At 34.0% G+C, this 144179-nt stretch overlaps 1 long non-coding RNA gene across 1 annotated transcript; it reads right to left on the bottom strand.

Moving 5' to 3' along the window:
* Positions 1-26048: 26048 nt before the first annotated feature.
* Positions 26049-89155, bottom strand: LOC141555540 (uncharacterized). The gene is made up of 3 exons (XR_012486249.1): positions 89073-89155; positions 28275-28371; positions 26049-26573 (listed from the first exon to the last, which is right to left on the bottom strand). It is a non-coding gene; the product is annotated as an uncharacterized LOC141555540 (long non-coding RNA).
* Positions 89156-144179: the final 55024 nt, after the last annotated feature.

Genomic DNA, 144179 nt, shown 5'->3' with positions numbered 1-144179 from the left:
TTGCCCTAAGCATATAGTTTGCCTTAGGATATTATATAACATTAATATGAAGCCTTTCCAGTTAGCAAGCTATTTAAAAACTATGATTTTGTTGCCAAAAGTGATGCAAGTGTGTCATCTATAAAAACTTACATATCTGTACACTTCAAAAACTTGGAAACAGAATGTTCTAACCTATTAAAAATATCTTCCAAATGAAAAGCTTCTATAGGTTTTGAATTAATTTGGTAAAAACATAAAAATTTTAATACCTTCTGATTAGTTTTTAAGAGCAACTAATTGACATTAAAGAAGATGGAAATTTACTAGCTGAATTTCATCCAAAGAACTTGCATAGTTGGTAGATGGCAGAGGCAGTGTAGTTTAGTAGATGGACACCTGGCCTCAAAGTCAAGAAGACCAAGATTAAAATTTGCTTAAACTGATAGAGTGACCTTTGATAATAGAGTGGCCCTTGATAAATAATTTAATATCTCATCATTCTAAGCAGTTCTTTAAGACTCTAAAATAGGGGCAGTTAGGTGGCACAGTGGATTGAGCACCAGCCTTGAATTCAGGAGGACCCAAGTTCAAAGTTGATCTCATACACTTAACACTTCCTAGCTGTGTGACCCAGGGCAAGTCACTTAACCCCAGCCTCCAAAAAAAAAAAAAAAGACTCTAAAATAGCCCCCAGATTTCTTGTATTATGATTGCAGGAATTAGTGAGAATAGACCTAGCCCTGGCAAGATTCTTCCCTCTCTTGATCAAGCTAAAGTCTTTCATTTCTTTCCCAGCAAAGAGTTCCGTTATTATTATTTTCTTTATCTATACTAATCTTCCTCTACCCCCATCTTTTGTTTGCTAAGTGTTTTGTTTTTTTGGTTGTTGTTGTTATTTGTTTTTGATAACTGGATTTGGTTTATATTTAGTGTGTATGATGATCTTTTGTGTAACTAGCATTTGTGTGGTAAAGGTCTAAGCTGGTGAATATAAACAAAGCATCACTCTCTTCCCAAAGAGCAATCAGGGAAGTATTTTTCCTTCTGCATCTCTGAGAATCATTCTTCTACAGAAGAGATATTTTTAAAGGTAGCAGATAGATAATAACTTTTTTGGATATTCCTTTTTGGAAAGATCATCTAGTTCTGACAGTCTTAGATACTGCCTGCTTCTCCTTCTAGCCTGACTGGCAGTGATAGCCCAGTGATCCTTCACAACAAAGAGAAAAGGCAGATTCTTTGGAGCTAGGCCGGATCAGATCTCAGATAATATTTATCTTTGCCACTACTAAGCCACATCTATGCATTTAAATAGCAGCTCACCTCCCCTTTCCCTTATATATCTGTTTTACATTAGTATTACAATTTAGTAAGAGAAGACAAGGTACATTCCCCTTCAGATGCACAGATCTCAGATTTGTGATCTTTATCAGATCTCTCTTTCAGCTATCAACCATTTAAAAATCCATTAAAATTTTAAAAAATAATTTTAATGTTACATATTTCAAATCCTCCCTGTTGTTCTGCTGGGCACAGACAATTTCCCCTTTTTCTGTCTTTCTTTTTCTATTTTATTTTTTCTTATTTTTTAAAATAAGTACATTTTAAAAAATTATCAAAATACTCTAAACTTAAAACCAGACTTGAATAATTATATTACAAATTGTTAAACCATGATTTAAAAAATGAAGCATATTAAATCATATGCTTCCCACTAACATATTATTATTAATCTTTTTAGTAAGAACAAATAGATTTTTGAATTGTTAAATAAAATTTAAATATTAAAATATTGTTTATTTTATCCTTAAAATCCTCTTAAAATTTTCCTTTTATGTATATCTTCTACATATTAGCCAACTTGTGCATATAGCTATGTAATATGGTTAAGGGGATAGTAGTTTTTCTGATGCTCCCACAATGTAACAGCATTTATGGGAAACTAGATAGTATAGTTGGTAGAATACTTGACCATGAATCAGGAAGAATTTAATTCAAATTTGATCTGAGACCTTTACTAGCTATGTGAACATGGGAAAACCACTTAATCTCTATTTGCTTCAGTTTCCTCATCGATAAAATGGAGATAATAATAGTACCTATCTCCTGGGTTTATAGTGAGGATCAAATGAAATAATAATTATAAAATTCTTGTTACACTGCCTGGCACATAGTAAGTACTATATAAATATTAGATTATTATTATTACAATAATTATAAAATGCTTAAGACAGTGCTTGATACATAATAAGTACTATATAAATGTTAGATTATTATTATTACTATCTGTTATAATATATAAATGTTCCAAGGCACAAAGAATTGAAACCTCACAATTCTAGTAGCTAGTAGCTCTAAATTCCATATGGTTACATCCAAAATTCTTTCAGATTGCTAGGGTTAATCCTTTCTAGAGGAATTCTACTTCTTTACTTATCACTTAACTCTTAAGCCCTTGCCCAATATGTTTTCTCTCTGTACAACCGTCACTCATCATACTGACCATTTTAGATATGAAGATAATCTTAATTAGATATTAAGATATTTAGAGATTAAGCATAATCATTTTCTTAACATTAATGCTAAGGATACTATTACAAATGCTAACACATTAAGGTAAATAGATAAATAATAAAATATATCACAATATACATATTTAAAATTACATTCTTCTACTAATGCATTTAGTGATCTATAGGGAAGAAGGGCACTCACTTAGGGAACATGGCATGGAAAGAGATGAAGGAGGAAAACCTGCTTGGGACATCTTAAAGATCTCTACTTTAAGTTTCAACGTCACTGGTACTTTCAGAAACATCTATCACATGAACTGCTTATCTGCTACTTGATTGTTAATTGTTTCCAGTCTCCTAATGGTAGAAATGCTCTTGTTTTTCTCCACTCCAAATAGCCTTTTTTTTATTTTTATTTTTTTTATTTATTACTCTTAAAAGGACTTTTGGGAAGTGTTAGTTCTTAAAATGAATGCAGTAATTATCTTTAATGACTTCCAAGTTTGTCAAACTGCCTATTTTTGGACTTTACAAACCAACCCTGAGAGTCATCCACCACTTGAATGTTACATTCAATCAGATGACACAGCTACCTTGATGCTCTCAACTTGGATATTAGCCACCAAGAATCAGCCCTTTAAGGCAGTCTTCAAAGGCTTCACTTTTTCCCGACTCTAGGTGGAGCTAAAGTGCAGGAGCATTACTGTTTATTGGCCCAGGATGGATGTTCATTGATCAGTTGACTCCTTTGCTGCCAAGGGAAGGACAGGAACTATATAAGCAAAACTACAAAAACTTTCCACACAAATAAAGTCAGAGAGAGAACCATCTCCACCCAGAGAGAGAACCATGGAAACAGAGTATGGACCACAACATAGCATTCTCACTCTCTATTGTTATTTGCTTGCATTTTGTTTTCTTTCTCAGTTTTTCTTTTTCTTCCTTCTTGATCTGATTTTTCTTGTGCAACAAGATAACTGTATAAATATGTATACATATATTGGATTTAATATATATTTCTACATATTTAACATGTATTGGACTACCTGCCAGATAGGGGAGGGGGAAGAGGAGGGGAAAATTTGGAGCAAAAGGTAATGGAAGGGTCAATGTTGGAAAAATTACCCATGCATATGATTTGTAAATAAAAAAAACTTTAATAATAAAAAAGAAAAAATAAAGAAATCATAATTTTCCAAATTTCTCCCATCATACAGTCCTATTTTAGTATACCTGTCTCCAAGTGTTTATGATTTTTCATGTCTGACATTTGCCTTCTTTAATCATAAAACATGTCTGATTAATAGAGATACCCATTAGAGATCTGCAACTCTCCAACAAAATGGTGGTCTCTCTCTTTGGTGCCTTTGAAATGAGGATTCTTCACATTCACATTTCCTTAATTTTTCATAAATAAAAGGTCTTTTTTTGCTTATGTATATAATACCAAACTGTTTCCACACAAGGGAGATATCACTTCACCTTGTTAACAAAGAAATCCAAGTTCTCAAATCCACACTATGAATCATTTTCTCTCCAACTGTCCAATATCCCATCTGAAAGACAAGCCTCTTTATATTGTAGAGGAGTAGGATGAATGTGAATACAGTGAGTTTTGGGAAAACACTTTCTCCCCAGATAAAGTTTTTTTTTTGCATGAGGTCTGTCAATAGAAACCCTCAATTTGTATTTTATTATCCTCTCTACTGGAAATATCAGGCTGAATCAGACTGGTTCTACCTTGAAGGAAGCCTCCACTTTCATAAAAACTACCAATCACACAGAAATGCATTTTCCTTTAGGAAGATCCCACCTGATCTTTATCAATTTCAGGTGCTTAGAGGCTTTCATACTCTGCGTCCTCTTCCCATACCTCCCTTAAGTTATTTTCTTTATTCCTCTGAATAATACTAAACTGACTACTTAGCTTAAGTGGATCTAAAAAGCTATAAAGACCCAATATGTCGACTAAGGTTGTAAAGCTACTAGCAGCAGAACAATATTCCTTGATGGACTAATAAATAAATAAATAAATAAATATATATATATATATATATATATATATATATATTCTTTTTAGTTTGGTTACTTAAGTTATTTTACCCCAATTAATAAAACTAGCTGGTAGATGAAATTCCCCTTCAGTTCTCCAGGAATAAAGCCTGAGAAAACTCCTTCAAGAATACACACATTTTATTAAATTAAGTTCTTTTTCTCTTTATATTAGATATCAAAATACTTCCCCTCCCATAACAAGAGTAATATTTTCTAATTTTTTTACAATAAATAGATGTCTCTTTCTTTATTCAAAAATACTTTTTTTTCCCATGGCCCTTTCATTATTAACCATTCCACATGAAAAGGCCTTAAAGATATAGTATATTTTACATGTCTTGTATTGATGTTTCAGGCACCATATGTTGAGGTTCAATCATGTGAGGAGTTCACAATGACCATTCTTTTTTGCAGAAGATAGGTTTCCTTGGAAGAAGAGGTTACAGACAAAATGAAGAGACACAATAGACATTGGAGGGGTAAATATGAAATAGAGTTGGGAGAGCATATAACAATTAACAATGGAAAAGACAAGTTCCCTAGTGGAACTCACAATTAATCAGCAGAAAGGGAATATCCCATGATGTTAAACTATGCCTTTAGTTGGCAGCCTAAATCCATAGAGGAATTTAGCACCCTAAAAAAGTTAGTTAACTATAAGAAGGAGAAAAACACCATGAGGCATGGTGTGGGAATTAGAGGAAACATCATGAGGTAGAATGCCTGTGGCAAGTTTAACCCAGGAGGGATTCAGCAAAGATGGCATGGGCCATGGACAGATTTATAGGGGAAATTTAACCTTTAGGGTTTGACATAGTTTGGATTTCTGGCTAGATTTAGCAAGATGGGGCTATCTCCATAAAGGGTGAGACTATGAGGCTAAACTGATCCCCATCAGTGCTCTTCCTTGCTTACTTCAAGGAATAATTTTATCAGTATTTCAGACTCTCTCTGATAATTACACTCAGGATTATAGGAACTCAGGATCTCATCATATATACAATTTGTAAATTAAAAATACATGGTCATTGGCACATGTAATGTTCTGTTGTCTCCAGAAACTGCCGATCGCTCTTTGGGAGGAGATCTGCTGTCTCAACTCAATCTCCCAGATAGACTCTTCTTCCTCCAGAGTGGTCTCAACTCAATCCCAGAGTAGACTAGACTCCTTGCTCAAAGTTGTCTTCTTTTATCCTCCCAGAGAATGGGCGTGTAAGAACTAAAGGGCTTGTGGGAAAATTACTTCAACCAATGAACTTGTTCCTTTTAAAGGTTGTATAAACTCCTTTTCATATGTAAACTCCTCCTCAGAAGTTCAAAGGGGTAAACTCCCCTTAAAGGCCAGGACCAAAGTTGTGAACTAGAGAATTGTTAAGTACCAATTTAGCACTTAGTAAGAACCTAACAGGTGCAGTCATTTTTTTTTTTTTTTGGTAGGGGTATTTGTCAAAAAAGTTTGTAGTCCACTCATCTAATTCAAATTGCATTTTTTTTATAAGTAAAGAAAGTAAGACCTTGAAAGTTAAAGTGGTTTCCCTAATAAGACTAGCCATTCTTCCCAATGAGATAAAACTGAAGTGTTTGGATGTTATTTGTGTGTACTGGCTTGCATTGGTTCCTTGGGGAGATTAAAATGCTAACCAAGAAGCCAGAGAATGTGGAGGAAGGTCCTGGGCTGAAGGTATGGTATTTGATGGCTGAATTTCCTCTTGGATGGTGCTAATAAAGTGAGAAATCTAAATTCTATCAGTGAAGCATATTGTGCACCCCTGGCTCCCTTTACTGTCTTCTTAGCACTATTGCTCTGTTCTCCAAACCATATTACCAGAGATTTCCCAGGAATAGTTTAGCCACCTACTTTAGCACTTTCTGGGATCCTGCAGCTTTATCTTGCAGCCTTGACATTTTTTACTCTGTTGTTACACACTCACCTTGCTCTCCATTTCTCCCCTATTTTTTTTGTTTTAAGAATTATAGTCAAATCAAGACCACCACTGCCCCTGGAAAGGGCATATGAATGGACTGCCTTGTTGTTCCACCAACCACCTCCTAGACCAAAACACCCTTCCCAAACCAAACAGTCCAATATGTGTGGCCTCCCATTAGAATGTAAACTAAATTTCTTGAGGGCAGAGATCCTTTCTTTCTCTTTTATATTTGTATTCCCAGCATTTATATCAGTTCTTGGCACATAGTGGATGATTAATATATGCTTTTGTAACAACTCATTCACTGTCTCATTTCCTCTCACATCCCTTGCAATAGTCTATCAGATTCCTTTAGGAGAGAAATAAACAATTGAGAGCAGATTTGGGATTAGGGTTTCATGCTTTATGGGATTAGGATTTCAGGTCAGTTCTTTCCTTATTCCTAATTGTATTAATGTAAGTACTCCTTCTCTGAAGCAGCATACAGCTTTTAAACTTGTAGAAGATAACCTCAATGAACCTTCAAATAGCTAAATTGCTGTTGATGGAAGAAGTCACTTCTGAGTTGATTCAGTTACAATTCCTTCTGACTATTAACCTTAATGAGCAAGGGCAGGGTATACAAATAGAAACACAGGGCCATCTGTTATTATTAGAAGCAACCCTTCTAATCCCAGAGTGATAACACAGATATGAGTTTCCAGCTAAAGTAAAATAGAAATGTCTCATAGTCCTGAGGGTCAGCAACAAAGCATATGGTAATCTACAATTTTTAGTGTTATTTCTAATGATGAAAATATATAGGTTTCTTATCATTTGGACTTTGGTGGTGAGACCCTCATTTCCTGGTTCTTTATTAGCTGTGGTTGCTGATGATGTGGGTGATGGTGTAGCTGTAAAAACAGCTACTGAGGTATGTCTTGACTACAGACTGGGTTGGATCCAATAAAGGATTTTGGCGTTTCTTAAATTTATCTGTGCAGTAGTGACAATTGCTTAATAGTGGCAAGGAAAACAAGTCCCATCTCCATAGTCTCTGCTTGTCTCAATGATATCACTGAAACCTACAGTCAGGTTACAGTCAGGACCCATGGGTTGCTGGGCAATTACTCTCACCAATATTCTTGGATGTGGTAATTATGATGGTGGTGGTGATGGTTGGCTTGTCTGTCAACAGTTGACTTCCTTCCTTAAATTAACAGGACAGTCTATCCAACATGCAAGATATTTTCCTTACTTTCTAGCATCACCCACAGCACATAGTTTATCTATTATCTCTTGTTTTTGTACCTTTCCTTTTTTAGTGCTATATTTCTTTAATGATGTCCTTTGCACAGTTTCTTATTTATTATGTTTTACACTCTACTCCTGTAGTTCCTAGTGATTTTCTTAAAAAAAATCTGCAGCATATTTTGTAAACTTTAGTTACATTAAGGTTTACAAAGTACTATTCAAATGTCTTCTTACTGATACAATAGTAAGGAAGCCCAAGGAGTCTGGAGAGATCCAGGATCTGGATCCTGGCAAGAAGATGTCATGGGACAGAGGAGTGGTTCTGAAGGAGGGAGGAAGATGAGGATGAAAAAAATAAACATTTTCCACACCAACTTTTTCAGTAAGATCATACCTGTTTACTACTGAATTACTTCACTTGTTCCCCAAATTCACTAGCTATCAAATGAGTCAGTATATTCTTGGTTTCATTATTTTCTATTCTAACACCAGAGAAAGTAAAATCACTCATGTGATCTTGCATGTAAAGTCCTTGAAAATAGTTAAATTTCCTCTACCTTCTTCCAAACTCCAAGTTCTGTGAAGGGTTCAGCCTGTTATTTAAATCATGTGCCTTTTATTCAGCATAGAAATTTAGGGAGTATATTAATTAACATTCTTGTACTTCCTAGGATTTTGAAAAGAATTAATTTGGAATGTTACAGTGACCTAGATGGTTAGATATTGCATTGATTTGTAATAACTAAATATTTTTCTCTTGTTTCTCTTCTGCTAATTTTTTTCATCCCTGAGTGCAAAAGAACAAGAACTTGGGATTATCAAAATCCACTATTTAGATCCTAAAGTTGTCATTGGAGGGAGATTATGGGCAAGGAATTATTGAGGGAAAAATCTAACTGTTCCCTAATAAAACATTTTAGAAAATAATTTTGTTTCTCTTTACTCCAGCTTTAGAAATGCTTCATAGTTTGTTGATTCAACAATGAAGGGTCATACAACATACAACATACAATGAAAAGAAGATAAGTAACACTTCAGCTTTGGTAAATATACCTTTATAGTAGCATGTGACACCTAAAAACCTTATTATTTCAATAATTTTCTACTGAGGATTAATGTATGAACTGATCACCAAATGGTCATTTCAGACAGATTATCAGAGTTTATTAGGAAAGATCATTTTACAATTCAAATTTATTTGGAATAGCTCTACCAACAGCTGATTGTTTTGGCTAAATGGGTTTGGCCAAAATACCTCATGCAAAGTCACTTTAGTATTTTCAATAATCACTTTAACCAATTTTATCAAATGCCTACAAAAATAATGTTCTATTCCAGACTTCTAGCCTGGTTATTGAAGATCAGTTCATTTTAAAACTACTTCAGCAATATGGTCCTCTTTCTCCCTTAGTTCAGATGTCTACTTTGATCTTCATAATGTTCATAGGAGTGGCCAATCTTCAGCAATAAAATGCTTCCTCCATTTTCTTGGCTGAAGTTTGAAAACACTTTTTACTGGGAAAACAGCTATTTGCACTTAAATGGGTCCTAAATTCAACAAACAAGACCAATAGGTAAGCTATTAACTTTCTGATATACAATGTTGATCTGGCTCTTGGTTCCATAACATGGTAAGCTAATCAAACGTGTTCTCCTTAATAAGAAATCCATGGAGTTTAACATGAACATTTACTCTGATATAGTCTCTTTTTGTTAAATGCCATTTGTCATTAGAGCCCATTTAATGGATTCCTGCTAAAAATGACTCTGTTCCCCTTAATTAGGCAATTGTATAAGCAACTGGGGAAAAGTGTATAAATCTCCAGGTTTTTAGGCTATCTAAACTAATGAAGGTCTGGGTCAGTCTAGGTCCTCATGAGGGAAATGGATGGTGTACAAAATAAAAATTCCAGGAAATGATGATGAAGGGAAATAAAGTCAATACAGTGTCAATTGATGTATACCTAGCAAAAAATGCAGAGAAGAGAATGTTGATGTTGATGGAGAATATAAACCGGATGATGAATTAATGTGAATATATTTTCCTCTTTTTTTTATTAAGGTTTAATGTGTGGAGCCTGGTAAAAGGACAGGAGGCTCTTTATGATGTTCCTGATTCCAGAAGGGAAGGCTTTTTCTCTGCAGTTGCCTAAATGGCTTCTGTGAAGTACCAAGGGCTCATCTCTCTGGGATACTAACTCAACTGGCTTTTTGATTCTGTCTAGCCTCTGTTTTCTGTATCTCTCTCTCACATTGCTCAGATAGGTGGCACAGGGAGAAAGCTCAGAACTTAGAATCTTAAAGACCTAATTTTAAATTCTGCTTCAGACATTTACTAGCTGTGTAACAGCAGCAAAGTCACTTCTATTTTTCTCCATTTCCTCATCTATTAAAAGGAAATAATAATAGCACCTACCTCCCAGGGTTCATCTGAGAAACAAAAGATAATATTTATAAAGTGCTATGTAATACTCAAAATCTTACATAAATGAGAAACAAAAGATAATATTTATAAAGTGCTACGTAACACTCAAAATGTTACATAAATGAGAAACAAAAGATAATATTTATAAAGTGCTACGTAACACTCAAAATGTTACATAAATGAGAAACAAAAGATAATATTTATAAAGTGCTATGTAATACTCAAAATGCTACATAAATGCTATTTAGTAGTCCCCGGGCTAGTTTTTGGATAAGCTTTGCAACAGGTCCAAGTGTCTTTAAGCTGTTTATTTCTTTTTTTTTTTTTTTTTTTTGAGTCTCTAAGCTAAATTCATCTTTTTATTCCCAAATCAACCCCCAGCATATCTCCGGTGCTTGTTGGCAAACCAACAACTGACTGTCAGACAGCAGATAATTAAATTTATTAGACTAAATGATCAGAAGAAGAATAATTTTTCAGTTAATATAGTGACCCTTCCAAAAGTATTTCTATTTTAAAAGAGACTTCCAAATAGTGAAATTTTAGACCATAGCACCAAGCAGTAGAAGGATATTTTAAAACTGAAGGTTCTTTTTTGCGTCTTTCAAATCAAATCAAGGCATCTAGCTATTTTCTGTAGATAACCACCTGCTACTCCTGATGTAGCTAGTCCTGCTTAAACAGTTATAATACCAATGAGACCTGATCATCTAGTGTCCCTCCTATCCTTGTTTGCTCTTCATTTTTTCTGTAAGTCAACATTGGCAATGTACTTGACTGTATGTAGGTTACATATCACACCTGCAATGTGCCACAAAGAAATCAATTATAGCAATTATCCAGATGAATTAGGCTGTCCTACATTGAAGGAAAAATTATTTAACAAGAAATTCTCAGTTTAGCTACTAACATTTAGCAAATTTTCTCTCTCACTCAATTCTTTCAAATTTCCCCTAGAGTCACTCAGCATGACATCTAAGCTAGCCTATTGTAAGATTCTTCTATTCTGTTGTATTCTACAAGCTCATGGGAAGAATCTGGTGTGGATCCAGCACTATGCTACATGGCCTATACATAATTGTATTGGGTATTTCTTTTCCATCAAGTAACAAAGACTAAAAATAGAGCTGTTCTACAGTTGAATTCATAAATGACCTGCAGTCTGGGGAATAAAGTTGTTAGCTGAAAATGTTATTTTTCTGAAGCTCTCCCTCTTGGTTTGCACCTGCCAGACAAATTCCATCTCTGGTTGTCAATAAGTTGGTATACTTTGAAGTCATAAACATGTCACTCATCAAGTATAGAAAATACCATCTCTCATGAAAATAAGACTGATTTAAAATATTGGCACATGTTTGTGCCATATTTGACACCAATCAAACACATTTATTGAATACTTATTCTGTGTAAGAGTTTGTGATTAGTATCTATTTTACAAAGAAATCTAAGGAATGATTTCGCTTAGGGAGGAGGGAGACTGATGTTCATAGACAAGTTAGGAAGCCAAAAAATAATTAGAAACAATATTTCAGTTTCAAAGAAGCAGATTCAGGATTCATATCAGGAAAATCTTATTAATATTTGGCTTCATCAGAAAGTAGAATGGGAGTCCTCTAAAAGGAGCAAGTTTCCCATAACTAGGGCATTTCTCAGGTATTTGGGATCAGATACAAGTTGGGACTGTTAGCTTCTGCTACAGCTCTAAAATTCCACATTACTACATTTTGTCACTGCTCAAATTGGAGAATTATATCAATTTCCAAGATATTTTCTTTTTCTGGATCTTATTTGTAGATCTGAATGTGGCTTCTGCTTAGATGGATAAGTGAAAGTTCGTACATAGTCAGGCTGAGAAAAAGCTATACTTATCAGAGCAGTACACTAATTGGAAGGTGAAAGGAAATAGGGAAAATGAGAAATAATTTTAAGCTCTTAAACTCATTATTAATTGAATTAGATAAATTTTATTTCTTTTCCAAAAGCATTTATTAAGCATCTACTTGGTGAAAGGCAAGATGCTGGCAAACCAAAAACAAAGTGAAAAAAACTCTGTCCTTAAGGAATCTGTATTCTATTGAAGTGGGGGGCATCTCATACACAAAGAGAAGTAAATATAAGATTTATTTGTAGGAGAGAGTAATAACAAGTAGGAGTATTTGAAAGGGTTTATAGAGTCATGGCTTTAAAACTAAATCCACATCATATAGCCTCGGCCTTTCATCTTACAGAGAAAAAGCAACAATAACAACAACAAAACCAAACTAGGATCCAGACAGGATGAATTACTTATCTATGGTTGCATCACTAGTAAACTGCAGAATTGGATTGTGAACCCAGATCATCTGTTTTAAATCTCTTTTCTTTCTTTTGTATTATATTTCCTATAAGAGTTGAATCTTGAAGGGAGTGAAGAATTGTAGGAGATAAAGGTAGGAAGGAAGTCAAATGCATATTGGCTAGAGATGGAATGTCAAATTCAGGAAATAGCAGTAGGATAATTTAAATAATAGGAAGAATATGTGAAGGAAAGTAACAGGAAATAATAGGAAAAAATAGAAAATAGTCTGGAGCCAGACTGAGGAGGATTTTAAGTGCCAAATTGATGAGTGTATATTTCATTCTTGAGACAAGTGGGAGCCACTGAAGTTTCAATAGTCAGGATAGCTCTATGTTTCAGGAAAACTAATTTTATAGCAGTGTTATTAGAGAGAGAAGAAACAAGGAGGAGGAGAACCAATTAGGTGGATATTGCAGTAGTCCAGGGGAGGGTGATAAAAGCTTAATTCATAAAGTGGTTTTGTTAATAGAAAGAAAGGAATGGTCTGGAGAAGTGTTTTTTACACATAGAATTGATAGGATTTGGTGACTGACTAGATATTCAATAAATATTTATTATTTAATACCCACTAAGTTCAAAATACAGTGAAAGGAAGCTGATCCAAACTGGATTGATCAAAAACTCCAATTTGGTTCCAATTTCATTTAACGATTTTGTCCCTCTTTTCCTTATAGCCAGACATATAGCCAGCTTTGTATTTGTGAAGACAATCTTATTTGCAGTTTCTCTTTATGTGGGTGTGCTGGTCTCCATAGCTTTCATTTGCTAGTCTAATTGCTTTTCTCTATTGTTTGAAACAACTCAACCATGTTTGAATTAATTTCATTTTAAAGCATACTCCTGTCATGTACATATGACTTGGCCTTTGTTAACATAGTTCTGCATTTGGCAAGTTGTAACCTTTCATCCTAAATAATATGAAACCAGTTTATTTGCCCTAAATTCAATTGTTAAACTATTCTTATTTGTATTTGTCTGTGCTGTTTAGAATTGTAGACATAGAAGGCAACCAATTTCTTGCTTTTATTGTATTGAAAAAAAAGCAGTATATTCTCTCCTGATACTACTGATTAATATACTTTGATTTGAAGTTTAATTTGTAAAAACATTCCTAACCTTTTCAGGTCTTTTTTATTAATTTGTTTAGCAAATACAGAAATCAAATAAATAACATTAGTTAAGTCATAAAGCCATAAAGAAAAGTTTAAATAGGTATATCTAGTTCCTTTTTTAGACAGAATCAAAGTACTTCTTGTAGTTACTGGTCTGGATCCTGCAAAGAACAATCCAATTGTTTACATTTACATGTGAAATACTATTTATAGCAGCATGCCCATCTGAATACTATAAAGACCATCAAATGCTATAAAGATCATCACATATAGTCATTTCATTTTCTATATGAGGAAACTGAGGCTCAGAGAAGCCATGTGTCATGGCCAAGAGTAAAAAATTAATTACTAGCAGAACTAAGACTAGAGACCAGTTCCAAAATAGCAAGTCAGTTAGAAAATGAAAGTAATTTTTCTTGGGAAAGTTGATCTTGGATAAGATAGATCAGATACCAAAAGCAGGGCTATGGTATAGGACATAATTTCAGTACAGGCATGTAGCCTGAACAAGGTGGATAGCTGGAAGAATGGAATGGAAGGGATTAAAGGATATTATGGAGGAAGAAAGATTAAGATTTATCAATCAATCATATGGAACCAAAGAGTACAAAGCATCAACCACAGAAATACAGAGTTGGGAGAGTCCTCAAAGTCTTAAGTCTTAAGAATTTGTGCAGTAGCATTACAGATACACTCATCTTGCCTCCATATGAAGACTTCTGGTAATGGGGAACACCACCTCATCCCATTGCCCTTTTGAAAGTCTCTATTGCTTGAAAATTTTTCTTTATAATAAGCCAAAATATATTTTTCCTCTTTTTATTTATTGTTCCTTGTTCTGCCCTCTGGAAGGAAGCAGATCAAGATTAGTATTTCTTCTATTTGATTTTCCTTCAAATACTTAGAGAAATCTATTATAGTCTTTGTTCTCTTTGGTAGAGTAAATATACTATTTCATTTGTGTTTTCCAGCCATCCCACTATCAATAGGATGCTTTGCCAGGGACAATCTGTCTACCAGTGACGTAGACTTTGAAATGAGCTTACTCTTTCCCCTTATCAGGAAGAAGCCCACCTGGCTATTATCAGCAGTTATAGACTGTATAGTTTAGAGAAAGTGATGTAAAGATGGAGCTCTTTATCAGACTTTATAGTCAATTTCTTCAACCTCCGAACGCCTTTAAACAGTCTTAGAGATTTTGATTAGCATATCTTTAGACAGGTCCGGGATCTGGTCAACCAGATGGATTCAATTTGGCTCCTCCTTGATCCCTTCTTATGAGCTACAAACTCTCCTCTTCCTCTCCTAACTGCCTAGATCTTGCTTCTACTTCCCTTAAAAGATCTTAAAAGCTGTATACTCTAAAATGCACACTGTTCATTCATTTATGACTTTGAGTTGTAATTTGCTTAAGCCCATGAAGTTATTTTCATGTAAATAAAATAGCACATTTTGTAATCTGTAATAAATGTCTGACTTGACTTCTTCAAGTTGATTGAACTGTAATCAAATTACTAATATGCTATTTTTAAAATAATCTTTATTGTTATTATGCTCTCTTGAAATCTTTTGCTTTGTTAAGTCTATTATATATTACAACTCCTGGTGCCTATTTTAGCTCTTCACCAAGACAAGATGTTTACCAACAACTTTACCAAGTTGTCAAAGTTCATTATCATTTCTCTCAAACTTTCCCCTCCTTAAAAACTTCCCTGTTAATGTTGAGAATATCACCATTTGATGACATTTCAGTGACATCTTCAACTTTCAGCGACAACTTTAATTCCACATATCCTGTTAGTTGCTAAGTCCTGGATTTCTATTGTCCCAGTATCTTTCATATATATCCCCTTCTCACCACTCACTCAGCCACCAGCCCTCATCATTTCAAGCCTGATCTATTGCAATGGACCATTGAGTAGCTTCCCTAATTCAAGTGTCTCCCCACTCCAGTCAGTTCTCTCAGTTGCCAGAAGATCTTTCTAAAATGCAGGTTTACCATCTCACTCATTTACTCATAAAATTCCACTAGCTTTCTATTACCTCTAGGATCAAATACAAAATTCCCTGCCTGTGGAAGCCCATATATTTTTCCAGTATTCTTATATTTTATCCCCATCTACCTACTTAATCTGGAAACACTGGGTTTCTTACACATCATTTTCCATCTTCAAATTCTATATTTTTACTGGCCATCCCTCATACCTGTAATGTTTTTCCTCTTCACCTCTAACTCCAAAGTCCCTCCTGCTTTATTCACAACTTTTCAAACCCTATCTTCTGCTGGAAACCTTCCCTGTTTCCATATAGATAGTGCTTTATCTCCAAAATTATCTTCCTTTCTTTAGCTCCCAGTCAAGTCTGCACAAAAGTAAGCAAAATGGACAACATTTTCACCTTTTTAATCCTGGAGCTATTTTCAAGGCCCTTTTTGTTATAACACCTCAGTCAGGTAATAATACTTATATGTGGAAATTTGTGACACTGGTAGAAGCAGGAGATTTAGTATTTTATTTGAATATTTTAAAATGGAGCTTCTTATTAATTTTTGTCAGAGTAACTAATACATTAAATAATTCTCTGTAAAACATTTAATCAATAACTAGGTCTTAGTTGATGCTTGGTGTTTATAAATAGTTTTTGGCTTAAATGAAAGCTTATTTCAAATAAAATGAAACTAATTTTTATGCTCTAGCCATATGATAGTTTCTATTTCAGTCTAGTGCCTAGTATAGAAACAGACGCTTAATAAATGTTTGCTGATTAATTTATTGGCAAATAAGAAATTAAATTTATTCAGTCAATATTTATTCAAAAATATGAAATAAATTACTAAATGCTTGTTTTTGTGATATGTGGGAGATACAGAGAAGAAGAGATGGTCCCTCCCCTCAGGTCCCTTACAGTCTTCGTCATCTTAAAATTACAAAGGAACTTCCTCAAAGAGGAATATAAATTCATCTTAATCTCAAAAAATCTCCCTGGAAGAACTCAAAAAAAGATTTTGAAAATCAAATAAAAAGTAGAAGAAAAAATTGTTAAAAGAAAAGAATTATTCAAGACAATCATGAAAAAAGAGTCAACAGCCTGGAAAAAGGAGCACAAAAATTGACTGAAGAGAATAACTCCTTAAAAAATAAAATTGGCTAAATGGAAAAAGAAGCATAAAAGCTAGCCTAAGAAAATTATTCTTTGAAAAATTAGAATTGAGAAAGTAGGAGGCAATGATACTATGAGACATCAAAAACCAAACAAAATCAAAACAATGAAAAAATAGAAAAAAAATGTAAAAATATCTCATTTAAAAAAGTGGCTTGGAAAACATATCCAGAAGAGATAATTTATAAATTATTGGACTACCCGAAAACCATGATAAAAAAGAGCCTGTACAGCATATTTCAAGAAATTATCAAGAAAAACTTCCCCAATATCCTAGAGCCAGAGGGTGAAATAGTAATTGAAAGAATGCACTGATCACCATCTAAAAGAGATCTCAAAATGAAAAACTTTCAGGAATGTTATAGCCAGATTCCAGAACTATCAGATCAAGAAGAAAATATTGTTAAGCATCCAGAAAAAAAGTCAATATCAAAGCCTGCAGTCAGGACTACAGAGAATTCAGTGGCTTCTTCCTTAAAGTACTGGTAGGCTTGGAATATGATATTCTGAAAGGCAAAAGAGCTTGGATTACAACCAAGAATCAACTACCTAGAAAAACTGAGTATAATTTTTCAGGGGAAAAAGTGAAAATTTAATGAAATAGGGTTTTTTCAAACTTTCCTGTTAAGACCACCCTTCAAATAGAAACAGGAAATAAAGAAAAAAGACATGTTATTCAATGAGATTAAACTGTTTACATCCCTACATAGGAAGATTATACATGTAATTCTCAAGAATTGTATCTCTAATAGGACAGTTAGAAGACATACATATAAAGAGAGAGAGGGTGTGGATATAAGTTGACTGATGTGATAATACAAAAAAATTAAAGGGTTAAAAAAAAGGATTGTTCTGAGAAGAGGAAAAGGGAAAGCTGAATGGGGTAAATTATATCACATGAAAAGACATGCAAGACCTATTACAGGAGAGGGGGGAAAAGAGTGAACATTGAACCTTATTCTCATTAGATTTTCTTTCAAGATAAAGTAAGGTAGACAATCATTCTGGTATAGATCTGTCTTACCCTATAGGAAAGTTAGAAAAGAAAAAGAAAAAAAGAAAAGGCAGGGCTGGGCTGATAAAAGGAAAGGCCAGTTGAGGAAGGCAGTGATCAGAAGCAAAACACTAGTAAGGAAGGACAGGGTGAAAGGGGAAAAAGAGAAAAGTATAAATGGAGAAAATAGGATAGAGGGAAACAAACAGTAATCATAACTGAATGTGGATGGGGTGAAGTCTCATATAAAGTGGAAATGGATGGCAGAGTGTATTAAAAAACAGAACCCTATAATATGCTGTTTACAAGAAACATGTTTGAAGCAGAGAGAGACATATAGAGTAAAGGTAAAAGACTGGAACAGAATATATCATGCTTCAGCTGACATTAAAAAAAATTAAAACAGGGGTGGCAATCATGATCTCAGACAAAGAAAATGAAAAGAATACCTCTAATTAAATGAGATAAGGATGGAAATTTTATCTTGCTAAAGGTGCCATAGACAATGAAGTAATATCAGTACCAAATATATATGCATCAAATAATAGAGCATCCAAATTTCTAAAAGATAAATACATTATAAGAGGAAATAGAATAAAACTATACTAGGAGTGTGTGTGGAAGAGAAACCTCAATTTTCCCCACTCAGAACTAGATAAATGTGACTACATAATAAACAAGTAAGAAATTAAGAAGGTGAATAGAATCTTAGAAAACTTAAATATGATAGACTCCTGGAAAAAAACTGAATGGGCATAGAAAGGAATACATGTTTTCCTCAGCTTTACATGAAACCTAAACAAAAATTGACCATGTATGAAGGAATTAAAAACCTCACAGTCAAATGCAGAAAGGCAGAAATAGTAATGATTTTTAAAGATCATGTTGCGATAAAACTATATGTAATAAAGGGCGATGGAAAGATAGATTAAATTATTTGGAAATTATCTAATCTGATATTAAAGAATAAATGAATCAAGCAATAAATCATAGAAATAATTTCATCAAAGGAAGTGACAATAATCAGTTATTTCAAAATTTATGGGATAAAGTCAAAGCAGTACTTAGAGGAAATTTTATATAACTAAATGCTTATATGAACAAAATAGAGATAGAACAGATTAATGAATTTTGTATGCAACTAAAAAAGCTAGAAAAAGAACAAATTTAAAATTCCCAATTTAATACCAAAGTACAAAAATCCTGAAAATCAAAGGAAAGATTAATAAAATTGAAAGTTAAAAAAGCTATTAAACTAATAATTAAACTAAGAGCTGGTTTTATGAAACAAAAACTAATGAAATAGATAAACCTTTAGTTAAATTTTGATTTAAAAAAAGAAAACCAAATTACTAGTATCAAAAAATTAAAAGGATAAATTCACCATCAATTGAGAGGAGATTAAAGCATGTATGTCAATAAATCTGGCAATCTAAGTTAAATGGATGATTATTTACAAAAAATATAAATTGAGAAACAACTTTGAATGAAAAAAAGTAATTTTGATTATTATAAACATCCAAATTAACTACAAAGGGCAGATGAAGGAAAACTGTATCCAGAGAAAGAACTAATAACTAGAAGCAGGTGCATAATGATTTTGCATATATATGTTTACATATTATCATATACACATTTGTGAATATACATATTTGTGTCTAATGATAACCATTTAGGGGAGAATGGAAGAAAAACTGCCTATCTCTTGGAGACTACCTACTGCCTACATGAAGATAATTTGGCAAATATCCTTATGCCCTTGCCTGAACTCTATATAATTTAACCTCACCACCACTTTTTCTGGTGCTCTCTCTCTCTGTCTCTCTGTCTCTCTGTCTCTCTGTCTCTCTGTCTCTCTCTCTCTCTCTCTTTCTTCTCTTTCTCTCTCTCATTCTATCAAATGACCTAATAAAATTCTTTCTAAAATGATTTCAGATTTTGGGCTCTGTGAACAACACATTTCACTATCCCTTGAATTTGACTTTGAAGTGTGATTTTTTTTAATAAAGAAAAACAAGTTGATATATTATGGGAAGAACAAGGAATTAAACACACCAATATATACCTTTTTTTGCTATAAATTAGACTAATTTGCAACTAAGCAGATTAGTGGAAGGGTAGCTCACAATTTCCTCTCAGAGAAAATAATAAAAGATTTAATGGGTTTATTTCATTGTGTATTGAAGGATAAGGATCATCATTTCATAGGATGCTGGGTTGCCTTGCAGTGATTGTGACGATCACAAAAAACAAAACAAAACAAAACAAAACAAAAAACAAAACATATTTCCATGAAGATAAATGAAGCTTCAGGGCTTCACCTATTGGAGAAAATATAGAAATGATGAAATCTAATTAGAACTTGACAAAACTGTCCAAATAAAATCCACATATATCTTGATCATTTGGATAATTTAATATAATTGTGAGTCTTGGGGAAGATAGTGAAAATATGTTGGAAAATATTATTCAGGGACTATGGTACCCATGGAAAGTTCATGGGGTGTGAAATCAAGAGGTATATTATCCTAAGAAAGGAAAAAGTACTCAAGCTATAGATTGCTAAATGATTAAGCTTGAGGAGTAGAACAGACCCAAGCATGGGGACCATTGGCTTACCGAATCATGAATATAATCCCTGTGACATATGGTAAGGAGAATTAGTCAAAGAAATAGGAAGATGGAAAGTCAAAATAGGTTTAGAAGAAAAGATAGGAGGAATAGAGGCCCTTTAGATATTCATAAGCAAATAGTAGAAAGCTGATTATGTTTATAGTACAATCAAGATAGCAGGTCCTGTTGGCTACTGTCTTTAAATGGAATATTTTGGAATGTTCTAAAGGACAGAATGCTATTTGCCAGCTAGAATAAGGACATCACTGTGAATATATCTGATAGATATTTTTATTATCCAGCTCTTCATCTAGCTTCATCAGCAAAAATCTAGCACAATCCTCATGGAAAATGATATATCTACAGAACTCCATTTGGCTTTCATGTATGATATTGCATTTGAACAGATGCTCACTTTTCTAGTAGAAGTACCTCCAACAAGTTACATTCCTAAAGGGATTTCAACTTGAGGATTCTACTCTAATTTTGTTGTTGTTGAGTCATCTTAGTCATGTTCAACTCTTTGTGGCACCACTTGGGGTTCTCTTGACAAAAAAAAAAAACTTGATTAGTTTACTAATTACTTCTCCAACTCATTTTATAGATGAGGAAACAAAGACAAATGGTTAAGTGATTTGCCCAGTATCACACAGCTAGCAAGTATCTGATACTGGATTTGAACTCATGAATTCAAATGGAATCTCCTGACTCCCTATTAAGAATTGGGGTGTGAGAGGAGGAAAATAATATTTAAGGCACTCTCTGAATTTTATGCTTCAATAGATTATGAAATAGATATAAACTAATTCAAGAAGAAATACATTAGTGAAATTCATTTTCTCTTGTCATAGAAATGCAACCATATTTTCAAAGAAATTCGTGTCAGAAATCTACAATGTGTGAACAAGAGAAGTAATATAAAAATATATCTTTTTGACTTACTTTGGAGAAAAAGATGATTCCAATGAAGAAGTTTGATTCAGAATACAGTTGGTCAAGCTTTTGAGATAAATATGGATAGCAAACCTTATCTGCATAGTACAGTCATTGAATAAGTTAGTTTCTCTCACTGGAAAAAAGCTCAGAAGTAGAAAGAAAGGTAAAAAATGTAGCAGCCACTCACAAGTCTGACCTCAGGATCAATCAGCATGGAAATTTTTATCTGCTCTGTTTTTGACCTAGGCTGTCTATTTTCTCTTCCTCTCACTCTTTCCCACTGGAAAAAAGAAAAACAAATTCCTATTAATATGCATAGTCAACCAAACAAACAAACAAAATGCCCTCCCTATTGGTTGTATTCAAAAAATGTTTTCTTCTGATTCCTACTAGCATGTTTCATCATCAGTATTCTGGAATCATGGATGGTTGGTGTGTTGATCAGGCTTCTTGAGGCTTTTAAAGTTATTTGCCTTAGTGAAATGAGCATACAAAGAAAAGATTGTATAGCATTAAGAATATTATGTGATGACCAACTATGACTGACTCAGCTCTTGACAACATAATGATCCATGAGAAGTAAAAAGGACTCATGAAAGAAAATGCTATATATAGCCTGATAAAGAACTAATAGACTCTGAATGCCAATCAAAACATATTTTTTCACTTTATTCTTTTTCATGGTCTTTCCTCTTTTGATCTGTTTCTTCTTTCATTATTGTGACTAATAAATAAGGAAATATGTATTATGTGATAACACATGTGTAAACAATATCAAATTACCTAACGTCTTTGGAGTTAAAAAGAAGGGAAGAAAATATGGAATTCAAAATCTTGTGAAAATAAATGATAAAAATTGTCTTGACATGTAATTGGAAAAAAATAAAATACTTTTTTAAAAAGGCAGTTGCCTTTATAGTGGTGTAACCACATGAATAGCTCTCTTGGTTCTGCTTATTTCATTCTTTGTCAATTTATATAAATCTTAAATATTCAACATAAATTAGCTTGAATGGGTGAACACAACAGGGTATATTAAGAGTGATGTTCATAAAGAGAAAGAGAAGTTGGACATTTCAGATTTTTAAAAAGGAAAATGTGGCTTTCTGGTTGGTGGATCAGTTAAGTTCAGGAGTTTTTTAGTTGCAGTAGGGTTAACATTGACTGATGTCCCTCTAAGAACAGCACTAATATAATAACAATAAGCTATTAAATTTGGCATTTCAAACTCAAGGTGATGAGAGCAGATTTCATTGTTATCTCCAAACCTATCATGCTTTGAAATTATACTATTACTATTGAGGACATTTCCATCTTCCCATTTAGATAGATACCCAACAGGCTGAGCAAATATAATAAAAATGACAATTTAACTAAATTAACCAATTTATCCAGTGCCATACCAAGCAAACTGCCAAGAAATTACTTTACAAAGCTAGAAAAAATAATAACAAAGTTCATCTGTAAGAACAAAAGGTCAAGAGTTTCAAGGGAATTAATGAAAAATAATGCAAATGAAGATGACTTAGCTATACCAGACCCAAAAAATTATTATAAAGCAATGATCATCAAATCCATTTGTAACTGATTAAGAAATAGAGTAGTTGATAGTCTAGATTTACAAGACACAATAGTCAATGATTATAGTAATCTAGAGTTTGATAAATCCAAAGACCTTAGCTTCTGGGATAAGAACTTACTATTTCACAATAATTGCTGAAAAAATTGAAAAAAGTAGGGAAGAAACTAGGCATTAACCAACATCTAACACCCTAAACCAAGATAAGATTGAAATGGGATCATGATTTAGACATAATGAGTGATATTATAAATTACAACAACAAAGGATAGTCTACTTCTCAGATCTGTGGAAAAGGAAGGAATTTGTGACCAAAGAAGAACCAGAGTACATTATGGAATGCAAAATAGATGATTTCAATTATATTAAGGTAAAAAGTGTTGGACCAACAAAACTAATGCAGACAAAATTAGAAGGGAAGGAGTAAACTGGGAAAAAATTACATCCAAAGTTTCTGATAAAGGCCTCATTTCTAAAATATATAGAGAACTGACTCAAATTTATAGGACTATAAGTTATTCTCCAACTGATAAATGGTCAAAGAATGTGAAGAGACAATTTTCAGATGAAGAAATTGAAACCATTTCTAGCCCTATGAAAAATACTCTATTGATCAGAGAAATGCAAATTAAGACAAGTCTGAGATATCACTATACACTTCTCAGATTGACTAAGATGTCAGATAAAGCTAATGATGAATATTGAAGGGCATGTGAGAAAATTAGGACACTACTAAGACACTGGTGGTAGAATTGTGAACTGATCCAACCATTATGGAAAGCAATATGGAATTATGCCTAAAGGGCTATCAAACTGTGTATAACCTTTGATCCAGCAGTGTCTTTACTGAGTCTGTAGCCCAAAGAGACCATAAAAAGGGAAAATGGACTTACATGTGCAAAAATGTTTGTAGCAGCTCTTTTTGAAGTGGGAAGTAACTGGAAGCCGAATGGATGCCCATCAGTTGGGGAATGGCTGAATAAGTTAGGGTATGTGAGGATAATGGAATATTATTATCCCATAGAAATGATCAACAGGATGATTTCAGAGAGGCCTGAACTGATGCAAGGTGGATTAGAATCAGGAGATCATTGTACACAGCACCAAGAGTATGTGATGATCAACTATGATAAATTTGGCTCTTTTCAACAATGAGGTTGAAAATTCTAATGACTTGTGATAGGAAATGCCATCTGCATCCAGAGAGAGGACTGTTGAAATTTTAAATGTAGATCAAAAGATAGCATTTTCATCTTTTTTGTTATTTGCTTGCCTTTTTGTTTTCTTTCTCATTCTTTTCCTATTTTGATCTGATTTTTCTTATGCAGTACAATAATTGTGGAACTATGTATAGAAGAAATGCACATATTTAACATATATTGGATTACTTTCTATCTGAGGGTTAGAGAAAGGGAGGGAAAATTTGGAACACAAAGTATTACAAAGGTGAATATTGAAAATAAAAAGCTATTATTTAAAAAAAAATAGATAGATACCCAATTCTGGCCTCATATTTGCCTTTTCACTTCCAAATATATACATACATATATGTATATGCAGACATATATACATATAGTCAATTGCTAAATCTGATTATTTCTATTTTTGAACCATTTCCCCCTTTCTCTTTATTTATATAGCCATTATCCTAGTTAAGGAAAGTTAACTTTCCAATTAGTCTCTCTGATATAGTTATTTTGCCAAACTCATCTGTCCTTCACATAATTATCATTGATCCTCCTAAAGTTAGGTCTAACCCTCACCCTCTTATTAATAAATTCCATTCCTTTCCTCTTATATTTAAGATGAAATACAAACCTGTTTGTTGGCCTTTAAAGCTTTTAACCACCTGGATGTACCCTACTTTCCCATTTTTTTTTACTATCTATAAAGAAACTCTACAATCCAGCAATACTGGCTGACAAATATGACTCTCCATTTTCTATCTCTATTCTTTAGTTCTGATTATCTTCCATGCCTAAAATGCTCTACCCATTTACCTCTCTGCTTCTTGGAATCCCTGGAATAGATCTCTTTCAAGCATCCCCTTCTCCATGAGGTCTATCCTGGTAATCTCAGTTACTGGGCTCTTTCTAAGATCCACTTTATATGTGTTTAGTATGTATTTATCTTCATACATCTGTCAATAAATGAATAAATACATCTGTCAATAAATGAATAAGCATTTATTAAACACCTACTATGTGCCACAAACTATGCCGTAGTATGCATATGCTGGGGATATAAGGGAGAAAAAACAATTTCTTCTGTAAAGAAGTTAACAGTAAAATGGGGAACATAACAAATGGACATAAACATACAGACTAGCTGCATCCAGGAGAAACAGAAGGAAAGCACAAAAATACATATTGTGTCTTCTCTTAGATTGTAAGATATATGGAGAAACTTCAATCTTGCAATTCTATCCCCAGTATCTAGCACAGTTCTTGGCACATAGGAGGCACTTAATTAATGCTTACTTGTTTCATTAGGAGTAGGGTAGGGAGAATGGCCAAATTCATTGTATATGAACAATTTTTGGAAGTGGGAATTGATGATTATGGAGGAGGCAGAAAGAAGGGCATTTTGCAGGAAACTTCATGGTCACTGCTAAGCCTAATGCACAGACTTATAAGTGTCTTAGCTACTGATAAATTGTTCTTCAGTTTATCAAACAAAGCAATGTGAATTTATTGCTTTTATAACTTTTAATTTGTGTCAATTTTTTTGTTCTTGTTATAAATACAAAATGTTGATCTCAATTAGTAGTAAAAAAAAAGAATTCTATAATTAGTAAATTATGTAATTAGTAAAAAAAAAAAAAGAATTATGAATAATAATGTCAATCAGTTAATCAACAAGCATATCTCAGCTAGTCATTATGCCAAGCACTGGAGACACAAAGGCAAAATCCAAACAGTGACTAACTTCAAAGAGCTTGAATTCAATAGTAGCAAAAATATCAGTGATGCTCTATTTTGAGCAATTTTATGTCAAAAGGCTACCTTTCATATTAATAAAAATACTAATAATTTATTTATTAATATATGTTCAAGTTATATTTTAAGATTTGTGGTTATAAAAATTATAACTCTTCATTTTATTTGAATAAAATATGACCTAAAATAACTTAGGTTGATAATTTTATGAAAAGTGGAAGAAGATGACAAGTTTTTTGCTGACCATTTTGGCTCCCATCCCCTGAAGATGATGTTAGATTTCACCATTTCTCCCTTCATCCAGTGTTTTCCAGTACTCTTAAGGAGCACCAAAGGTATCTAGACTCTCTGCCAATGTCTCTAGTCCTTACTAATGGTGTTCTCTTAAAAATAGAGTATAGTCCTCTGCACCCCAGCTTCATTCACTACTAATAGATTAGCTTTTTATGCAGAGAAATATTTACTCTAAAAGGTATAATCACATATATTTAATTCTCCATGTGGGAAGCATGATCCTCCCTCCCTCTTCCCACTTATATCAACTCAGTCTCTTGAGTAGAGGAAGAAGATTATCATAACTTAATCAGTTCCCATAAAGCACAGTCCCAGTTTCTAGTACAAAACCCCTTTTAGTCTTGAGTCTCATTCACTCTAGTCTCTGAGGGCTTCCATATAAGGCTAGCTGGCTGTACCATCCTGTCCACAATCTTGATTCTGAGATTGCCATTGCTCAAGCTGCCAGATCCCATGAGGATCAATTCTGACACCTGAAACGGAGGGGAAAACAATAGTTCAGAATAGAAACAAACACTACTTCCTGCTTCCCAACTCCCAGACCCACTTCTCAAAGTTCTGGTTAAAAAGAGGGAAGAGGGGAAGGAAAGTCTTTCCTCTCACTCACACCAGTTCAGTTCATAGAAAAAAGAATCTTAGATTCAACCTCACCAGGCACTGAATTAAGTGAGGCTATCCCCACCTATGCAATAGAAGAAGAAGAGGTTCTGTTTTAGGCATTCTGGATGCTGTGTAAAGGCACCTCAGGGAGACTTTCGTATTCATCAAAATCAGCTGTGAGGCTTGGATTATATAAGAAAGGAGACAGAGACAGAAAAGATCTGGAACTGCTGTATTATTTTGTAATTGTTTCTTCTTTGTGGCTAAGTAGTCTCTTCCACATAATTGGCTATCTAAAATGATAGTTTGTATCTTATTCCCATTTTCATTGAGAACTTCCATTTATGCGTTTCAAATATACAACTCTTCTCTGAAGCAGTGGCTAGGATAGTAGTTCAGATGGTTAAAATATGGCCATCAAAATTTAAGTTGGTTAAGTCATCGAATAAATGCATGACTAGGAAAAAATAATTGGCCAGTTATATGACAAGAACAAAGGATAATCAGTGAATAGTCCCATGATTCCACGGGTATCCATTGGATGTCTCAGTGCATTGAATTGATGTATACTGGGATACTATGGCCAAAAATGTTACAGGACGGGCAAGCACAGATGGATGTAATCTGCATTATTAGAGATACTCAAAGCAGTGAGATGATGGTAATAATGATAGTCAACATTTATGTGGTGCTTTAAGAATGGCAAAGAGATATATGTGTACATAAATATACATACATACACACATACACATATATATGGGGAAGTGTCAAGATATTAGGAGAAAGCCTATTTTCCAGAGCTTCTCCCTGAATTTGGCATAACTGCAATTCTTTATACTCATCATCTAGATAAACTCAATCACAGAATTTTTTCATATAATTATTGTATTGTTTTGACCAGCACCAGGTGGTCCTTGAGCTGTTCTGGTCACTGAGACATCCAATGGATACCCTAAATGCCCACATTAAAGCATGTGTCCTCAGTGTCAGAGGCAACCCTGGCAAATGGGTCTAGTTTCCATCCTTCAACAGAATAAAAAAAATGTTTTGCTTATGACCACTATTAGCTCCTTGTTTTTATTTTTATTTTTCAAAGTTGACTGTGGTTGTGACTAGCTATGTGAGCTCTTTGATATTTTCAGTTTATAGAGGTTGGATAACCTCTGTGACTCTGGTCATTTGTTTTCAGATTTGAAACCAGCATCTTTTGATCAGCATATTTCTGAAGTAAGATTTGAATTCGGGATTTCCTATCATAAAGTTCAAAATCTGGGTACACATCTGCCTCATAACTAATTATAATAATTAACATTCACATATTGCTTTAAGTTTTGCAAAGCATGTTGCAATTTTCTCATTTTATCCTTCCAATAATCCTTGGAAATAGGTACTATTATGACCCCCATTTTACATATAAGGAAAATGAGGCAGAGGATAAGTGACTTCCAGAATCATATAGCTAGTGAGGCAGGGTTTGAACTCAGGGGTTCCGTTCTTCCTGAGCCAACTCTCTATCCATTGTGCCACCTAGCTGCCTCTAATCCAATGGAATATTGGAACAAGTACTGCATTACCTCATTTATCCAGCTATCAGCCTTCTGGAAACACCAACCATCTGGAATACATTCATGGATCCATGAAAAGGGAGAAAAAAATGTTTGGAGCCTGAATCTGGAAGAAAATAAATGTCATAAAGCCCAGGAATAGGTGGGGCACCAGCTTTCAGGCCATGACCCAATGACTTAATAGTGTTTGTAAAATTAAGACGATTCCTTTAATAAGCTTATTTTTCTGGATTCCTATGACAATCTTCTATTTTTCCTAATTTACAATGGAAAGTAGATGGGGAGGCAGGGGTGAACACTGCTGGATGAAAGTCTCTGAGCACTAAGGAGATAGTAAATATCAGGAGATCAGACCAGATAAAAAACACAGACTAATTAGTCTAGAAGTGGACCAGACCTTAGAGACCAAAGAATCCATTTCCCTCCTTTTATAGATGAAGAACTGAGGTGTAGGATGTGAGTTGCTCAAGATCACAAGTTTTTACATGGTAGAGGTGAGATTCAAACCCTGTTCCAAATCTAAATCCCACATACTTTCCACTGTACCACAGTTGTCTCTGCAAGTTTTACCTATTAGGTTATTAAGCACCAGGCAAAGAATTTCATCAACCTCAGTGATTCCTGAGAACACACTGGGTTTTAGCATTTTTTCAATACATGCTGTTCATAACAGGAAAAGATAAAATCTGTCCAGTAGATTCTGTATAAAAATGAAAGGAAGTGTGTAATTTACTTTAGGAAGATTTCCATTGAAACATCATAGACTTAAGGGGTGGAGCCAAGATGGCAGAGTACAGGCGGCAACTCAGCTGAACTCTTTCAACATTCCTTTCCAAAATGACTTTAAAATAACACTTCATAGTAAGTGTTAGAGCAGCAGAGCCAACAAAAGGTCAGAGTGAGAAAATTTTTCCCCTAAGACAGCTTAGGAGGTCAGCAAGAGAAGTCTATGACACTGGGGAAGATCACAGAATGCAGAAAGCAGTACCAGTAGTGGGCTTTGGAGGTGCCCTCAACAAAGGCAGCAACAGTAGCAGCCACAGCTTCTAGAGCTCTCAGCCCAGAGACAATAAGACACTGAACAACCTGTTAGAAATTACAGGGGACCTTTAACTGCACTGAGAGCAACTGGTGCTGATTGATACCTTTTTTGATACCTTTTTTTGTCTATGTGTAATTGAGTCACAGTTCTAAGGGAGTGCTTTGTGGTTAATCATAAGGGAGCAGGTTCCCTGGTTGCAGTTCTGAGGCACAGAGGAAATTGTGAATGTAGGAGATCCAGGGACCTGTCAAAGTTCCAGAGCTAGAGGAGTGCTGGTGCTTTCAGCTGCAGGAACCTTTCTTGGATAAATACCAAAATTAAGAAAATAAGAGTAGTGGCCACATCTTTCCCTACTCTTTAATCTTGGAAGCACTAGAAATTTGTAGACTCTCAGAATTATACTAGAAAAAACCCCACCATGAAAAACTTGAAACTTATGATAGTACTTCTCTACCCCCAATTAAGAAAAGTCTGACTTTACCATAAAATTCAACAACAACAAATTTGACCATAGAGAGCTACTGTGGGGCCAGGGAAGACCAAGTCAGAAACTCAGGGGAAAACAAACAAACAAACAAACAAAACAAAACAAAAGTGTTAAAATGGCTCAAAGCAAATCCTCATAGAAAAATGCTAATTGAACATAACCCCAACAAGAATAGAAGAATTTAAAAAATCAATGAGTGCTAAAGGAAAAGAGCATAAAAAATTCACTGGAGAAAGGAATTCCTTAAAAAGCAGAATGTGCCAAATGGAAAAGAAAGTAAAAAGCTTATTGAAGAAAATAATTTTTTAAAATTAGAATTGAGTAAGTGGAAGCTAAAAATCCCATGAGACATCAAAAAACAAAGTCAAAAGAAAAAAATAGAAGAAAATGTGAAATATCTCATCAGAAAAACAACTGACCTGGCTGATAGATTAAGATATATGGAAGGAGGATGATAAAAGGGAGGTTGGCTTAAAATAAACAGTGGTCAGAAGCAAAGTGGACTTTTAGAAAGGGCAGAAGACAGAGACACACACACATATAGAGAAATACAAAGAGACACAGAATGATACACAGAGAGAGACAGACAGACAGACAGCAAGAGATAGAAATAGAAGAAGAGGCTCTAGGGAAATGCAATTAATAATCATAATTGGGAATGTGAATGGGATAAGTTCACCCATAAAATGGAAGTGGATTTAAAACCAGAAACAATATTGTTTCAAAAAAGACACAAAGAGGTCAAATAAAGGAACAGAGAAGGAACTAATATGCTTTAGCTAAAGTAAAAAAAAAAAAAAAAAAAAAGGAAGAGGTAGCAATCATGATCTTAGATGAAGCAAAAACAAAAATGGATCTAATTAAGAGAAATAATCTGAGAAACTACATTTTGACAAAGGGTACCAGAGACAATATTATAACAAAATAATATTAAAAAAATTTTAAAGCAAGTTCTCTGATAAAGACCTCATTTTTCAAATATATGGGGTACTAAGTCAAATTTATAAAAATAAGAGCAAAACCCCAGAAAAAAATCAAAGCTCTCTATAATCATGTGAAAATACTCTAAATCACTATTGATTAGAAAAATACAAATTAAACAACTCTGAGGTTATCACCTCCCATCTAACAGGAAATGACAAATATTGGAGGGAATGAGGGAAAATAGATATATGAGTAAATAGTGGAGTAGTGAACTGGTCCAACCATTCTGTAGAACAATTTGAAGCTATTCCAAAAGGGTTATCAAACTTTCCATACTCTTTAACCCAGCAATAATACTACTGGGTCTATATACCAAAAAGATCAAAGATAAAGGAAAAAGAATATATATGTACAAAAATATTTGAAATTGAGAGGATACTTAAAGTGAATATATGAATAGTGAACATGAGAATAGTGAAACAAACTATGATATATGATTATAATGCAACAGTACTGTGCTATTAGAAAGGGTAAGGGAAGTGGTTTCAGAAAAAGCCAGTAAGACTTATAAGAAATGATGCAAAATGATGTGAGATGAACTGAGAGGTCATTGTTCAGAATAAAAACGATGTAAGATGACATGGAAGACTTGGCTACTCTGATCAAGACAATGATCCATGACAGTTCCAAAGGACTCATAATGGAAAAATGCTATCCACCTCCAGAGAGATTAGAAACTGAAGTATAATTTCTCACTAATTTTTTTTTGCTTTTATTTCTGGGACCATAGGGCTAAGATGGAAATATTTTACATTATTTCACCCACACAATTAATATATATAGATGTCTTCTCAATTTCTGGAGGAAGGGTAGGGTGGATAGAGAGAATTTGACACTCAAACTTTAAAAAGAAAAAAATGCTAAACAATAAACAATTTAAAAAAAAAATAAGGAAACATCACAGTCCCCAAAGTTTTTATTTATGTGGGCTATATCTACCAATATTTACAATATAAATTTAATCCTTAGTATTATTACAAAAATAATTTTTACCCCTCTAGAACACTTTGAGAACTGCTATTATTTAAACAAAGAAGTTGGAAGTGGAGCAATTTGTTAGAGGTCCAGAATTACAGCTGATAGTAGCTCATTATTGTGCAAAAACTTAAAACAAAAATATGTCCCAACTCTGAATTAATCCATTTGTTATGGTTCTCAGGCCATCTGATCTCATTCATATCCAATACAAATGATCAAGTACCAAAATAAAGAAATCAATGGAGGATTCTGGGAAAGTTTACTTATTATATAGCACTTCTCTTATTCCAGATATTATTTATTTATTTTTTAAAAAGAAGAACAGTATTATCACATCTGTTTTGCATATTTCCCCCCAAATTATTCCTATGAAGCATTTACAGTTCAGCCTAGGACAGATAGTCTCAGACCCTCTAGGCTATTTATTAACATAGATGAATGGTGTCATCAGAGAGATTTAAATGATTCAGCAGGAACATTCCTGTCTAACAATTCATTTTACCCCTTCAGATCTTGGGCAGCAGCCACATCATAATGACTTCTGTGCCTAACCAAAGAAGGGCAAAGTCAGGCAAATTGTAGGCATTATACAAGTTGCTTTCCATCACTGAACAAAAACATTAAGAACTTCAATTCAGTGCTTCATAATAGCTTAACACAAAGCAGCTTAATGGAAAGGGTCCACTTATAAGGGTTCTTTTTAATTGATATGAGTCACCAGGCTTTTTCACAATGGTTAAAAATGAAACATTCAACTGATATGATTATAAGATCCTGTAAGGTTCAAAAAGGTTCTCAAAAGTAAAGAAACCAGGATGAATCAGTGCTATTGCAGAGAGTTGAATAAAGAAGTATTCTTATCTGTGAAGGATCATAAAAGTCAACTTTTAAAATATTTTTATGGTAAATGTAGAGGTGTACTGCAGTCAGCTTCAATATTTGAGAGAGCCGATTGTTAAATTTTAATTGTGAGCACTTAGACTTTAGAAATGGACAAATACTTCAAATCAAGGTCTGATTTATTGTTTTGTTGATTATCTAGATTTGATAAAATGATGGAGAAAATTAAAAAGAGAGATTAAACCTAAATGTGTCCTATGTCTGTTTCTTTTTCTTGGAGAGATAGTTATTAAATATTTACTAGCATATTGCTGGACATAGATGAGATCGTACCTGATCAGAAGGAGACAGAATGGTTTAGTGTCTAAGTACCAGATCTATAATCAGAGGAGGTAGATGCAAATCTCATCTCTGTTGCTCTTTGTATGATATTGGGTAAATCATTTAAGCACTGTGAGCCTCAGTGCCTTCCCTTTAAAATGAAGGATTTTGATTAGATGATCTTCCAGCTGGAAATTTGTAATCTTCTAATTTTCTTTTTGTTCTTCTTATTGTTGTTTATATAAAGAATGATGGACATATAAGTACCCCATTTGGAGTTTTCTTGGCAAAAATACTACTGTGATTTGCCATTTCCTTCTCCAGATCATTTTACAGGTGAGGAAACTGAGGCAAACAGCATTAAGTGATTTGCCCAGAGTAACACAGTTAATAAGTGTTTGAAGGCGAATTTGAATCAGGAAGACTCATCTTTCTGACTCCAGACCTAGCACTTTATCCACTATACTACTTAGTGTATAAGTAAGTTAGTGTTTATGTTTTATAAAATCATTGGAATTAAAGAATTTCAAAGTTGGAAGTAATTTTGGAGGTCATTAGTCAAACCTATATCTGAATGGGAATATATATACACAGGTAAGAACTACTCAAGGTCCACAAAACACTTCCCTCAAAACAACCTTAATAGGTACAAACATTATTATCTTCATTTTAGAAATGATAAGAACAAGGCTCAGAAAGGATTAAATTACTTCCTTGTGGTCACATAGCTAAGAACTGATAAGGCCACTATATAAATCTGACTCCAGCTATAATGGACAAATTAAACAACTAGGCAAATGAGTAAGTGCGATTTAATTCTAGTTCCCTTTTCCTGGTTTTCTTTTTCACAGTTGTTCTTATCTTTATCTGTCTATTTTCCATGTGAATTTTCTTTAAAAAATAATTCCACAAAATAATCTAGTGATTTTGACTTAGTAGTGCTCTAAATTTGTAAGTTATCTGGGAAGCCTTGATAATCTCTACTATATTTATTGAACCCAATCAAGAGCAATGGGACATACCTATTTTCAGGTCTTCCAATACTTTTTGTAAAGTGCTTAATAAACTTTTATTGCCTTCTCCCCTTTCTTACTCCTATAATGGGAGTACAAACAGATAAAGGTAGGTAAATGAATGTACACACATATAACACATTTTGTTATTAGAGAGGTTTCTGTCATCCTCCTGATTCTTAGTTGTGGTATATAAAAACATGGGTATATTTGGTGGATTTGTCTTCTATCTTCCTCCTTCATTGAGATTATTTAGTACTTTCAGTCATGTACATATTGACTATTTGATGTTTTCTGCAATAATAATAAGAGGGGCAATTAAAAAATTGTCTGATAAATTCAATAAATGTATGGATGTTATTTGGTTGCTAGAAATAACTCAATTAGAACAGGACAGTTCTTAGAAGTCCTGAAATATTGTTGTAGCTGACATTTCAAGTGATTCAAAGGAAGAAAAATCTTAGCAAATATATTATTTGGAGATTCAACTTGAAAACTCCATATGAGAAGAAGTATAAGAAATAAAAAAAGAATATATTTGCACATTTCTTTATATTGTTAGTTCTTTTGAAATAATTTTCAAAAAGTTCACGTGGAAAATAAATAGATAAAGATATTAACAAATGTGAAAAAGAAAACCAGGAAAAGGGAACTTGAATTAAATTGTACTTGCTCATTTGCCTAATTATTGAATTTGTCCATTATAGCTGGAGTCAGATTTATGTATTGGGTCTACCATTTCTTAGCTATATGACCATAAAAAACCATTTAATCTTTTCTGAGCCCTATTTTTGTTACCATCACTGAAATGAAGATAATAATGCTTATATCTACTAAGATTGTTTTGAGGAAGTTTTTATTTTAAGAGGATTAGTGCTGTGTTCAGAGCTCTCCAACTTTGGGGGTCATAAGTCAATTTGAGGACACTTTGTATCATCTATGCCCCTTAGTCTAGAAAATCACTTACCGTGTGTAATATGTTGCACTGGATATGGGAGTATAAATTAAAATAGTCCTTTCTCTTATGTGTATGTATACACACACACACACACACACACACACACACACACACACACACACACACACACATATATATATATATATGTGTGTGTGTGTGTGTGTGTGTGTGTATACACACATATATATATGTATATATGTAAAAGGTATGGTATTTCTCTTCTATAATGATATTAATAATTTAGATAGTATTTAATCTTCTTTCAAAGTATTTTAGATTTGCATTTTCATTGACATAGCTTTATTCCAGCTAAGAAAACCTTGTTGACAAAGGATATAACATCTTTCTTATAGTACTTCAAAGCACAGAGGATGAATGTGGAATCTGTAGCGAGCTGTCGTCTCCAGAAGCTGCCGGATCACTCTCTGGGAAGAGATCTGCTGTGTCTACTCAAATCTTTCAGACAGATTCTTCTTCCTGTAGTGAACCGTTGTCTCCAGGCAGTTGCTGTTAACTCTTGTCCAGAGAAGTGACTTCCCTTCCTGCAGAGAGCCGACTTCCCTTCCTGCAGAGAGCTGCATCAAGCCAGATGTAGTGCAGAGTCTTCTCCTTGAATCTCCTCCAGCTCTTATCCTTCTCCAGGCAGACTGACTTTCCAGGCCCACTGTTGTCTCTTTTATCCTCCCAGAGAATGGGCGTGGGATAATGCAAGGGCTTCTGGGAAGAACCACTTCAGCCAATGAGCTTGCTCCTTCTATCAAGTCAACCTGAGTTCTCACCTTGTAATTGTCCAGACAACCTGAATTCTCACCTTGTCACTGTCCAGACAACCTGAGTTCTCACCTAGTAATCCTAACAGGAATCCATCCAGATTCTGGGTTGGAGAGTTTCTATTTTCCCTGTCACAGTTGGATCACATCTAGAATTCCATCTCATTCTGGACACATTGGTTTAAGAAGGATATTAATAAATTAGAGATTATCCAGAGGAGGTTAATCAGGATGAGTAAGGGTCTGGGAGTCCATATCAAATAAAAAGTGGTTGAAGGAACTGGAAATGGTTAGCCTGGGAAAAAATGCTTCAGGAGTGAGACAACAGTTGTTTTCAAGTATTTGAGTGACTCTCCTATAAAAGAGAAATTCAAATTGCTCTACTGACTGGGCTTCAGAGAGCAGAATAAGGACCAATGGATGAAAATTATGTAAGGGTAAATTTAGACTTGATGTCAGCAGATAAACAAGAACAACAAACTAGAGCAGGCTATTTGGGGAGATAATGGGTTTTTCTATATTGGAGGATTTTGAGCAGAGCCTGAATATGTTATTATAGGGCTACTTCTTCAGATATGAGATAAAAATTGATGATCACGCAGTTCTATAATAGTATTAAAGAAGGGATTAAATATTCATCCTCTCTGCTTTGTAACGCAATAAAAGAGATGGCGTGTCTTTTGTCAACAGGGGCTTCTTAGCTATATCAATGAACAAGCAAATCCAAAATGCTTTGAAAGATGAGTGATATTATAGCTATAATATGTATAATATATGATATATATGTAAGTATAAATGTGAATTATCATCATTATTAATATTATCATTATAGAAAATCAATAACATAAAGAATTATTAAAGAAAGCACAGAGGTGGAGCCAAGATGGCTGAGTAGAGGCAGTAATTCTTAGCTGAATTCTCTCTACACTCCCTTCCAAACAACTTTACAATAGCACTTCAAAGTGAACTCTAGAATGACAGAGTCAACAAAAAATTGGAGTGAGAAATTTTACAGCCTCAGACAATTTAGGAGTTTGGTTCTTAGGATGGGATTTGCTCCAAAGCATCTGTTGTGGTACTAGCAGTAGCCCTTGAAGGATAGATATTACTGATTGACAACTTTATTGCCCTTAATAAGTTCTGCATCACAGTTCTAGGACTAAGAAGATCACTAGTATTTTCAGATTCTGGGAAGCAGGGGCCTTTCTTGAGTAAAAACCAGAGAAAACAGCAAGATACCTGTTATCATAACTTTCCCTGGATGGTACCAACTTGGAAGGAGAGAGGAATTGCAGACCTTCAGAATTAGCTCTGAAAATAGTAGCATGAAAAAGGCAGAACCTTTCCACAGTTAGATGAAAATAATTTATTTTTGTTTAATTTTTATTTTATGAAGGCCTAGGTCATACAGCTACTAAATGTTTGAAGTCACATTTGAACTTAGATCCCTTTGACTCCAGGGCCAGGGCTCTAACTACTGTACCACCTAGCTGCACCAGCAGAAACAGATTTTAAAGTTCAAAGTCTAGAAAAATGAACGAACCATTAAAAAGAACTTGATGATAACATTGCTACTATATGCTAGGGAAAACCAAGCTACAAACTCCGAAGAAGATAACAATGTAAACCTAAACCAGTTAAAACCAAAACCTCAAAGAAAAATGCTAATTGAATATAAACTCTGCAAAATTCCTTTTTTATTGAAATTTTTTATTTTCAAAACATGCAAGGATGATTTTTCAACATTGACTCTTGAAAAATCTTGTGTTCCAATTTTCTCCTTCCCTCTACACCCTCTCCTAAATGGCAAGTAATCCAATTTATGTTAAACATGGTAAAACTATATGTTAAATCCAATAAGCACATATATTTATACAAATATCTTGCTGCTCAAGAAAAATCAGATCAAAAAGGGGGAAAATGTGAAAAAAAAAATAAAATGCAAGCAAACCACAAAAAAAAGAGTGAAAAGGCTATGTTGTGATCCACTCTCAGTTCCCACAGTCCTCTCTCTGCCTATAGATGGCTCTCATCATCACTGATTCATCTAATTGTTGAAAAGAGTCACATCTATCAGAACTGATCATAGTATAATCTTATTGTTGCCATGTACAATGATTTCTTGGTTCTTCTCATTTCACTTAGCCTCAGTTCATGTAAGTCTCTCTAGACCTTTCTGAAATCATCCTGCTGATCAATTCTTATAGAACAATAATATTCTGTAACATTCATATTTCATAATTTGTTCAGCTATTCTCTAACTGATGGGCATCCACTCAGTTTCCAGTTTCTTGCCACTACAAAAAGGGCTGCTATAAACATTTTTGCACATGTGGGTCCCTTTCCTTCCTTTAAGATCTCTTTGGGATATAAGCCCAGTAGAAACACTGCTGGATCAAAGTATGATAACTTGATAACCCTTTGGTCATAGTTTCAAATTTTAGCAAGAATTCCTGGAAGAGTTAAGGAAAGAGGTAAGAATAACTTAGAAGAAAACAGAAAATGAAAGAAAAAATTGTGAAAAGAATTAACTGCTTAGTAAAAGAGGCACAAAAAATACTGAAGAAAATAAGAAGTTAAAAAATATATAATTGACCTAATGGTAAAAGAGAAACAAAAATTCATGAAAGACAAGAACTCCTTAAAAAGCAGAATTCAACACATGGAAAAAGAGGTACAAAAACTTATTTCAGAGAATAACTGTAAAAATTAGAATTGGAAAATGGAAGCTGACACTGAGACATTAAAAAAAAAAAACCCAAAGTCACAAGAATGGAACATAGGAGAAAATGTGAAATATCTTATTAGAAAAATAGCTGGTCTGGGTAATAGATCAAGAAGAAATAATTTAAGAATTACTGGACTACCTGAAAGTCATAATCAATAAAAGAGACTAAAAATAATATTTCAAAAAATTATCAAGGAAAACTGCTCCGGTATGATAGAATAAGAGGGTAAAATAGAAATGAAAAGAATCTATCAATCATCTCCTCAATGAGATCCTAAAATGAATAGCTAAATTCCAGAGCTCCTACATCAAGGAAAAAATATTTCAAGACAGCAGAAATAAATAAATCATAATCAGGATCATATAAGATCTACGAGCTTCTATATCAAAGGACTAGAGGGTTTGGAATATACTTTGTAAGACAAAGGAATTAGGATTATAACCAAGAATCCACTATTCAGAAAAATTAGGCATAATCTTTCAAGGGAAAAGATGAATACTCAGTGAAATTAGGGACCTTCAAAATTTCCTGATGAAAAGACTAGAGCTGAACAGAAAATTTGCCACTCAAGTATAAGATTTCAGAGAAGCATAAAAAGTTAAATATGAAAGGAAAATCATAAAAAATACAATAAGGTTAAGCGTTTTATATTCCTATATGAGAAAACGATTCATGTAATTCCTAAGAATTTTATCATTAATGGGGAAGTCATAGGGAATCAATAGAAACTTAGAACATAAATATCAGTCAATTATGATTGGTGATCTAAAAAAATTTAGGAATGAGAAAAAGGGATAAACTGGGAGAAGGGAGGAAAGAAAAGAAGAGTGATAACAATTATCTCATAAAAAAGAGATGTGAAAGGAAGAGAACATGACATATGGAAACACGTGTTACATGATTTCACTTGAATGATAAATATTATCTTGCATACCTTTTAAGTGGGTAGGTGAGGGGATAAAAGGAAGGAGAGAAATGGGAACTAATTTTTTTTTAAAATTGTTAAAAATAAATAATAGTTTTTTAAAAGCTAGAAAAGGAAGAGCTTAAAGGCATTCCCCCAAACTTAAGCTTGAAGGAACCCTGATAAGGTTCACATAGCAAGTGAGTGATAACTAGCAAGTTTTCCATTAGAATCTATATCAAATGATGCTAAATTGCATGTTCCTGATATTATATCAGAGGTAAGGGAGATTTTCCCCATTTTAAATGTAGAAAGAAGGGAGGATGCTAAACATTATTTGTCCATAACTCTCCAACTAATTATATGAGTTGAAGAATTCCTTAATATTAGGAACTAGGGAATCAGCATGGTATTGTGGAAAAAGCATTGAGGATATAGGTTCGAATCTCACTTTTAATGGTTGCTACCTATGTGACCTCGGACAAATGTCTAAATCTTCTTGGCCTTGGGTTTTCCTATATGAAAAGTGAGGAGATTGGATTAGATAGCCTGTGAGGTCCTATATCTCTATGGTCCTATGATTAGATAAATATAGTCACAGAATTCAGGAGTAAGGAAGCATTGAGACCTTCTTACCTAAAATGTCCTCAAATTCTGGGAGAAGACATAGGTGCAGGGTGACTAAGTAAGTTTTCTCAGAGCCAGGAAAAACCCTGTTATGGAGAGGGTTCAGAAAAGTTCATTCAAATTTAAATATCTTGATGGAGATTTGGCCAAAACTAAGGTGAGAAGCCCTGAAAATCTCTCTCTCTCTCTGTCTTTATCTCTGTCTCTCTGTTGCTCTCTCTCTCTCTCTTCTATCTCTAGGTAGTCTCCAAAGACCTTCAGAAAGTGGTGTACCCACAAATTTTGAGGTTGTTTCTGAAAAATTTTCCTAATCATACAGGAGAACCCACCAAGACTCAGACTGAGTTATGAAGATGGCTGTCCTTCCAATCAAATCAAGAGTACAGGAAACTTTTTAACAAAAATAGACTTTGCAAAAGACCCATTGTCCTAGTCCTCACTGGAAATAATTTTCTTGCTTTCCCTAGCAGGAGGGTGGGATGGGATGTGGGTGGGAGAGGGTAATTCAGGAAGATACTTGGGGGAAATAAGTTTAAATTGAATAGTGTCATACAATATTATTAACAACAGCTAAGAAGCAAACAGAATGCTAAATGACACCTATTATTATAATTAACCAGGTGGATGTTAAGGTGGTTGTTTTTTGTTTTTTTGGGTTTTTTTTTTTTTTTTGTTTGTTTGTTTGTTTTTTACTATTATTATTATTGAGAATTCTCAGACAAGGAGGCTCTGAGTGCTTACCCAGAAAGAGAAATATAGAAGTAAAGGAAAGGTACTTGTGGTTAGAACCTCGGGAACAAATTGGGGTCTCAATTCTAGCTTCTTGTTCAGCCTGTATTACAATAATCAGGGTAGAAATCACAGACCAAAGAGGATCTATCAATCCAGCCACTCAGAGCTTTCCAACTGAATGATATGGACTGAGCAGCAACAGTTACTCAAACCCAAACTCTCCTCAGGAACTTTCAAAGGTCAGACAAAATAAGGGACCAGCAATCAGCCTTTGTAGTATATAACACTACTTTCAAAGCACTGAAAGATTGCAGCTTTTAGCTTGTTCCTAAGATCCTAGAATAACATAACACTCAATATCTACCCCCCACCAAATAGCAAAAGCATCTGCCAAGGTATTCTTCCTAGAAATGTAGCAGAGCACATACCTAATATCAAATTCTTAGGAAAAAGTCAGGAAGAATGAAGAAACAAAAAAAGAATTCTAACATAATGAGCTATTATATTAGGGAAGCTTGCACAAACCCAGAAGAGAAGTACTCTAAAACACGTATAAGCAAATCCTTAGAGAAAAACACAACTTGGGCAAAATTTCCAGAAAAAATGTAAATCAAGAATTATGAAAAAAATTAAATTTTTTATAACTAAAATGAGAGTGCTTAAAGAAATAAATGGAAAAGAAAAAAGAGATATGAAAAAAGGAGTTGGAAAGGAAACTAACAGCTTAATATAAGAATTATGAAACCTTACCTAAGCAACAAACTCTCTGAAAATTGAAATGTAGCAAATAGAAATCAATGATTCAATGAGACAAGAAGAAATGTTTTTTAAAAAATCAAAAGACTAAAATATAGAAAAAATATAAAATATTTCATAGCCAAAACAACTGATGTAGAAAACAGATCAAGGAGGAAAAAAATCATTGTGTTATCTGAAAGCTATAACTAAAAAAGCAAAATGAAACAAAAAGAGCTTGGTCATCATATTTCAGGGAATCTTAAAAGAAAACTACCTATATCTTTTAGAAGCAGAGGGCACAGTAGGAATAGAAAGAATTTAATAGTTACCTCCTAAAAGAAACCCCAAATGAAAACTCTCATAGTCAAAATATAAGTCAAAGAAAAAATACTACCAGTAGTCAGAAAACAAAAAACAAAAAAGAAAAAAAAAGAAAAGAAAAAAAAAAAAAAAAAAAAAGAATTCAAGTACCAAGGAGCCACAGTCAAAAGATAACATGTGATTTAGTAGCTAACACTATGAAGAAGTGGAGAGGTTAGGAAACAATCTTCCAGAAGACAAATAACATAGGTTTATAGTCAAGAATAATTTACCCAGAAAAACTAAATATAATTCTACAGTGATAAAAATGGATCATGAATGAAATAGATACTTGCAAGAAGTTGCAGGACTTCATAGAAACTTTGATATTCAAACAAAAGGATGAAAAGAAGCATAAAATAGGTGAATATGAAAAAAATGATAAAGGACTAAGCAAATATATTTTGGGATGTGGCTAGTGTGAAAAAAATATTTTAATTCACTATACATATCTGTAATGAGTTTTCTTTTTTTGTATTCTCAATTAGAGCAGGGTGAGGTGGGGATAGAATGGGATGGAAGGGTGAGTGAGAAGATAAATTTTGTCTGATTAAAACAAATAAAACATTTTTGAAAAAACAGTTAAATGTTGTTAACTTTGTGTATGTATGTCAAGGGCAACTGGTGAATTTGGGGGTAAACTTTCATTTCAATTGGATTGAGTGATAGAATAGCTTTATTGCTAGATCTGGGTTCCACTCATCTCAGAATCTTAGTAGCTATGTTAATTTTAATCTCTATCTCATTTTTATTATCTACAAAATGAATGGATGTGGATTTAGATACATTTAAGTTTATTTCTTAACTCTAAATCAATAATCTTACCTCTTGTCAGCAGATGGAAAATGTTTTTGATAGAATGTTATTTTTATTTCCTTTTTCACTTAATATCTAGCTAATTAGTTATGTAATCCTAAGAGATGTGTTAGTTAATTAGGTGGTTTCTAAGCCTAGACTTGGAAGAATTAATAATTGAATTGCAAGAGATGGAGATTAGGGGATATTCTGAGCAATTTGATAAATTCCCCAATCAAACATGCATTATAGAGCAGGACTTTTGTCTGAAGGATGTTTACTAAACCAATAAACATATGATCTAGTATTTTGCTGGGAGAACACAGAAAATTCTTCTGTTTGGTCCTCAGTGGCCAGGCTGAACTCAGAAATGCCTATTTTGAGGCTATGGAGAGTGAATTCAAAGCCAAGCCATGATTTGTCATATCAAAAGTAGTGGATTCTCCTCAGGGTTTGAACTGTTCCTATTATTAAAGTAAGCAGTCTAGATATACATTGATATTAGGTCTAGTTCCATCTAAAGAGCTCAAGAAAGTGAATTCCTAAACTGTAAGGAATTTGGGCAAAAATTCTAAGAGCAAAATTGTTATCCTTGTATAGGACCAGAAATTAAATCAGATCTTAGACATGGTTTGCTTGGCTTACAAGAAATTATGTAAGAAGAATTGTAAAATCATAGATTTAGAGTCTATGGATTTAGATGCTATCTCATCTAAACTTCTCATTTGATAAATGACTGCATTCCAAGATTTACAAATGATTTACCCTAGATCACATTATGGATAGAAGGATTTGATCCTGACTTCCCCTGCATAAGGATTACTTTTCAGGCTTAGGGCCTTCTCAGTCTAGGACTAATTCTCCTTATATTATAAGTACTTCTAATTGCTTTTCCTTCTTATACTCTTGAATTTATATGGTTTATAAAAGGAATTTGGGAGGACTCCTTCTTTACCTATTTTTCTAAATAGTTTACATAGTAATGGAATTAATTGTTCTTTAAATGTTTGGTAGAATTCGATTGTAAATCCATCTGGTCCTGGAGATTTTTTCTTAGGGAGTTCATTAATGGATTGTTAAATTTCTTTTTCTAAAATGGAACTATTTAAGTAATTTATTTCTTCTTTTGTCAAACTGGGAAATTTATATTTTTGCAAATATTCATCCATTTTAGTTAGATTGTCAGATTTGCTGCCATACAGTTGGGCACAAATAGCTCTTAATTATTGCTTTAATTTCTTTTTCATTGGTAGAAAATTCACTCTTTTCATTTTTGATGTTGGTGATTTGGTTTTTTCCTTTCTTTTTTCTATTCAAACTAACCAAAGCTTTATTTATTTTGTTGGTTTCTTAATTTTGTTAATTTGTTCAATAGTTTTCTTAGTTTCAACTTTATTAATCTTTCCTTTGAGTTTCAGAATTTGTAATTTGGTATTTAATTATGGGTTTTTAATTTGTTCTTTTTCTAGCTTTTTAAATTGAATTCCCAATTCATTGATCTCCTTTTTCTTTATTTTATTCATGAAGCTATTTAGAGATATAAAATATCCCCTAAGAACTGCTTTAGCTGTTTCCCATAGGTTCTGGTATGATGTCTCATTATTGTCATTCTCTTGGATGAAACTTTGTTTCTGTGATTTGTTTTTTGACCCACTTATTCTTTAGAAATAGATCACTTAATTTCTAATCAGATTTAGTAAATTTCCCTGGTCCTTTATTGAATATAATTTTTATTTCATCTTGGTCTGAAAAGGAAACATTTACTATTTCTGCATTTCTGCTTTTGATTGTGAGGTTTTTATGCCCTAATAAATGGTCAATTTTTGTGTAGGTTCCATGTACTGCAGAGAAAAATATGTATCCCTTTCTATCTCTAATCAATTTTCTCCAGAGGTCTGTCATATCTAGGATTTCTAGGATTCTATTAACCTATTAACCTTTATTTTGTGGTTAGATTTGTCTGATTCTGAGAGGGGAAGGTTTTAGGTAGCCCATTAATATAATTTTGCTGTCTATTTCTTCTTATAACTGGCTTAAAATCTCTAGGAATTTGTGACTCTACCACTTTGTGCTTTATCAAGATGTACTTTCCTTCTTTATCTCTTTTAATTATATCTATTTTTATTTTTACTTTATCTGAGATCAGAATTGTTACCTTTGCTTTTTAAAATTCAGCTGAAATGTAATAAATTTTGTTTCAGCCATTTACCTTTACTCTGTATGTGTCTATGTCAGATGTGTTTTTTGTAAACAACATATTGAAGGATTCTGTTTTTTAAACCACTTCTCTACTCTCTTGTTTTATGGAGAATCCATCCCATTTATATTCATTGTTATGATGACCAAGTCTGATTTTCCTTCCATCCTATTTTCTCCCCTGCATATACTTTTCTTCTCTCTTTCCACTCTGTCCTTAGTAGTGTTTTTTTCTATCTGTTCCACCGCACTACCTTTATCTTTTATCACCCCTTCCCTCTTCTCTTATCCTTTTTTCCTTTTTTTCTGCTTATTTGTTAGCAAAGCCTAGATAATGTATATTTCTTATATGTGGTTTATGAATTCAAAAGAAAGAAGGGAAAGAAGAAAATGAACACTATATTTGAGTACCTTGAGATGGTAGCAGTGGCCAAGAAGGAAAGACAGGTAATTAGGATTCAGGTACAACAGGCTCATAGACAGGGAAAGTCAACCTTAGCACCTCAAATAGAGATTCAATGATCAATGAATAAGTAAATAATAATATTTATTATCATAGTTAACATTGATATAATGCTCATTGCACCAGTCACTATGTTAAGTGCTTTACAACTATTATCTCATTTGATCTTTAAGACAATCATTATAAATAGGTGCAATTATTATCTCCTTTTTTACAGATCAGGAAACAGAGATGGCAAACAGAAGTTCAATGACTTGCTACAGCAAGGAAGTATATGAGACTAAAACTGAAATTGGGTCTTCCTGATTACAGGTGAAAGTTCTTGGTCTGAAAGTCAGAAGTTCTTGGGAGTTATTGATGGCCAGGGAAAGTGACTGCATACAAATCATGAAGCCCTAAGGTGGAGGGCAGCATCCTTTACAACTCTGATGTCTTACTTTAGAGCAAGTCTTAAAAGGAACCATTAGCATATACCAGCTTTTGAGAGCCCTTCATATTTTGTCTATATTTGCCGGTGATGTCCTGATGCTCTGTACATTGACTTAACTTCCTTTCTGATCATTTCTATATTTCTTTAATTAGAAATTTTGCTTTAGTTCTCCTGATATGTCTGTAACTACATAGCTGTGAACCTGACCCAACCTAAAGCTATTCAGGAGACCCCACCCACTGTCTTGATCTGTAAGAAAAATTTCCTTAAGAGGTCAAACATTCTGGTTCTGGTCCAAGCTAGTTGTGTGATCTTAGACAAATTATTTTACCTCTCTGTTCCTCCAAATTTTACTCTCTGTAAACTAGAGATAATAAATGCCCTACTTATCCTCTATGAGGACAAAATAAGAGAATAATATAAATATTTATTTTTTTTAATGGCATGATACTAGTGAGGTACTAAGATAAAGCATGTAAGTGAGTCATGTGTACTTCCTAGTGGAGCATACTGCATTATTAAAGTTTTCTCAAGGCCCATGTAAAATGCCACACCCTTCCCATTAGAGTTGCTCTCCATGAAGAAATATAAATCCCATAGTAGAGCAAAGGAATGTTCAGCCAGATTGGCTAATTGGCTAATACTGAGTTTACAAAGTACCACAACTTGTCCAAAATCTTGCTTCATTTTGTGTTCCTTCTTTTAAGTCAAGAATAACTCCCTGAGCTATTTCTTTGGATCACACTTTACTGGGGATTGTAGCAGCTGCATAAGAGGCACTGGAATCTCTCTTGACATAAAGCTTCAGTTTTAGACTACTCTTGTCACTTTGAGTTGTGTTTCAACAACTTGTGTTTCTTTGTTCCCCCTTTAGAGCCCTTGCCAGTGGTTTTCCTTTCTATCTTTGTCTTTCTTCTCATCTACAAAATGGGGATCAAAATATTTGTGTTATCTACCTCACAAATGAAAGTATTATTAATAACCAAGGTTTAGGGAGATAGTTTCCCCTTTTTCTATAGTCCTCATTTCAAAGGATATTGAAAGATGTTTCTAATAATGAGATTGAATTAATTCTCCTTAATCTTGCTCAAACCCCATCTAACTCTTCACAAAGAATTTAATCCCATTACGTTCTACTCAAGTTTGGTTGGGTATAAATTCTTTGATTAGATTGCCCAAAGCTGGGGGTTCTTTAGAAGTAAATGAAATAATCAAAGTTCATTAGAATAGGTCCAGCTCCTCATTGTAATATTCATTCTATCTCATTACTTGTTAACCAATCAGACTGACAAGACAAATCCAGGAACCACATGAATACAATTATAAAACACTTTTCATCCAAATAAAGTCATATCTAAGCAATTGGAAAAATGTTAATTGTTCATGGTTAGGCCAAGGCAATATAATAAAAATGACAATTCTCCCTAAAATAATCTATTTATTTAGTGCTATAACAATCAAACTTCCAAATAATTATTCTATAGATTTAGAAAAAAATAATAACAAAATTCATCTGGAAGATCAAGGATATCAAGGGAAACAATGAAAAACCAGATCTCAAAACTCTGTTATAAAGCAGAGCAATCTGGTACTGACTAAGAAATAGAGGGGTGGATCCCTGGAATAGAGTAGGTAGAGTAAATGACCATAATAATCTAATATTTGGCAAACCTCAAAATCCTCATTATTTGATAAAAACTGTTGGGAAAACTGGAAAACAGCATGACAGAAACTAGGTATAGACCAGAATCTCACACTATAACAAAATAAGGCAAATGGGTACATGATTTACACATAAAGGGTGATATCATAGGCCAATTAGCAGAGCATTGAAGAATTTATTCATGAGCTCTATGAATAAGGGAATAATTTTGAACCAAAGAAAATAATAGAGAGCATTGTAAAATATGACCAGTTTTTGTACAAATAAAACCAATTCAACCAAAAATTATAAGGAAAAGAAAACTGGGGAATTTTTTTTGCAACAAATGTCTCTGATAAAGGCCCATTTCTCGAATATATAGAGAACACAGTCAGATTTATAAAAAACAAGTCATTCTCCAATGGATAAATAAATGGTCAAAGATAATGAACAGGCAGTTTTCAGACAAAGAAATGAAAAACATGTGTGATTATATGGAAAAAATGCTCTGAGTCACAATTGATTAGAGAAAGAGGTATCTTCTTACACCTATTAAATTAGTTAATATGAAAAAAGAAATGAAAGTGATAAATATTGGAGGGAATGTGGGAAAACTGGAACATTAATGCATTGTTAATTGATCCAGTTGTTCAGGAGAGCAATTTGAAGCTATGCTCAAAGGGCTATAAAATTATGAATATCTTTGATCCACAATATCACTGTTATAAAAACTTTTTTTAAAAAGTGAAAATGACCCATTTGTACAAAAATATTTATAGTAACATTGTAGTGCCTAAGAATCGAAAATAAGAGATTATTCATCAATTGCAGAATGGCTAAGCAACCTGTGGTTTATGATTATGATAGAATATTATTATGTTATAAGAAATGACAAGCAGGATAATTTCAGAAAAATCCTGGAAAGACTTATTGATACAAAATGAAGAAAACCAAGAGATGGTTATATACAATAATAGCAATGTTCTACAATGAAAAACTTTGAATGATTTACCTAATCTCAGCAATACAATAATCCAAGATAATCCCTAGTCCTTTTACTCTTGAAGTTTACTACATCCACTTTTAGTGAAAGAACTGATATTGTCTAAATATAGAATGAAGTATATTTTTTCAATCTATCTCTTTCTTTCTTTTCTACCCATTTGAATCTTTTTATACAAATTGACTAAAGAAAATGTTTTATATAGGTGCAGATGTATAAATCATATCAAATTGCTTACAGTCTAAGGGAGGGCAGAGAAAAGGGAAGGAAGCATAGAATTTGGAACTCAAAACCATTCCAAAAAAGTTTTAAAATTTTTTTAATGTAATTTGGAAAATTATAATATCATTTAAAATATCTACAGCTACAGATTCTATAATTAGGACAGATATAATTATTTCTAAGTCTTTTATTCAAACTCTAGAGTTGAGTCTTCTATACTGCAATGCTATTGACAAATGAAGCAGAAGGAACTATTGCTCAAGAACATTCTCTTCTGGTAACCCTCACTGAATGAATAAACAAAGAGGCATTTATTAGGTATTTATTATGTGCCAATCTCTATGGTAAACCATGATACAAAGCAAACAGAGCCCTTGTCTTCAAAGAATTTGTATTCTGATGTGAGAAGATCACACCAAAAGGGGAGTTGGGACTAGTAAGGGAGCACTTAGTTCTATAAAGCTACTGAGATGATAAATAGATTTAAAAAATTACTGGAATAGGTTGACATTTTTCCCCATGTAGAAACAAAGTCAGAGCTCATTAGATGTAGGTTAATATTCCCAATAAAATATTGGCAATGATGGTGCTGAGCAGAAGTTGAAGAAATTATTTGCAAAACATAGCATTTAGTGAAAAGATGATTAAGAGTAGGGAGGGAAGGATGATCTGAGCTTTCCTAAAATAGTAGTTTGGAAAAGGTAGTTTCCAATAAAGAAAGAAGGACTCTGGAAGGAATTTTCCCCAGAGCAAAAGGTAGTTGGCTAGAAGATAGCTGGGAGTTTGATTTAACTTTGGAAGTCAGGTCATACTATAAAGCCCTATTGTCTGTAAGGCAGAGACCCAGAATATGACCATTTTAGAAGAAATGGAAGGAATTACAAGGCATTCCATACTTTAATTGAAAAAGGCAGAAAAATGTTCCTTGGGCTTTTCAATCAGATGCTCTTAAATGTAGACTGAGTTCTCTGCTTGCTGAAATAAACCTTCTTTGAACTAGGCCAGCCTGTATACTGGCCAGCACATTTTTAGCCATTTGGTGGTTTTTGTTTGTCTATGTTGTTTATGGGCTGTGCATGAGTTCCTAAAGGCTGTGCTCCATCCTGTTTTGCAGTGGGATACATCTATGAATATAATCTTTCCATTAGGTTATTTAAGTGACTCTGTCACTGACTGCAGTTTTGTTTTTTAGGTTACATATTGGAGTTTTCAAATTCATGTCCAAATAGAACTAGTTGTCTTATATAAGATATGTGCTGCATTCCCAATCCCATTTCAATGAATAACATATATATATATATATATATATATATATATATATATATATATATATATACAGAGAAAGAGATTTTTATTTAGAATAAGCATATATTCTAAATAAAAGGCCCTATTCTCTGACTTTTTTCTGATCTAGCCTTAATTTCTGAATGGGCATTGCTAACTCAAACCTCCAGAACCAACTTCAGTTGTCCTGATATATATCTTGCCACTGAATCCAGATAATTCTACAAGAGAAAAATGAGGCAGGTGACCTTGCCCAGACCTTCCTCACTTAAATTCAATTCATTTGCATATCATGGCATCACCTCCCTGATGTCATGGTCCTCTTGGAGAGTGAAGGACAAACAATATAACTTTATTTAGAAACCAGATGACTTGACATGCCATCTTTGTAGGAATCCATCTCTGCAACAAAAAGTTTTTTTTGTTATTTATCACTTGTGATCTAACTGCAATTGATGGCAGTGACCTACATATTTTTAAAATTTTTATTAATTTTATAATTATAACTTTTTTTTGACAATACATAGGCATAGATACTTTTTTACAACATTATCCCTTGTACTCCCTTCTGTTCCAAATTTTTCCCCTCCTTCCCTCTACCCCCTCCCCTAGATGGCAGGCATTCCCATACATATTAAATATGTTTTAGTATATCCTAGGTATAACATATATATATATATATATATATATATATATATATATTCAGAACCAAATTTTGTTGTTGTTGTTGCAAAGGAAGAATTGGATTCGGAAGGTAAAAATAATCTGGGGAGAAAAACAAAAAAAATGCTCACAGTTTACACTCATTTCCCAGTATTCCTTTTTCTGGGTGTAGCTGATTCTGTCCATCCTTGATCAATTGGAATTGGATTAGCTCTTCTCTATGTTGAAGATATCCACTTCCATCAGAATACATCCTCGTACAGTATCATTGTTGAAGTGTATAATGATCTCCTAGTTCTGCTCATTTCACTCAGCATCAGCTGATGTAAGTCTCTCCAAGTCTCTCTGTATTCATCCTGTTGGAGTGACCTACATTTTTATGTGTGGAAGAGACCTTAGAACTCATATAATCTATTCCTTCATAAATCATAGGGTCAGATATATAGAGCTAGAAGCAACCTTAGATATCCAAACTTCTTTTATAGATAAAGAAACTGATAAATAGAGGTTATTAGTGACTTGCCTCTAAGGTTTTACAGCTAATAAATTTATGAGGCAAATGAGGAAATTAGATAGTTATCGATCCCAAGTTAAAAATTCAAATTATTTGAGACAGGTAGAGGGGCTTTAATGATGGCTTCAATAGGTATTTATGAAGTGATTTCTGGCATCTAGCATAGAGCTGGAAAACAGCAGGCACTTAAAAGGTGCATGTTCATTATTGATAGATTAAAAATAGGTCAATGTAAATAGCACTTATTTTATCAAATATGTTATATAAAGCTTCATTTCCTCTGTCCTCTAAATCTCTGAGAACTAGCTAGCATGAATATTATCTCCATTTTACAGATAGGGAGACTAAGGCCCGAAGGGATAAACCTACCTTGGTTTACTTACCATATCCTACTAGACTAGAATCAATCAATCAATCAACACTTATTAATTATCTACCATGTACCAGGCACTATGCTAATTGCTGGGGATACAAAAAAAGGCAAAGGACAGGACTTGCAAGTAAGAACAATAATATCTTTTGAATTATTATTGTAGGGAAGATAGTGCTTTTTGGTTGCTGAAGAGGGGACAAGGGTCTCTTTTCATCCTTTCAGCTCTTTTCAGGCTTTCTCTTGAGTTCTGGATGGTAAAAGATTTCCCTCCTTCTAGATCTACCCAGCTCCTTTGCCATTTTGAAAACTGGATTCCCTAGGATGTTTTGAAGAGAACACAAAATATAAACACAATATAAAATAGGAGTTAAGAGGGATTTTAGAGCACGACTCAGATAAGAAAGTAGATAGGCAACAGGTGAAAAGGAATTCAAAAGATGGGTTTATATATGTCTAATAGGTCTGTATCATAAAAGAGCTAAGATAGATACTGAGGTGAATAAATGCAAGAGCATGAACAGCCTTTTATTATCAATGGGGAAGAAAGTTTTTCACCATTTAAGATTTACATGCTGGAAGTATGAAAGGCTTTACTTATGTGTCCAAGAAGGATACATATTCTGTATGTATGTGCCTATCCATGTATGTCCATTTTCCCATTAGTGAAATGGTAACTTGTGGTACAATATATACCCTTGTATATGAAGAAATATTTTATTGCCATTTGGGGATTGCATTATTTGATTAAGTGTCTTTAGTTTTGAACTAATGTATATTCTAGTTGGCTCAATAAAAAAAGAAATAAATTGGTGGGAGTTTACGAACTATGGCTTTGAGTGATGTTGACATAAAATGCATTCAGCCTGTTAAACCTTTTAAAGGGTTCCTAGAGGGAAGAGTCTTGGTGGGAAAAGTTGAAATTATTCAGTCATATCTGACAATGGTCCATGATTCATGGTCTACGGGGTCCATGAGATTTTCTTGGAAAAGACACTAGAGTGATTTACCATGTCCTTCTCCACAGGATTAGGGCAAGCAGAGGTTATGTGCCTTGCTTATTGCATAACTAATAAGTGTTGGTCTGTATTTCAACTCAGGTTTTTTTGATCTCAGACTCAGCTCTCTATCTACTGAGATACCTAGCTGCCTCCAATGGAGAAGGTACAATATTATTTTTAGTAAAATAATGATACTTAAAGCAGCTAAAATCTAGATAGCCCTTATTATATGTGCCAGGTACTATGCTAAGTGTTTTGCAATGATTATCTCATTTGAACCTCACCACAATTCTAGGAAGTGGGCATTATTATTTCCATTTTACAGATGAGGAAACTGAGTCAAAGAGAGGTTAGGTAACTTGCCCAGGATCATAGAGATGATATCTGAGACTGGATTTGGACTCAGGTCTTCCTGATTCCAGGTTTGGCACTTAATCCACTGTACTATCTAGCTACCTAGCAACAGTTCATATTAAGGTTTATAGAAATGTCCTACAACAATCCTGTGATAGACGTCATAAATGTATGATTTTTTGGGATAATAACTAAAATTTCATTGGTGTAAGGAACTTCCAGTAAGAAATAAATAAGCAACTTTTGATTTTAAAAAGTTTTAATCCTCCTTCTTACAGGTGGGAGCACTGAAAAGGTAAGCAATTCGCAGTTTCATAATCAGCAATAGTCAAATACAACTATTTTGACACCCTAACTTTGAGCTCCGCAATCCAGTCCCTTTTACTGAAAGATGGCTGCTCAGAGGCAAGATAAGTACAATTCCCATATTTCTTTTAACAAAAATCTAAAAATAGAGTCAAATTAAATAACAATCAAGAAATCCAATAAACAACTGTATTAAGTGATCTCTTTCACTGCAGAACAGCACCAAAATCTAACCAGAATCCCATAGGTAATAGGAGAGGGCATCTTCTATAAGATCCAGTGTACCTATTCAGGAAGGCAAACCACTAGTGTTGCACTATATCAGAGACCAGTCAAAGACAAGTATAGGTCACAAGGCTTTGTGTCTGAGGCAGCAAAAGCCCTAGAGTGGTCAGATGCCCACAGTATGGACCTCAAAGAGGAGTAGAGTGGGAGTACCCAGTGCAGTATCCCTCTTGTCAAAGGTGTTTTTAATCTGTGCCATTGGAAACTCTTGGATTATTCTTAGCCCACCTCCAATGTTCTGAACCACAAGAATTGGGTGAGTTGAGTAAGGCTACCTTGGTAGGGTAGAAACCAGTCAAAAACCCAGGATCCTCAGGACAGCATGAAAAAGAGACTATTGCCTAATCCAAAGTACAGCAAGAGGTGCAGCCCTGAAAAAAGAATGCAAGTACAATAATAAAGATGAAAAGTAAAGAGCACACTTGTCAAATAAAAAGAATTATTACAGATGCCAAAATATTCCCAAAAATCAACCTAGAAGGAGAATGTGATTCCTTTATAACTGCTAACAGAGACATAAAGGAGAAACATATTTTTTATAAAGACTATATGAATAACTAGAAGAAACTAAAAGAATTCAGAGGAAAATAAATGGCTTAAAATTGAAAATGGCAAGTCTTACCTGAAAATTCCTGAAAATTAGAATAAACCAATTAGAAACCACTGACTTGATGAAACAATACGAAAATAAAAGATTGAAAAAATAAAAAAGTGATATATCTGCTATCAAAAACAATAGACCTGATAAAATATGTCAAAATAGATAATTTAGAAGTCATTGAACATCTTGAAAGTCATGAATTTTTAAAAAAGCCTAGACAATATATTTCATGAAATTATACCTAAAATCTTCACAAATCTTAGAACTGGAGAAGAAAGTAAAAATAGAAAGAATATACTAATAACCTCCTGAGAGACATCACAAAAGGAAAAACTACATGATTATCCCAGACAAACTCCAGGGCATTTGTATAAAAGGAAAAGCAATCAGAAAAAAGGTTAAAAAACCAAGGAACTAAAGTAAAAACTACCTTAGACCTAGATTCTATCATAAATGAGAGGATATCTTAGAATATACTCTCCAAAGGGCAAAAAAAGATAGGCTTATAACAAAAAACAAGTTACTCTGCAAAGCTGAGAGTAAATATACAAGAAAAGAAAAAATAAATAAAAAAGAAAAAAGGGGGGGGGGGAAAGAAGTCTTAATAGAATAATAGAAGACTCAAAAATTTTTGCTGAAAGACTAGAGCTCAGTAGAAACTTAGAAATGGAAGCAAGAAAGCTAAAAAGGTAAATTAATTTGAATAATTGGAAGAATGTGATTATATAGTGCTAGAATATTAACAGATAAAGAAGAAACAAGTGTTCTATCAGAACTTTAATATCTTCAAATGATATTGAATAAGATACTTAGGAAAAAATAGGTCCCAGAATGAATTGGTTTTGTTTAAAGAATTTAAAGAAGAGAAAGAAAATGGAGGATTAAAGAAATATACTAGGATAGAAGGAAGAGGAGAAGGGGAGAACTTAATTTTGTTTTAATAATTGGTGGATATCTGAATAAGAGGAGCAAACAGGGAAGAGATATTAAGAGAATTTTTTTAATCAAAGAGAAGGCCTGAAAACACATGCATACACACATACATATACACAGTTAGATGTAGAAATATAGAAATACACCAAACTTGACAAAAAAAACAGATGGGACTAACAAGGAGAGAATAAGAAAAAGGATAAAACCAGGGAGAGAATAATCATTAAAAAAATCAAATGTTGCTGTACCAGATCTAAAATTATGTTATAAAGCAGCAGTTACCAAAACTATTTGGTATTGGCTAAGAAATAGACTAGTTGATCAGTGGAATAGGTTAGGCTCAAAGGACAAAACATTCAATAACTTTAATAATCTAGTGTTTGACAAACCCAAAGATCCCAACTTTTGGGATAAGAGCTCACTGTTTGACAAAAATTGCTGGGAAAATTGGAAATTAATATGGCAGAAACTAGGCACTGATCCACACTTAACACCGTACACCAAGATAAGGTCAAAATGGGTTCATGACACTGGCATAAAGAATGAGATTATAAATAAATTAGAAGAACAGAGGACAGTGTACCTCTCAGATCTGTGGAAGAGGAAGGAATTTATGACCAAAGAGGAACCAGAGATCATTATTGATCACAAAATAGAAAATTTTGATTATATCAAATTGAAAAGTTTTTGTACAAACAAAGCTAATGCAGACAAAATTAGAAGGGAGGCAGTAAACTGGGAAAACATTTTTACAGTCAAAGGTTCTGATAAAGGCCTCATTTCCAAAATATATAGAGAACTGACTCTAATTTATAAGAAATCAAGCCATTCTCCAATTGATAAATGGTCAAAGCATATGAACAGAAATTCTCAGAGGAAGAAATTGAAACTATTTCTAGCCATAACAAAAGATGCTCCAAGTCATTATTAATCAGAGAAATGCAAATCAAGATAACCCTGAGATATCACTATGCACTTGTCAGATTGGCTAGAATGACAGGGAAAGATAATGCGTAACTTGGAAGGGATGTGGGAAAACAGGGACACTGATACATTGTTGGAATTGTGAATACATCCAGCCACTCTGGAGAATGATTTGAAACTATGCTCAAAGAGTTATCAAACTGTGCATATCCTTTCATCCAGCAGTGTTACTACTGGGCTATATCCCAAAGAGATTTTAAAGAAAGAAAAAGGACCTGTATGTGCAAGAATGTTTGTGGCAGCCCTCTTTGTAGTGGCCAGAAACTGGAAATTGAATGGATGCCCATCAGTTGGAGAATGGCTGGCTAAATTGTGGTATATGAATGTTATGGAATATTACTGTTCTGTAAGAAATGACCAGCAGGACGAATACAGAGAGGCCTGGAGAGACTTACATGAACTGATGCTGAGTGAAATGAGCAGGACCAGGAGATCATTATATACTTCAACAACAATATTGTAGGATGATCAATTCTGATGGACGTGGCCCTCTTCAACAATGAGATGAACCATTCAGTGGAACAGTAATGAATTAAACCAGCTATAACCAGTGAAAGAACTCTGGGAAATGAGCATGAACCACTACATAGAATTCCCAATACCCCTATTTTTGTCCACTTGTATTTTTTAATTTCCTTCACAGGCTAATTGTACACATTTCAAAGTTTGATTCTTTTTGTACAGCAAAATAACTGTATGGTCATGTGTACATATATTGTATTTAAATTATACTTTAGCATATTTAACATGTATTGGTCAACCTGCTGTCTGGGGAAAGGAGGGGGGAAAGGAGGGGAAAAGTTGGAACAAAAGGTTTTGCAATTATCAATGCTGAAAAATTACCCATGCATATATCTTGTAAATAAAAAGCTATAAAAAAAATCAAATGCCTCATTCCTGAATGATTAAGTAAAAAAAAGCTAGAAAAGAAAAGATCTGGAAAATAAAGGAAGGAAGTATCCATAAATTGAAGAATGAGTAAACAAATGGTGGCATATGAATGTAAAGAAATATACCTATGAGAAATTATGTTAGAGATGATTATAGAGAATTCTAGCCAATACAAACTTAACGTAAAGAGAGAAATGACCAGGATCAGGAAAGTAATTTAAACGACAGCACTATTTTAAAAAATCAACTTTGAAAGACTTAACTCTGGATCACAACAATGACAAGTTCAATTTCCAGAAGAGGTCTGAGACATTATCGATTTGCTTACAGAGAGCTGATGGGCTAATGGTGTGGAGGAACACAGACATTATTGGATATGGCCACAGCAGAAACTTTGTTCAATTTTGCTTATTATTATTACAAATTTATTATGTCTGTTTTTAACTGAGAGGGATTTGAGATGATAGGGTTCAATGATTAAATTAAATTAAATATATTAATGATTAATGATAGGCTAAACTGTCTATCATTATTATCATCTCCATTTTTATAGAAGGGACATTGAACCTTAGAGAGACTGGATTCTTGATGTTTACAAAGGTCAAATGAATGTTGAATGATTTTTCAAGGTCACACATTTGGCAAGTAGCAGAATCTAGCTTTAAGCACAGCACTTTCTCAATTAAAGCATTGTTCCTGAAAGTAATTTGACCCCAAAACATTTTTAGATTTGACAGAATCCATAAGTGCTACTTTGAAGGCTCTGATAGTGTGAACTATACTTAGAAGAAAGGAAGATAACAAAATAGAGAGAATTAAGTCTACTTTCAAAGTAAAAAAAATAATCCCAACATGATAAGTAATGTAACTTCATTGTCCCCTGATATTTTTCTTCAATGTCTTGTTATAGCATGGAAGTTAACTTGGACTCATAAAATCTCTGTCAAACAGAACAGTTGTGTCAAGTGCCATCAAACTGGAAGAGATTTAATGGTGGCTTCAGTAACCGACTGTACATCTGTTCTGGGAGTTTCAACACAGCCAAATTCCAATAGGCTCATCATTGGCTTGGCTTATATGAGTCAGCTTTTTCAATCACAGCATCTCTCAAGCTTTAGCCATTAAAAAAAAAAAAACTCTGTGGGGAAGAAAGTGTTCATACCAATTCAATCCATTTTGGTGAAAAATTGGAGAATATTTTGGGGAAGGGAGAAATATCACTAGCATTGGAATTTTCTTAAAGAATCCCCAAGCTCCTGGGCTCTGAGGTCACAATATGCAATCTTATCCATTACATTGAGATCATGTTTCTTTTTTAGAAAAGTTGAAGGCAAAAGCCTCTCCAGAACCCTCAGATGACAGCACTATGGAGGACCAGAGTGGGTCAACAAGGGCTGTGTCCTGGGTGTCAACACTGATAGATGCAATATCTAGATTAGTTTCCTTTTTGACCCCTATCATTTTTGAGCATCCTCATCTCCCAGTTAATCCCCCTCTTCAGTTTCCACAATCCGTCATTTTCAATCAACTTCAACCATACAAAAGCAGGCACATTATTTAGACATCCAATCTAACGTTATCTACCTTCATCAGCTTAACCAGATTCTGGATGTCAGAGAATAAAGATTGTTTTATCTTTAGTTTCTGTATCTCTAGTGTCTAGTAACCATGTCTACAATATAGCAGGAAATTAATAAATACATATTATTGATGTAAAATCCTAGAAATACAATCAGCATAAGTAGTAGGAAATACCTGGGAACCTGTTCTCTTTAGAATTAGTCAATAAACATTAAGTCAGTCAAAAAGTATTTATTAAGCACTTACTTCTAGATATTATGCAAAGTCAGGGGGTGAGAAAGAATGTTAATAAAAGACAGAAATAGAAAAAACATACAGGATATATCAGTCATAAACTGGTATATTAGTCATAAACTGTCTGCCATAACCCTTTATTTTCTTTAAGAAAACCAGTTCCACATGATAATGAACTTTCTATGCTCTGGTGCCTTTCCATTTTTATATACAAATAAAGAATATGTTAAAAACAATTAAATTCTCTGTTGCACAGATTCAAAGTGATGGAAGGTTTGTTTACTTGCGGTAATGTCACTTGTGGGAGGCAAAAACAGACAAAGAGACATAGCAAGCATTTTCTCTAATCATTTGTTGACTAATGAAACATGGTGGGGTTTTTTTTTTTTTTTTTTTTTTTTTTTTTATGGCTTGAGAGCTATTCCAGCCTTCTTTGGTAGCATCTTAGTGAAAAAACTTTGACCATCTGAAAAACATCTGGGCCAATTGCTCCGGGCTCTGTCAAACCCATAGGCAGGCTAAGTGTAATGAACTTAAGGAAAACAAGGATGTTTTGTTTCAGTGATTACATGGCTAGGAAAGACTTTCCCAGATACCTGGAAAACACTTTGATGAGGATAGAGCTGATCCTTTACCTTTAAAAAAGAGAAATAATAATACCAGGAAAACCTGCCCAGAGTCTTGGGAATGGACTACTTGAACAATGGTGGTCCTTGTTCAATTTTCCATTGTGTGTCACTCTTTGTGGCCCCCTTTGGGGTTTTCTTGGCAAAGACACTACAGTGATTTGCCATTTCCTTCTCCAGCTTATTTGACAGGTGAGGAAACTGAGGCAAGCAGATCGAAGTGATTGCCTGGGGTCACACAGCTAATAAGTGGCTGAAGCCACATTTGAACTCAGATCTTCAGAATTCTAAGTTGGGCACTTTATCCACTGTACCACTTAACTACTTCTGAACCATGGTGGTTTTTTTCCCTAATCAGCATCAACTTCAAGAATTGTTATAGGGGATGTTATATCATTCTGAAATGGCAGTGAATGTGCAGTAGGTGCCCTTTTCAAAGATCACAGAACCACTGTAGAGTCAGTCACTCTGAAATTCAGAAAGAGATCTGAAAACACCAATAATAACAATAGTAACTGACAATTCTACAATCCTCTAAATTTTGCAGAGTTTTTTGCATATATTATTTCATTTGAGACTTCTGAGTCTCAAACTTGGGAACCCTGTAAGGAAAATGCTATTAGTATTTTCATGTCTATTTTACAGATAAGGAAACAAGGAGAGTTTGAGATTTGCCGATGATCACATACCTACTGAGGGTGTGAGTCAGGACTTAAACCCAGATATTTCTGACTCCAAGTACAGTATCCTAATTGCTATACTACATTAAAAAAAAATTCCTCACTGGGCCTAGTAAAAACATTCCCATCTTATTCCCAAAGGTGAATCAGCTCCATTTCCTTTCTTTGTCTTTAAAAAATGGCAAAGTTCTCAAAGCCTAAAAGCCTCATAAAGACCTGAGAGTTATCATAATGTCCTATTTCTGTCTCTGCTGGTAATTAATCAGAGATTATGCTTTCCTTTATTGGATTCTGTGATTTTGTAATGCTGATTGATTCATTTTTTGATGATGAGTATTCACTTTCTGATTCCTTTCCTATTTCCTCTTCCTCTTTTCACTTCTATATCTTTGGATATGTCTTAAGGTAGAGTCTTCAGCTGTAGTCACATAACATTGGCCCATGGTTCTTTAGCCATGAGGTCAAGGTTGAAGATCCGTAGTTCTGAAATTTCATCCATCAATAAGCCACCCCAATGCAGTATCACTTTCCCATGCAAGGCAGCACTTACATAATTTGAGGGGCATCAGAAAGTTCTCCCCTACCATTAGTCTTGCTATAATGTCCAAAATGGAAGTAAATTTAATTTAAAATATTTCCTAAATATTTACTCTGTGTATAGCACTTTATATGGTAGTAGACTAGTGAGGGCAAAATGTGATCATTTCACTTGATAAGTGACTAAAGTAGAGTAAAAAGTCATGGAACAAACTTCTTTCATTTCTTAGAAAAATGTCCTTCCTCTCCATAAAGTACTTTCTTTGTTCTTATATCTATCCTTTCATCTATCTTAGAAGCAATGAAACCAACTCCTTTGATTATATTTTTACTTATTCCATTTTCCTTTCATTTTCTCCTAGAATTTGCCTCCTCTCTTTTTCCAGATCCAACAATGTTAGCCTTTAAATATATGTGGACCTCTCTTTTCTTGGAAATTTGTGCAAACAAGTTAGATAAAGAGAGAGACAGACAGATATGTATGTACATACACATACATATATCCAACAAATATATACAAAGAAGATACATATACATACATAAACATATATGTAACAGATGTTTACAGATAAGAAAAACATGCACACACATATAAGCATATAACTAAACAAATATGTATAAGACATATAAGCATACATGTATATATATATACATATTTGTCATATATAAAATATATGCATTCTGTAAGATCTGTCTGTTGTTTGTTTATATTTGTTCATATTTATATTTGTTTATATCCCCCATTACACTGTGGGTTCCTCAAGCATGAGAAGTGTCTTTGTATGTCTATCACTTAGCACAGCACTTATTTACATATATGTGTATATGTAAATATACACACAGGATTACATAGGGAACACTAAATCATGGTTTTTGATTCTATGACATAGAAGATGGACAGCACCTCCCTGCTGGAAATTGGGACCTATTCTTACCTTTTTGCCAGAGTAGGTGGTCTAATCTTAAAACTTTTGGATCTTGTCTGGGTGTCTAGTACCCAACCAATACTTCTACATATAAAAGGTTCTTGGAAAACGTGATGAAGTAACTGATTACAGCAAGAAGTGGATTCATTCTTTTTTTGATGATGAGTATTCGCTGTGGAAGGAGTTTTGTCTACGGGTCAGGAAATCTAAGTTCCAGTTTTGACTCTGCCATTAACCAATTGTAGGATCTTAGAGACAAGAGTTAAATCATTTAACTGTTTTGCATCTAAATTTCTACATTTTCCAGCACAGAATGAATAATATTCACCGTCTCAGTCACCCAAGATTGTTTTGAGGATCAAAGTTAGTAATAGATGTAAAAATGTTTTCAAAGTTGAAAATAGTATTACTTCATCCCACGAAATGCAAGTATAAGCAAAAGAAGGATCATCTCTGTTATCAAATTTACATACTTTTTAAAAATTCAATTTTATTTTATTTCCAGTTCCATATTGTCTCCCTCCTTCACCCCTTCCCAATCTATTGGGGAAAACAAGAAATTTGAAACCCGTTATAAATACGAAGTAACACAAAACAAATTTTTGCATTAGTCATGTTGCAAAAAAGGAAAGAAAGAAAAAAATTTTAATCTGTACTCTTGAGTTCATCAGCTCTCTTTCTGAAGGTAGATAACATTTGTCAAGTCCTTTAGAAATATAATGGATAATTTGTTTATCAAAGTAGCTAAGTCCTTCATAGTTGATTATTGTGTCAGTACTGTGTAAATTAAAAAATTACAATCTGAGAGAATACAACACCTAGAAGGAATCTGAAAAAGTTAAGGGAAGAAAGGAAATTCTCCTTAAGGAGAACATTGGAAAAAGAAGTCCAAAGACTCAGGTCTTAGAGAAAGGTGAATGATATAGTTTTGTTGTGAGATAAAGAAGTATTTAAATAATAACAGGCAGCAATATAGAAATATCTTTAAGGCACTTTACACACATTATTCCATTTTAGGCTCACAGCAACATGCCAGAGCAGTCACTATAACTATTATCTTCATTTTGTGGAAGAGGAAACTCAGTCCTTAAAAAATAAAATGACTTTTTCCATGGGCACATAGCTGTCTAAGATATAAACTCAGATATTCTTGATTCTTAGTACAGTATTCTATCTATTATGCCAGATTGTAAAAAGCATAATAACTGTTTTCCCAAATACATTGGTCATTAGCGAACTAATCAACCAATCAACAAGCATTAATTAAGCACCAATTGGTGTCATGCATTATACTAGGCAATGGGGATATAAAAACCAAAAAAAAAAAAAAAACACTCTCTTGAATTTATATTTCAAGGTATTTCTCTTTCCAGGTATCATCAGATATGAGATTTTTACAATTATCATGCTTTTTTTTTTCATTTCTTTTGCCACCTAAAACTTTGGTAGGTGATGAATTTCCTTCTTCAGTGCTTCTCTGTCCAAGGAACCCTGATTTCTCCTTCATTTGCTCTCTCATACCATCTAACACTGCTAGGCACAATGAGTAGCTCTTTGTCAATTTGTCTGGGTTCATTATTCAACTTTTCCCATATGCAATCTGAAACTTCTTTTCTGATACAGAAAACATGAGTCAGGGGAAAATTGTCTTGCCTCTCTTCAAATAGATTTGTTTGTATCCTCACTCCATTATTTTTCATTAAAAGATACTCTCTCCTATCATACCCTATGCCAATTAACCTTATTCCTCTAATTGGGAGGATTCTAAGTGACCACTCTTCAAAACAGCTAGAGGTTTCTCAGAATCTGGTTTGTTTTTTGGAGAACTGGAATGACTACATCAACAATAAATAAATTTGTTGTCCTGATGTTTGGACAGAGGACAAATTAACCTTTTGTCATCTAGTTTAAGATAGCTATTTATTGAAAATTTAATGTTCCCTCAACAATACACACATGATTTGGCCTGCCTACAAAACCAAGAGTCAAAGATACTTTATAATGGATATCAGCAATTCCAAAATATGCACGGATTAAAGTTAGAGGTAAAGATACAAATAGGTCTATCTTCCATAGTTTTCATGAAGAAATAAGATTTTTGAACTTTTCACCAGTCATATGCTTGTTTGGTCTTAAGGCAATTACTGTCTAGGTAAAGTTAAACAGATCATAATTCTAACTATCCATGAATCTGAAATTAAAAAGTGGAATATGACTGGGAAATAAAAATGCTTTATAGGTAATAGGACATATGTTGGATAAATACATAAATTAAAAGGCAATATGGAAAAAGATGCTACACTTGGAGTTAGAATGTTTGAGTTCAAATTCTGCTTCTCTCCTTTACTCGCTGTTCAAGCCTCAGTTTCTTCCCCAAAATAACTGGCACAACATACTTGCACTATATGTACCACTAACTTATTTTAAGGAAAGCATTTTGTAAAGCACATAGTGTTTTACATACTATAGTGTTTAAATTCTTGTATTTTAAGAGTTAACATCTAATCCAACTCAACTCAAAATATTAAATTGTCCCTGGAATATCCCCATTAAGTGGTCAACCACCCCCTGCTTAAAGAACTTAAGTAAGAGTGAACTTAATATATACTGAAAAGACCCTTTCAGTTTTAGGCAGTTCTAATTACTGGAAGTTTCCCATTATGATAAATCAAAACCAGTCTCTTTATAATTTTTACTGCTTTTTAAAAATTCTATCTTTTTTCTGGCAAGCAGATTAGGTCTAGTAGCTTTACAATTTGGCAACCCTTCAACTATTTTTGATCCTGATATCATGTCCCACTTTAAGTCTTCTTTTCTTTGGGCTAAAAAGGTTTAGTTCCTTTAATTTGTTTATTAATGACATATTTTCTATTACCCCTCACTCTCTTGCTCACTCTCTCCATGATGCATTCCAACTTAGCAGTATCACTACCAAAATATGGCCACCATAATTATATAATACTCTGCATGAGATCTGAATAGAATAGGATACAGCAGGATAAACTCTCCCTCACTCAGGATCCTCATTATTTTGGTTGCTACCTTACAGCTGACAATTCAGATCATAATCTGTTATCAGTCCACCAATCCACAAGCATTTATTTAGGGTCTGTTTTGTGCCAAATACTGTGCTAGGTGATAAGAATACAAATTAAAAACTTAATAAATTCTTTTTTTTTTCCTGAGGCTGGAGTTAAGTGACTTGCCCAGGGTCACATAGCTAGGAAGTGTTAAGTAATAAATTCTTTTTTTAGGAGCTTATTTTCTATTGAGGGAGATAACATATATATATATATATATATATATATATATATATATATATATATATATATATATATATATGCAGGATAAATACAAAATAAACTCATGATAATTTGTTGGAAAGGGCAATATCAGTTTGTGGAATTGGGGAAAGTATAATGTAGAAAATGGTATTTATAATACCTCTTGAAGGAAGAGACCTATTAAGTCAGATGAGAAGGAAGTATTCTTTAATCTTTCAAATGAGCAACTTTCTAGTTATGCTTTCCTCACTCTGTATTTGTATATTTTGCTTTTAATCCCAAGTGTAGGACTTAACATTTCATTTAGGCAGTTTCAACCTACCATTTCAATCTTTCTATATCTTTTAGATATTTCCAGTTTGGGAAGACTTTAGACTATGTTAAGGGCTCCATTTGTTATCCAAAATAGGAACTGCCAGAAAATTTGATAAGCAAACAGTTTTTATCCTATTCCTTATCATTGTCATAGGTGTTGAATAGAACAAGGTCAAGTACATATCCTCTGGAAACAATAAAAAAAGCTATTCTTCAGGTTAACATTAATTAACACAATTTGGGCCAGATTATTCTAGTAATTCTTAACCTATTCAGATGTACTATGCAACACATATTCACATCTTTGTTCACAAGGATATCATAAAAGACTTGGTCAAAATAATTTACTAAACTACAGTTTATTAAACTGCAATTTATCTGATTAATGTAATGATAGTTTTTCAATATGAACTTAGTTTGATGAAATTTGTTCTTGTTAAACATGTTGGACTATATGTATCACAGCTTAGGGCTGCCAAATCATTCCTCAACAATGAATCTTAATGTTTTGTATCCGCTTATAGTATGAAGACCCTATGTTATTTTCATTTTTGAATACTAAAGTATTTGTCTATCTTCATCCATGATTTTTTAAAGATCACTAAGAGCAAGCAGTTATATTTTATCACTTAGTCTTTTTTTTCCAATTTCAAATATAGTTTTCAGCATTCATTTTTATAAGATTTTGATTTCCAAATTCCCCTCCTCTTTTATTTTACTCCTATCCAAAATAGCAAGCAATCTAATATAGATTATCATGTACAATTATGTTAAACATATTTTTACATTAGTCGTGTTATGAAAGAAGTATCCGAACAAAAGGGAAAAGCAACTAGAAAAACAAAAAATAACCCCCCCAAATGAAAATAGCACATTCAGTCTCTGCATTTAGACTTCAGTCTCTGAATGTGGCTAGCATTTTCTATTATGTAACTTTTAGAATTGTCTTAGATCATTGTATTGCTAAGAAGAGTTAAGTCTATCAGTGTGGATCATCTTACAAGGTTGCTTTTATTATGTACAATGTTCTCTTAGTTCTGTTCACTTCACTCAGCATCAGTTCATAGAAATCTTCCCAGGTTTTCTGAAATCCATCTGCTCATTATTTTTTATAGCACAATATTATTTCATGACATTCATATACAACAACTTGCTTAGCCATTGCCCAACTGATGGATATTTCCTTAATTTCCAGTTTTTTGCTGCCATAGAAGAGTTGCTATAAATATTTTTGTATATGCATGTCTTTTCCCCATTTTTATAATCACTTTAGGGAACAGACCTAGTAGTGATATTGCTGGATCAAAGGGTAGCCTTTTGCACATAATTCCAGATGGCTCTCCAAAATGTTTGCATGAGTTCACAATTCCACCAAAAATATATTAGTTCCAATTTGATAGATATGGAGTAATATCTCAGAATTCTTTTAGTTACATTTCTCTAATGAATAGAAATTTAGAGTGTTTTTCATGTGATCATAGATACCTTTAAATTCTTCATCTGGAAACTGCTTGTTCATAGCTTTGATCATTCATTTATTGGGGAATGGCTAGTGTACTTATAAATTTGACTTAGTTCTCTATTTGAGAAATGAGCCTTTATCAGAAATACTGTAAAAATTATTTCCCAGCTTTCTAAGTTTTCTTCTAATCTTGGTTGCATTGGCTTTGTGCAAAAAAATGTTAAATTTGCTCTGTATTCATTACAAATTTTAATATAATATAATAACTTTCTTCTAAGGTTCTGCCATTTCTATTCTGGCAAGTGGTCAGAAAATAGCAGTTCTTATTATTCCTTCTTTTATCTTCTGAATAATGAAATTATCACTCAAGGCAAGTCAAGTATTTATCTACAACTTTGTTTGTAGGCAAAGTGGGAGCTCCAGTTGAGATTATCTGATCCAGTCTGGTGCCCAGTGAAGTGGTTGCTTTTATGATGCTTTTGATAAAGTGTAAATCCAGACTCAGAGGCCTGGAATTATCCATCCAAAAATATCCCTACCAAGCTGCAACTGTATTTAGATCTCACCATTCATTGAGTTAAGACATTTCATTTTCAAGAATTGCTCTATTTAAATGAAAATACCTGTGGGAGAGGAAATAGATTAACTGATTATTTCCTAAGTAAAGAGAAGAGACAGGTAGAGAATTAGAAACATATTGTAAAAGTCCAAATGACAAGTGACATCTTAAACTATAATTTTGATTATATGAATAGAGAAAAAAAGATTATGGATGAGAGATTTTGTGAATGTAAAAATAAAATTTAGTAATGGATTGGATATGAGGACTGTGTTAGAGTAAGAACTGAGGATTGCACTAAAGTTTTGGGCTTGTGTGAAAGTTCAAAAGAGGGAAAAATTAGGATTAAGACAATGAATTCTATTTTTGCATGCTGATTTTGAGACATCAATTTTAAGACATCCAGTATGAGATGTCTGAGACACAATTAGCGAGATGTGTGACTGTAGCTCAGAAGAGACTAGATACAGAATTTTTTTTTAACATCTGCTCATTATACACACACACATATACACATACATATATAATGATGAGGTTCAGGCAGTTAGGTGGCATAGTGGATCACCAAGCCCTGGAGTTAGGGGGGCCTGAATTCAGATTTGGCCTCCTATACTTATTAACTGTGTAAATCTGGGCAAGTCATTTAACTGTTTTCCTCATTTTTCTCATCTGTCCAATGAGCTGGAGAAGGCAATGAGAAACGACTTCAGTATCTTTGCCAAGAAAATCCCAAATGGAGTAGGAAGAAAAGTTAGACATAGCTGAAACACTGAACAATAGCAAGAAGTTATAAGTTGCTTTCTAAGAGGCTGTGGTAAAACATCCTGGGTTATTTTTGCTTAATCAGAATTAGATTTCCTATAGACACGAGCAAAATCAAATTCATGAAAATTTCCCCCAAATTTCATCACCCTTTGGATCTTCCCTATCACTCATAAGGGCTCAGTCATTTTCCCAGTCTCCCAGTTTTGCATCCTAGGTGTAAACCTCTACTCCTCTCTCACTCCTTTCTCCACCCCCATTTCCAATCTGTTGCCAAGTATTAAACCGTTTTACATTTGCCACATCCATTCCATAATCTCTTTGTCTTCCATAACTCTGACGCTATCTTGGTACCTGACTTCATCACTTCACACCTAGACTATTATAAAAATCTATTCAGTGGTCTATTTGCCACAATTCTCTCCAATCATGTCCATTCTCCACTCAGCTGCCAAAGTGATCTTCCTAAAATAGAGACTTGACCATGTCATCTCATACTCATTAAATACCTGTTTATTGTTTGTCTGTTATATCTGGAATCCAATATAACATCCTCCAGCTTTTAAAATCTTTTACAAGACTTTTTATCTTTCTTTGTACCCCCTGCTTAGCATAATGTAGGTACATAGTAAACACACATTAAGTGGTTCATGAACGCTTGTGAACTTTTCTTAACTTTATTTGGTGATTCATTACTGTTCTTGGTGATTCTAGGTCCTTCACTTCTGAATTAATATCTAAGGACAGTTATATTTTTCTTTTCTCTGCTTAGAAATGTTCATAGTGACTCAGCAGTGAATCACTGGTCACATCACCCTACTTCAAACATTTAAAACCTAAGAAACAATTTCACTACAGCATGAAGAGTCTCAGGGTAAAAAATGATAACATTTAAGTCAATCAAGAAAAATACAAGGATATCATTTCATAATGTCTTGTCCTGTGTAAAACACAGTTTCCCTAAATTCAATGCTTTTTTTTCTATCCAGACCACAGTTCTTGCATGGATCTCTGAAAATTTTGACTTCTTCCCCAAACCCAAAGTAAGTGACTTCTTTCTACTTCTCTGAATATTGAACAAAAAAGAATCTCTTTTTTTCCTCTTCCTTTTACCCACATTTAGAATGGCCTATAATCTTTATTTTCTTGAGTCTCAAAAAATGAAAGTTTCCTTGTCCCTAATTTAAAAGATATTTTCCCTTTCTAACTTCCTACTATTGAATTCTTTCTCAGAGAGTCACATATTTAGATACAGAAAGGATTCTCTCTTCCCCTGAAATCATTTGATCTTAAAGTCTCACAATTTTTTGATTCATTTGTTTCTCTTTCACAACTTGGTTAAAACTTACATCCAATAGTTTTACTACATTGTTTGCTTCCTCCTGGACAATCATCACCCTTTGTACTTTGGGTCCAGAATTGCAATTTCATTCAAGTAGGGAATTTCTGTCATAATTTACAATCTTAGAGAATTAACTAATTAACTAACTGAAAGGGTAAAGGCTTTACTCATGATTAGACTATGTAACAGGCAGAACTTGAATCCAGAATAATCCTGATTCCAAGGCTTTCCATCTATCTATTATTCCATGCTGTCTCTTAAACTATCACTCACCTATTACAAGTAACAGAGATAAATATAGATATTTACATGAAAAATATTTATTGGAAAGATCCAGTACACAGTTACTGTGAGGTGAAGGACCTCAAGAAATAGAACTTGGTTTTATGTGGAGAAAGAGTCTGCAAAGGTTAGGGTAAGAAGGTTAAATCCAAGGGGAAATGGGCACAGACATTGGAGGGGAGATGTGCCAATTTTGCTAACACAATTTTGCCCTGGGGCACTTCTAGTGCAGTTATTAATGTAAATGAGTCATAGTGAATAGTTCTGATTTCAAATGTATTCTCATACAATAGAGTGCTTGAAGTTTTGTTGCATTTGGCTAAATCATGTGCCCTGTAATGTGGCTTTTAGACTAATATCATTCCTCTCCATTTCTGTTGAAAATACACTTTGAGAACCATCAGGATTCACTGTGTGCAATTATCTTTTTGTTATAAGTTTCTTGGAAAGGCAACAGAATGTGGGTTACTTTCTCATGTTTCTTAATAGTTAGAAGTGTGCCATAGTAATTACTTTGGGAGAAGTACAGATAATTTTCAAGTTTTCTCTTTGTGAACTCTAGCACTGAAATGCAAAATCATCATTTAATGACCAGCTTTAGATTCCTAGGTTCCTACAATTCCTTTCCTCCCTCCCTCTTTCCTTCTATTCTGAATAGTAAAAATTAACATTTATATAATGCTTTAAAATTTTAAAATCACTTTTCATAAATATTTTTGATCCTCAGAACAATATTATGAAAGGGCTATTACTACTCCTATTTTACAGATGAGGAAACTGTGGCTGAATTGGCTTCAATCACTGACTTGTCAGGTTCCTAACTCTACTATTTTCTACAAGACCCACAGGGCAAGACAACCTCTCCTCAACCAATCCCAACACTTCTCTGATGGTGTTATTTCATCTCATCCCATGGATTTGACTTCTACACTGATTAAGAACTTTTTATATTGATTGTAATTCCTTTGATTGGTTGATGCAATAGAGGTGTTCCCACCTAATAATGATATAAGCATCTTTTTTGTTACTATAAATGGGATGATTGATTGGTTCAAACAATAAGTTTTATAAAAGTTCAACTAGTGAGAGATTTTGTCTTTCCTCCTCTCCCACATTCTTATAATGATACTGAGTCATGTATCCCCTGGAGAATGGCTCTTCTCTCCCAGGCACTAATGCAGGTCTGAGGTCCAACCTGTATCTGCAACTCCAGTGTTATCATGTTTCCCCCCTTTATGCTTTCTGCAAAGAGTTTTCCTTGTTTTTCAAGCAGTTTAGAAGAAATCTTCTGTCAGCAGCTGTCTAGTATCTGACACAGGTTACCAATCCCCTCCTTTGTCTAGACATATGCCTGACTCAAGGAGAGAAACTTGGAAGGAGGCAGAATGAAAATTCTTAACCTTTTGTGGCTGAGGGATGAGACTGATTGTATCTCTCTCAGACATCCAAAGAGGACTGGCACAATAAAATCTTAGTCCACAGGTTTAACCCCTATCTTTCACAAAAGAAGTTTTATCAAAAGATATTTATTATTATTATTTTAAATCAAATCTATATTCTTTTCAGGGACACAACTCCAGCTTGTCCAACTCATCTTCTCCATTCCATAATACAGAGAATGCTTTTTGGTTTTGTGCAGCTGAAAAGAAATGGGAGAAAAGATGGGATCTCTTTCATTGCAAAAACTAACATGAAAGAGTATTTATTTCTTCAGCTTTTATGAAGGCAAAGAAAAAAAAAACCAAACAAATTCCAAATTTGATTATCCTGTTTATCGTTGACTCACTGAGATGGTTCCCTTGGCAACTGATATAGGAGGTGATGGAGTTAAAAAATAGCCCTAAGCAGGCATTTAACTTCTACAACAGCTGAGTAAAAAAATTTTAATGGCTTCAAGGAAAGATAAAATTGGGATTGAAAAGTTTGACAGGGAGGAAAAGGGGCAAGATTTAAGGAAATCCATTTGCCAAAGAGGAATTTGGAAAGCACCAACATGAAAAATCTAGATTCAGATGTATTGTTATATTAGAATTCCAACCAATAAGAAAAATGGCATTCTATATGTTGCTATGGTGTTTTGCAGGAAGCAATAGTTGTTCAAGATAGAAAGACTTTGAATCTCATCAGTTAGACAACAGTGAATACATATTTATTAAATATCCTAGAGGCATGTAAACCAAGGCTCTAGCCTAGACATTTGCAGAAGACTTCTCATTGGTGGAAAGAATGATTGATTATTCCAGTCTAAGTGAGATAGGGAGATGGGAAAAGCTTAGGAGAGAAGAGTTGCTTTTCTGGCTTCCTACTTTTCTGGCTGTCTTCTCAGAACATTCCTGAGAGGAAGAGAAAAAGTCTGGGAAATCTTAAGAAAAATTTCTTCTTTGAAACTTCTAAACTTTTCTTGTCAACTCCCTTCTTTGTGTAGGGATGGAAACTTCAGAAATCATTTTCTCTACAATGAGAAGAGTCTTAAGTTAATGCCCAAACTTTAGCCCTAGGTTACATGGAGCTTACATGTTTCATAATACAGACATCCTCAGATTGCAAAGAATGTTGAAGCTGTAAAAGTCAATGACTGTATATTACAGGTCTGTAAAAACTGACCTCCTTGGACATAAGTATATTTGAAAGAAGAGGGAAGAGCTCAGAAGATTTGCAATCCAGCTATTATTGACCTTTTGGAATAAAATCACTCTCTAGTCCCTTAAGAATTCTCTGATCAATAGAGATGTGTATCTGTGGAATAGGTTAGGTACACAAGACACAATAGTCAATGACTATGGTAATCTAGAGTTTGAAAAGCCTAAAGACTCCAGCTTCTGGGATAAGAACTATTTGACAAAAAATTTTGGGAAAATTGGAAAATAAGATGGCAGAAACTAGGCATTGACCAACATCTCATACCCTATGCCAAGATAAAGTTCAAATGGGTTCATATTTAAACATAAAGTATGTCATAATAGCAAATTAAAAGAGTGAGGAATAATCTACCTTTAGTCAGTATTTGTGGTAGAAGATAGAAATTCATGGCCAAAGAAGTAGAAAACATTATGAAATGCAAAATGGATAATTGTTATTACATTAAATTAAAAAAATTTTGCACAAACTAAACTAATGCAGCCAAGATTAGAAGGGAATCAGAAAACTAAGGAAAAAATTTACATCCAGTGTTTCTGATAAGGACCTCATTTCTCAACTATATAAAGTACTGACTTAAATTTGTAAGACTAGAAGTCATTCTAAATCAATAAATGGTCAAAGGATATGAACAGACAATTTCAGATGAAGAAATTAAAGCCATTTCTATAAAAAAATGCTCTAAATCATTATTGATTAGAGAAATGCAAATTAAGACAACTCTGAGGTACCACTTCACATCTTTCAGATTGGCTAAAATGACAGCTAAAGGTAATGATAAATATTGGAGAAGATGTGGGAAAACTGGGACACAAATACATTATTGATGGAGTTTTGAAATGATCCAACCATTTTAGAGAGCAATTTGTAACTATGTCCAAAGGGCTATAATGTATGTGTCAGCTCTGTTTATAACGGCTAGAAACTGGAAACTGAGTGCATGCCAATCAGTTGGAGAATGGCTAAATAAGTTATGGTATATGAATGTTATGGAATATTATTGTTCTATAAGAAATAATGAGCAAGTTGATTTCAGAAAAACATGAATAGCCTTACATGAACTGATGCTGAGGAAAGTGAGTAGAACCAGGAAAACATTGTACACTGTAACAAGATTATGTGAGATGATCAGCTGTGATGGACATAATAAGGCAGTGATTCAATGTAGTAACAAATAGATTTGAGATTGAAAATGTCATTTGCAACCAGAAAGAGAGTTATGGAGACTGAATGTAGACTGAAGCATAGTATTTTCACTGTTTTTGGTTATGCTTTTTTTTTTCTTTCTTGTTGCTTCTTTCCCAATTTGGTCTGATTTTTCTTGCATAACATGACAAATATGGAAATATGTTTAAAAGGATTGCACATATTTAACTGATATCAGATTGCTTGCTGTCTTGGGGAAACAGGGAAAGTAAAAGAGGAAGGGATTCTAAAAGGTTTTTAATCCTCATTCTTCAGAAAACATTGTGGTCCAGAGAGAATTGCTCACTGGGGAATTACAAGGACTTTACTTCTCAAGAGGCTATATGTATATCTGGACACTGAGTCACTATAGCATGAAACTAGGTCTTTAATTAATGTAGACGCATCTGGGATTTGGGAGGTTTAATAAGCAGAGAAGTTGGCATGAAGAGAAACATGAATTCATGGCTGGGATCCCTTTGGAAAGCCAAAGAAGATTAATTTTATGTCATGAGATGGCCAAGATATCCCCGAACTCAGTAACTGTGAGGAATCCTGACACTAAGAGAAGTGAATGTATTCACTTGTTTAAGAAAAATCTCCATTCCTGTCACCTAAACAAGTTGTGGGAAGAACAAAAAGACTGAATCCATTCTCTTCCTCTATGTAACTTCATGTAACAAATAACTGGTCCACACTCTCTTGACTTATCAGGGGAGAAGTGTTCCTTTATTTAGTGTTATTAGCTTATAAGAAGTTGTCCCTTTATAGGAGATTCAATCTTTTGGGGACATTTTTCTTGCTATTTGCTTTGTTATTCTGTCTGAATTAAATGCTTTGCTATTTGATTTCAGGTGACTGCCTTGTCTTGTGAATAAAGTGTTCATTAGAATAGGGGCTCAAACCATATTTACTGTTCTTTACACATATGGAATCAATGTATAGAAAATATTACCTATAAAGAGAGATTTGAGTATGGACAGATAGCACAGTAAAATTATAGAGAAGATAGGGAGGTTGAAACAGGATTGATTGGAATTATTTCATGAAAAAAACAAAACAAACAAACAAATAAACAAATAAAAAAAACAATGTTGATTTAGGTTCCAGAGGAATATTCCTTTTTTTTTTGTAGGATAGTTCAACATTAACAAACAAACAAATAAAAGTGAAAAAAGCATAAAAGTCAATTCACTGCTACATAAGATGAACATAGTAAAAATGGGCATTGTAATTAGTTCATTTAATTAGTTTTTTGCTCCAAAATGGTAGACTAGAACACAAGTTAAACTTGTCATGCATCTGAATACTCTTTAGCAGTGTTAAAATCAGTTGAATCGTGTTAAGGATACTGTAGGTCAGAAAAATAGATAGTTCTTTAAAAAGAGAAATTTGAAATACTGAATGATCAAGCTGAAGCAGAAACTTGTTAGCAACACCACTGATGGAACTCTTATTAAGGAAGGGAAGTGATATTGCAATAGATTTTTTTTTGAGAAATCTATATTTAGATAGTCTCCATTTTCAGAATTGTTTGTTATTCTCTTATTTATCTATTTTTATTGAACTAAATACATTAGAAAAAGAAAGAAATGGAAAACAAAATAAAGCAAAACAAAATATTGTCATGTTCCCCGGGAGGATTCAAAATATATAACACTAAATTTCCATTTCAAGAAAGCATATGTGATAATAGAAGAAATTATATTCATGAGTTTCCATTTTTCTTTGCCTCCTTATTAGTTATTCTTTTGTTCTATGCTATATGTATATTTTTTTCTATGTTCTTTTTTCCTTTTTCATTCCTCTCACCTCCCTCAAGCAGGTTATAGGTAAGTACAGATACCTATGTACACACATATATACGTATATCTATGCACACATATATACACATACCTATTTACCCATATGTATACATGCATTTAAAATAATATTAATATGGCTGTCATATAATGTAGCTTTTGCTCTTAAGTGAATCTTTAAATTTGAGTTTGTCTAACATCAATGATTACTCATCTTACTTTTTTTCCCTAATAAATTCTAACTTGCCTTGTTATTACTTAACCTCACTTCACTCTTATCTTCTCCCCCATCCTTTTCTTTTTTCTTTATCCCATTCTCATTAATCTACAGATTTTATTCCTCTTTTGTTAATCTAAATACCCTTCTGTATGCTATCTTATTCTATCACTCCTCTTTATCTCATTCCCATTAAGCTACATGCCTTGTCCCACTGCCATAAACCTACACTGTAAAGGGCTAGAACTGAGCAATGCACTTGGATAATGAAGCACGTGAAACTAATTGCCAATTGGACGGTTCCCTATTAACTTGTTTGAAGGTTGACTCTCCCCAGCTGTTCTGTGCTGACTTGATTGGTGGGACTAAGAGGAAGAAGTGACTTGTGTGGGAGGAGTAGGAGAAACTTGGGTGGTGGAACTCACGCTCTCTCGCACTTGTGACCTGGCCTTGGAGGGGACGGTAAAGATTCAAGAATAAAGACGTTTAGTGATCCTGACTCCGGCTGATTTCTGGGAAGCTAGAGTTCCAGCATTACACATCCTTCTATATCCCACCTTATTTTAGTTCCACCCCCCTTATTTCTTTATTACATTTTGGAGGGTGCTATACCCTTCATGGTATAGATATGTAGTGTTCTCTAACCCATTTCCAAAGTGCATATGTTTTCAGAACTTTAACTCTCCTTCCCCCTTTAAAGGCTCTGTGTCTAGTCTTCTTCTGTACCTCATTTGTATAACATAACTACAACTATTTTTACCTTTCCTAGACAGTTTTGCTTTTCAGAATCAGATTGTACTCAATTCTGCCACAATCTTTCTTTTGAGCTACCCAATTACTGATGTGAGTTTTAAAACATAGCTTACATTTCCTTGTAAAAACATAAAGGATTCTTTTAGATTGAATCCCTTGAAATTAATTATTGATATTGGCTCTTTTATGTTAATTTTTTTATTAAGTTCAGATTTGGTTGAGACAAAGTCCTGAAAATTTTCAAGTTCATTGAATGTCCTTATTTTTTGTTCAATATTATGTATAATTTTGCTAAATAAGATATTTTTGGCTGCAGACCCAGTTCTTTTGATTACTAGTATATATTATTGTAGGACTGTGTTCTTTTATTGTGGCTGCTGTTGAGTCCTATACAATTCTAATTGTAACTCCAGGATATTTGAATTGTTTTTTGTTTGTTTGTTTGTTTTGTTTTGTTTTGTTTTGTTTTTATTTTTGTTTGTTTTTGTCTCCAGCAAAATATTTTCTTGGATCTGGGATGTGTTTTCCACAAAAGATTTCTTTGAGATGATGCATCTCTTTGAGATGGTGATTGATGAATTTTTTTTAAAATTTCTACTTTCCTCTCATATATTATCATTCCAAGACAATTTTCTTCGATTATTTCTTGCATTATTATATAAAGTTTCTCTTTTTAGTCATAGCTTTGAGGTAGTCAATTTATTCTTATATTTTCTTTTCTTGATCTATTCTCGATCTGTTGTTTTTCTTATAAGATATTAACATTATGTTCTATTTTTTCATTCTTTATATTTGGTTTTGTTATTTCATGATCTCTTGTGGTTTCATTGGCTTCTCTTTGACCAATTCTTATTTTCAATTTTTTTAAAATACTGTATCTTCTTTTCCAGTTGTTTAACTTTAAAAAAAATAATCTTGTTTGTCTTGGATGGTTTTTATTTTTTATTTTTCGGTTTTTAGTTTTTTCTTAACCTCTCTCACTTGATTTTTAAAGTCTTTTTTGAGTTCTATAAATTCTTTCTGTGAAGGTAGCCATTTAGCATTACTCTTTGGGGTAAAAGAGGCTTTTTTTTTAACTTCAGTGTCCTCTGAAGATGAACCCCTGTTTTCCCTGTTCCCATAACAAGTTTCTAGGTTCTTTCTTCTTTGCCAGTTCTTTTTTTTTTTTTTTTTTTTTTTTTAAATAAGAGGTATTAGTGTAAGTATCTCTAATCCTGGAGTGGAGGGATGGTGCCTTATAGCTTCACTTCAGTTCTCTCTTCTGCCCTGGAAATCCAAACTAAGTAAGAGCTTCTTGCTCCTGCAAATGCCTGCAGCCAGCAGTATCCCTGCCACACTGCCTCTGAACTCACCATATGAGCTGGTTCCTTCTCACCTAGGGATGTATTTCTGCAGCCCAGCTGGGCCTGGTATTCCCAATCAGCTGAGGTTCCCTCAGACTTCTGGGACCCAGAACCTGACTCCTCATGAAATTGGGAAGGTTCCTGCAGAAGTTCCAGCCAAACACAGCTCTCCCCAGGGGTCCCCACTCACTTTTTCTGCAGAGCCAGCCCAGAGGCGTTTGTACTCTACATGGTTTAATCCATTGTCTGGGAGCTTTTTCTACATCTTCTTGGGGTGTACTAGGAGAATCCTGTTCTTCCCCAAGTTTTTTTTTCCATCAGACTATTTATTCTGTTTGTGGAGGAAATCTGGAGAGCTTGAAATTCTGCCCTACTCCTTCATCTTTCCAGAATCTTTCCTCACAATAGAATTTTTAATGCTACAACTTTTTTTCATATTGAGAAGCAGTGTTTGAAACCTGATTTCAGTTTCTGGCTCTGATACTTATAAGCTGTGTGACCTTAAGCAAGCCATTTAAGCTCTCAGACTCAGTTTCCTTATACATTAAAAAAAGTTTAAAAATCCATATACAAATTATCTCATAGTCTACTGTGACTCAAAAAAAACTTTTACAAAGAACTATGTACATATGAATTTTATTATTATACTTCTTGTAAACAATTGACACTTTTTGTTATTCAAAAGAAAAAGTTTGTATTTACCTGTGCTTACTACAAATTACTTATTACAATTTGCAAAAGTTTTCCTTTACCTAAAATAAGTATAGTAAGAATACACATACTCAAATTGAAATTTATTATTGTTATAGTAAGCCTAATGATATGAAATGAAAATGTTGCTTATGAATCATTTAATTTACTGAACTCTAGAAAAAAGGTATTTGAATTGTACAGTCTAATTTGCTATCCATTAAAGCTTCCAGCAGTTAGAGTTCTCATATGGAAAGTGTCATTCAATAAAATAGGAATTGTTTAGAGTGAAAACACAGATTTCATTTGCTTATCACTGACTGACTTTGAAAGCCATTTATTTTCAAGAGAGCAGAAGCATTTATCTCCCTTAAACACAAAGGAACTCTTTGGGTGTCTATGTGTAGAAGCAGCATGAAATATATTTACATGCATGAGTATATAGTATATGCCAAAAAGTAATATTTTGCATTTCAATTGTAAAAGTTTCAACTAAGTTGGCAAACACTGTTATGAACCAAATAGTTTACATCTGAGCAGGATATATTCTTGAGCACAAAATCCCTCACTAAATTCTGTGAACTAAATAAAGTGATGTTGCCATCCCAGTGAAAACTTAATTTGGAGATTATTGGCAGAAAATTTGAGGAAATCAAGGAATGAACTTTTGAAAGAGAACGGAGATATAGTCCAGTAGAAAACTGTAAGAAAGAGTATAGGAAAGTGCATAAGATAACAGAAAGTGGTTCTCAGCTAATACTACTACCACTAGGAGCATTCTTTGTGTTAGGAGGCAACATTTACAGACATTTTCCCAGTTGTAATTCCCCTCTTGAGAATATAAATTTATTGTTTTGATGAAGAAGCAGTAAATCTGTCCTATGGTAATACTGAATTTCATCCATTGTAATTTTTGGTTGGGACTGGGAGGGAGAGGGCTGGCTGGTGAATGTACCTTAAATTTTTAGATTGATATTCTGATGTAATAGCATAGGGAGGGATTAATAACAGACTGACAAAACTGTTTTTATTGTTTTACTAGTTTATAGAGTTTGTTATGGAAAATGGTATGGGAATCAGAGACCAAAGGACTCACCACTCCCATTCTCTGGAACTTAGAGAATTTGTAATTTAAAAAATTAATGGAAAAAAGATTGATAGCTTGATTTATATTTCTTAGTACAAATCTCTCAATATATTTTGTCATTCTCTTCTTTGTATAGTTATAATGTCAAATGACTAATTCTGACTGGTCAGAGGAACATTCTAAAAGAATGGGATAGGTAGGGAACCCAAACAGGTTTTATGATCCTGAATGGAGCAATGAAGCTCTACAAATAATAGAAGGAACATTGTTCTTGCTGTTGAGTCATTTTCAGTCCTAAACAACTGACCCCAGGCCTGAAATTCTATCCACTGTACCATGTAGCTGCCCATATAAAATGTATATAAAATAAATTTAAAATGAAGAATCTAATGATTTAATAGATTGTAGGATCATAGATTTGGTTGGAAGAATTCTTGAAGGTTATCTCTTCCAATCCTCTCAGACTTCCCTACAACTGAAAGCTCTTACAAGTTTGTTTCTTCTTAAACTTTTCTCATAAAACAATGCCAGATATAGTCTAAATGATTAGCTCAATTCTCCTTTTATATTTATCTCTCAGGATTAGAAAGATACTTTTGAGAATAATAAAGAAGAAAGCTTCTTCCTGGCTCTCTTATAGAAATATAGTTTATTTTTTTGTCTTCACTATCTCTTCTGTAAGATTTCTCTTATTGCATCTACAGTAGCTTTGTTCCAACTTGAACAATCGAACAGACTATAAAGTAAAATTTAAAAGTCTGAGGAATAATTGGATAGAATTGAGATTACCTTAATTTAAGCAAAATTTCTTTTCTAAACTTTAGAGAAAAATTATGTTTGTTCTTGATGAAAATCAAAGAGCAAAGTCTTTTCTTACTCATGAAAGAATCGGAACTTATCAGGAACTAATCTCTTTGAAAAACTGTTTTCTTCTATGTTTTCCTAAGAATTTAAATATACCATATAATTGGATATCTAGATGAGGCCTTTGCATAATAGCATACATTTCTAAGAAATAAAATTCACATCTTTTCTTCTGTATTTGTTCAAAATTAATAACGTAATATTATTAAATTTAATGCAAATCTTTTATGTTAGGGAGGATATAGTTTTCTATATAGGTGAAGAATATGTTGAAATTTGTCTTATCCTGAATTATTTTTTATTTTATAGTAATGAATACTTCAAACCTTTAGTAGGAAGCATTCTAGCAAGAGTTGATAGAATTTTATAAATTATAAGGTAGTCCATACTTCTTCAAAAAATGAAGAACTCTTTAGGGACCCTTTTGTTGTCAAAAATGTTTTCCAATGTCGTTATAATAATAGTTGTACTTTTTGAAACTGAAAAATAAATGAAAAAAAAGCTCCTATGAATATTCAGATTCATAGTTTTAAAGGAACCTACTCTATTCATCAACATCAAGGCACATTTGAAAAAATGTATGTGTATGTATATGAAACATTATTCATTTCACAGAACATAAATTTGTTTATTTATTGTGTTGAATAGCCTAATGAGATGGTAAGAGTGTTTTACTGATTTCAGTTTATATGTCTGTTTGAAGCGAGAAAATTTTTGGCTTCAAATCTGCCTCTGTGAATTCATTGCAAAACTTCCAAAGACCTCTAAGAGGTGAATTTGGATTATACAATGGGATGTTGGAATCATAGGCTTAAAGCCAGAAAGAACCAACACATTCATGTTAAAGATAAGCAATTGGAGGCTCTGGGTGATTTAATGACTTGGTCTAGATGATACAAATTGTCATCAGAGTTGTATTTTGATTCCTGGTCTTTTGACTATAGTTCATTTTAGGCACTATTTTGGTCTCCAGTACTTGATTGCTGGTCCATCTTATAAATGCAAGATTTCCCTGACATGTCTATGAACAGACTGAATGACACTATGAAATGCAAAGAGCTTGAGAGATAGAGTTTCTGGATAATTGATCATTTTATCAATAATGCTAGCAATAATTAATAAAAGATTCAGTGACACTCTTGAATGCCACAGATCCCTACGTGGAACCCACTATGTTTATATGCCCTTGCAAGAGTGAGTATTCCTGTGGATAGTAATCAACTCTGAATGATGAATAATGGGAAGAATGAATCTTATAATGAGAGCCGGGGAACATGATTCTAATCACTTAGTCTTGAGTAGAGACTTATTTTTTTATCCAGACTACCCTTGTTTAGGGTAATCTAAACAAAAAAGATTCCACCTCTGCTCAGACCTGGCTGAGTGGAACCCAATAGGCCAGAATTTCCCTTAAATTAATTTCAAAGGTTCTTGAATTCTCTAGAGTAACAATTCCAACATTTCATCTCACTATCTGCTCTGTTCTTCAGAAAATTAAGTTTTGACTTAATTTCCAAATGAGAACAGGAAAAAGTCCTAGATTTCCCCAATATTTGATTATTTAGTAATTATTTCTCTCAACACTTTTCTTCTATAATTTGCCATGGAGAGTAAATACAACGCTGGATTTGTAGTCAGAAAGATCTATGTTCAAATCTTACCTCAGATAATTACTAGATATCTGACTATGAAAAGTCACTGTCCCTCAGTTTCTTTATATGTAGAATAAGGGGTTTAAATTTAATGACTTCCAATCTCTAACTCCATGATCCTAAGCTCCTTATAAGTTCATGGTTGTTTGGATGGAAGAATGAGATCTAGGGTTCTAAGAAACTTATTTGGAAGGATTTGGGGGAAAGAACCTTTCCATTTTTCACTTTTTAGACTTTAAAAGGAGGGTTTATTTTTTGTTTTTTTTTGTTTTTTGTTTTTTGGGGTTTTTTTGCATATGGATAGATCAAGAATTCACTGAGCAGTTAGCAGAGACAGAGACTTTACAATTTGGATGTAGAATACTTCTGTGCCTTTTCCCTTTGGCAACTGGACAAGAGAAAGAAATCCAGAATTTAAAAACTGAGGGAACCCTGAACACTCAAGAAATTTTGTGGCTTTTATTTCACTTTTATTGTTATATGGAAAACTACTTTAAATATTTTTTTTTATTTTTCCTTGACAGTCAAATGTACTCTTGGGCTCAGCTATATGATGCATTTATATAAATATCTCTATAGATCCAGTTCAAACTTCCAAAGTTAATGACACTCAGTTTTATGGCTCAGTATCTGGTTTACTCCAGATGAAAAAAATAAATATGTTACTGCTTAGCTACATACATTAACATGGTGGTCTCCAAGTTTTATTTTATACAGTAAGATTTTTATTCTTTCTAGAGTAATATCTTTTTGTTTACCCTCTCCAATAAATAAAAAATTGAAAAATCTATGCCTCTTTCAAAATTTTTTTCTTATTATGAACTTACCAAATATCAACAAACAAAACTATTTTTAATGCTTAATGGTAAATGTCCATAGTTAGAAACCCTTATCAAATATATAGCTTCATTTCTTCAAGGAAAATAAATATCAAAGATTTGAAACTTCATAGATTTTTTTACTATAAAATGGAATGAATATTTTAAGTTTAACTCTGAAATTTTACAGCAATGCCCAAAGAAGAGAAAAATAATTATTTTCCCCTTTTAATTATTGGCATACCAATTGCCAAATCCTTTCTATTCTCCCTCAGCAATGTGTTTTACATTGATCCCTCCTTTCATTCCCAAGGAATTAGTCTTTGATTTAAATTAGTCTTGATTCCTACTATAGTCATCCTCAGTCTCTCCTGATTCCACTCCAACTTGCAAAGCACTTCCAGAATAATCTCTTTAATACTGAAATCTGATGACATGATCTCAAAATTTTATTGTGTGTTGGTTTAAAAAATTGTTTAATTAATAAAATCCAATTTCTACAGCTTGAAATTTGACCATTTACAATCTGACCTGAATATTATGGTCTACTGCCACTCCTAAAGTCCTACCTTCTCAGGAATCCCTTCTGAATTCCCTTCATTCTACTGCTTCCTTCTGTTGATTATCTCCTATTTATCTCACATTTAGTTTGTTTATACATATTAGTTTGTTTATATATATTAGTTGTTTGCATGTTATTTTCCCCAGTAATTATCTACCAAAAAGATAATTCATGTACGAGGTATAAGAGGACATGTTTCCATGGTCCTGGAGATGATTATGATGGTTATTCTCATTTTCTCTCTGTCTCTTCAGTTTCTCTCCACTCTTCTTTTCTCTTTCATTTTGATGCTGTCTCTCTTTGTCTCTCTGTGTGTCTCTGTCTCTATGTCTCTTTTCTCTTTCAGTCTCTGTCTTTTTCTCTGTCTCTATCTCTCTTCTCTCTTCTCTCTCTCTCTCTCTCTCTCTCTCTCTCTCTCTCTCTCTCTCTTCTCTCTCTCTCTTCTGTCTCTCTCTTACACATACATATACACACACTCTCACATGTATGGGCATGCATGATTTGCTATTGACTTCCCAAATTATTATCTTTGGAAGGTTCACTATAAAAGTGCTGTTAACAGTTGCTTTTGTAAAATTATAGTGGTGGTTATTTTCAAATTGTGAATAGTTTCAAGGTAAGAGGATTTGTGTGAGAGAAAGACCTGGAGTGAAGGAAAATGGAAAGAGTAAGGGTTTAATAAAGATTATTTGCTAGCTTTATGACTGTATAAGACACTCATGTTTTCTCTGCCTCATAATCCACAAACATAATATGTATTAATAATGTTTTCCCCAAAGTTGAGAGACATGTGGGGTGGAATAGAAAGAGTGGTGGGTTTGGAATCAGATATGAGCTGTGCTGCAGCAAAGAGGGAGCATCATTAACACCTGAAGGAATTTTAAAAAGCTACTTGAACCCAATCTAAGCTTTGCAGATTCCTGAGCATTAAAAGGATCCTAAGGGATCTACTAAAAGTTGGGAAGTCTTAGGATCTTACTTCAGGCATGGATTTGTTCCAAGAGCCTATAGATCCTTGGTTTAGTTTCTTCATTTTTTTAGGCAGGGAAACTGAGGCTCAGAAAGAAGAATATTGCCCAAAATCTTACTAGGGAGCCAGAATTTTAGCTCCAGTTTCCTGACTCCCCAGTTTAGTTTTCTTTCCTTTACACCATGCTGCTGCCTCTTCAGTATGAAGTATTTGATGTTTATACACTTGTGTTAAACAGACTATTGTTCCCTATAGTTAATGTTGACTTGTACCTGAAGTTTATGTCACTTTGATCTTTGTCACCATAGAAATTCTGAGAGATGAACTTCTGAGAGTGATTAATTTATTAGCTTGGTTAAATGCCTAGCCAAAATACTGGGAGGATTTTATATTTGTTTCTGGAGGCAATGGGAAACCACTGGAGGTTGTTGAGTGGGGAAGTAACATATTAGGAAAACCAGTTTGATGACTGAAAGGAGGATGGATTGGAGAGGGAGGGATTCACAGTAGTCCAGGTATGAGGTGACAAGGGTCTGCACCAGGATAGGGCAGTGCTGGAGGAAAGAAGGGGGTTTATTGGAGAGGTGCTTCAATGGTGGGGTGGACAGACATTGGCAATAGGTTGGCTTTGATGGGAGGGAAGGTTTGGGACATAGAGGGGAGTCCAATAATGTCTCCTGCATTGTGAACCTAAGAGATGGGGAGGATGGTATTCCCTTCTAGGAAAATAAGGAAGGCAAGAGGGGTAGAGCTGAGGGGGAAAGATGATGAGTTCAGTAGCCAGGTGGGTATTCCCCTCAATAGTACATAAGAGAATGCAATTGTATCTGCTCATTGGCTACAAGTCTTGTTCATGTTCTTTAGTAAATTTTTCATGCGGTTGGAGGAAAGGAAGAGTACCACTCAACCTTTCCTTTGGGGCTCTTGACATTATGGAAGCAAGGCAGATTAGCACAGAGAGTGTTGGACATAGAATCAGGAAGAATTAAATTAAAATTTTACCTGATACTGTGTGAATATGGGCAAATCATAGCCTTTGTGCTACAATTTCCTCATCTGAGCTAAAAATGGCTGTCTGTAAGGCTTTTTTCCAGTTCTAATCTACAATTCCATATAGATACTAAAGGAATACGCAGTGGAAGTGCTTAATAATGCTTGTTGATTGACTAGAAAATAAAAATTAGGCCAACAGTAATCAATACACTGGTCTATGGCATCTCAGTAACCCAGTCTTAAGGGAGAGTAAAGTCTTTTATGGTGATTAACAAGATGACAGAAAAATCTTGAGCAATATAGGCAGATTTTCTTCTGATTAGACAGAAAGTAAAAGCTCTCTGACATCCATTTGATATTATAATTGTTTAGACTTCCCCTTCTGAACTCCCCTACTACTCCAACCAGAAACAATGCATGAAAATTGAATCACAAGACAAAAGTAAAAGAATCCCTATTGGTAAGTGTTTCAATGAGGGGGCAGGATAAAGTTATCTTAGCTTCTTCCCAGAATCAGTGGGGAATGAGATGATTTAGTAATCATGAGATGAGATCAGTTCCCAGATGATAGATTTAGTCTTCTGGCACCAAAATTTCTACAATAGTTTAAATTGAAGAGATCTGACCTTTTAGATTAATCAAGTTTCTCCATCTGGTTGATGAAATTATAAGGGTAAGGAACAAAGTGAAGTATTAAATCTAGCTTGGTTATGTCTTAACAAAATAGAATTAAAAATCAAATTTCAATTTCACACCTTTAGGGGACAATCTATTAGGGTGGTAGCTCCCAGGTCAGGCCATAATACTACAAATAAGTTATCAATTATCTTTCCCAAGTCTAGATTTGACAACTTTATAATACTGCTTAGACAAAGAAACTGGCAGCTTTGAGGACTGAATAATTTAAATATTAAATTAAATAGTCATCATTAAGTTATATCAAATTTCTTAATAATAATGTGTGTGGAACTGATGTTATTGAACCACCTTACCCCACCACCCCATGGTATCCTCTCTTGTTTTAACAACTCTGTATCCTTCATAATATCTCATCCTTTGTTACTAAGGGGACTTCTACTCTGGACCATTCTCTTCTCTCAACTCTACTTCAAGTTAGATTCAATCTTGAACTAACTTGAATAGAAAAAAGTTCCTCTCTCAGAAGGAAAGCTTGGAACCTGTAGAGCTTTCAAAACACATGGGGTTCTTCCCACAGGGATTATTCTTCCCATACAGGATACTAAAAGTCAATCCCTCTGATCCTAGATGAGAAAGATCTTCATAGGAATATAATCACAGGCCCAGACAGATATGGAACCAAACAAAGAAGTTTTGGTTTTTGCTTGATTCTTTGTTTTAAGGATAGTCTACTATGGTACCATATTCTCCTAATCCTCCTCTCAGCGAACTAGAATATCCACTGGTTGAGTTTGGAATAAGACTGTTATTTCTAGAAAGCTACTGTTAAAGCATGCATATATTTTATGAAAGCTGGAAATCCTGTAATATTTTGTTAGTAACTAAGAATACCTGACATTCCCTGTTCTAGATCCTGAAGTCCTTAATTGTTACTTTGCTTCTTGTTCTTTTATTTCCCTTTTCTTAGCTAGTCCTATTACTATTCCTATAGCAAGGTGTTAATGGGACAATGTGTAAAGGCAGAATGCCTCCAATTGTAAAATAAGCAATTAAAAACTATTCCACTTTCTCCTCTCTTCATATCTTTATTGTTCACTCCTAAGAGTAAAGGCCATTGTTTAGTGAGTTTAGTTTTCTTGAGATCTTTATGCTGACTCTCCTTTGCTTCAATCTACCAATGACCCAATGACCAAAGAAGAGATCTCTAGTTTCCCAATTTAAAGGAGACAAATTTGTCCTACCCTCTGATTTAGGGCCAAACAGTTTCCATTCAACTGCTACCATCTCATATCCAATATGTTTTTCAGTGAGAATTATGTATGTTTTAATTCCTTCCCCCTATAGGAAGCATGAATGGAAGTTCATGAAACATAGTTCACCAACCTTGAAACCTTGATCCAGGGGAGAAGAAAACCCAATTCTGGATCTAAATCTACAAGAGCCTACCAAGATTTACCTACAAATAATCTCCAAGCAACAAAGTTTTATTGAGATCCCACTTTGTGCAAAGCACAGGCAGAATGTACTACACAGGTTGTAAGAGTGACTAAGGGGATGTATGGTACAGAGTGCTGGACTGCTCATAGAATTATTTCCTTCAAGCTAAATACCTGCATTTAACAAAAGCACCAGGCCCATGGCAAGACAATTGCCAAAAGATTTAATGTCCTCATATTAGAGAATTTCTCTAAGCCAGAGCAGTTTATTGCTATCTTGGAGGGAAAGCTGAGCCAACACATTATTATTAGTTTATAATAATATATTATACAGCAGAAAAGTAGTGGGTAGTTTTCAGAGATTTAATGTACAGCACTGCATTTATTCATCTGGGCCAGAATATCACAAGTATCAAAATTACTTTTATAAAAATGATGGGAAAATTCAGAAGCTACTAGATGAACAATGAGAACTCCCTCAGGGCTCACCAGCAGGTTCGTTCATCCCTCTGTAAGAAGGAAGCTTATAACTCTATCAAAAGTAAAGTGCAGCTACTAGGTCTAAGATACTTTAAAAAAAGGAAAAGGACCCATTTGTGCAAAATATTTATAGCAGCTCTTTTTGTGGTGGCTAAGAATTGGAAATCAAGATGATACCAATTAATTGGGGAAGATTAAATGAACTGTGGTATCATTGTGCCATAGGTAGTAACAAACAGGATTTCAGAAAAACTTGGAAAGACATATTTGAATTGAGAGATAGTGAAGAACCAGTAGAATATTATATACTGGAAAAGCAATATTGTACAGTGAAGAATTGTGAATGACTTAGCAATTCTCAGCAATAACAATGATCCAAGACAATCCCAAAGGACTCATGATGAAGCATACCATCCATTTCCAGAGAAAGAACTAATATTGCTTAAATGAAGATTGAAGAATGTTATTTTTCACTTTGCTTCTGTCAGTCTTTTTCTTTTATTTCAATCTTCTTGTACAAAATGACTAATATGGACATGGCTTACATGATTGTATATGTAGAACCTATATTGTCTTAGAAAAGAAGGAGGGCAAGGAGAGAGGGAGGATAAAATTTGGAATTTAAAACTTAATAAAACCCAAATGTTAAAAATTTTGTTTTAACATGTAATTGGGCAAAATTTTGTGTATATATATATATATATATATATATATATATATATATATATATATATATATATATATATATATATATATACTGTAATTAGAGCATAGAAGGATACAGAATTCTTGGCTTTATAAGACAGCAGATGAAATCAGTTTTACACTGATAATAAGAATCCAGATCTTATTTATGATGCCCTGAAGACTATTTATGGGCCAAAGACATATGGTCCTTCTCTACTACTCAGTGCTAATGGAGCTATTTTGATTAGTGATAAGGACATGATCCAAAATAGATGGCCAGAACAATTCCTTAATGTTTTCAATAGAGAAGCCAGTGACCATATACCTCAGGTGGAAGTCAATCCTTCTCTTCTCGAATTTACAATTGGTTTTGAACGCCATTAAGCTCCTCTCCTATGGCAAAGCCTCCATTGTCCATCTCTATAAAGATAATAGATTGTTCTATGACAATCATAGGGAGGGGTGTGTGTGCATTTCTCTCTCTCTCTCTCTTTTTAGTTATTGCTGGCAAGATTGTTACTAGAATTTTGTTTATATTCTGATCCTTCACCTGGAAGGTGGTCAAATTTCCCAGTCACCAATAGAGTAAAGCATGGATCAACTTGCTCCCATGCTTTTTAGCATGATGTTTTCAGCAATGCTGGCAGATGCCTTCAATGAGAGGAAAAAATGGCATCAAGGTCAGCTACTTTATTGATGGTAAATTATGAAATTTGAAATAGCTACAATCCAAGACTAAAGTGAAAAAAGAGTAGTTTATGATTTTTTTTGTTTGCAGATAATTGTGTATTCGTTGTAGCCATGATAAAACAAAATATGGATTGATTCTTGCTGGTTGTGATAATTTTCATCTAACAAGTTCACCAAACAATTAACTTCAAGAAAACACAGGTCCTTCACAAGCTGGTACCATATCACATATATGTGGAATTATCAGTTACAGCAAAAATAAACATTGAGAGGTATGGATAAGCTCTCTTACCTCGGCAGTCTACTTTCCAGGGATGAAGACATAGATGATAAGGTTGGAACACAGATTGCCAGAGCTAGCTCAGTGTTTGGGAGTCTACAAAGCCAAGCAGGGAAGAGAAAAGGGACTAGGTTGCCTACCAAAATAAAGGTAAACAGAGCTATTATGCTGATCAGCCTCATTGTTTTATGCCTGTGAAAACTGGATAGTCTAGTGGTACCATGCCAGAAAACTGAATGTATTTCCATTTGAACTTTCTTGGGAAGATTCTGAAGATAACCTGGCAAGCTATGATTCCAAACACTGATGTTCTTTCTTGAGCTAAACTGCCAAGCATTTGAACTCCATTGCAAAAGTATAACTCTGATGGGTTGGCCATGTTGTTCAAATGACAAAAGTTCATTTTCCTAAAAGATTATTTTATGGAGAACTCAAACAAGGCAAATGATCACATGAAGATCAGTAGAAGTAAGACAAGGACACACTCGAAGTCTCTGAAGAATTTTTTAATTGATTATATTTAATGGGAGACATCAAAGAAGATGCTATGTTCTAAGCAAATCAAAACTGCAGCACTCAAAAAATCAAACCATGAGAAGGGCAAATTAGAGACATCTCCATTCCAAATGTTCATGTGAGCTATTTGTGACCAACCTATAATAAAGCCTTCCAGCCTCATATTGCTCTGATCATTCACAATTGGAAACAATCAGACACACTATACTTTGACTCCAACATAGTTATGTCATTTTGGTCCTCTTCAAGAATGAAGGACAATAACCAGCCAGCCAGCCATTCAGCTATGTACTGGAATATAAAGAGAAGCAAAAAATAATTTCTGCTCTCACGCAGCTTCCCTGTCACATAGGAGAAAAATCAAGATCACCAAGAGATTGGTTAAAATTCCATTCAGCTATTGGGCAAGAGAAGGGAAGAAAAAATAGGATTTTAACTAAAGACTTATTTCCCTTCCAGTATCTAAGGAATGGCTTAGACTCGTTCTCTCTTTGGTGTTTATTCAATTGTATATTAAGATAGTTACACATCAGTTAATTGTTAATGTATAGTACCATTTGAAGCAAACATTGTCTTAGCAAAAGCTAATAAGTGAATGCACCATGTGTTTCTGCTGCAGAAGGCAGGAATTATAGGATTAGGATAGGATAGCTAGTATAGGATTTTTGTCTCAGCTTGCTTTACTCTTAAGATCAAAAGCTTTGAATACATGAACAGAAGTTGGTACTTTCACACTTCCCTTATGGCATTTTGACTACAGTTCTTTAGCCAGAAAGACTAAACTATAAACAAAGTCTACCTGGTATGCTCTTAGAGGCATTTGAATTAGTTCTGAACTTCAGAACACCTTCATTTTCTAAATGACTTTTGCTTATAACTTAAGCCTCAGCTTATGAGGTTTTTTCCTATTTGAAACTTTAGGAGATGAAACCAAGTCTGACAACGTTTTCTCTAATATTTTCCTTTCAGCATTAACTATATAATGCAAGGAATAGGAGAGTTTTTCGAAAACACAGAGAAGGCAGAATGAAGCTGAGACAGAATTAGCTAACTTTTCACCAGAAAAGTTTTTCATGATTATAATGCCTCATTTCTATAATATGATGTTTGCTCAAAATTTGTCAAATATCACCACTATCACTCCCATATTGGTGAAACTCAGCAGATCAGGCCAAAGCTGCTCTTTGATATTATTTTATTGCCGAGTGCACTTTGAGCTTGAGAATGGTTGTCTTCCTTTGTTATCGCCTTCTCTTAAACTTACTTCTTTTTTTCTCTACCCTTCTCTTATGCAGTTCCTTTTTCTCATAATCATTTTTGAGAGACATGTTGCGGTTGGTTCCAGAAGGCAGAACTGGAAAGAGTGGATAGAAGTTACCAAAAAAAAGGCAAATTTGAGTTTAATGTAAAGAACAATTCCTTAATCATTACTGGAACTATTTATCTTGGCTCCTTCCCTCTGGAATTATATGCATTTTATTGGTAAAAGCCTTTTTTGTATATCAATGTTTGTAAGTTTTTTCCATTAGGCTGTGTGCTTCTAGAGGACCTTTTTCTTTGCCCTTCTTAGCACTTAACACAGTGCTTGGCATGTAGAAAGTCCTTAATGCTTGTTGCCTTTTGATGATTCCAAAAATGAAATGAGTAACCTCCTAGGTTTTTTCTTCTTCCCTCCTTTATCTTGCTCTTTCCCAAGACAGTAAGAAATCTGACATAGGTTATATATGTACAATAATTTTAAACATAATTCCACATTTGTCATGCTGTGAAAGAAAAATCAGAATAAGGGATGGGCACTATGAGAAAGAAAAAATAAGCAAGCAAACAAAAAAACTGAAAATAAAAATAAAAACATTGCTAAGAAGAGATAAATCTATTATAGTAATCACATAATCTTGTTTTAGTGTACAATATTCTCTTGGTTCTGCTCGCTTCATTCAGCATCAATTCATGTAAGTTTTTTGAAACAAGCCTGATTGTTATTTCTTATAGAACAATAATATTTCATTATATTCATATCCTATAACTTAGCCAGTCCTCAACTGATGGACATTGACTCAATTTACAATTCCTTGTCACTACAAAAAGAGCTACTATAAACATCTTTGCATTGTGGATCCTTTTCCCACTTTTATGATGTCTTTGATATACAGACCCAGTAGAGATACTGCTGGATTTAAAGAGGATACATAATTTTATAGTCCTTGAGCATAGTTCCAAGTTGCCCTCACAACTCCACCAACAACGCGTTAGTGTCCCAGTTTTCCTCTCCAATATTTTTCATTATTTTTCCTGTAATCTTAGCCAGAGAGATGTGAAGTGATACCTAAGTCCTTAATTTAATTTCTATAATCATTGTAGATCATTATAGAATTACAATCATTATAGAATCATGCTATAGAACATGTTTTTCATGTGACAAGAAATGGTTTTAATTTCTGTATCTGGAAATTGCCTGTTTATATCCTTTAGATCATTTATCAATTGGAGAATTATTTGTATTCTTATAATTTTGACTCAATTTTCTCTCTCTCTCTCTCTCTCTCTCTCTCTCTCTCTCTCTCTCTCTCTCTCTCTCTCTCTCTTTCTCTCTTTTAGAAATGAGGTCTTTACTGGAAACATTGACTGAAAAAAAAATTTTCCTCCAGATTTTTGTTTCCCTTTCTTTCTTGGCTTCATTGGTTTGGTTTATACAAAAACCTTTTAATTTAATTTAATCAAAATTATCCATTTCTCATTTCATAATATTCTTTAGTTCTTCTTTGTTCAGAACTCACCACTAATGAAGAGGAAATTAGAACAATAGTTAGGAGGTACTTTGCTCAACTTTAGGCCAATAAATTCGATAACTTAAATGAAATGGAAGAATACCTTCAAAAATATAGCTTGCCCAGATTAATAGAGGAAGAAGTAAGTAGTCTAAATAGTCCCATCTCTGAAAAAGAAATAGAACAAGCTATTAACCAACTCCCTAAGAAAAAATCCCCAGAACCAGATGGATTTACATGTGAATTCTACCAAACATTTAAAGAACAACTAACTCCAATGCTATATATATTTGAAAAAATAGGGATTGAAGGAGTCCTACCAAATTCCTTTTATGACACAGACATGGTACTGATACCTAAACCAGGTAGATTGAAAACTGAGAAAGAAAACTATAGACCAATCTCCTTAATGAATATTGATGCTAAAATCTTAAATAAGATATTAGCAAAAAGACTTCAGAAAATCATCCCCAGGATAATACACTATGATCAAGTAGGATTTATACCAGGAATGCAGGGCTGGTTCAATATTAGGAAAACTATTAGTATAATTGACCATATTAATAATCAAATTAATAAAAACCATATGATCATCTCAATAGATGCAGAAAAAGCATTTGATAAAATCCAACATCCATTCCTACTAAAAACGCTTGAGAGTGTAGGAATAAATGGACTATTCCTTAAAATAATAAGGAGCATATATTTAAAACCGTCAGTAAACATTATATGTAATGACGATAAACTGGAACCTTTCCCTGTAAGATCAGGAGTGAAACAAGGTTGCCGACTATCCCCATTACTATTCAATATAGTACTAGAAACGCTAGCCTCGGCAATAAGAGCCGAGAAAGAGATTCAAGGAATTAGAGTAGGAAATGAGAAAATCAAACTATCACTCTTTGCAGATGACATGATGGTATACTTAAAAAACCCCAAAGACTCTGCTAAAAAGTTATTAGAAATAATTCAGAACTTTAGAAAAGTTGCAGGATACAAAATAAATCCACATAAATCCTCAGCATTTTTATACATTACCAACACAATCCAAGACCAAGAGAAACAAAGAGAAATTCCATTCAAAATAACAGTTGATAGTATAAAATATTTGGGAATATATCTACCAAAGGAGAGTCAGGAATTATATAAGCAAAATTATGAAACACTTGCCACAAAAATAAAGTCAGATTTAAATAATTGAAAAGACATTGAGTGCTCTTGGATAGGCCGAGTGAATATAATTAAGATGATAATACTCCCTAAACTAATCTATTTATTTAGTGTTATATCAATCAGACTCCCAAGAAACTATTTTAATGACCTAGAAAAAATAACAACAAAATTCATATGGAAGAATAAGAGGTCAAGAATTTCAAGGCAAGTAATGGAAAAAAAGATTAAATGAAGGTGGTCTAGCTGTACCTGATCTAGAACTATATCATAAAGCAACAATCACCAAAACCATTTGGTATTGGCTAAGAAATAGACTAGTTGATCAGTGACATAGGTTAGGTTCACAGGGCAAGATAGTGAACAAAAATAGCAATCTAGTGTTTGACAAACCCAAAGATCCCAACTTTTTGGGATAAGAATTCATTATTTTACAAAAACTGCTGGGAAAACTAGAAATTATTATGGCAGAAACTAGGCATGGACCCACATTTAGCACCACATACTAAGATAAGATCAAAATGGGTCCAAGATTTAGGCATAAAGAACGAGATCATAAATAAATTAGAGGAACATAGGATAGTTTACCTCTCAGACTTGTGGAGGAGGAAGGAATTTGTGTTCAAAGGAGAACTAGAGGTCATTATTGATCACAAAATTGAAAATTTTGATTACATCAAATTAAAAAGTTTTTGCACAAACAAAACTAATGCAAACAAGATTAGAAGTGAAGTAACAAATTGGGAAAACATTTTTACAGTTAAAGGTTCTGATAAAGGCCTCATCTCCAAAATATACAGAGAATTGTCTTTAATTTATAAGAAATCAAGCCATTCTCCAATTGATAAATGGTTAAAGGATATGAACAGACAATTTTCAGATGATGAAATTAAAACTATTTCCACTCATATGAATGAGTGTTCCAAATAACTATTGATCAGAGAAATGCAAGTTAAGACAACTCTGAGATATCATTACACACCTGTCAGATTGTTTAAGATGAAAAGAACAAATAATGATGAATATTGGAGGGGCTGTGGGAAAACTGGAACACTGATGCATTGTTGGTGGAGTTGTGAAAGAATCCAACCATTCTGGAGAGCAATCTGGAATTATGCCCAAAAAGTTATCAAAATGTGCATACCCTTTGACCCAGCAGTGCTACTACTGGGCTTATATCCCAAGGAAATACTAAAAAAGGGAAAGGGACCTGTATGTGCCAAAATGTTTGTGGCAGCCCTTTTCATAGTGGCTAGAAACTGGAAAATGAATGGATATCCATCAATTGGAGAATAGTTGGGTAAATTATGGTATATGAATGTTATGGAATATTATTGTTCTGTAAGAAATGAACAGCAGGATGAATACAGAGAGGTTTGGAGAGACTTACATCAACTGATGCTGAGTGAAATGAGCAGAACCAGGAAATCATTATACACTTCAACAATGATACTGTATGAGTGTATTCTGATGGAAGTGGATATCTTCAACATAGAGAAGAGCTAATCCAATTCCAATTGATCAAGGATGGACAGAATCAGCTACATCCAGAAAAGGAATACTGGGAAATGAGTGTAAACTGTGAGCAATTTTTTTTTGTTTTTCTTCCCAGATTATTTTTACCTTCTGAATACAATTCTTCCTTTGCAACAACAACAACAACAAAATTTGGTTCTGCACATATGTATTGTACCTAGGATATACTATAAGATATTTAATATGTATGGGAATGCTTGCCATCTAGGGGAGGGAGTGGAGGGAAGGAGGGGGAAAATTCGGAACAGAAGGGAGTGCAAGGGATAATGTTGAAAAAAATACCTATGCATATATACTGTCCAAAAAATGTTATAATTATAAAAGTTAATAAAAAATGAAATTTATCCCTTCTCCAAAGATCTGACAGGCAAATTATCCCTTGCTGTCCCAATTTGTGTCTAAATCATGAATCCATTTCAACCTTATTTTGGTGTAAGGTTTGACATGTTGGTTTATGCCCATTTTATCCAATATTCCAATTTTCCCAGTAATTTTTGCCTAGTAAGTTTTTCTTTGCAGATGCTGAAGTCTTTGGGATTATCAAACAATAATTACTACAATCATTGATTATCATGCCTTATTTACCTAACCTATTCCGTTGATTTACTACTTTCTGCCAGTACCAAATGGTTTTTAGGACTGCTGCTTTATCGTATAGTTTTTAGTCTGATATGGCTAGGCCACTTTGTATTTTTTTTTTTTTTGCTCTTCTAATTTTTCTCCACTTTGCATCAGTTAATACAAGTCTTCCCTGTCTGTGAATGTAATGGAATATTACTGTGTCATAAAAATTATTTGGTTTTATTATTATTTGTATTATTGTGCTATAAAAATGAAGAAAGATAATGTTTTACCCTATTTTCTTTGGAAATTGGGGTTCTTAATGGAATCTATAAACTTTCAAAAATCATTTTCATAATCTTCAATAATGTATTTGCTTTGTAATCTTATGAATCCATTTAATGTATTTGCAAATATTCTGAGAAGAGGTTCAGAGGTTTTGCCAGAAAGTAATGGGGTCCGTGACATAAAAAAGGTTAAGCAAACTCGTTTTAAAGATAGACAGACATGCTTCTTGTGCTTCATAAATGGATAAGCTTATTAGAAGTCATGGTAAAGATAAAAGGAATGGAGAAGTGTCCAGTTGGGCTGGAAAATAGATACAAAAGGGGCATAGCATCAAATCGACTAGACAAGGAGGTTGTAGACAGATTCTGGAGGGTCATGAATGAATGAGAAGATGAACAAAAAAGCAATTATTAACATATGTGCAAAGCACTATACTAAGCATTGTGAATAAAACAAAAACAATATAATCTCTACTCTTAAAGAGCTCACATTCTAAAGAAAATGACAATAACAATTAGCTGCAATTCATCCTGAAGGCTGTATGGTTCTTAGGATATAGCAGCAAAGCAGATAACAGTGATCTATCTTGTTTATGTCATTCCCATTAATGAAACAATATTGATTTCCAGTATTGAACTATTTTACAATGCCAAGGCCCTCAGTGGTAAGAACTTTCTTTTCCAGACTTTCAGTAACTATGGCCACTATGGAGGTGGACCCTATAGAGCCTGAGGAAGTCTCATTCTCACAAAAGTTATTTCCCTGGATTATGAAAGGTGAGTCTGGAAATTTGTCCAGGAGTTTCCTGGAGGCTGCAGTTGTTCTTAGGACTCTTGAGCTTACTTACCAGGGATGGCCAATGGTTGTTTTTGTTGGAAGAAGGATAGAGGACCCCTTCTCCATAAGGGTTGCTCCCCTCAATGATGTCTGTTAGGGTGAAATGAGAGAAGGGCTGCTGATAAGGGAGAGACTTTTTTTGTGAGGCTCCTTTTTAGATTCAGAGTCCCACAAGGTTTAAGAGAAGGTGAATTTAAGGTGTCTTAACCCAACTAATACATGTCTTCTTCTCTGGGGTCATGCTGCTTCTTTTTACCTCACTCTTCCTTTCCTTTCTCTCCAAAGAAGGGAAATAAAGAAAATGAAGCCCGGAGCATTTTTATGACTTGCTCAAGCTGCTTTGTAACCTGGTGAAGAATGAATGGCACAACCTCTGACACTTACTAACCATGAGACTGTGGGTAAACCATTTAACTTCCCTTAGTCTCAATTTTCCCATTTAGAAAATGAGAAACAATGTTTTTGGGAATGCTTTTGTTGCAAGGACTGCTATGAGACTCAATTGTAATATTGAAGGTAAAATAACAGCAAAAATTTAAAGTATCTTCTAAATGTCATTCAGTACTTTTGTCCAGACTATCTCTCATGTCTGCAATGTACTTCTTCATTTGAGCCTCTTGGAATGACAAGAATCCTTTATATTTTGCCTCAAGGATTACCTCCTATCTGAAGTTTTTCCAGATTTCCCCAGATTCTAGTGTCTTCTTCCTCCACAAATTACTTATGTTTTTTATGCATGTGTTTTGTATACACACACACACACACACACGTATATAAATGCGCATATGTTGTCCTCCCCAGTAGAGTGTAAGCTGCTGGAGAGCAGAAGCTATTCTCATTATAATCTTTGTTGGCCCAGTGCCTATTGTAGTACCTGAAAATAGCCAACAAAACCCCAGTTGGAGTCACAGAGAATCAGGCACAAATGAAAAGTTTCAACAATGATATTAATAGCTTTCTTTTTTTTATTTTTAATCTTTTTATTTTCCCCAGTTACGTGCAAAACACATTTTTACATTTTTTTTAAACTTTGAATTCTAGATTGTCTCCTTTCTTTTACCCTGCTTCTGAGAAGACATATGTTGAAGTCATACAAAACATCTCCTTAAAAGTTATGTTGCAAAAGAAAACACAGATCTCCCACACATATACACATCCTTAGAATCACACAAAACCCTCAAGAAAAACAATAAAAAACCATACTTCAATCTTTTTTAGACATGCTCAGTTCTTCTCCTTGATATGGATAGCATTCTTTATCATAAGTCCTTTAGAGTAGTCATGGATATTGTATAGTTGGGAACAGTGAAATCATTCATATTCAATCATCTCAGAACATTACTATTACTTTGTACACAATACATTTCATTTTGCTTGTTCATGGAGGACTTTCCATGTTTTTCTGAGGATATCATGCTCATCATTTCCCATAGAACAATAATATTTCATAATCACACACTACAACTTATAAAGGAATTCCCCAGTTGATGGGCACCACCTCAATTTTCAATTCTTTGCCCTGAGAAAAGAGCTGATATAAATATTTTGTATGTATGTATATATATATATATATATATATATATATATATATATATATATATATATATATATACTTAAATCTCCTCTTCCTTTTAAAAAAATTCTTTTGGGATATATGCCTAATAGTGGTATTGTTAGGTCAAAGGGAATGCACAGTTTTATGGTACTTTAGGCACAGTTCATATATTTCGATCATTTACCAATTGCAGAATGTGTCTTTTTTTTTTTTTTTTTTTTTACAAATTTGACTTGGTTCCCTATGTATTTAAAAATGAAATTTTCATCATAGAAACTTGTTCAAAATTCTTTTCACCATTATTATTGCTAACTATATCTCTCTCCATTTGTTCTACTCTCTCTTTTCACTTTGTACCTCATCAAAAATGTTTTGTTTCTAATCACTCTTTCTTCCAATATGTTTTCCTTTCTATCACCCTCCCCCTTCTTATATTCCCTTCCTCTCCTATTTTCCTGCAGGATAAGATAGATTTATATATCCATATTGAGTATGTTTACTATTTTCCTTTGAGTCATTTCTGATGAGAGTAAGTTCATTCACTCCTTCTCTTCCCTTCCATTATAAAATCTTTTTCTTTCCTTTTTTATGGTCAAAATTATGCCATTCCACTTTTCCCTTCCCCTTTCTTCCAGTACATTCCTCCCTCATGTCTTAATTTTATTTAGATATTGTCTCTTCTTATTCAATTCACACCTGTGCCCCCCTCTCTCTCTCTCTCTTATATATATATATATATATATATATATATATATATATATATATATATATATATATATATATATATATATATGTGCAATTGTTTTAACTACCATAATAATGACAATTCTTATGTTACAAGTTTCATCTTTCCAGAATTCTCCAGAATATCAAATTGTAAGTTCACCAATCTTTTAACATAAAAGCTGCTAAATCTTGTGTTTCTCCAACTGTGACTCCCCTTGCAGTATTTTCTTCTTTAAATTAGAGTTTCAGAATTTGACTATAATATTCTTGGGAGTTTTTATCTTGGGATCTCTTTCAAGAGGTGATAGGTGGATTCTTTCAATTTCTATTTTACTCTCTAGTTGCAAAATACCAGGATAGTTTTCGTTGATAATTTCTTGAAAGATGATGTCCAGGCCCTTTTTTGATCATTACTTTCAGGTAGTTTAATAATTTTAAAATTATTTCTCCTGGATCTGTTTTCCAGATCAGTTGTTTTTCCAATGAAATACTTCACATTGCTTTTAATTTTTTCACTCTTTTGGTTTCATTTTATTATTTCTTTATTTCTCACAAAATCATTAACTTCAATTGCCCAATTATAATTTTTTTTTTTATTTTATAATTATAACATTTTTTGACAGTACATATGCATGGGTAATTTTTTACAACATTATCCCTTGCACTTACTTCTATTCAGATTTTTTCCCTTCCTCCCCCAAACCCCTCCCCCAGATGGCAAGCAGTCTTATATATGTTAAATATATTACAGTATAATTTAGATACAATATATGTGTGTAGAACCGAATTTTTTGTTGCACAGGAAGAATTGGATTCAGAAGGTAAAAATAACAGTTTACATTCATTTCCCAGTGTTCCTTTTCTGGATGTAGCTGGTTCTTTCCATCATTAATCAATTGGAATTGGATTAGCTCTTCTCTATGTTGAAGAAATCCACTTCCATCAGCATACATCCTCGTACAGTATCATTGTTGAAGTGTATAATGATCTTCTGGTTCTGCTCGTTTCACTCAGCATCAGTTGATGTAAGTCTCTCCAAGCCTCTCTGTATTTCTCCTGTTGGTCATTTCTTATAGAACAATAATATTCCATAACATTCATATACCATAGTTTACCCAACCATTCTCCAATTGATGGACATCCATTCATCTTCCAGCTTCTAGCCACTATGAAAAGGGCTGCCACAAACATTTTGGCACATACAGGACCCTTTCCCTTCTCTAGTAGTTCCTTGGGGTATAAGCCCAGTAGTAGTATGGCTGGGTCAAAGGGTATGCACATTTTGATAACTTTTTGGGCATAATTCCAGATTGCTCTCCAGAATGGTTGGATTCTTTCACAACTCCACCAACAATGCATCAGTGTCCCAGTTTTCCCACAGCCCCTCCAACATTCATCGTTATTTGTTCCTGTCATCTTAGCCAATCTGACAGGTGTGTAATGATACCTCAGAGTTGTCTTAATTTGCATTTCTCCAATTATAATTTTTAAGGAATTATTTTCCTCAGTAAGCTTTTGTACCTCCTTTTCAATTTGGCCACTTTTGATTTTTTAAGGCATTCTTCTCTTCTTTAGTTCTTTGTATTTCCTTTTGCATCACTCTCATTTCTTTCCCCATTTTTTCCTTTAACTCTCTTACTTGATTTTAAAAATCCCTTTTGAGCTCTTCCATGGTTTGAGACCAATTCTTATTACTCCTGGAGACTTTGGGTGTAAGAGCTTTGACCTTTTTTATCTTCTTCTAGGTGTGTAATTTGATCTTCCTTGTCACCATAGTAACTTTCTATGGTCTGGATTTTTTTTTCCTGTGGTTGCTTATCTTCCTAGCCTATTACTCATATTTTAATTCTTTGTTAAAGTAGTTTTTGTTTCCAGGGTACAAGGTGCAAGCTTAAGAGTTTTTGTGAATCTGTTTTTCAAAGAGCCTTCTGGGGATATGTAAGTTTTCAATTCTTCCAAGGCTATGGTCCAAGGAGAAATGTGTTTGAGTGACCACAAATTCTCTTTTCTACCCTGGTATTGTGAGGAGGGTCCCTGATCCTCTGTGGCTATAAGTTCTAGTGGGCTAAAGCAACAGAGTCAGATCTTAGTGCTTGAAAAGAGATCTCTTTCTGACCACTTCAAACCCCTTATCATCTGTGAGTTGAGACCTCTGGAAGCTGTTGTTGCTGTTGTAGGTTACATGGCTCCCAAAGCCATTCTGGTTTGTTGGTTTCCCAAAGTCCTCTCACCTAGGGAGATAAATTTTCCTGCTGACTTTCCAAGTCACTTTTAATGATTCTCTGAAAACTTCCAGGGCTGCTAATGATTCAGAGTTCCCAAGGCCTGCTCCTGATTTGCTGGGCAGGGGCTATTCTGAACACTCACCCTGGTACAACAGACTTTTCCTACTATCCTTCTAAATTGTCTTCAGCTGGAAAATTTCCATTCCATCTTTTTGTGGTTTCTCTAAATTTTATTTAGAATAATTTAAAATCACTATTTAAAGGAATTTTAATTACTTAATTAAATAAAAAATTCAATTAAATTTAAATAATTATTTAATTATTTAAAGGAATTTGGAAATTTTGGGGGAGTTCTTAGGAGAGTCCATGATTTTGGACTCTTGGCTCTGCCTCAACATCAACATTTTTCACACTGAATTTTTCATTTTTAAAAATATATATATTTTTAGTATATATCACTAATCTAGTTTTTTTTTTTTTAAACTTGCTATTTCATTAAATTTGAACATATAAGCATGCTAAGGTAAGTGTTTTAGATCATCAGTTCTTTTGGCAGCTCTCATGTTTAATTATACCTCTAACATACAAAGAAAGCTAATGTTATGAGTTGTCTATTGTTTTGTTTTGTTTTGTTTTTTTCAGCACAGAGTTCTCAAATGGCAACAGATATCATTCCTAACCCTAGAACATCATAAATGTCTGCTGTCAATCACAAAGGAAAACTAGACAAGAGGAAGATGGATAGACTAAGTGGAAATTCATTAGAATTCTTGGGTTAATTTAGGTACACATTCTGTGAGCAACTGGGGCTGAGGTTTAAGTTCTAAATTATCAGTTTTGTAATACCACAGGAAAATAGCATTATTATCATTAAGAATAGAGATTGTTTCTACCTGGACTATTGAATAATCTTCCAATTGTCTCCCTACCTAATTTTATTCCTCTTTCATCCTATCCTTCACAAAACCAAAAGGGAGATTTTCCTACAAAATACATCTAACCACATCATTTTGCTACTCAATAAACTTCAGTTTCTCCCTATTACCTCCAATATCCAACAAAAATTCCTTTACTTAAAGCTCTTCATAAATTGGTCACTACCTACCTTTTCATTATTATTTTGTAACATATCCTACTATGCAGTGTACGCTACAGCCAAACTGACTTTTTTTTTTGCTGTTCTTCACATAAAGTACTCTATTATCTCTTGCCTTATGCTTTGCCTTATTAGCCTTTATGCCTGAAATTACTCCCTCATCACTACTATCCCTCAGAATCTCTAGTTCCTTTAAAAATTCAGTTTTAACACCTTTTGACACCAAAAGTCTTCTCTAATCTCTCAAGTACTTTCCTTCCAATCATCCCCCAAAAACCCCAAATATAAACAAGCAGCAAGAACCATAAAACCATTACCTTGTATATATTTTGTATACCTTTATCATGCTAATTATATCAGTAGAAAACAAATATCTTGAGGCCTTTATTTTTGGTTGTTGAATCTCTAGCACCTTCAAAATTGTAGACTAAAGCCATACAGGATAAATGGGCATGGAAAGATCGCAATTTGCATGCTTGGAGAAAACTCTCAAATATATGAAATCCTAATTTCATTTGAGTATTTGAACATTTATCTCCAACACCAAAAAAAGGGGCTGTCAAATAACAGGTATTTATAAATATTGATTGATTAATTGACTGGATATAGAGACAGTGAGGTTTGTAAAGTGCTTTACAGATAGTCATATATCACATTTGAATCTTACAAGACTGGGAGTAGGCATACTATATGTATTATTATCACCTCCAATTTACAGATGATTAAACTGAGGCACAGAAGGTTAAGTTCTTGATCTTGGTCTTAACTATTAAATATTAAAAGTCAGCATTTGAACACAGATCTTTCTAACTCTGGACCAAAATTCTAGTCATATACATGCTGCTTTTTAAATATCAAAGACAATATATTTACCTTTTTTGTCATCTCTGCATATGACAAGTTTAAAATAATTTTGAAAGAAATTAAGGAGAAAATTAAACAAATGGAGGGACATAACTTGCGTATAGTTAAGTTAGCCAAATATAGTAAAAATTTCAGTATTTTCCAAATTAATTTATAGATTTCATATTACATAATTCAAAATGCCAATAGGCTATTTTTCATATTTATTTATATATTTTAGAGTGAATGGAGGAAGATTTTTCTTGCATTTCTTGTAAGAAGAGGGCATGATATCCATTTAAAAGAGAACACAATCAAAGTTCACAGAAGCCAGAACAGCAGTTATAGTCTGTAATCCTGCCTTAACTCCAGCTCTTCCTCCTCATTTTCCATTGGAGGAGACCATTCTGAAGTCTAACCTTTCGTTACACTCCCTCTACTTACAATCCTTGAATTGTTTTCCATGTTCCGTCACTTGCCATCTCATCATATATTCAAAATATCAACCTCCTTAAAAGAGAAGCTAATATATATGAGGCTTATTATGCATGCTCAATTAAAAATTTAGATTGCCCAGGGCATAAATTGAGGTCATTTCCACCTAGTCAGCACCTGTAGTTACTTCTGTGGACTTAAGACATTCTTTATCTAGTTTCAGCTGGGATGTGCTGATCATAATGGGCATTTCACATTCTTTTCTACCATGGCAATGGAGAGTGAGGCTGTGAGATTTTGAAATTTTTCAGCTGTGGAAATAAAACCTTAAAATTTTACTTCTCATCCCTATTTGTTTTAACCTTTTAAAATTCTATCATGAATACATTTATACATAAACTAGGATTTTGGCTTTTATAGGAAATGTTATTGGTTATGATATATTCATGAAGTCATTGTCTACATTCTGTTATCTTCCTTGAACATATTTCTAAAAACTTCAATCACTAATAAGCCACTCTCTTCAATTGTAATTATATTTAATTCAGTGTTTTAAACTATAACTTTTTCTTGATTGATAAACTTCACAAACATCCCATCTTCAATGAGATTAGTTAATTCTTTTTTAATTAAAATTTTTTTTATTTTCAAAATACATGAATAATTTTCAACATTTACAAAACCTTACAAAACCTTGTGTTCTAATTTTTCCCTCCCTTAGCCTGATCCCTTTCCTAGACAGCAAGAGATCCAATATATGTTAGATCTGTGCAATTCTTCTATACATATTTTCACAAATATCAAGAAAAATCAGAAAAAAGGAAAAAATGAGAATGAAAACAAAATGTAAGCAAACAACAACAAAAAGAGTGAAAATACTATGGTGTGGTCTTTATTCAGTTCCTGCAGTCCTCTCTCTGAATGTAGATGGCTCTCTTTATCACAAGATCATTGGAACTGGCCTGAATTGTTTCATTGTTGAAGAGAGCCAAGTCCATCAGAATTGATCATAGTAAAATCTTGCTGTTGCCATGTACAATGATCTCTTGGTTCTGCTCATTTTACTCAGCATCAGTTCATGTAAGTCTCTCCAGGCCTCTCTGAAACCATCCTGCTGGTCATTTCTTATAGAACAATAATATTCAATAACATTCATATACCATAATGTATTCATTCATTGTCCAACTGACCAGCATCCATTCATTTTTCAGTTCCTTACCACTACAAAAAGGGCTGCCCCAAATATTTTTATATATGTGGGTCCCTTTCCCTCCTTTATGTCTCTTTAAAAAACAGTAGGCTATTTTTTTTAGAATGAGGTCTAAAAAACAAAATAAATATCGAAAAGGACTCATGGGCAAGAATATCAAGAAGAATCAACCAAATTATAAAACTATGATGATTAAAAACATCTAATGCCAGGTAATAAATTTTTCAGAGATCAATAGAATATAATAGAAAATCCTAAATAAAATCCTATATAAGAGATTATTTGATAAATAATCTAGGGGCAGCTAGGTGGTGCAGTGGATAGAGCACCAGCCTTGAATTCAGGAGGACCTGAGCTCAAATCTGGTTTCAGACACTTAACACTTCCTACCTGTGTGATCCTGGGCAAGTCACTTAACCCCAGCCTCAGGGAAAAAAAAGATAAATAATCTATAGGTAAAGAAAAAACCCAGCAAGAAACAAAATCACCATTCAATGAAAACTGATGAGAAAATTGAATAGTTTTATGATGAAAAATAGTTTTAAATAATTAACTCTAATTGGAGAACCATTTTAAAATAAAAAATTAAATGACAAGAAAAGAGAACACATCCCATTAATAATTTTTTCACTCCATCAAAAAATAAAAGAAATATTGAAGACAAAAATGAAAGGTTTGATAATATAAAGATAAAAGAATATGTAAAAACAAAAAGTTACATGTTATCTTTACCTCTCTGAGTATTAATCCTATTTTCTCTTGATTTTTAAAAAGTCTTTTTTGTTTGTTTTCCTTAGTATTCTTTCCAACCTTTGTTTTTTCTGAACTTCGATACTATTCCTATGCCATGCCATCTTTTATTCACATTCTATATGTATATTTTAAAATATATATGTTCACAACAAGTTCCTGGACATCCTGAACGCCTTGATATCTTTAGTGAGCCTCTCATTTAATTTTAATATGGATAATTTCTATTTATGTTTTCTGAATCCCTTATGGACTAGCTTCATCTACAGAATTGTAAAAACTAGGGACAGGGACTACATCATTGAAGAAATTCCCTCTTCCGATATAGGTTAGACCCTTCTCTCCAATTTATAATTTTAGAGCATTGTCTAGAACCCTGAAAAGCTTACTAATTTTCCCATGAACACACAGCAAGCATATAGCACAAGCAGGGACTTGACTTCCAATTATCTTGGATTCCAATTTGCTTCTTTTTAGCCACTATGTTGTTATCCCTCTAATACTTTAGAACCAACCAAATTTCTGGGGGAAACTTTTTAAACTATAGGTTATTTACCAAGTAGGTATTATCTGTATACCTGGATTGATTAAATGGGGTTTCAGTAAAGCTTTAATATGTATTCCTGGATTTTTGCCTGCCACTGTCCAAGTCTGATTGTGATTCTGGTCAGGAAGGGAGCAGAAGACGAAACTCCAAATCTGTCCACTCTGTTCTCCTATGGGAGGGAATACTAAACTATTTAATGCCTATCTAAATACTGCTAATCTAGGGGAATTTTTTTTAGGTTCAAGCCAATTTCCTGGTCACTATTACTTAAAGAAGAAGGGATATACCAAGCTTGTATCCAAAGATTTGACCCCTTTTCATCAAATCCTGTTTATATAAGAGATTCTTTCTCAGTGATAACAGTGAATAAACCCAAGCAGATAGCAAATATAAATCAGAAATAGTATGTATTAGAATATATCAAATAATCCATTAAGTGAGTGAAAACTCCAAATATGAGGAACATAATTTAGCTATGAAAAAATAGAATAGTTATCAATGTCACTCAAAGGGAAATTCGCTGAAGTTTCCAAGGAGGTGAGATAGAAACCAGGTCCTGAATGCTTAGGACCCAGTTTTTCCAATGTGACACCCTTATTTCCCCCCAACCTCTCTCACCTCCTACCTTCTAAAAATCTCATTTCTTTATTTATGAATTTTTTTCTTGAGAGAGTTTGAGACCTGTGTGTCCTTCTTCAAGGTGGAAGGAAAGATATTATCTAGTAAATAATATGTAGAGAAATAATGAGTAGAGAAAAGATAAAGCTTTCCAAAGCTCTTGAACCTATACTATCCCTCAAATAGGCACACACTCACTATTGAATCATCATTCTTTCTACCTATGAAAATGCTCTTCAAATGCAGTTTTGTGCAAATATTCCAGGGGTGAGACTTCATTTGTAAAGACAAAATAATCATAATATTTAGGAGACTAAAAGGTCTCAATGATCTCAAGGGAAGTTATTGAGAAAAAGATGAATGAATCTTTAATATACTGTAAATTCTATTATACAGAATAATTATCAAAACCATTCTGCACTGGTTAAAAGCAGATACGCAAGAAAGAGATGAATAAGACAGTTCAAAGCTTAATAAATTCAAAAACTAATTATAGGGGGAAAGTATTCACTTTAAAAAAAAACAAACAAATTTCGAGGATTATTGGAAAACATTTTTGGCAGAAATTGGGTTTCCATCAAGATCTTACACCATATAGTACTATAAATCAAAACTGGATACGTAACCATATTACAAAAGCTCACTCCAAAAAAATTAGAATAAAATGGAATCAGGCATATTTTACAGATATGAGTAGAAGAATTCTGAAACATCAAGGAATAAAGATGTTTATATCAAAATAGCAAATTATGATTACATGAAATTAACAAAAAAAATTTATACTAAAAGCCAAAGAAGATAAAATTAGAAGAAAAACTATAGAATGGAAAGTGTTTTCATCAAATATAATTTTAAAAAGTCTGATATACAAAATATACAAAAATTGGCAAAAATACATCAACACCCAAACCATTTTCCAAACAGAAAAATGCTCAAAGAATATAAAGGAATAGCTTTTAAAAGAATCATAGAGTATGAATGACCATGTGAAAACTTTTTTCCAGATTTTTAATAAGAGAAATTCAAATTTAGACAACTGCTCTTATTCCATGCAAATGAGCAAATATGAGAAAATTATAAGTGAATATTGGAGGGAAGATGAAAAGATAAGTTTCATTTGTAGAGGAATAAAGTAATCCAATTGTTCCAAATTTAAATTTGGAATTATGTAAGAAAAATGAACAATCCATTCATATCCTTGGATTCAACAAATCCAATAGAAAACACATTTCTCAAGGGACTAAAGACAAAAATAAATATTAAATAAATAGATAGATAGATAGACAGGCATAATTTATAAGGACAATCTTTATGGTAACAAAGAACTGGAAATAAGTAGATGCCTGTTGATTTGAGAGTACACTATCCTATACATATACACAGAGTCCATGTAGAAGAATGGTCTTAAATTTAGAGAATGATTATAGTGTAGTCCATAGGTAGAGAGCTCACCAAAGTCTTTTAAAAAATATATAGGAAGCATTTTTTTCTCTGGAATAAGAATTTATGTTCCTTGAAGCTAGTCTTCCATTATGTAACTATATGTCTGTATCTTTCTGGGTTTAAGTTTGTCTGTTCTGTCCTCTAGTTGTATTTTTTTTTTCTTTATTAATGTTATATTCCCTCCAATAACATGGTTGTTCAGGGAAGAGAGAGAAGTGTAATACTACTTCTAAACTCATTCTGCAATTCCACACTCTCCTCCCCAATACACAGGTATGAGGGTCTGCCTTCCTGAATTATTCCCCAATCTAAAGTCCTCTACCACTTGAGTAGCCAACTTGCTGGCCTGAATGCACTCACTGGAAAAACTTTTTTTTTTTTTTTTTTGTTATGTTTTTTCCCTGAGATTCCCAAAGGACTTGATTTTCTCAAAGAATAGTGTTTCCTGTATGGTACAATTTACCTTTTCTTTTAACCAAATGCCCTACAATTCTTTCAGATTAATTATGTATATCTTTATTTATATATTATTGATGAGGTCCTGAATGGTGGGTGTGGTTGACAGAGAGAAACTGAGCATTGATAAAATTATTCTCTGGGACAGACAGGAAGAAGGCTCTGATAATTGAGATCAATTTAGTTCTGTGGTCCCACCCTCTATGGAAGTATTCCAGTCAGAAATCCAAGTTGTATCAATCCTGAAGCTAAATTTTCCCTATAAAACAACTTATATCCCATTCTGTCAATGCTGTGCTACTTTGGGCCAGTCCCCCTTGACATTCTTTGGAGGCTGTGCCTTTCCTTTCCCGTGCCACGTGGTATCTCCTAACTCCACCATGACTTTTGGTGTTTCTCCACTTCTGACCCCACTTGTTCTCCTTATAGCTAACTCTTTTAGAGGGCCAAGTCCCTTTCAGGATTTAGTCTGCCAGTTGGACATACCTCATGTTTGCCCAACCTCATGGAATATTTCCTTTCTCCTGATAAATAGCAAGTTCCATTAGGGAACTTGCCCTTTTGATCATTAATTATTAAAACCTCTTTCTATGCTCTCCTAACCCTATTTCATATTGATCATCTCTGGTGTCTATTGTATTTCTTATTTTGTCTGTAACTTTTCCCCTAAATAAACCTACCTATTGACAAAGAGAGTGGCCATTGTGAACTCTTCACATGGCCAAACCCCAACATTTGGTGTCTACCATCATCTGGTGTCTACATCAGCCACATCATTATGATGAAATTGTGGGGAAATGTCTTACTATCTAGTTTGCTCTGCAGATTGATTCATGAACATTGGTGTAAAACCTTTACCTTGAAATAAGATACAATGGTTCTTCCTCCTCCATATTCTTCTTATTTACACTTTAGTCATCAGCTCCTCCTTACTGTTTAGAATCAAGTTCAGAATAGTAGTTTTGCTTGACACTTCTTCCACTTTGGGAGAATATAATGCAACTCAAGTGGCAATTTGTTTGCTGAAATCACAAGGAAGTGTGACACCCTTATCCTCACTGGCCAATCTAAAGCACCCAGAGCATCCTGTTTTATGCATGGTTGGATACCAAATTTATCCTTTTCCTTTCTCCAATAGGAGAATTTCTTTGGTGCCCACCAATTAATTGCCATTACTACTTTCACCATTACAAAAACCACGTAACCTTAGTGACTCCTTATTGCTTATGAAGTAAAAGACAAATTCCTTTGTCTGACATTAACCATCTTCCGTAATGTGGTACAACCGCACTTTTCCGAAACTTTATACTCTAGACAAACTGAACTTGTCCCTGTCTCAGAAGAACATTATATGCTCTCTACCTAAAATGTCCTTTTTCTTGACCTATTGGATTCCTACTCGGCTACTAAAACCTAACCATACCATCTTTCCACCTGTGTGGTTTGGTGTTGCCCTGTGGTTCTCATTCAGCCTATTCCTTTGGGGAACCTTAATCTCCTTTCATCCTTACATTAATAATGTCTTAGACACATGTCTTCTATAACTTCCCCCCATTCATATGCAGAGGTTCTGGGTTAGAAGTTGTGTTCACTTTTACTTAAGATAAGTTCCTATTAGAACTCAGAAGACCAACAGATTTATAATTAAGGTTTATAATAAGAACCCCAAACATTTATAGATCTTTTAGCACCTTTTGAGTTACACATACAAAAAGAATAGACTAAGATCAATGAGCAATTAGTGCTACAATGAAACTTACTATTGCTTATTCAAATGGAGGCTCACTGAATGCATTTCCTCTAACTTTACAAATGACAACCCCTCCATAGTCTCTAATTCTTTGTGACTCTTGTCTGTGTGCTCTCATAATTTCACCCCAAGGAAGACATGTACCAAACTTCATGGGAGCCTTCTTTGCTTTCTTTTGACATCTAAATGATATCGATGAAACAGATGAGCTAGCAATTATTCTTTTTCTCTTGCCGTATGACCATCTTTTAAAATGCATTTTTAAATAACATTATTTGTTCTCTTCTTCTTAACTCTTTGTTTGTAATGAAGTTACATGCTGTCTCTCTAAAATTCTCTGGCTAATAAGCCATTTTCAATTCTTCCTAGACATTATAATGTTCCATGATTCTCATTGTTATGCTTTAGTTCTTTGAAAACTGGCATTCCATTCACAGTCTGTATGGTGATTTTGTTGTCCAAAATACATTATAAATCTGCCTATATTCCTTGAAAATACTGTGCCAGATTAAAAAAAAATCAAAGAAACAAAAACTTACCATCTTTATTTTTCCCATGTGGTAGATAAAATTCTTACCCTAAATGAGTAATATAAGATACTTCTTGTTTGAATAGCCAAAATGAAACTTAGACAAAGAAAGAAAATCTCACAGAAGTTGACTAAATTGCTCAGCATAATAAGGAGAGGCTAGGGTAGAAATGGAAATAAAGTCTAGTCCTCTTGGCTTCCACTCCTTTGTTGGCTATGCTAACCTCACAGCCACCTAATATTAGCCCTATTGTGTTTGATTTAAGGGGGGGAAGGCAAACTCTGCTTTTATGAACCCAATAGAGTTAATGTGGGTACTTGTTCTGGAAAATAAACATTTTCTGTAATAAAAGCAAGTCAGTAGGTTTGAAGAACAACATCCTTTCTATTACCAAGTTTGGAATTTAACATCAATCTCCTCTAAAAGATTTCCCAGAGCTTTATAAATAAAGATGAATTCTTGGAAATGAATGACTCCAGAAATGGCCAGTCTCAGAGATCTATGACACAATACCAAATTCAAATAGGAAAAAAAATATTCCAAATTGGCTAACTTGGTATATATACCAAGCCGACTATTTTCAAAGAATCTTGGGGTATATCATCAGGGAACCCATTTGTATGTGATTGTACTAAGATAATGGTAGGACATTAAGATAAAATATCTAACCTATATTGCAACCATATGTACCAGAGCAAATTATGGAGTATTAAGTGATGAAAATAAAATCCATAGTAATGTGAAGTTTGGACTTCTGGCAATATCAACTCTCCAAAATTTAATCCCAAACTAAGAATAAATAAAAAGTCTTTAATACTCTAACTAGCTGATACAAACTTAGGCACTAAAGCCAGACTTTTGGCTTTTTCTCAGAGCCTTGTCAATCTTATTCAATATATTACACAATAGCTTTGTGATCATGTTGCCCAGTCCACTGTAGCTTAGAAGTATCAACTACAAAGGGGTTCTGTATTACAGCACAATAAAAGAATGAATATCTATAATAGTGTATGGCTTTGAATCATAAAAGACAGTTACTAATATATTTCAGAGGTTCTAAAAACACAGAGAAATCTCTTCACCCCAGCAGCCTCACAATAATAATTATATTTTTCATTATAATAGCTCACTTTTTTATTGAATCTTTTAATTTTCAAAATATATGCAAGGGTAATTTTTCACCATTGACCCTTGCAAAATCTTTTGTTTTAATTCCCTCCTTTTCCCCCACCCCTTTTCATAGATGGAAAGTAATCCAGTTTAAACATGCTAAAAATATGTAAATACAATATAGGCATATGCATTTATGCAATTATCTTGCTAAAAAATAATCAGATCAAAAATGAAAAAAATGAGAAAGAAAAAATTCAAGCCAACAACAAAATAAATGAAAATTTTATGTTGTGATCCACACTCAATTCTCATAGTCCTCTCTCTAGATGTAGATGGTTCTCATCATCACAAGATTATTGGAACTGGACTGAATCATCTCATTGTTGAGAACAGCCACATCCATCAGAATTGATCATCATATAATCTTTCATCATGTACAATGAAATCCTGGTTCTGCTCATTTCAGTTAGCATTAGTCATCTAAGCCTCTCTAGGCCTCTCTGAAATCATCCTGCTGATCATTTCTTATAGGACAATAATATTCCATAACATTCATATACCACAATTTATTCAGCTATTCTTCAATTGATGGGCATCCATTCAATTTCCAGTTTCTTGCCACTACACAAAGGGCTGCCATAAATATTTTTGCACATGTGGGTCCCTTTCCCTCCTTTAAGACCTCTTTGGGATACAAGACCAGTAGAAATACTGAATAGCTCACTTCTTTATATCACTTTAAGCTTTGAAAGGTTATTTTATACTCATTATCTTATTTATCCCAAGAAATTCAAAGACAGAAAGAAATATGTGACATGTGTCAAAATATTAATAGTCACTTTATTTCCACAGCAAAATACTAGAAAAAAGTGTATGCACATCAAATGGGGAATCGTTGAACATATTGTGGTAGACAAAAGCAGGAGAATACCAATACATAGTAAGAAATGACAAATGTTACGAGTTCAGAGAAACAATAGGAAAACTTAAAAGAAATGATGTGACATGAAGTAAACAGAAGTACATGAACAATGGAAGTGAAAGATTAAAAGGGAACCAAATTCTAATCAATCAAAATAATCAACTTTGGTCCTGAATAATAAAAAAATAGAACATTATCTCCCACTTTCAGCACAGAGGTGGTAGAGTGTGGAGAACAGATGTTTACATCTGTATATCCCTGTATTTTGTTATTTTGGTTTAAAAGTTTTTCTATTAAAAGGAAGGATTTAAATTCTGGGGCTGAGGAATAAGAGGCATATCATCAGAAATGTTTGTGAGGTGAAAAAAATAGTCCCCAATAGATCATTTTTTAAAAATCAGAGAAGTGGAGAAGACATCTTCAAAATTTTTCATCCAAATTGGATAAAATCTTAAAAATAAGTTTGTGCACTCAAGCTTCAGTTACTTGAAAATTCACTTAAGCAGAACATTCATTTGTCATCAATACCAGCCAAATAGATGTTTTGGGGCTACTTGAATTGGACAATAGAGAATCTATCACTTCAGAAGTTTGTAATAGAGCAAACACATTTCCTTTGAGGGTGGGAACATAAATCTAACTCCATTAAAGTGGACTTGACTATATTCAAGTAAGGAATTTCCTCATTACAACCAGCTGTGAAGAGCAGGAACTGATTGAGCACTCCCACTGGAAACCTTTTTATTAACCGAGGTCAAGCAGATATATTTCTTCCTGTAACCTTGTAGTTTAATAGGGCTCCCCATCATAGCCCTGCCTGATAAAATTCAAGCTATGAAAAAAAAATTACAAAGACTACTTCTGATCTTCACCAGAAAGCAACAACATCCGACAACATTCTCCACCACGTACCTTCCCAGCTTCCTCTAGGCAGAGCTCAGGCTATTTTGGCCATCTCTCTCAAACTTTCTGTAAATATTTAATGTGGCCATTTCCATGTAAGCTGAGCACATTATTAGAAACCACCACGACAGCAAAACAGTTTGTTACTGAGAGTTTGGCAGGTCAGGGAAAGGACAACAGGACTTACTGAAGGATAAAACCATCCACAGTTGGAGCTTTTAATGTCAAATGGGAAAAAATGGATTCCACCACTTCTCATGGCAGCCGAAGCCCCCCCACCCCCAGACTAGAGACCAGATCTGAAATCCTTGTAATAATAATAGCTAACAATTATGTAGAACCTAATATGCTAAGCATTGTACAATTCACTCATTTGATCTTTACAGCAGTCTTGGGAGGTTCATGCCATTATTGTCCCCCATTTTATAGATAAGAAAACTGAGGCAGACTTGCCTTGGAGTTGCATAACTAGTAAGTGTTTGAGGCTGAATTTGAACTCATCTTCCTGATTCTAGGGTCAGCACTCTCAATGAAAAGAGAGAAAGTTCATTGTCCTACGGGAGTATGTGCTTTCAAATGATTTCTGTTATCAGTACTTAATAGATAATGTAATAAAGGTAACCTTTTCATGTGATGAGAAGCATGGTGTGCTGGAAACCCTGGTGGGCAGTTCAGGGTATGAGAATCAGATGAAGAATTCTGTGACATCACTTCATTTATGCAGCCCTTGTTTTTATCATTTATTAGAGAATGGGGTCATGCTAGGTGACCTTGGAAATCCTTCCCAGCTAGAATGCTCTATCTCTATTCGGGGGCTTGCTGGCCATACTGGATTTCCAGGTTTCACACTGGCTGCCTGGGAGGCTATTATATAAATGGTAAATATTCCATAAATAGTGTTTGAAGAATAATTCAAAATTGCATCTGCATAGTACTTTTTGAGGTTTATAAAGTATTTTATTAATATGACCTTTTTTGATTAAAACAAACTTATGAGGTAAATGGGACAGGTTTTATAGTATAGAGGAGAAAATGATACTCCAAGGACTCATGCTACACATGATAATGCTGGATGACTTCAAATGGAAAAGGAATGAATTTTTCAAACATGTTGAGTTTTTCCCAATATTAAAAGCTGTATTTTTTACCCCTTCACTAGGAAATATACACCTTTAAGGTTTATATTTACTGTTTTAACTAAAGGCTTCAGTTCAAGGAATACAGATTTCTTTTTAATTCAGATATTTTGTGAGAGTACTTTAAATTTCAATTCAAAAAAACATTCATTAAATATTTTTCTGTGCAAGTAAATCAAAGTGTCAGGTGTCTAATGACAGAAAAGCAGATAGTCTAATACAGAAATTAAAACAAACCAAATAGCATTCTCTCTATAAATGAAAAATAAAAGAAGAAAAAAAAGAAGTTGAAGTATAATAGTAGAATGTTTCATGGATTCTACTAGGAGAGGCAGATAAAGAAGTTGGTTTTTTAACATATGTGTAAAGATAAAAAGGAACATAATTTCATGGGGATTTTGGTCATCTTATGGGATGCTTATTATTATATTTGGAATTGTTATGAAAATGATTTTCATTTATACACTAATGTCATTGTAAAGAATAAAGAGGCCAAACTCTTATGGAGAATTCAAGAAGATTTTTCAAATTAAAATAAAAACAGAATTATAGGTTTAAATCTAGAAGGAACCTAACCTTAGAAGTGATCTAGTCAGCCACTTTCATTTTGCAGGATTGTTAGAAGCATGTCTACAAAAAAACATACAAACACTAAGGAATTATAAATTGCACATAGCTCCAGAAAAATTTCAAAGACATGCTCCTTTTCAATATTTAGGATATGAAGTATACCTTATGGTGCTTACAGTACAAAAACTCTCTTTAAGAACAGAGACGCTAAACACCTTAAATGACTTCCAGAAATTGATAGGAGATATCCAATGGATGCGTCCCGTGCTAGGCTTGACTACCTGTCAATTGCAACCATTATATGACATTTTGAGGAGAGACAGTGCTTTAAATTCACCATGCCAGCTTACAAAAGAAGCTCAAGAGGCTTTGACAAATTGAACTGGATTTATCCAATGTGGTTGAAAGAGTCACTCAAAAACCCTTGGAAATATCAGTTTTTGCTACACAAGAGGCACCCACAGCAGTCCTTCATCAATATCATACAGTGTGATAGAGTGGGTGAATCTCCCAACACAACCAGAACAAAGCCTTACTCCTTATCCAGTGCTTGTGGATAGAATTTTACTAAAGGCCATTAAGAGAGCAGTACAATTATCTGGGATAAGACCTGACAAGATATACACCTTTTATACTCATGCACAAATTAATGTGTGCTGTGAAACCATCCTAGAGTGGCAAATTTTCTTAGCCATGGCTCCAAATTTTACACATGGGTCTCCATTAAAGATAACCAGACTGTTACATAATTAGCGATGGATTCTTGAAGAAAAGATTTCTAAAGTTCCTCTTAAAGGACCAACTATCTTTACAGATGGATCCAAACATAATATTTGTGCTGTATACTCTTGTGACTTAACTATAGAGAGAGTAATCAGAACTCCTTTTCAGTCCACTCAACAGAATGAATTGTATGCAATCATTCTAGCTCTTACTTATTATCCAGGAGATATAAATATGCTATCTGATTCAGCCTATTCAGTAGGTGTGGTACAAAGAATTGCCACAGCCCAAATAAAATTTGTAGGCTCTAATATATATCAGCTCTTTAAGGAACTTCAAGAGCAAGTGAGAAAGCATCCAAGTAAGATTTATATCTTGCATGTCCACTCTCATAGTGGACTTTCAAGTCCTATTTTTGATGGTAATTCAAAGGCAGATAGCCTTTTAACCATGTTGGCCAATACTCCTTTATTTCAAGAAGCCCAAGAATCTCATTCTAAATATCATCAGGCTGCCTGAGCTTTACGTTTACAATTTGGAATAACAAGAGAAGAAGCTAGGAGCATAGTAAAAGCCTGTACAGCTTGCCTTCCTTTCCATGCTCCTACACTCCCTCCAAGAAAGAACTCTCTTGTTTTGAGACCTAATGAAATTTGGCAAATGGATATGACCCATTATAAATCTTTTGGTCGTCTGTCTTTTATCCATGTTGTGGTAGACACCTTTTCAGGATTCACTTTTGCAATACCAGCAGCAAAAGAGATAGCCCAAGTGGTCACTGAATTCCTTATACAATCATTTGCAATTATGGGTGTGCCACAAGCAATAAAAACAGGCAATGGACCTGCATATACTTCTATACATTTTGTACACTTTTGTGCACAGTATAAGATTTCACATACCACTGGCATATCTTTTAATCCTCAAGGTCAGGCAATAGTAGAAGAAACAGAGACATTAAAAAGGTCCTCCAAAAACAAAAGAAAGGGGGAGCCACGGGTAACTCTAGAGAATTTCTACATTTAATTCTCTATACCATTAATTTTTTAAAATTTTTGACAAAGATGCACTGGCTCCAGCAGACAGATTTTATAACCCACTGGAAGGGCAGTGTCCAGTGCGAGCAGCTCCACTGTCTTTAGATAATCACCAGGTCATGTGGAGAGACCCAGAAAGTGGTGAATGGAAGGGACCAGATAGGTTAACTGCTTGGGGGAGAGGGTTTGGTTGTATCTTTACAGATGGAGAAGGAATCATAGGTGCCAATGAGCCGTATTCGTCTTGTCTATCAGAGAGAGACAGAGCAGACCCTTGAAACAAAAGAGAAGTTTTCACGTGTCTCTGTTCTGCTACATCCTTCAAGGTTTTCTCTTGAAGTGTTTGACACATAGGCATATGTCACATTCAGCACTTTTTCAGTCAGTCAGTCCTGTCTTCCTCTGTATACTATATAAATATAAGATATCCCTTCATCCACCCATACTTCTTATGGGTCTTTTTTATATTTATAAGCATACAAACACACACACACACACACACACACACACACACACAAATACACATTTTATTTTTCTATAATTCTCAACTTGTCAAAAACCTATAAACATGAATATTTCATATACAAAAAAGAGCAGTAAAAGGGAATGGCATATAAAAACTGAATTTCTGGTCTGTTATCTTTTTTAAAAATCTCAAAAATTCAGCAGGAAAGTTTCAAACATACTGATTATCTCTGAGTCCTTCTGAACTTCATTTTCCTCTTTTCTATATATCTTTTCAAAGGCTTCATTGATACTTCCCTTTTTTATTTTCATCATCTTTTTTATTTCACTATCACTTTACTGCTCCCTCCTATTTTATTCTCTCTCCAAATTAAAAAAAAAAAAAACAACAAGCAACTCCCTTGTAACAAATAAGCATAGATGAACAAAATAAGACTTTCCAATATCTATGACCAAAAAAACATGCTTCATTCCAAACCTCTTCTTTCCCTTCTACCTCCCTTTCTTTCAGAGAGAGGTAATATCCATCTTTGGTCCCTCAGAGTCATGATTGGCCATTGCATTTGTTACAGTTCTCAGGTCTTTGAAAATTTATTTTCTTTACAATATTATAGTTATAATTATAGTTATATAAATATTTTGGTCCTGCTTACTTCACTTGCATTGATTCATCAAAGTCTTTTGAAGTTTTTTCCTATTTATATCCCTTTTATCGCTTTTTGAGTAGAATTCTAAATTGATTTTCTGAAGGACTGAACCAATTCACAGCTCCATCAACAGAGCATTATTGTATTTATGCTTCCAAAACCCCTACAACAGTTTCCATTTCCTTTTTTTTATAATTTCCCCCAAGATTATGGATATGAGGTAAAATCTCAAATTTAGTTTAACTTGAATTTCTTTTATGTCGCTAGACTGTATAATAGGCAGAGTGCTGAACTTGGAGTCAAGAAGATCTGAGTCAGATGGTTGTGTGATCCAAGTTAAGTAACTTAATCTCTCTCAGGCTCAGTTTTCTTCTCTATAAAAAGAGATAATAACAGCACCTACTTAAAAGAATTGAGAATGAGATGAAACAATATGCATAAAGACTTTGGAAATTTTAAAGCACTCTATGTTGTTATTGTTGCTATTAATTATTTGGAATAATTTTCATATAGTTGTTAATAGCTTGGCTTTTCTCCTTTGAGTACTACTTGTGCATATCTTTTGATCATTTATCTACTCCAATAATAAAGAATTATTTATTTTAATTAGTCCCCTATATGTTTGACATATCAGATCTTTATCAGAGAAATTCACAAAGATTTTCCCATTGTTCCTCTTTTAATTCTAAATGTATTGATGTTGTTTGTGCGAAGGCTTTTGATTGCATAAAATAGATGTAAAGAAGAGGAATCCTTATCTCCATATAGAGTGAATAAGGGAATAAGCATTTTTTAAACCCCTACTATGTGCCAGTCACTGTACTGAAGCCTTATAAATGCTATATGATTTGATCTCATATGGAAATAATGCTTGTTTATCAGAACAGTGTATTGTGAAGGATGTCGTGACTTATATGGTGTTTTAAAAACTACCAAGTTTAACTGAATAGAACTTTTTATGCCTTTCACTGCTTAGGAAGCTGTGTCAGAAAGCCAGAACCAATACGGTCCTATGGACAGCTTTATTCCCTTTAGAGAAAGCTAATCCCTAAAAATTATAAAAGGTACAGGACCTGAACTCCCTCATATTGTAGATGGAGAGAAAAAAGCTTCATCAAAGAAATATTGTTAATATTAATTTTATCATAGGCTGATAAAAATAATATAACTTAAGGAATATATTTTATGAGAGCTTTTTTGCATATGAAATCATTCTAAGGTGAATTATAAGCCTTATATTAATCAATGTAAGTGAACCTAAGGTTCTTTAATAAGGTTCCATTAGACAGACTAATAAAATTAGATCATTTATTTTTTTGGTAAAAGTTGAAATTAGACATGAAAACTTTGTGTTTCTCCACAGGCCTTCGCTGTAATACTTAATGGGGTTATGTTTCTATGAGATGATATTCTCAGAATAGTAAGTATTAATATTCCAGTGAGCTCAATCTGAATTCCTTGATGAAGGAGAATGTTATAATCTAGTGGTATATGAAGTTATTGTTTATTGAAATCTCGAAGACTGGAATAGTAGTAATGGAAAGAAGGCACTAAATGTGCTTTAGAAATATTTTAAGTATGAGGAACAAAAAATATTTTTAAAACTGTTTGGAGAGAAAAAGATAAAGAATATAGAGCTTTTACAGAGAAAAGGGCATTAAAATCAGGTAGGTTGAAAAAGTACTGACACTTACTGTCAAATTAAATCACCTAGAAATCCAATCTTATAATTTACTATTCAAAGGAAGCTTTTATCTGAAAAAAAGCGGGTTTTAGTCCATTACCTGTAAGGATAAACTATTTCATTGAATTCCTACATTGTATAGTTGAATCCCCATTTACTAAATAGATGATTCCTTAAGAGTGATATATAAATAAATCATTTTTACATCAACTTAAAGAATGTGTTCTCTTTTTTAAAATGCCTGCCACATACAATAAAAATCCCTATTGAAGAATAAGTTTAAAAAGGGATAGGAATCTTGTAAAAAATGAAAACTTATGTCAATTATTTATTTCCCTCACAACTTTCTTCTCAGTCTTTTTTCTTTTCACTTTCTATATTCTTCACTCTCATTCACTCAATCTACTCTCATTGGTTCAATTATCTCTCCAGGAATTTCAGCCCCACATTATCAAGTTACCTCCAGCACATCTCAACCTAAATATTCCATCATCTCACACTAAACAAAATTTTCTTTTTAAAATTATTTTATTTTTGTCTGGTTATACATGCATACTATTTTTTTTAATACACATTTCTTTATAAATTATGTTGGGAGTGAAAAATCAAAACATAAGGGAAAAATGGGGGAGAAAAAAAAACAGAAAAAAGAAAGGAACATAGCATGTATTGATTTACATTCAATCTCCATACTTCTTTCTCTGGCTGCAAATGGCATTTTCTATCCAAAGTTTACTGGGAATTGCCTTGGGTCACTGAACCACTGAGAAGAACCAAATCTTTCATAATTGATCATTACACAATCTTGCTGTTACTGTGTACAATGTATTCCTGGTTCTGATTATTTCATTAAGTACCAGTTCATGTAAATCTTTCCAGGTCTTTCTAAAATCAGCTTGTTCATCATTTTTTATAGTGCAATAATATTCCATTAACTTCATATACCAAAACGTATTCATCCATTCCCCAACTGATGCGCATCTACTTCATTTCAAGGGTCTGCTCCATCTTTCTTTGATGGACAAGGTGAATATGGCTCATTGGCACCTATGATTCCTTCTCCATTTGTGGAGATACAAGCAAACCCTCTCCCCAAAGCAGTTAACCTATCTGCTCCCTTCCATTCACCACTTTCTTGGTCTCTCCACATCACCTGGGAATTATTTAAAGACAGTGGAGCTGCTCGCACTGGACACTGCCCTTCTGGTGGGTTATAAAAGCTGTCTGCTGGAGCCAGTGCATCTTTGTCAAAAATCAAGAAGTTAATAGTATAAAGGGCTAGATTTAGAGTTCTCTAGGGTTGCCTGTGGCTCTGTTTTTCCTTTCTACTATTGCCAGTCCTTGAGGATTAAAAGGTATGCAAGTGGTGTGTAAAATCTTATACTGTGCACAAAAGTGTGCAAAATATTTAGAAGCATATGTAGGTCCATTGTCTGTTTTTATTGCTTGTGGCACACCCATAATTGCAAATGATTGTATAACGAATTCAGTGACCACTCAGGCTGTTTCTTTTGCTGCTGGTATTGCAAAAGTGAATTCTGAAAAAGTGCCTACCACAACATAGATAAAAGATAGATGACGAAAAGACTTATAATGGGTAACGTCCATTTGCCAAATTTCATTAGGTCTCAAACTATGAGGCTTCTTCCCTGGAGAGAGTGTAGGAGTGTGGAAAGGAATGCAAGCTGTACAGACTTTTACTATGTTCCTAGCTTCCTCTTTTGTTATCCCAAATTATAAATGTAAAGCTCGAGCAGCCTGATGATATTTAGAATGAGATTCTCGGGCTTCCTGAAATAAAGGAGTACTGGCCAACATGGTTAGAAGACTATCTGCCTTTTTTTTTAAATTAATTTTATAATTATAACATTTTTGACAGTACATATGCATAAGTAATTTTTTTAAATAACCTTATCCCTTGTACTCCCTTCTGTTCCAAATTTTTCCCCTCCTTCCCTCCATCCCCTCCCCTAGAAGACAGGCATTCCCATACATATTAAATTTCTTATAGTATATCCTAGGTACAATATATATGTGCAGAACCGAATTTTTGTTGTTGTTGTTGTTGTTGTTGTTGTTGTTGTTGCAAAGGAAGGATTGTATTCAGAAGGTAAAAATAATCTGAGAAGAGAAACAAAACAAAACAAAAAAATGCTCACAGTTTACACTCATTTCCCAGTGTCCCTTTTCTGGGTGTAGCTGATTCTGTCCATCATTGATCAATTGGAATTGGATTAGCTCTTCTCTATGTTGAAGATATCCACTTCCATCAGCATACATCCTCATACAGTATCATTGTTGAAGTGTATAATGATCTCCTAGTTCTGCTCGTTTCACTCAGTATCAGTTGATGTAAGTTTCTCCAAGCCTCTCTGTATTCTCCTGTTGGTTATTTCTTATAGAACAATAATATTCCATAACATTCATATATCATAATTTACCCAACCATTCTCCAATTCATTCATTCATTTTCCAGTTTCTAGCCACTACAAAAAGGGCTGCCACAAACATTTTGGCACATACAGGACCCTTTTCCTTCTTTAGTATTTCCTTGGGATATAAGCCCAGTAGCAGCCCTGCTGGGTCAAAGGGTATGCATTTTTGATAACTTTTTGGGCATAATTCCAAATTGCTCTCCAGAATGGCTGGATTCTTTCATAACTCCACCAACAATGCATCAGTGTCTCATAAAGAGTGCAAGCCCCTAGAAGAGTGTTAGCCCCTAAAGCTAGAAATGATGAAAACGTTAAGATTCGTTATTAAACTGTCCTTTGTAAGACTTTTCCTACAGCACAGAAATTTAAATTTTACAAAAAAATTAATATATACTATGTAGCAGTAAAATTCACAAATTCTCCCTCCAGATTAACTGATTTTTTTTCTTGGTTATATTTTCTCTTATTTTCAATGATTTTCATGGCCAAAGAACTCATCACAAATTGGCTGGATGACATGTGTAGCCTGAGTTTTTCATAATTAGCCAATTTGATGTTAGAAAGTTGATCCAGTCTCCTGTCAGGATCATTGGAAGAGAATTTCAACAGCAATTAAATCATAAGTTCACAGGAGCATTAGAGTATTATTTTTTACATAATTAAACAGTTGATTTCAGGGTGTTCTTGTCCCAGGAATAATGAATTCAGCTTGGCCTTTATGCCAAAATTATCAGTTGTAGTTCTGACAATTACTGCTGAGAAACAGAAAGGTAATGTTGCATTCCAATAGAAAAACTCAAAATTTGTTGTTGTTGTTGTTGTTTTTAATTGTGAGAATGTTTCTTCTTTTCATAATGGAAGAAGGGTTAGAAGAGAAATCAAAGTTGTCTCCTTAAATAGCTTCTAAATATTTCATTTTTATAACCATGCTTCTGTTTTTAGATGTCTATTTTTATGTAGGTGTTATAGTTATGAAGATTGATCACCTACCCTGACAGTAAAAAAGACTAAGATTGGAAGTTATAACAAGTTTAAAACTTGTTTTCTTCTGTTCCTGAAAGAACGGCAGGATTGACTTATATCAGAGCTGCTTTCATAAAAAAAAATGACAGCTAGCTATGAGAGAAGGTTCACAATTTCAACAGATGAGTTTTCATTTTTTTTCATCAAATCAAATAGTGGCATGTTTAGGAAAGTTGTTTGCCTCCAAAATGGGACAGCAAGACCAAAATTAAGAAAATAAAAATAAGATATGAAAAGGAAACATGAGGTAAAGTCAAAACATCAAAAGAACAGAATACAAAAGTGAAATTCACTTCAAGAAAATCATTTATTCTTTAATTCAGCAAATACTTATCAAGCACATAATATGTGCAACACACTGGATAGGCTATGAAAGGAAAAAATGTTATGTAGAAAACTTGATTCATATGCCCAAAGAATTTGTAATTTAGCATGGGTTTTTGGACTCATATAGAGATAACTATACTACAAGTTAGGGTATGAAATCCTAGGAGATAAAATGAGGGAGATGTTGCTTTCATCTGGGGATATCAGAAAAGGCTTCAAAGAAAAGACATTAAAGCCTGACTTTAAAGAACTTATAGGATGTTAACAGAGAGTAGATGAAGAGGGCATCCCAGGTATAGAGAGTGAGAGATGCCAGGATAGGATAATGTAAGATCTATAGACTATCTTGGGGAAATAAGGTGAAATTAGCTAGAGAGGAATGGCAAACTGAGGAGTTTGAGAAACAATCGGTAGGTGATAAAAAACAAACAAACAAAAAAAAAACACAATAAAAGCCTTTTGAGGAAAGGAGTGAAATACTTTTCATGTGTATACATGTGTATACACATACACACACACATACATACATACATATGTATGGTTCCCTATTTAATCCATTCCTGATGTGAGTAGGTTTTCAGAACTACCAGCCCTCCTTCCCTCTTTAATGCCTTTGTGACAGTTCTTTCTCTGCATCTCATTGTGTGGCATAATTACTATTTCTCACCTTTTTCTATACAGTATTGCTTTTTAGAGTCAGATCATATTCATTGCAGTGGAGTCTGAGGTGGTAATCTGTGGATTTTTTTTCCTATATCTACTTTTTCCTCATGTTTTATCACTTAAGCACGATTTTCTTTGATTATTTCTTGCATTAGATTCCTTTTTTTGGTCATAACTTTCAGGTAGTCGCATCTCTCTTATATTTTCTATTCTTCATCCTTTCTCCAGATCTGTCCTATTTCTTATAAGGTGTTTGATATTCTATTCTATTTTTCATTCTTTCTATTTTGTTTTGTTGTTCCTTGGTCTCTTATAGCTTCACTGGCTTTCCCTTGCCTAATTCTAATTTTCAAAGAATAATTTTCTTTAAGACTCTATATCTCCTTTTCTAGTTGGTTAACTTATTTTCCATAATCTTCTTGTTTTTATTAGATGCTTCTTATTTATTATTTCTTAATGTCTTTCATTTGATTTTTGAATTTTTTGAATTCTATAAATTCTTTCTGGGCAGAAAGTCATTTCACATTATGCTTTAGGGTAGACGAGGCTTTTTTTTTTAAACTTCATTATCCTTCTCTGAAGATGAACCACTATATTCCTTATTCCCATGGCAAGTTTCTATGGTTGAATTATTTCTTCTTTGCCTGTTTATTTTTTTAATTATGAAAACTATTAATGTAAGTACCTTTAATTGTGGGGTATGTGGATGGATGGTGCCTCTAGTTTCACTTCAGCTCTCCCTTGTGACCTGCAACCCCAAACTAAAAGCTCTCTGCTCCTGCAATTGCCAGCAGCCAGTAGTATCCCCGTCCTACTGCTTCTGCACTTATTCAGTGTGCTGGTCCCTTCCTGCTGAGGGCCACCTCTCTGTCCCATAACTGGGCCTGGTGTTCCCTCTATCTTTCTAGATAGACTCAGATGAAAACTCCTCAAGAAGTCTGAGAGGTGAAAATTGTTGTGGCTCCTGCTGAGACTCCAGACATACCCAGTTCACCCCAGAGATCCCCACTTGGTGTTTCTGCAGAGTTACCCTGGAAATGTTTGCACTTCATATTGATAATCCCTGATCTGTGGTTTTCTCTGGTTGTTCTAGAAGAATACCTGTTTTGCTCCATGTCTTATTTGCCTTTTCCTAGTCTATGTTCACCCTGAGGCACAATTTTCTTCTATTTGTAGGAGAAATCTGTAGAACTTGAAATTTACTGATCTATTTTATCATCTTCCCAGAATCCTCCAAAAGATAATTTTGTCCATAGTTGCCATCTAGTACATTCAAAAGGAGTACGAAGAAAAATATCTATTAGTTTGTGACTACCTGGTGAGGGGTAGCTATTCATAGATTTGATGTTAAAAATAGAAAATCTTGCTATATACCAAAGTCATGTATGTGTATCATGCATCTCTTGACTTTTTAAACTACTTGACTTCTATCATTCTCTACTAATTCATATGGACATAAATAATATCATTAGAAGAAAGCATGTATTAGAATTGTAGAATCTTAGACTAGATGCTGAATACATGAAGGGCACTGCTATTTTTTGACACTTTTGCTGATCCAAATGCAAAGGTTTCTGAAGAGAAAAAATATATTTGAAATGTAAAGAACTGGTTAAGAAGACAGGATATGAGAATGGGTCTTGAGTTTCTAAACCAGGATTTACAAATAGTGGATCATCATCAATGATGTTTATCTGACAAGAATTGATAAAATATAGATGTTCCTAAAATCTTATAATAAAGAAGGTTAAGTCCTACAGAAAATAGTTATAATATTAGGAAGAACAGTGACAAAAGACTCAGAAAAAGATGGAAGATAAAATCCAAGAAATGAACCAACAATAAAACTTATGGCTTCATAGACCTATGCAAATATTCTGCGAATAAACAAGGTGAAAATCCTAATTTGAGAAATCAAATTTAACCTCATAAATATCATTGAAACTTTGTGAGATGGGACCTATGACTGAATTGACTTTGAAAGCATATTTTGTTTAGCTATATAGTATTTCAAAGATATTGAAGAATAAAAGAACAGGAAGAGGAGAGATTATTTTTTATATGTCAATATATTTATTTAAAAAAGGAAACCCAGGAACTGGGGAAAAAAGTTGATAGGAAAATAAAAGATCCCGGGGAAAAAAGTAATGTCATTACACTGTAGTTTATATCACTTGGTCAGAGGAAGGAAATAGATGATAATTTCATAAAACTGAACAAGTATGGCAAAGAGACATGACATGGTAGTAATTAGAGATTTAATTATCCATATACCTGATTGAATTTGTCTATTCTTTTGTCAAAAACAGAGGATCTAATCATTGTTAGACTTGTTTTAATGATAATTTTATTTTTTACAAAAGTGGAGGAACCAATGAGGTAGATTGCTATTCTGGATCTTATACTCACCATTAAAAAGCAATTTAATGTTTGAACGGCAATGATGGGATGGAAGTGATCATTTCATCTTAGAATTTATGAAAAAAGTAAAGGAGGGAATTTGGTGATGAGCTGACATGCATAGCAGAATTTTAGGGGGCCAATATTAGAGATTTCAGAAAAAATATAGATAGAATTTCATCTAAAACTCTACAGAGGAAGTCAAGTCATTAGACTTAGCTATTTAATAATTAGAGCTCACCCAAAGTGGAAAATGTTATTTAGGGAGGTAGTGACTTCACTATACTAGAGGTCTCCAAAGAAAGACAATTAGAGAACTACTTTTGTCAGTTGTTTTGTTGAATTGATTTTTTTCAAGTACAAAATTGCAGTGATTAAGATTTCTTAGCCTTTTTTTCTTGCATCATGGAACCCATTGAAATCTCTGATTCCTTCTCAGAATAACATTCTGAAAAGCACAAATAAATAACTCAAAGGAAACCAGTTGTACTGAAATAAAGTAATTTTTCCCATTCTAGTTAATGGACTCATTGAAATATACTCATAGAATTTTGGAGATTCTTGGACCCTAAATTAAGAATCCCTTCCAACTTAGATTTTCTGAGATTTCATGAACTAAAAATGTAATTAGAGAACAAGAAGGAGAACAGGAGACTGTGGCTTTACAAAAACTAAGTGTAAAGAAATGAAAGAAAAGATAACCAACAATATTAGATGCTATGGGGAAAAAGCATTGAAAAGAAGCCATTGATTGAAAAGAAATCATTGTATCTAACAATTAGAATATAAATGAATAAACTTTAAAAGTGCCATCAGAAAGAAAGCTAAATAATAAGAATTTGAGAAGTGGAAATTAACTTTAATTAAATCAGAAAAAATCCACTTTTACAATACAGAAAACTAAAAGGAAGAAAATTTAAGTAATATGACATATACATACAGTAAAGAAACAGTCAAAAATAGTTTTGAAATCCTCAGCCACTTTTGTTCTTTAATTACTTGAACCCCCTATTTTTATTATAGAGTAAACTTCATGTGGATATAGAGAGCTCAAGGCAAGGACTATATGAAGAAAAATATTGAAACTGCTCTCCCTGAAGCCACTAGAATATGTTACACATCCAAATACAGCAGGATCCATTTGTTCTTCCCACAAACTTTTTCTGAGTTTTTTTAATCCTAGAATGCATCCCGGGAAACTGAAATGTCTGGAGAAGCTTTTTTGAATTTTCCTAAATTCTTACCTTTTAATTTTTTTTATGAAATTACAGTCCCAAAGTTCTTTGGCATGGGATCCTCTTTTCATAAGTGGGGATACGTGCATATTCCTCTATGAAGGGTAGGACAAAGTTGGTGCAAATGGGAGAGAGGAGAATTTTTTTTAAGTTTCTTCAGTCTCTCTACAATCACTTGGTGGACTTCTGGCTTTCAACTTAAAGAAATGGAAAATGGCAACTCAGTTTGATGAAAGAAAAGACTCTGGGAAGAAATCAACATGAGGGGAGCTATCCCTATCCCTAGCTTGCTACATAGAAATTTCAGAAAACTTCTTCCTGGATAAGATTTAGGACTCTTTCTCATTGAACAGAGTTATCTCATTCCCAATGAGAGCTCTATCACTCTGTACTGTCTGGCATATAGTCTCCTATGTATCTGGTTTCTGTTTCGCTATAGACTAGGATACAATGTATATGTGGATGTGGGGGAGTGTATTTATTTTAGTTGCTATGTGTGCTCATTGTGGAATTGGTAATCAATAGAAAGAGTCAAGCCTTGGGTGTAAAGCTTGGAGGCTTGCTTTTCCCCATCCCAGTGAATTAAACAGTGACCAAAAGTTAGATTTAATCTGAAAATCACATCCTCTAGACCAAAAAAAAAATTGAAGGGCAGATAAATATAATTTTAGTCTAGTATCCCTTGTTTCTGACAAGAATGGAGTAACAAAGTTTCTGGCCCTCAGCCTTTTCCCACTCTGCACCTTTTTGCCCCTAATATTTGAAGTTTCTCTCTGGCTTAATTTTAGATCTCCCCTAAGAGAATAAGCTTGGTATTATGATTTTGCAAAATATGTAGGAACATAGAGTTTTAGAATTGACAAAATTAAATTAATCATTAAACTCTGTTAATATTAGTAAAATATGACAGAACCTCAGTCACTGTGATCATTTAAGAAAGTAGCATCATCATAACTAGAAACTTTTCAGACAATCAAAATTAATATAAGATCAATTCCCTATAAGGATATCCTCAGAAATAAAAATGAACCTCAAAATAAGAACTAGGGAGAGAAATGAAGTTTTATTAAGTAATAGACCATGCCCAAATCTTTCCTAGAATGGCAACAAGAATTAGAATAATAGATTTAGATCTTTAAAGAGATCTCAGATGTTAGCTAGTGTAATCCTTCTTATTTAAAAATGAGGAAACTAAAGCACAGTGAGAGTATGAATTTCCTAAATTCATAAATGTGTCTTTTGTAACTTGTGAAAAACATTCTAGGCTATACGCCCATTACAATGTATTGTGTATAAAATTTTTTAATTTTCTATTTTTATCCACTAACTAGCTAAGTGTGTTTGAACAAATTATTCGTCTTCTCTAAACTTCATGTACAATGAAGGGATTGATTGGATAAGATTCTCTTTTAAAGTAAGTCGGAAATTTCTGGACTTGACTACATTCCTGTTTCTCTCTCTCTCTCTTTTTTTTTTTAACCAATGGCAAGAAAACCCTATCAGCCTGTAATGAGGTTGTAATAAGGAGACCTCATGAGCATATGAATATACAGTCTTGTAAAAAGAACATCAGACTAAGAGTCAGGAGACCTGGATCTTTGCTGCTGTTGCTGGTGCTGTTGTTGCTCTGCCACTTATAATCTGTATGTCCTCTGTCTAAGGAGTCACTGAGCATTGTTTATTGAGTAATAATTTTTGCAGTACTGGTTTCACTGGGCTATTCTAAGAAAGTGAATATAAACTAAACACACAAATGTCAGAGGGTATCTTCCTCAAATGATTTTTGAAATTCTCAACAACAGTAATAGAACCTTTAAAGCATTTTAAAGGGCCTCAGAGTGCCTAAAATCCATGGGGACATAAGGATCTAGAAGACAGGTATTACTTTTGTGTTTTTGCCTTTCTTTGTATCCCAGCATTTAGCACATTTCCTAGTCTGTAGCAAGGTTTGATAAATGTTTGTTAATAAACAGAAAAGTTAGAATATCATCTGTACCACTCTATGCAAATTCACTTTAGAATCCCAAAAGAGGTGATTCATCAAGAGATAGAAGCCAGAGGATTGAAATGGAAAATAATAAGCTTGTTTGATGTGAGGTAATTTCTTAATCTTGGGGTATAAGAAAATCATATTGGAAGGAAATCACATTGCAGGCCTGACACTCTGTACATCATGCTATTAGAGATGAATTCAAGGACAGCCTTTGCCTAAACAGACTATGGTAACTGGATTTCAGGGATAAGCAAGAAGAAAAAAGATACATTTGCTATAATCAGAGCAAGCAGCTAGATAAAAAAATGGCCTTAGTGGACTTTGAACTCAATGCCTTACGGATCTCAGAAGCACTGATGCCCAAAAGGACCATGAGGAGGTTCACGATTAAAGAAAAACACTGAGAGAAGGGGTAGAGTGAGAATCCAAAATTAGTAGACCACTAAAAAGACCGCAAAAAAAAGAAATTATGTAAATTGTACTTGAAATTATGTGATTGTATTTCTTTTCTTGTTTCATATTATATCTTTATGTTTTTACCTAGTCACTTAATAGCTTGCCAAATATTTGTGTTCTTTTTTGAGTGAATGAAAGTGCATATCTTATGTGTTTACTATGCACTAAAGCTAAACAATGGAGATATGAATAGAAAAGTTTTTCTGCTCTCAAGATATTCACATTTTAATTGAGAAAAACAACATTCTATAAGATTGGGATACAGCAAAGATTTAAAGGGAAGGGTCCAGAGGTCCTCAAGGTATAACATCAAGCAATTGGCAACATATCTTCATTAGTGTAATTTTTATTGACAAAACCTGTCTATTCCTGTTATTGAAGCACTTGACAATGCCTTTTGGTGGTTAGAACTTCCCGGATAATCTTTTTTCATTAAAGATTTTTTTTTAATAGAAAAAAAAAAAATTGAAGGTAGAAGCTTTGTTTTATTTCACTTTTTTCAGTAATTTCAGCCTGAGGAGAATATGTCTGTTGCCCACACATTTATTAATTGACATCATCACCTACTTGGTGGAAACTGAAAAACTGTAGTCCTGGGTTTAAAAGGAAACAAGCTACCTCTGCAGTGCTTATTTCAGCAAATATCACAAGGTCATTCCAGGTATCTTCATGCAATTATGCAGGTTAAGAGATCTTCTGATATTTGACTCTAAGATTGCCAAATAAGGAGAGCTCTTATACCAAGAGTAGTCTGGGGAGCACCATCACAGAGCTTTCCCTCAGGACACCGACATTTAGGGGAGGGAATTTATACTCCTTTGGAAAGAAAAGTAGAAATGGTTGAGCTTAGAATCATGGCAGAGTGGAAAGAGACCTAGATTAGAATCACAGGTTCATATCTCATTTTTACTACCTTTGTAACCTTAAATAGATCACTTAACCCCTCAGGGCTTCAGTTAATCCATCTGTAAAACTGAGAAAGTTGTTCTAAATAAATTCTAAAAAATCTTCCATTTCTAAATTCCATAAATTTACAATTAGTTAAACAGGAAGGTACCAAGATTTGTTTATCCAGGCCTCCTCAGACTCTGCTTCTTCCCTCATAACAACCTTTCTAAAAATCATCTTTAGTATTGCTCCCCAACAAGCTCTAATCCCAAGATCTAAGGTCCTTTTCCATAAAAGCAATATGGTTAAGTGAATAGAGGTCTGGACTGGGAGTCAAAAAGATTGTATGCAAATTATACTGACCGTATGACTTTGGGCAAAGACCTCAACTTTCCTGAGCTTCAATTTCCTCATTTTTTAAATAAGGGGGTTGGGTCTAAAAATCCTTTCTAACTCTATCCCAGCAGTCCTTTCCAGGGCAACCAAAGGGTCTCACTTATTTTCACCCATTGGATCTTCTCTCTCCTTTGACTAACACTTCCACTTTGAGTATTCCCTAGGAACACAAAAATTTCTTTTGTGTCTTGTTCTCTTAAGAAAAGAAGGGATCTTAACAAATATTAAGTATAGGATAGGCTTTATTTTATTCTATTAAAAATTGTGGTTGCAAAGTGTTTCAAGCAACTCTTCCTTCCCTCTAGGAAGCCCCAAATCTTCAGAAACTCATATATTTTACTAGATTTATAGTGCTATAAATGTATAGAACCCACTTAGCATTTCCCAAAAGGAAAAAGAACATCAGCATCAGTCAACCTTTCTCTTCCTTAATAGCAATTGTCAACCCTTTGTCTTCAGACCAGGCCTGCATAACTCAGATGAGTCATAGTTCTAGGCTTTTTTCTCCATGTCACTACTCTGTCATTTGCTGCTATCCAGCTCCTTTTTAGCCCTAGAATTCTTCTTCCTTGTCCTAGAACTCAAAACTATCCAAGAATTTTTCTGCTTACATAAGAACCCTTCTGTCAGTCTGTCATTTTCCCTCCATTTCTGTCAATTCTCATTACCATAGCTCCTGCTTTGGCAAAACTTTGGCACTGACTTCAACTATCATTGCTTTGAGGGCTATGCCATTCCTTGATATGAGTGATTCTCTGAAGAAATTACAGAGTGACTCAGAATTCTCTCCAGGTAACCAGAATTTGCTGTTTTCTCTTCTGTGTTTGCTATTGTTCTCTTCATTTCTGGGTTTTTTCTCCAACTATCCTTTGAAAGGCAAACTCCAAAGGTATAAATCAAGTAATCTGAAACAGACCATGAATTAATCATTCTTAACATGGTGTTAAATTAGGACAAGGATTATTTAGAGTAAGGTAATTTTTATCTTCTCATAAAATGTCAATGATAGAATAAAGACTATGCCGATAGGTCAAGAATATTGAAGAATTATGGACTATTTAAGGAGTTATAATGTGACATGCTATCTATATAATTATTGTCCAAAATATGTAACCCTCCAAATTACTGAACTTTTGCAACAGTTACCTAGCAACATATTTAGGCAAGCATTTACAAGATACTCTTTTTAAAATGATCATGTTATACATTTTAAAATGTGGTTATTAGATTTTTTTTTGACATCTTGTACTCTGGATTTCTCTGTACTATTTTCATTAAAATTTAATCTTTCAGATTAGAAATGTGTTTTCACATGGTAAAAAAATTGACATTCAAGAATTCTTATAAATAAAACCTATATGATAAATATTCAATCTGGGGTTTTTAGGGGGTTATGGTTGCATTTCTAGTGATGTTGTTTACTTTGTATTAAATGTTCCTGTGCTACTCTGAGTAGATTGACAACTGACTGATGCCTAGACAAATAAAACCAAGATAGAGGAAATGATCAAATAGTCAATAATAACATATTTAGCTCAATTAGACATTGACCTTTGTATTAAAAAGAAGCTATTCAGCTGGGCAGATTTGTTCCATTTTTCCTATTTATAATATGAGAATTTAATTAGAAAAATATGCAAATTTAGGTTGTCGGATTGAAGTTAAGCCAACTAACTTTATTGAGATTTCAAAGACTGCAAAATAGCATTGAGTTTCTACTCTAGAGGTAATCTATAATGATCTACAAACATACAAACTGAAGAGGGAAGAGGATGGTTTTTGAGATAATTCTGAATCCAAATAGTCTGCTTCCAATGAATAGTGTACTTGAATTCAACAGATATTATTGAGCATTTACCATGTTCAAGGCACAGTGCTAGGTATTGGAAGAACAAAGAAAAAAATCAAACAGAAAGCTGCCTTGAGGAGGCTTTCATTCCACTAGGAGGAAACAATATCTATATAGATTAAGATATTAAGTGATTTATGATAGAGCAACAATAACAGAAATCAGAAAAAGCTTTCCATGAAAGTAATACCTGTCCTAGTCCATTGTTTCTATGCCCTCTTTTCTAACTCCTTATCTACAAAAAAAGAGATTAGGGATTTTTTTAATGGAGCACCTTGAATTGCAGAGATGTTTGGTAGTTATTTGAAAAATATCAGCTATCTAGTTTAGAGTCCAGTATTCAGAGATTAAAAATTGAAAATATTCAAAGGAATATTAAAATGAACTAATAGAGTTGACACAGAAATCTTAAACCAGTACCTAGGAAATTTAAGCAAGAAAACAAGTCTTAGAGTATTAGAAAATTCAGTTGTCCCTGCTCTTTATTTTAAACAGCTTGGCACCTGAGACTGAGAATCTTGTATTTGGAGGCCTGTTACATGGAAAAGGGATTAGACTTCTTCCATTTGACCCTAGGAGCACAATCAGAAGCAATGGGTGGAAATTGTAAGAGGTAAATTTAGATTTAATGTCAGAGTAGTTTTCTTTTTGATCAGGGCAAAAATGGAATGGATGGGCTGCCTTCTAAAGTGGTGAATTTTCCCCTAAGGAGCTCTTCAAACAGGGTCAGTAATTGTTCAAGTTACAATTGATATTATTGTGGCTTGGACTTGAAGACTGTTGACATCTCTTCAGATCTAAAATTGTTTGATTCTGTGATTTTGTGATCTCTTACTAGAGACCTGAAAAGCTTTTAGGTCAGACTCTGAAGGGGACAAGACAAAACATCATAAGGGAAGGCCTTTTATTAGTCTCAAAAAAGAGTTTCTGCCTTTTGAAAATGGAAAAACAACAACAACAAACCTATGGATTTTATGTTAAAGATCACAGCAACATTCACTTTACTTGAAGAATTCAGTACTTCAGACAAAGATCTCTGGAACATGTTTTGTAAGTGTATGCTAATCCAAGTGTGTACCATGTTTCCAGGGGAAATAGTATTCTTTTTGCTGATGTATGTAAAACTGCACCTCAGATTTATGGGGGGAATGTTTCGCTTCTACTATGTCTTTTTATTAAGTGCCTTTGAACTAATGGTGTCCTTTGGCTCACTATTGAGGATAAACACATTAATGGACTCTAATTTTAGGGCATGTAGACCCTTTGAATAGATTGAACTTGTGGAATCATTCCCTAGGAAACTTCCCCCATCAATTGGCAAGAGATGGTGCTTCCAAGCATGATATCAAAACCATTCCATAGTTCCCTATTTGCTGTAGGATAAAATAAAATTTAATCTGGAGTTTAAAATTCCATAGTTTAGTCCTTTATAGGCCTCCAAATTTCCACTAGCTACTTCACAACACACATATCTTGCCTCAAATTCTCTCCTTCTTAACTCTGCTTTTCAGAATCCTTATTTTCATTCAGGGTTCAGTTCACTGATCACCTTCCTTAGGATGTCTTCCCTAATCCCTACAGTTGCTAATGCTCCCTCCCTCCTTTGAATATTTTAGATCTAATACTCTACATAGCTACTGCATTCCCCAGTAGAATATGAACTCCCTTCAGACAAATACTGTTTAGCTTTTGAATTTGTGTTTGTGGTACGTGAAAGATGAAATGACTGAGGAAACAAAGGTTTGATCTTCTGAGCTATCAATTTATTAAGCAATATATGAAAATTGTCCAACAAAGCAGGTCCAGATCTCAGCTTATGGCTGGATCCTAAATTCAGTAGAAAATAGACCTTAATAAATTAAAAACAAATGATTAAATAAGTCCAATTAATTAAAAGAAAACAATTAATCAGTTTATAGCATTAGATAATCAGATTTCTAATTGAATGAAAGATTAGAGACTTTCCAAGTTGGGAAGGGGAGAGCAAACAGGTACAATTTCCTGAATTCAGTGTGGGGGGGAGGGGGAAGGTATACAACTTCCCCAAGTGTTTGCAAACAATCAAATTGGATCAGTTTTCAGATAAATCATATGAATTGCTTGAAGTGTACAATCATGAGAAAAATTACATCAATCATTAGATTTGACTAGGTTTCTGGTCAACCTTAGTTAAGGGTCTCTCTACATTGCTCAGATTCTTAAACTGTGGTTTGCCCTCATAACTAAATATGGGGAATGGGGCATGAAATAATGAAATCATGATTGATTTTTATACCTACTTTAAATACTTATATGTGACCTGAAGTCACATAAAAGTTTCTCAGGAAAAAAGATCTGGAGAATGGAAAACGTTTTAAGAAGCATGAAGCTTCTTACCCCAGCTATGTAAGGGTAGTTTCAAATAATACAATAAGGTTTTCTCTTAATTTCCACAACTGTATAAAGTTTTCTCACAAGACAGAATTTGAACAAGAGCAATAACTTAACAGAAAGGGGACTGAGTCAGCTCCAGAATTGAGTCATAAGATAGAATTAGTGCACTTTATTCAATTCCCACAATTAGCTACTTGCTACCCTAGTTCCCTCATAATTCCAATGGCTTGTATATATTTTATTTCATTATGTTCAGTTTTTGTGGAATTGAATAAGTAAAAAGTTAAGGTGCCCTACAAATGTGAGTCACTGCCAGAATTACATTAATGTTCTCCATATACCAGTTGGACACATTTGTCAGATCTGCTACTTTCCCATTCAACTGAGGATCATTGTTAGACTGAAAAAAGGGGCTCTCTCTAGGACTAAAAGGAAAGAAAACTTTAGAGTACTTCATTTCCACAACCTCCATTTTAAACAACTGCCTAAATTCTGCTACGTGGTCCAGGATTACAAGGATCTGATTCTGAGGAAGTAACAAATGAGAGTAACACTAATTAATATTTTTCTCCATGTTTGATCACAAATGTCTATTCAATTTTATAGGATCATATGATAATAGATTTATGGCTGGAGAGGACCTTTGTGCTTCTGTCCTAGGTCCTCTGTCTCCTTCTTCTTATTTTGTGAGCTCATTTTCTTCCCATGGCTTTAAATATCATCCCAGTGCAGATCTGAAAATCCAGCCTCCAGTCCACTGAGTTTCAGGAATTTCAAACTTGATATTCCACTTTCACTTGAAATTCAATTTGTCCAAAATAAAATTGAGATATTTACCCCTGTTTAAACTGACAAACTTAGGATAGCTAGATAGCTATCTGTGGATAGGTGTCAGACCTAGAGTTAAGAAGACTTACCTCCCTGAATTCAAGTCTGACCTTAGACACTTACTAGTTGTAAGATTCTAAATAAGTCACTTAACACTGTTGGGTTCATTCTCTATTTGTAAAATGAACTGGAAAAGCAAATATCCAACCATTTCAGTATCTTTGCTGAGAAAACCCCAAATGGGATAACAAAGAGAGAAAAATGATTGAAACAATTGAATGATTAATAAACATCTTTTTGTCTTTTGAGGGCACCATTAACCTTCCATTCTTCTCTGCAACTTCAGTGTCATTCTTGACTCTTTGCTCTCATTCATCCCATATTTTTAATTATTTGAAGTGGACTTGACTGAAGCACATCTTTTGCATACATCTGTTTCTTAGGTATTATCTTTATTCAAACAGTCATCACCTGTACTTTTGGAATAGCCTGGATTGTTGTTATTAATTAATGTTCCTGACTCAAACTATCACAGCCAACAAAATTATGTTCCTAAAGCTCAGATTTAGGCAACTATTTTTTTTTCTTCTCTCCTCTCTTCTCCCACCATTCAACCAGCATCTCTTTTTTACCTCCAAAATCAAATATAAACTCTACAGTTTGATATCTAGCAGCATACTCTCCTCCTATCTTTCCAGTTTTATTATGTATCACTCTATTCCATCCCCTCTACAACCCAAACAAACTTGACTTTTTGGTGTTTGTTTTGCATGGCATTCTATTCGCTATTCACTATTCTTGGAATGTATACCTTCTTTACTTCCCTCTTAGAATCCCCTATTTCTTTTAGTAAAGGCCTGCTTCCAGATGAGATATTTCCTCCTTCTCCTAAAGGTACTCTGTGCTTGTTTTTTTATTTTTTTAATCATATATATCTGTATGTATTGTCCTCCCCCCTTAAGATTCTTGTAATCTTCGAGCAAGATTCTTGAAGATGGATATTGTTTGCTTTTGTCTTTTTGTCTAGTATCTAATATAATGTCTGGCACATATTAAGTACTTCATAAATGCTTGTTGATTTATTGATTGACCAAGGGGTGATCTAGTATAACTCCTAATTTTATTAGGGGAGGTAGGTGAGCAAATGAAGGTAGATGAGTAATTAAAAGTCAAATAATTTGTAAAATGTGATGTAAGTGCTAAGTGACAAAGCTCTAAATAATCCAAATATAGTATTCTTATTGTACCTTTTCTCTTTTCCATTTAGCACTAGAGCCCTCTGAGGACAAGACTGTATTAATCCCATTTTGTACCATGCCTAACATTCTGTAGCTTACCATGCTCACCAATTTTTGACTTTACATTTGGAAAACTGATGGATGGTCACATTTGCAAAGCATAGATTATTTTGTTAAATTGAGAGAAAAAACCAGCATCACATTTCCACTGAAATAGCTACTGCTTTAAGCAAATGAGCTTTTTCTTGGGGAATTCTATTTTATAGACTAATACATTTTCTGTCCCTGAATCCTGATGTCATTCAGTACTACATAAAGCCTGCAGGAAAACCAAACAGGATGTGATTATTAAACTGTGCTAGTCCCACAAGGTCATGCTTTTCAAAGGAAGTTGTGCAGTTAGACCTAATTATGTGAGAAAGTGTTGCAATAAGAGATATTTCAGAATATACAAAGAAGAAAATGGAGACATTTGGGATTGAATGAAGAAAAGGATGCTGACAAAAGAACAATGCCAGAAGGGAAGAAAAACTGTCATGGGTTTTTGGTAGTGACTGCCGGGGATGATGTCATGAAACTACAGGGATTTTTTTTAGTATTTGTTCATAATTACATTATCCTAAAGAAACTGGAAATGAATGTACTTCCAAATTCATTTATTACTCCTACTGTGTGCTTGTTGGATTTGTGAATTGTCTTCTTTCCCTCCCATTTTTTTTCCTCATTCCATTCCAAAAGAACAACTTTCCAATTCTATATTAAAATAGAACCTTGTGATTAGAGCTAAGGTGACAATTTTTTGAAGGTAAAGTCAAATTTTCATGAAGGTGAAAATGCCTGACTCAGGACTTCAGAGCTTCTGTTAGGAAATAAAGTCATGGGAGAGTTATTAAGTTGAAGGGAAACATAATGTGGAGTGGTTTAATATTGTAAAACTGTGCAAAGGGATTACTACATTTAGAAAATGGCGACAGGGAGAACAGTTAAAATATTATTTCAAAACTCAATTATTAGCTGTATCCAAAGCCAGATGATTAGATCTATAGAATGAAGTATGAAAGTATATTCTGAGATATCAGCTCTTCCTAGGAAGAAACTATGTCCTCAGGATTTCCACTGGCAAATTCTAGCTATTTACATAATAACAGTCACAGAAAAGAATGGCATCTGGGCACAGTCAAGAGTTTCTCTCCATATGCCAGCAGACTTAAGTTCTACTAGAGTTCTTCACTGTCTTCATGACATAGCATACTGTTTTGCAGAGAACTCCAACAACGTGTAAGGGGGTGGTCCAGGATTCATTCATTCTGGGAAGTGCATCCCCTCCATAATCTCTGTTCCACTTTGCTTTTCACCTGGAAGCATTTTTCCTGTTGTTTATCTTCTACTGGGTTTAGGCTTCAAAGTAATACACCCTGCTCTCTGTTAGTCTTTTCATTTACCATTTTCCTCTAGGGAAGCTGGGTAAGTTATGCAAATTATCTTGGTGACTTTTGAAAGATATTCAAAACAAAAAGGCTTGGGAAATTATTTCCCAATGGTTGGCCACCAGAATCTGAACTTAAAAAGAGATAATTCTACCTCAGGGTAAAAATTTGCATCTTCCCAATGTTATTTTGTATTATAGGTATTTTTGCTCCATATCTACAGTTGTCTCACTTGGTGAGGAGAGCATTTGCCTGAAGCTGCGATTTTGTCAGTTCTTCTAGTACACTTTCTGGTCTGCCTCATGTCCACATGAGACTGGTTGATCATTTGGAGATGATTATAACGTGCCTGAACTTTTTTCTAAATGATTAGCATGCTCCCATCATACCTTTCCCATCCTATGGATCTTGAACTACTGTACCACTTATCAAATCTTACTCCTTGTTTCCATTGTTGATATTATTTCCTTATTCCTATTCCCTTCAACCTGACCTCCCTGATACTCCATTTACCATGTGTCTATGCATTTCACTTTACTCTTGAAAGCCTGCTTCATGCATTGAAGGCTTGCTTTTATCTTAAATCTTTTCCTATCTTCTTGTATTCCTTGAGATCTGGTCCTCTCCTGATGATACTGTCCTTTCCAGAATTAGTTGAACTTTCACTGATTTCACTGGTAAAAGTGAGAGAAAGAGTGGCTCCCAATAGCCACATCTACACTTTGCCACCATAGTTCAGTAATTTTCTTTCTCCAAGTTTCTTTCAATCCATATTTATTATTCAATCAAGTTCTGGCATCTGTCATTTAGCACATTCTCCTTCCTTCTTCCATGCATTCAATGCCTGGTCTTCAGTCTTTTTCTTCTCATTCTAGACAACTTAAATATGCATAATAATACTCATCCTAATTTCTCAATGCCTCAATTTACTCATTTTCAATAATCTGCCCCTTCATCATCCACATATTCCACATATATGTTCATGAACTATGAAATTCTTTTACCTGATCATAATCTTTTGTTTTTTATCTTTTCCCTCCTTACAAAATCTTATTATTTTTCCTTACCATGACCTCTAATACCGTCACCCTTCAATTCTTTTCCAGGTCATTTTCTCTGAATTGACTACCCTTTTTTCTTCTCTCTTCCTTATCTTGACCCCTTGGTTATTCAGGATACCTCTATACCATCCTCTTATTCAAAATTCCTAATCCCCTTATTCTATAGGTAATCTTGCCTTTTCAATGTCCAACCTTGGATTACTCCCACCATTCTTTTACCTTTCCTTTTAAACCATATTCTTTAATTAAGCTGGGGAACACTTATAAAACCATGATAACAGAGTCTTCCACAAATTTCTGTTACATAATCTCAACTTGGTCTTCACTCAGGCAAAACAATAATTTTTATATTTCCCTAAATAATTCACCATACTGCTTAACATAATGGCGCAAGTGATCCCATTCCATCCCATTGTCTCTAGCAGATTTTCTTCTCTATTATCTTCACTATCTCACTGTATCATTAATGTCTTCTTGTCTAATGATTTGCTTCCACTTGCTTACAAAAATATCCATGTCTCCCCTCTCTTTAAAAACTCATTCGATGGATTTACTCTAATATTTGTCACCCAATATCTCTTTTCCCTTTAAAGGCTAAACTGCTTGAGAAGTCTACTTTCTTTGTTTTCACTTTCTTCTTAATTGAAATCTGGCTAGTAAGTGTCTGAGACTGGATTTGAACTCATGAAAATAATTCTTCCTTATTCCAATTCCAGTGGTCTTTTCACTGTACCACCTAATTGCCTTCTAAACTTTGTATACCCTCTCTATTTGATTATGGTACTTTGTCTACAGAACACAAATAGTAAATATCTATAAAATTGAATTGGTATATTGATTAGATATATGGCACTAGAGAAGGGGAAGAGCCTGGGTGACTAGAAGAGTGATGATACCGTTAATTGGAAAAAAATTACTTAGGAGGCAAAGCCAGTTTTGAAAGACAGATGATAAGTTCAGTTTTCAACATGTTTGCTTCGAGGTGTTGGTGGAATATGCAGATGGAGGTATCTAATTGGCAATTATAAAAGATAAACATTTGAGTCATTTAATTAGAGTGATAGAAGTATTATAGGAGACACAGTGTGGAAAAGACAGTTAGTCAGAACTTGGCTGCGTTTTTTCAACTACACCTGCATACATGGAGAGGAATTCAGAGAGATATATGCCAGCAGAAGGAGGCATCCCAATAATGTAGCTGTCACTTAAGAGATGCTTAAGAGATGCAGCTGAATTTTTCGAATCTTCTTCTTCAGATGAAATTCAGGCATTTCTATCCTAATTAGAGATTGCAAGAAGTTACAGAGAGGTTGCCTTGAAAGCAGAAAAACTCAGGCTGCAGTGGTCCAGGTATCTATTTCAATTAGATTACAGAAAAGGCAAAATGAGATTTCTCAATTAGAAAGTTCACTGTTGCAATGTAATTGGATCCAGTTCTTATTACATCCAAAATTATTCTTTGGGAAAAAAAAGGGCAACACATAAGAAGAGAATCACTCACTAGCCAAAAACATTAACTATCCAAGATGACATTTCCAGAGTTCCAAATAACTAAGGTGTTGCCATATTGACTCTCACTAGTTTACTGTACATTTGGTCTAGCTGTAATGTGTCAGAGACACATTTGCCAAGGTGTTTTTGCTGTCAAGCTGCCTGAACATATGCAAACTCTCCCACTAATGACAGAATTACAGTTTTTGCTCATAAATACCAGTCTGCCATCTTACAATGAATGTCAATCCTCCTCCTTTCCAGTGACCACTGGACTAATGGGGGAAAGAACTCAGCTGGTAGAACCAGTAATGTGTGCTGGGATTCGTCTTCTCCAAGCCAAAGGGGTGGAGGCACAGGTCATGCCATTTTACCCAGGGTGACATTTTGCTCACATCTGCACCTTTGTTGCCAGACATTTCAAAATGTGAAAATGGTGAACTTTACACTCACTGGAGGTCACTCCTCTGCCCTGTGAGCCACGATAGGATTTCCTTCAGTGCTTGGCAATCTCCTGGGCCCAGGATGTTTTCCCTTTCCCATTGGCAATTCTCCGGCCTGAGTCACACTGACCTCTCTCTACCCTGTAGCAAGGGGGAGGGCCTGGTGTGGCTGCTGAAGCTCTTGCTGTGGATTGTGGGGAGGAATGGTACCATCCTTCAAGGATGGGGTGGGGGGAGTCTACAGCTTCACCATCAAGCATCTACCCATCCTAGGATCAAAGAGGTCCTGGACCTGGTGCTAGAGTCCAGTGACCAACTAATGGCTTTCTTTCCTTGTCTCTCTGGCCCTTTGTTTCTTTGCTTCAAAAGCATTGCAAAACAGTCCCTCTTGTGCACATCCTGGAACAGCTGGTGGGCTCCTCGAGCTAGCCAGGGACTGCTCTAAGCATGCATTTTCTGGCTTGGGAGAGTTAAGATCCTATCACGTGCTTTTATTCTTCATTCTATAGACCTAATCGTCAAGCTCCACAAAATCACACTATAGTTTTTGTCATGTGAAGCACTTGGCTCCCTAGCTAGGCCTGTAAGCAGAGGCTGTTGTGGGATTCAGCCAGATCGCCAGCTGTTCCAACTATGCTGTCAGGCCTCCATGGCTTAAATAAATACTTTTTTTCTTTCTTTCTTTCTTTCCTTTTTTTTAAAAAAAGATGACAAATAAGGTTAGCTAATTCACTAAGCTTATTTGTCTCTTTATTTATCCCATCTGTTTAAAGGAGAAAAGGGAAATGTGCTAGTGCATTTAACTGCAGTCATTCTGTCCTTTGAAAATGATTCCTACTGCTCTCCTCTGAAGTTTACTCTCCATCTTATATGTTTGTATGTGTAGGAGTGTGCACGTGTGTGTATATGTAGATGTTCATGTGCATTTATGAGCTAGCATGTGTGTGTGTGCTTGTAAGAAAGAAGTAGGGAAGCAGAAATTTCCCCAAAAAGCAGCTTGCAGAGAACAGTCTTTGAAGCATTTCAGAACCACAGCTGCCAGCAGAAGGCTTGGCCCCTGTAAGTTGTGTCACTAAGATGGCCAGAATCCTCAGTGGCTCCCCCCTCCCAGCTGGTCCCAGGAACATGGATTCCCCTGGCTTTTCTGGGATAGCTTCAGACATTGGTGGGGGACACACAATCATTGTGAAACATAGGTAATTCCAAACTTGAAGTTTCAGAGAGAATGTCACAGAAAATGTGACATGTGTTTGGAAAAATTTGCCTTATTATTGCAAGTAAAGCTAGCTCCATTTTGGGGCAGAGAGGGTATTGTTGATGAATTGTCACATAAAAAGAGAAAAAAAGACATGGGATCATAGATTTAAAGGGAATTAGGATCCATCTTACAGATGAGAAAATTGATCTAGAAAGTTATTTACTATGATCTTGGCATTAGCCTCCTTGTCTATAAAATGATGGGGTTGGACTAGATGCTTTCTGAACCTTCTTCCAGTTCTACACCCACGAATCTATGACTTATCAGCTCTCCAA

This window comes from Sminthopsis crassicaudata, chromosome 1, assembly GCF_048593235.1.
Source record: "Sminthopsis crassicaudata isolate SCR6 chromosome 1, ASM4859323v1, whole genome shotgun sequence".
In the NCBI taxonomy this organism is placed as follows: Eukaryota; Metazoa; Chordata; class Mammalia; order Dasyuromorphia; family Dasyuridae; genus Sminthopsis; species Sminthopsis crassicaudata.
The sequence above is the reverse complement of the archived record's forward strand: the minus strand, read 5'-3'. Positions and strand labels throughout refer to the sequence as shown.